This window comes from Schistocerca nitens, chromosome 9 (genome assembly GCF_023898315.1).
Source record: "Schistocerca nitens isolate TAMUIC-IGC-003100 chromosome 9, iqSchNite1.1, whole genome shotgun sequence".
Taxonomy (NCBI): Eukaryota; Metazoa; Arthropoda; class Insecta; order Orthoptera; family Acrididae; genus Schistocerca; species Schistocerca nitens.
Window position 1 is genome coordinate 9570466 of NC_064622.1, and position 144179 is coordinate 9714644.

The window sequence follows — 144179 nt, forward strand, 5'->3', positions numbered from 1 at the left end:
ATATGAATAGTGAAAACTGTCGTGTAGTACTGACATTCACGACATACACTCCTGGAAATTGAAATAAGAACACCGTGAATTCATTGTCCCAGGAAGGGGAAACTTTATTGACACATTCCTGGGGTCAGATACATCACATGATCACACTGACAGAGCCACAGGCACATAGACACAGGCAACAGAGCATGCACAATGTCGGCACTAGTACAGTGTATATCCACCTTTCGCAGCAATGCAGGCTGCTATTCTCCCATGGAGACGATCGTAGAGATGCTGGATGTAGTCCTGTGGAACGGCTTGCCATGCCATTTCCACCTGGCGCCTCAGTTGGACCAGCGTTCGTGCTGGACGTGCAGACCGCGTGAGACGACGCTTCATCCAGTCCCAAACATGCTCAATGGGGGACAGATCCGGAGATCTTGCTGGCCAGGGTAGTTGACTTACACCTTCTAGAGCACGTTGGGTGGCACGGGATACATGCATTGTCCCGTTGGAACAGCAAGTTCCCTTGCCGGTCTAGGAATGGTAGAACGATGGGTTCGATGACGGTTTGGATGTACCGTGCACTATTCAGTGTCCCCTCGACGATTACCAGTGGTGTACGGCCAGTGTAGGAGATCGCTCCCCACACCATGATGCCGGGTGTTGGCCCTGTGTGCCTCGGTCGTATGCAGTCCTGATTGTGGCGCTCACCTGCACGGCGCCAAACACGCATACGACCATCATTGGCACCGAGGCAGAAGCGACTCTCATCGCTGAAGACGACACGTCTCCATTCGTCCCTCCATTCACGCCTGTCGCGACACCACTGGAGGCGGGCTGCACGATGTTGGGGCGTGAGCGGAAGACGGCCTAACGGTGTGCGGGACCGTAGCCCAGCTTCGTGGAGACGGTTGCGAATGGTCCTCGCCGATACCCCAGGAGCAACAGTGTCCCTAATTTGCTGGGAAGTGGCGGTGCGGTCCCCTACGGCACTGCGTAGGATCCTACGGTCTTGGCGTGCATCCGTGCGTCGCTGCGGTCCGGTCCCAGGTCGACGGGCACGTGCACCTTCCGCCGACCACTGGCGACAACATCGATGTACTGTGGAGACCTCACGCCCCACGTGTTGAGCAATTCGGCGGTACGTCCACCCGGCCTCCCGCATGCCCACTATACGCCCTCGCTCAAAGTCCGTCAACTGCACATACGGTTCACGTCCACGCTGTCGCGGCATGCTACCAGTGTTAAAGACTGCGATGGAGCTCCGTATGCCACGGCAAACTGGCTGACACTGACGGCGGCGGTGCACAAATGCTGCGCAGCTAGCGCCATTCGACGGCCAACACCGCGGTTCCTGGTGTGTCCGCTGTGCCGTGCGTGTGATCATTGCTTGTACAGCCCTCTCGCAGTGTCCGGAGCAAGTATGGTGGGTCTGACACACCGGTGTCAATGTGTTCTTTTTTCCATTTCCAGGAGTGTATTTAAAAATAACATTTACTCAGTTAATGGTCGAGAACAAAATATAATGATTTACACATATAGCTGTAATCCAACATATCAAATGAATTAGTATTACTGAAATATAAATCGGAGTGTTAAATACTCATATCATTCAAAACATCATAGACTCGCGAAACCCATGAGAAGTTCTGATATCGACACGAAAATTGCTTTAGGATGAGTACTTTATACATGAATGGACGGTCCTTTTAAATTTCGTGAAAATTTTATTTCTTTTATTTTGTTAAGCTGGGAGACAGTTGAATCAAGCACTATTGCTACCACATTAGTTAACGTTCAGATTTCATATGTAACAAAAAAATTCTTGTAAAATAATGCTTATGTAAAGGAAGAAAGATGTAGGCTCCCTTTATGCAGCGCAACTGTATTATTATACGTGATTTCAGATGTCATTTTGTGACATCAAATCCCTTACGCTAATGGGGAGAATGATGTCTTTGATTATTTTGTGTCCAGGAAAAGTGTCACTTGTGAATGGGTTAATATTGAGGTAGACCACGTAAACCTATAATGCTTTTATTTTTGTTAAATTCAACCAAATGTAGCTTGGCAGTAGTGTGTAAATATGCCAGATCAGAAGCTGAACTATGAAGAAATGTTTGATTTGTCAGTATTTACCTTCCACGTAACTATAAAACCTGACAACACAAGTAAATGTCGAGACCACAGACCTGGAACTAATTTTGCCATCAAAGATATTCATTATTTTGTTGAAGAGTCCATAAGTTGGATTTGTGGAGTGCTGGTGCTGTGCTACGCTGTACTGAATCAGGTTCCAGACTTATTTACCGATATTAAGTTTAGGTAACACCACACTCTAACCAGATCTGCATGTAAACATTTTTCATTGTACTGTTACAAATTGTTTACTACCTAGGGCCTACATCTGGTAGCCACGCCCGCATCTCGTGGTCGTGCGGTAGCGTTCTCGCTTCCCACGCCCGGGTTCCCGGGTTCGATTCCCGGCGGGGTCAGGGATTTTCTCTGCCTCGTGATGGCTGGGTGTTGTGTGATGTCCTTAGGTTAGTTAGGTTTAAGTAGTTCTAAGTTCTAGGGGACTGATGACCATAGATGTTAAGTCCCATAGTGCTCAGAGCCATTTGAACCATTTCTGGTAGCCACACCCTCTCCATTGTTTTCGAATAATTACGGTATTAGTATTCATGAATGTAGATTGTCTGGCTTGAGCTCGCTTGAGCTCATTCTGTGCATCCAGCCGCATTCTCAGCACTCTAGTCGTCTGACAATCTCTCATGGATAACGGCGTCCTTTAGACTTATGTATGCATTACAGTTCTGTAGCTGTTCGCATCCATGTTGCTCCTGCAAGTTTTCTAGTTATGTCTACCCATCTACCATTACGTCACTGCTATGATCTTTTCTTTCCTCCCAGAAACAACCACATATTTTTCACTGAGACATCTACCATAGATTTTCCCGAGTACATGTTGTGCCCACGTCCAATTAATTTTTGTTGCAGTGATAGTTACGTCTTCCACTCTCGTCTGTTATATGACTGTTTATTCGTTGAGCAAAGGAGAGATGACGCTGACAAATATTAGAGGATTACGAACCCTGTAATGCTTCGCAGCTGCTCAGCTTGTATGAGAACTGAATGTAAGTCCTAATCATGAAATGATAATTAAATGGACACCCTAGCTGCAAACAGGCGTTGATGTATTTCATTGGGGACATGTTGAAAATGTGTGCCCCGACCGGGACTCGATCCCGGGATCTCCTGCTTACATGGCAGACGCTCTATCCATCTGAGCCACCGCGGGCACAGAGGATAGTGCGTCTGCAGGGACTTATCCCTTGCACGCTCCCCGTGAGATCCACATTCCCAACATGTCCACACCACTACATTCGTAGTGCGCCTAATAGACGTTTGCCCATCATACTCATTACTCGTGGCAGATTAATCTACCAAGTCCCGTACGAGTTCGGGCATAGCGTGTGCGTTCGCACAAGAAGGTCAATGGCCGGGAAGCCATATTTTAACTATGCGAACGCACACGCTATGCCCGAACTCGTACGGGACTTGGTAGATTAATCTGCCACGAGTAATGAGTATGATGGGCAAACGTCTATTAGGCGCACTACGAATGTAGTGGTGTGGACATGTTGGGAATGTGGATCTCACGGGGAGCGTGCAAGGGATAAGTCCCTGCAGGTGGCTCAGATGGATAGAGCGTCTGCCATGTAAGCAGGAGATCCCGGGTTCGAGTCCCGGTCGGGGCACACATTTTCAACATGTCCCCAATGAAGTACATCAACGCCTGTTTGCAGCTAGGGTGTCCATTTAACTATCATTTCATTTCTAGCAAAGCTGCATGGTCATCCACGGTAACTGTTCTTTCGGGAACAGATACTACCCTCTTATGTAAGTCCTAATCCCGTACTTCTACTTCTCCTGCTCCTCACCTCTCTCGATCCCTCTCCTCCTCCCTCCTGCCTTTGTCCATCTTCTTCTTCTTCTTCTTCTTCTTCTTCTTCTTCCCCTTATCTCTGTACATAACTTTTTTCTCCACTCCCTGTAGATCTCTTATGCCACACTCTCTCTATCGATCTCCTCCTCTCTCACCTCTCTACCCATACCCTTCTTCCCCTCCTTAATATTCATTTCCTCCCCCCTTCTCTGTCAATCTCCTCCTTCCCCCTCTCTCTGGCCTTGTTTATTCTTAATGCAAACGGAACCATTACTGCGAATAAAAGTCAAAATGATTGGGTGAATTGGTTGGAGTCATTAGTACATAGGATTTGAGAGGGACCTTTCCAGCCACTGTATCTGTGAGGATAGTAGTTTTAATGTCAGTATTTCGCATGGTTTTAATCTACGAACAGTCAGAATTATAAAGTTAGCCATAAACACAACTTTCCTAGTTTCTGTTAAAAATGACTACTTAAAGTCAAACAAAACCGCACATTTTTCACAGCACAGCTTAGCATTTTTTTTCCCTCGCAGCCGGAATAACAGAAAGTGTTTATTGCATTGCATGTGTATATCTCCAGTACTTTAAGTTGTGCGTTGCCTGTCACTCAGTTTGTTTTGTCGACATTCCAAATTATTTTGCGAGTAATGTCCAACTGAGAGAGTCGAACTCGACTGTATCCGTCATAAAGGATCGCGCGTGAATCTCGTTCGATTGGCCTCCAAACGCTGTCTGCGGTCTTCGTCAGTTTCACTAACTCTACGGTCATGTAGTGGACTGTGTCGGGCGCACGTCGACCGCTGTTGCGGCGCCTCAGTGGGGGCATTTCTTCCAAAGAAATAAACCACGAATTGAACTCAAATGTTTGCAACACTCCCAATTACCATGAACTGACGTAAATTCAATCTTTGCATCACACCAAAGACAAGATCACCACCGATAACACATTGAAATATGGCTTTCAATTCTATTCTTTTTCGCCAAATATCAATATTCAATGGGGAATGTGTTGTCGTTATGAAAACGTGCGACATTAGAACCGTAAAACTGAGCGTCACTACTTTTTTTTGTTATGAAAACTTGTAACAGATCTGTCAAACCCATAATCACATTTCTCGACTGAACGTCAAGTTTTCTTCTTTTTTTGTTATGAAAACATGTGACAGCAGAACTGCCAAACCGACCATCACATTTCTTTCATTGAGATTTTCATACAAAACTACCATCCAGATTTCCGACTTTTCTGGTAGATTTTCCAAATATTTTCTCCCACACAAACCTTTTCTTGACAATTATGAACACAACCAAAAAAAAGTCCCCAAACTGGTAATGAGGTTCTCCAGCAATGACCTTTCATACATGCGGCAACTGATTTTGTTTATATATGAGTATATGTGGGGAAAACAAAAAAAATATATCTGGAAACAGACTGTGTTTTCGTTCAGGTTGTATGGAACTACATTCAACAAATTGCTCAGTCATGGAACGAATCACTACATTAATTACACAAATCTCATATAAAATTTGATACTTAAAACGTAAAAATTATAAAATACAAAAATAAAATATTTTTAACATTACACAAGTTTCACATTACAGGAAAATTCTCTTAACTACTGCGTGGAGTTAAATATACGAAGTTTATCAATTACATTTTTTAGTCAAAGAGGTAGCCTGTTGCAAATAGAACCTGCAGATTGATCAACACTTTCCATTAGAATTGAGAAGGACGTTTTACTCAAGTGCTAACTGCTTTTTCTTTATACAGGCCGATTTGAAAGAGTCTACATTATCAATAACTATGAATTCCATGATTGAGTATATCTACAGGGGCAGTAAAGTCGGATATTTGAATTATGGTCTGCATGATGTGTATGAACTGACACTGCAGATCATTCTGACCACTATTTCTTGTCCTATGAACTTTCTTTGTCAAGGCTCAGAGTCACCCCAAAATATGATACCTAACAAGACAATACTGTGAAAAAGTAATCAAAGCACTAAAGCCTCAGTATTTCAATATATGTGAAAACAGAGACAGTTATTGTAGTGATTTGCATCAGCATTCAGTTTATTCACAAAATCTTGAATATGATATATCTATGGAAGCTTTTCACCTATCATCAGTCTTTGGAATGTAAAATATTCAATTTGACTCGTTATTTTGGCTCTCTGTAATAGCAAAGTTCCCCTTTTAAGAAGAGTTCATTGTGAGGTACTATGTGTACTACGTTTTAAGTTAATCCACAATCTCTTGTCTTCAGCCAGTTAGCTAATGTTACACACTACAATGTTAGTGAAATTATTTCTACAACCTATATTTTTGACAGTGATGCTTATGGCATCTGCGAAACGAAAAATCTGTCATGTTCAACGGTGTATTATTGATATACATTAAGATAGCAGTGAACCTACAACATAAAACTGTGGCAACCTCCCACAACTATGTTATAGCATCTCTGTAGTAACTACAAAAATGGAAGACAACATCTTAGCTGAATAATTTAAAAATGGATGCAGGAAAAGTTTTGACAAATCTGAATCACTATACTCAATTACTTCTTCGTTCTGAATTTTCAACTCTGTAGATGTAATCAGAGACTTCCTGTAGATACTGCCTGATAAAGTCATACGTAAATGTGATTCCTAGTTTATAACGTGCTATAAGCAAGACTTTTGTAGAAATGGAATTAAAAGTATTCTTGAAATAAATAAATCTGAAACGCTATTGCACCCCATTTATTCTATCTCTCTTATAATTTCATTTACTTCTTTCAAATGACCCGTCAAACTACACCCATTTTAAAAACCAGCTTAAACCCTGCTCCTGTATAAAGTATACTGTAATTTATAATTTGAGATAATTGACTATTTAGGTAGAAATTTTGTGTAACAATGGCACCAGCTAATAGATCTTTGATGTTATCTTTCTCTGTTTTCTTCTTTGTTAGTTAATGGTAAGAACATTGTCACACTAACACATTAGGAAACCAGCCTCAGAATTAAGTTAGTAATTACTGGCCTTTAATTATTATTATTATTATTATTGACAGATCTAATACTAGCCACAGATTATGTAGAAATATTCTAGGGCAGTTTGATATTAATATATAACAGAATAATTAAATATGAACTAACATGAAAACTATATTGCCCATAACTAGCTTTGTAAAAAGATCTGTTTTACGTAAAAGAATATAATAAAACCATATGGTCTTGAGAAGGTTAATAAAGGACCCCTGTTTAATGTTAATTCACAACTACATCTAAGTAAAAATCTGCATGTAAGACATTATGTTTAGAAATATTTACCATCAAACCTGCAGTGTGTCTCAAACATTTTGAGTTGGACTGAAATAGGTGATAGTAGGTACAACACCGATTATATAGAGACTGGGAACCAGCGGTCAGAAATGCATGTTTAGTCCATTATGAACACACACAGCTTACATCACATAACAACAATGTAGCTAATTATAACTCTTCAAAGTGACGACTGTCATTCTCAGTGCATGTATTGTCATGGTGCATGCAGTTCTACTGCATTCTCACAATGATCTCTGGCGTCTGTGGTGCACTGTTGCAGGCAGCAGGTGATAAACAGTGTATACACTACCGACCTCCAAACAGGCACACTGTACACAATTTAGCTCATTGCCCGTGTGTCACACGATGTCTGCATGCACTGCACCACTGTCCCAAGTGATAGTTTTCCACTGCATCAGACAGCTAGTGGTATGTCTATGGTGAGGTGCGTTACAGTGCATGACACCTACTCAAAGATAAAACGTTCCTCGTCATGAGAGTTGGCAGACATGCATTTAATGTATGGTGTGGCAGGACATAGTGCCTGTAAAGCAGCATGAATGTATAGTAAATGCTTCCCCAATAGGCATCATCCTAATTGGTAAAAGTTTATCTCCATGGTTACCAGGTTATGAGAGACAAGGTCGTTCATGCCCCAGAGAGCCAGCCAAGGTTTCCGCCAAAGACATGTCTGAACCACGGACTAAGAGAATGGTATTAGATTATGTGGCTCACCACCCAGTAAAAAGCACGCATCAACTTGCATGTTAGATACACATTTCGATGGATACAGTGTAGAGAGTGCTGGTGGTACAAGTATTACACCCCTATCATAAAGAATGTGAGCAAGCATTGTGACCAATTGATTTTAAGTCCCATGTTCTCTTCTGTCAATAGATTATCCACTATAGTACTTTGGTGCTGAACTTCATACAGTTTGTATTGTTCACCTATGTTCATCTATCTCTGATCCAGTTTGGAAGATAATCCCCATGTCACCCACATTGGTGGCCACCAGCAAAGATTCTCTGTCGATGTATGGGCGGGCATTATCCAAGATCACCTGATACAACCTTATTTTCTGCCTTCCCATTTGACTGGTCCACGTTAACTGGTGTTCCTGCGAGGTTTGGTGCCACATTTCTTGGAGACTGTGCCCATTGTTGTCTGTGAAAGGGCGTAGTTTCAACATGACATTGCACCACGACACTTCACTGTTAATGTCCCCAAGTGCCTGAAGAACACATACGCTCGTCGTTGAATTGGAAGGGGAGGTTCTGTCCATGGCAAGCGCGATAACCGGATCTCACACCTCAGATCAAGACGTTGGTGAACGAAAACCCCATTGAAATAGATGAAAACCTAGTTGCTAGGGTCCAAGTTGCCCTGCTACTGGTATAACAGACACCAGGGATCTTTGAGAAAGTGTGGCAGAACGTCATGAGCTGTTGCCATGCGTGCATTGAGACTGCTGGTAGTCAATTTAAACAATTACCATGAGCTATGTTGCTGTTATGCAGTGTATGTTGTGTACATCCACAACACAATAAATATGCGTTTCTGACCATTGGTTCCTAGCTCAATATAATCTTTTGTGGCCCCCCTATCACCCATTGCAGTTTGATGTAAAAGGTTTGAGACATGCTGTATAACAATTGGCTTATTCTCATTAGATTAACATAACATAAAACTACCAAAAATATACTATTAACTTCTTTGTTACATGCTTCCCAAGAGGAAGAGAAGGTATAATATCAAAGATTCTATCAAATCTAGAACAAATTCATCATGAATTTATAAGTCATACACTAGTACTAACAAGATATTTGAAAACTAGAATAGCAAATTACATAAACAGAATAATAATTTCGTCATTCACAAAACAAACTAATGAGAATAGAATACATGTACACCAATTTTATTGTCATCCTCATGATAAAATTAGGCTGAAACATGACAAGTTGTTGGACTCGGGAGTGCAAAGAGTTTACCAAAATTATAGTTACAATATTGTGTAGGTCAAACAGCACGTCCACTTGTTACATGGCTGAAACATGACAGAGAGCACACATACATGTGAAATAAAATCATTGTTAGCATCTTTGGTTGATGAGTTGTGTACATTCAGCTCTCAAAAAGAAAGGTGTTTAATTACATAGTAACAATTAACGCAATATTATATCATATATAGTTAAATTAATACTTATTGTAAGATATCTATTGAAGGTTTTCATTTTTATTGCGTATTTTCCGGAAAAGAAAACATTTCATTTCATAGCTCCAGATTTTGGACTAGATTTTGTTTACAATATCATATACTCTAAAATATGTTGTTATTTCAGTAAATTACAGAGTGTGTTGTTAGTGTATTTTACATGTTACCCATCTGACTCTCCAGTAATTAGCCACAGCGAAAAAGTTTGGAAATACGTGAAAAGTTGATATATTTAGGCTCAGTTCTTTCTCTACTTTTGTTTCGTCACGTAAACAATAAAGATTTAATCGTTTCTATTTCTCGAAAAGTTTTGACTTGTCATCCAAACTTTACGCTTAGACTTTCTAACAAATAAGGTATATTAATTGAGTAGTCTAGGAAGTAAGTAATTTAGACAAAAGCCAAAATTCGTTTGCTGTGACAGAAGTGTATGACTTTCCATAGGATTGTTAGTTTCCAGGTGTGGTGTGAGGGCTGTTGCAATATCTTTCGTGTAGGTGACTGTAGCGGTATGGGAGCTGGGGAAGTAAAAAGGCTCATTTGGTTTTGTAGAATTTACTGTAGAGGTAAGAAGATAGTAGAACAGAAGGAGAAGATTGCTGCCCTTCGGGAAGAACTAGATAAGGCTAAACAAGATTTGGAAAGGTTACGGAGGGGAAGCGAAAAGAGAGTTGGAAAATGACAACAGGTTGTAGAAGAAACAGGAACAGGACTTTCTCAGATAGTTTCGTTGTTAAAGTGGCAAACAGGTTTGATCTGCTGTCACAGTTGGAAAGAGTGAGATGGAGTACACAGGACGCAACAAACTTTTGAAAAGTGAAACTTCCTGGCAGATTAAAACTGTGTGCCAGATCGAGACTCGAACTCGGTCCGGCACACAGTTTGTAAGTAGACTGTTTAGGTTTTTTTTATTGGTAACGCCACCTCTGTATGAAAATCACTGGCTGTGCTGTGTGCAGTCCGTGGCTGCTTTGCATTGTTGTAATACTCGTCATTGTAGTGTTAGGCAGCTGGCTGTGAACAGCGCGTAGCGTTGCGCAGTTGGAGGTGATCCGCCAGCAGTGGTGGATGTGGGGAGAGAGATGGCGGAGTTTTGAAATTTGTCATGAACTGCTATATTTATATATGATGATATCAAGGTAAATACATTGTTTGTTCTCTATTAATATCTTTCATTTGTTAACTATCCCTATCAGTAGTTTGCTGTATTGCAGTAGTGAGAGAAACAAAGATTATTGTAAGGTAAATGATTTAGTGATTTGTGAAAGGTATAGTTTAATGTTAGTCAGGGCCATTCTTTTGTAGGGATTTTTGAAAGTCAGATTGCGTTGCGCTAACAAAATATTGTGTGTCAGTTTAAGCACAGTCATGTATAATTGCTTTAAAGGGGACGTTTCATATAACTTCTCAATGCGTTTCTTCCAATTCATCGCAACTCATTCTCTTATATAGTCTACCCCCTCTTAAGCTAACTTAAATCTACTGAGCTCAGATGCTAAACTAAGGGGCGAGGCAATGCAGCAGTACAAAACAATTAACACAAACAGCAATGACAAAATATTCAAATTGGCCAAGCAAGCAGCAATATTACAGCTAATATTACGCAATGAGCAGCAAACAAGAAAAATAAATCAGTAGTAAAACTGGCTTAACAGAGTAATGTAAAGTGAAATTTAATAGTAATATGCCTGGCAAACAACAGCAGAAAATGCAATACCTAATACCTAAGCATGGCAAAGAGCAAGCAACAAAAAAAAATATTACGCTAAAGACAACAATGCAGATAAGGGAAATGTCTATTCACATCTTAATATCTATGTCATTAAAGTGGTGCACCACAAAAACTAATTCTACAAAAAGTTACCAAGTACTTGAAAAGAAAATTATGAATGCAGTTCCTGTGAAGGTAAATGTCTTTTTGTGCTCCCTCATTTTTTTTGAAAAAAAATAGTATTTAATCGATCTGTAGACAGAAAATATTTATATTAGTACATCTATAAAATTTTATTTTAACCAATGCTGCAGGGCAGCTAGAAACTAGATCTTAAACAAATTGAGCAATCTCTTAACTAGAAAGACAATGGCTGTGAAATGTTTCTCATCGTTTCATTAGGCATTTTAGGAAATATCATAAATTAAGAGCTCCACAGTATAATCATATATTTTCAAGTTTGAGCGTGTCATATTTGCGATGCTTTCTACAAAGAAATGTCAATAGCGAGGATAATGGCCTCCCTTTTTTTTCTTTTTTTTTTCTTCTCCACCTGCGCCTCTGAAACGCACACGCTAATGGCCTTTTTTTTTTTTTTTTGCACTGTCTTTCCGTTGGAAGGACAACACTACTTCTTCAAGACTGCATGGAAATCCACTACTTCCATGTGCATCTTCTTTTACTGCTCAGACTTTGAGAAAAGAAACTGCAGTTTTATGATGAACGATTAGGACTGTCTTTATGGACTGTGAGAAAGTTTAGCTTTTGACCAACATTGTATCAATAAGTGTGTGCATTTGATTTCTTTGTTATTGTAATTATGAAAATTTTTTCAAATCTGTATTGGCCACTGCCCAAACCAATGTGTAAAATTTTTTGTGGGGAGCATGGGGGCTATGTAAGTAGACTGTTTAGGTTTTTTTATTGGTAACGCCACCTCTGTATGAAAATCACTGGCTGTGCTGTGTGCAGTCTGTGGCTGCTTTGCATTGTTGTAATACTCGCCATTGTAGTGTTAGGCAGCTGGCTGTGAACAGCGCGTAGCGTTGCGCAGTTGGAGGTGATCCACCAGCAGTGGTGGATGTGGGGAGAGAGATGGCGGAGTTTTGAAATTTGTCATGAACTGCTATATTTATATATGATGATATCAAGGTAAATACATTGTTTGTTCTCTATTAATATCTTTCATTTGCTAACTATCCCTATCAGTAGTTAGTGCCTTCCATAGTTTGAATCTTTTATTTAGCTGGCAGTAGTGGCGCTTGCCAGTAGTCAGGGCCATTCTTTTGTAGGGATTTTTGAAAGTCAGATTGCATTGCGCTAACAAAATATTGTGTGTCAGTTTAAGCACAGTCATGTATAATTGTTTTAAAGGGGACGTTTCAAGTTTTAATCCGCCAGGAAGTTTCATATCAGCGCACACTCCGCTTCAGAGTGAAAATGTCATTTTGAAAAGTGTTTGAGAAGCAAGGAGTCAGAAAAAGTTGTGAAGAAAACTAGAGGTCTGTTGTTAGGTAGATCACATGGTGGAGGAGTTGGCCAACTGTTGCCAGCTGTTGCAGGATGAACTAGGGTCAGGTTGCCAGGTCACAAGTTTTTTTAAACCTATTGCAAGTCTGGGTGAGGTGACAGAGGATGTATGTTGATTTTGCAAAGACTTCACAAAGGAAGACACCTTGGTAATGGTGGGGCAAGCAACAGCTTAGACAGTGGCTCTCATTATGCAGTTGAGGGTGACTTGGTAAAGATAGCTTCAGCAACGAGACGCACTGCTGTTGGGTTTGTGTCTGCTCTCAAACTCTTGTCTTAAGAGTTAATTTGGATCAGGTATGGGATTTCATATTGCTGTGGTTCCTCATGATTGTGATGATTTTTCGAATTTGGCACAGTTCTTGCTGTATTAACGTGGACAGTGTAACATGTCTGCAAGGAATGGTGTACCATTCGCCGCCATGTAACGCAGCGTATGAGCAATGGTCATAAATATATCGTAACTGATTGGGACTGGAGTCGAGTATCACTCCTTGTAAATGCAACATGTTTCAAATCCGACAGGAATGGCGTCTGTCGGTGAATGCAGGTCCTTCTCAAGCTGTTGCGAAGGAGACAAAATTAAGCAAATGTTTGGAGTCGGGGACCTCGCAAAAGGCCATTTCTTACAGCGGACATAGAGTACAGTCTTCAGTGGGCCAACAACACAGAAGCTGGACAGTAGTTGACTAGAGGAGTGTAACGTGGTCTTATGAGTCATTATCTTGCCTCTCTTCAAATGGTGTAAGGCATCGAATGCGTCACTCAATGAAACTTTTAACCCGTAGTGTATGTAGGATGTAGTTCAGGTCGGGGTTGTTTCTGTGACATTTGCCCTCCTAACATTAAGTAAGATGCACTGATAGTACGCAACAACTCATATTTGGGACCTGATGGGTCAGTCACGGTACTGAAACAAAACTGTTAATAAACTGGAGCAATTCAGTGTTACGAATGACGCCACACAGCAAAGCCTCTACTCAGTGTAATAAATACCCCAACCAGCTAGCCTCGGAGCAGTCGGTCAGTAGGATCAATGCCATCCATGTTGTTCGCACTCGATTCTCTGATTATTATATTGCAACATCTTTTGTAAGCCGGCCGGTGCGGCCAAGCGGTTCTAGGCGTTACAGTCTGGAACCGCGTGACCGCTACGATCGCAGGTTCGAATCTTGCCTCGGGAATGGATGTTTGTGATGTCCTTAGGTTAGTTAGGTTTAAGTAGTTCTAAGTTCTAGGGGACTGATAACCTCAGCAGTTGAGTCCCATAGTGCTCAGAGCCAGCCATCTTTTGTAAGACTGTTCCAGTATCGTCACACTATTGCAGTCGTATTCTCATTGCCTGGTGTAATGACAGCAGTTCTATAACTTTGGGTGGCTGACGGAAGAGTCCAGAAAGGAAGCTGCCACTAATGGGCAGTCCATAGGTCCTCCAACACTGTTCCATTTTAGGGGAGCTGCTGTGATACTTTGAGCCAGAGGGCCTTCCAAACCGAGAGGCCAAGTTCAGTGTACATCACGACATCAGACATCACGGCACCTGACCCAGTGGTCGGTCTGACGGGGCAACACAGCCGGTGAGCGGAGAGGGACACAGCTCTCTCAGGGTGGCATGTGAATCGATCACACACGTACCACGGTCGCACCTCCTTCACAGCAGATCTGCCGCACAGGAAGCGCCTACGGATCGGCGTCCGGGCAAGCCACCCAGCTACTAGTCGCTGACCTTTGTTATTGGCTGAAGCAGTGACCTCCGGGCAGCCTTGAGTCTGCCACTGATGACAGCAGATTTCACTGCAACTTGCGCTGCAACCAACCATCGCTGAGGCCATAGCTACGAGATCTATATTGAACAATAAAATGCGTGATAACTAGCCTTGTTTTACTTATCCCAAACAAAGGCGCGCGGATCCCCAGGTCAAATAGCCCTATAGGATTGTTTGAGAGCATACGCTAGTAATTGATTATATACAGGGTGATTCAAAAAGAATACCACAACTTTAAAAATGTGTATTTAATGAAAGAAACATAATATAACCTTCTGTTATACATCATTACAAAGAGTATTTAAAAAGATTTTTTTTCACTCAAAAACAAGTTGAGAGATGATCAATATGGCCCCCTCCAGACACTCGAGCAATATCAACCCGATACTCCAACTCGTTCCACACTCTCCGTAGCATATCAGGCGTAACAGTTTGGATAGCTGCTGTTATTTCTCGTTTCAAATCATCAATGGTGGCTGGGAGAGGTGGCCGAAACACCATATCCTTAACATACCCCCATAAGAAAAAAACGCAGGGGGTAAGATCAGGGCTTCTTGGAGGCCAGTGGTGAAGTGCTCTGTCACGGGCTGCCTGGCGGCCGATCCATCGCCTCGGGTAGTTGACGTTTAGGTAGTTACGGACAGATAAGTGCCAATGTGGTGGCGCTCCATCCTGCTGCAATATGAATTGTTGTGCTTCTTGTTCGAGCTGAGGGAACAGCCAATTCTCTAACATCTCCAGATACTGTAGTCCAGTTACAGTAGCACCTTCGAAGAAAAAGGGACCAAAAACTTTATTGGCTGAAATGGCACAGAAAACGTTCACCTTAGGCGAGTCACGTTCATACTGAGTTGTTTCCCGCGGATTCTCAGTGCCCCATATACAGACATTGTGACGGTTGACTTTCCCGTTAGTGTGGAAAGTTGCTTCATCACTAAACACAATCTTTGAAACGAAAGATTCATCTGTTTCCATTTGAGCAAGGATAAAATCACAGAAATCGATTCTTTTAATCTTATCAGCTGCAGACAGTACTTGAACCAATTTCAGACGATAAGGTTTCGTAACTAACCTTTTTCGTAGGACTCTCCATACAGTTGATTGTGGAATTTGCAGCTCTCTGCTAGCTCTGCGAGTCGATTTTCCTGGGCTGCGAACAAATGCTTGTTGGATGCGTGCTACATTTTCATCACTCGTTCTCGGCCGTCCAGAACTTTTCCCTTTGCACAAACACCCATTCTCTGTAAACTGTTTATACCAACGTTTAATACACCACCTATCAGGAGGTTTAACACCATACTTCGTTCGAAATGCACGCTGAACAACTGTCGTCGATTCACTTCTGCCCTACTCAATAACACAAAAAGCTTTCTGTTGAGCGGTCGCCATCTTAGCATCAACTGACGCTGACGCCTAGTCAACAGCGCCTCAAGCGAACAAATGTACAACTAAATGAAACTTTATAGCTCCCTTAATTCGCCGACAGATAGTGCTTAGCTCTGCCTTTTGTCGTTGCAGAGTTTTAAATTCCTAAAGTTGTGGTATTCTTTTTGAATCACCCTGTATTACAGTATTTTTATTCTGTTCAATCCAATTTCCGATTTCACGCCATTATCGAGTACAGTGTTCTTAGATCACTAACATCACTTTGCTGTGTACTGTGCAGGGTGACAAATATGCAGTTCAACACACTTGTCATCCTGCGCAGTATACAGCAAGATGATGTTAATGATATAAGAACATTGTACTCGATAACGGCATGAAAGCCGAAATCTAAATTTCACAGAAGAAAAATACAGTAGTATACTGTCAAATGATGGTGTCTTCTTTCAAAAAAATAGTATATGACGGTGACTCAGCACCATCGGAAACATTAGGAGTTTCCAGTCCGGCAGTGGGCAACTCCTGCAGTTCCAAGGGTTGGGTCTACTCATTCAAGTTACCGTGGACTTCAATCAGGTTGATAATTTCGACGTTCTTTGTGACCGAGTGTAGCCTATATTCTACATTTTGATAATGATTCTACATTTTGATAGGGAGTGTACTGTGGACACTTCCCTTCTATTATGGCAACAGGCTTATAGACAGGATTGCACACACACGCATTCCTGGTTTGCGGAACACTCACGTAACCAGGTCGTACCACAACTATCCTGCCAAATCTCCCATTCTTAACTCAATGGAAATTGTTTCGTGCTATTTGGAAAAGCAGGCGCATACAATCATCAATGAAAAGCTTCAGTTGGATATGGCGTAGCAGAAGGAACTTCTGGAATCCATTTGTGCAACAAACTGAGGAAATTAACGGTACAGGCAGTGTTACAGGGTGTTATCGTTATGTTCTCCAGTGGTGGCGAATTTTTTGTCCAGTAGGCTTCTCTTTGGTTGTTTAGGTTCTGGAACACAGTAATGACCTTAAAGCGTAATGACCTTAAAGCGTAATGACGTTAAAGCGTAATGACCTTAAAGCGTAATGACGTTAAAGCGTAATGACCTTAAAGCGTAATGACCTTAAAGCATTAGGAAACCAAGCGAGGTGGCGCAGTGGTTAGCACACTGGACCCGTACACGGGGGGGTGGGGGGGACGATGGTTCAAACCCTCGTCCGGCGATCTTGAGTTGGGTTTTCCGCGATGTGGGACATACGTAATGGCTAAAGCTAAGAGTAGCTGCTCTTCCAAACAACAGTCCATACGAGAAAACCAGTTGTGTCTATACCTGCAGCTACTGTTACTTTAGTCCGCAGCTCGTGGTCTCGCGGTAGCGTTCTCGCTTCCCGAGCACGGGGTCCCGGGTTCGATTCCCGGCGGGGTCAGGGATTTTCTCTGCCTCCTGATGACTGGCTGTTGTGTGATGTCCTTAGGTTAGTTAGGTTTAAGTAGTTGTAAGTTCTAGGGGACTGATGACCATAGATGTTAAGTCCCATAGTGCTCAGAGCCATTTTTTAGTGTTACTTTAGATATGGGGTCTATGCACGACTCTGTTTAAAACGAATAGCTCGATGTAGTCGGTGGGTCGAGTCACACATGTCTTCTTTCATGCCCCGCAGCTAACTCGCTGCAAATAATAACCTGTAACTGTGATAAAAAAAAAATGGTTCAAATGGCTCTGAGCACTATGGGACTTAACATCTGAGGTCATCAGTCCCCTAGACCTTAGAACTACTTAAACCTAACTAACCTAAGGACATCACACACATCCATGCCCGAGGCAGGATTCGAACCTGCGACCGTAGCAGTCGCGGGGTTCCGGACTGAAACGCCTAGAACCGCTCGGCCACCGCGGCCGGCTGTAGCTGTGGTCCTGCAGTCAAATTGTCTATGCATTGGCTAGATTTGCGAATTAATAAAATACATAGAAACATAAAAGATAAACGAATAATTTACTAGCCGCTACGAATTCTCGAACATAGCCTAAATTACTAGGTCCAGACGTCGAGAATTTTGAAATATATCTTGTAGTTAGGTAGGGGAAACGCTTTCTTCGCTTGCTCTAGAACTGCGACCTGTCCGCTTAACCCGTTTTGAAACGACGCTCCCCACATGGGCACAGAGCCGCCAGAGTCCAGCTGCGTCACGGCAGTGGCCGGTGGCACGCCCCCCCCCCCCCCCCTCACCATCACTGACACACCGGCAGCGATGACTGCCGCCGCGGTCACCCGCGTCATCTCCCCGTGTGCGTGCGTGTGCGTGCGTGCGCGCGTGTGTTGGGCGAGCTACTGGCAGGCGGCGCGCATAGCGCGGACCCGTGCCCACTAAAGCTGTCGTCGGCGCCCTGTTTACTTTGTGCGAAATGTTGGCGCGCGCCGCATTCCCGCCGTGGCTGCGCCTCTCCCAGGAGGACGCGCACCTCTGCTCAGGGCCGCAACTTTTCTTTTCCGTTCGCCATTAACGTTCTGCCGAGGGCGAGTTGCTAAGAATACAGCCCGCCTCCAGATCTACTAACATTACCACAGGAGCAAAGCCTGCAGGTGCACGTTCGCAACGCAAACTGCTTCATACCGTTTGGAATGTCTCAAGCTTTACTGATACTTACACCGGACAACAAACATTTTTATTTTCTTTTAGTCTCTTATCCACATACGAGAACAGACCGCGTGTTGCACATCAATTGGCAAGAATAAAGCAAATAATATTTTAATATAATTTCAAATGCGTTACTGTAACTAATAGACTGGCTAGTGAGATAGTTTTTGAACGTAAAACAAAGAGTAATAACATGGAAATAGAAAGAGCGGATGGTACTCTAGCAGAAGAACCACAGAAGGTTTTGAACAGATGGCAAGAATATATTGAATGTCTGTATAAGGGGGATCAAATACAAAGCGAAATTAAGGTTGAAGAGGAGCAAGATGTGCCGGAAGATGGAAAGGGACTCACCATCAGCAGAAGTGGAAAAGGCGCTGAAGGAGATGAAGAATAGGAAGGTATGTGGAACTGATGATTTGCCAACAGAACTGTTCAAGAGTCTGGGAAACAAGGCAAGGAAAGAAATAGTCTACCTCTGTAACGAGATATATGACAAAGGGGAATGGCCTGAGGACTTTGCTGCAACAGTTATGATACAAATAGGGAAAAAGAGAAATACTAAAAAAATGTGAAGAGCACCGGACCATCAGTCTAATTTCTCATGCAGCTAAAGTCTTGCTGAGAGTGTTGAATAGAAGGTTATATGGCAAGCTGGATAGAGGGATTGCAGAGGAGCAGTTCGGATTTAGAAGAGGAGAAGGAACAAGAGATGCTATTGGCCTGCTAAGAACTATAGGGGAAAGATATATGGAAAGGGTAGAGAAATCTTTGCTGTTTTTATAGATTTAGAAAAGGCTTTTCACAGAGTTCAGTGGAAGAAGCTGATGGATATCTTGAAGAGGAAAGGAGTAGATTGGAAAGAGAAACGACTGATACAGAATCTATATTTACACCAGAAAGTAAGGATAAGGACTGGAAATGAAATGTCAGAAGGAAGCAGCATTGCACGAGGTGTTAGACAAGGTTGTTGCCTTCCCCACTGTTGTTTAACGTATACCTTGAAGCGATTATTGTGAAAAGTTTAGATGGGAAAAGAGGAATATGTATTGGTGGAAAGAGAATAGAATGTATAAGATTTGCTGATGACATGGTATTAGTGGCAGAAAGTGAGCGGACAGTGAGTAACATGCTCAAAGATCTGAATGAAGCTTGTGTGGAATATGGGATGCAAATAAACACCGCAAAAACAAAGAGTATGGTCATCAGTAAAAGACGCAGACTGTGCAATATTAAAATAGGACAATCTACCAAGTAAGTGAATTTAAATATCTCGGAAGCACAATAACTAAAGACTTGAGATGTCACCAGGAGGTGAAAACTCGAACTGCCATAGCGAAGGAGGCATTCAACAGGAAGAGAAGACTCTTATGTCGCAAATTAGATAAAGGACTAAGGAAAAGGCTTGGCAAATGTTTTGTCTGGAGTGTGGCACTATATGGGGCAGAATGGCTCTGAGCACTATGGGACTTAACAGCTACGGTCATCAGTCCCCTAGAACTTAGAACTACTTAAACCTAACACCCAGTCATCACTGTGGGGCAGAAACATGGACACTGAGACGAGAGCATGAAAAAAAGATTAGAAGCATTTGAGATGTGGATGTGGAGGAGAATGGACAGAATAAGCTGGATGCAAAGAGTGAGTAATGAAAGAGTATTGGAAAGGGTTGGTGAGAGAAGATGTCTGCTGAAGGTTGTAAGAGAAAGGAAAAAGAACTGGTTGGGACATTCATTGAGAAGGGAGTGCTTGCTAGTAGATGCTTTGGAAGGATTGGTTTGTGGGAGAAGACTGAGAGGAAGAAGGAGGTACAAGGTGATAGACGACATAAATGGAAGAGGAAATTATGCAGACCTGAAGAGAATGGCAGAAGACCGGACAGCCTGGAGAACTACCGTGTGGAGACCTGCCTTTAGGCAGAACACTGATGATGACTGTAAAGAATCATTAAGGCGTTCATGGGAAAAAATCTACATAAGGTATCTACATAAAAAGAACAATAACAATAATAATTTAAGATAGTCTACATACCTACCATTTGGCCATCTGCCTCACAGATACATGTTCACCGGAATCCAGAAGGCACATGATGCCGTTCTGCTACACTATGGAGCATTGGTCGATCACAAATTTTGTAAATTATAATTCTGGTTTACATTATTGTACCACACTGCCCTACACTACTATAATAGTATCAGAACCAAGCTAAATTTCTCATTTGTGTTGTTAGTTATCTCCTGGCGCGCTGAGGTACAACTCAGGATTCACAGCAGCTGCGATGCTATGCTGCCCGACTGTAAACATTGGGAGATGGATGTCAGCTTTTCAGGAAATCCTCCCTGGTCCTTCCCGAGGCTCATCTGCTGACTCTTTCCGGAAGTTTCTTGCAGGCTGTTGTTCTGCCGTGGCACGTCTCGTTACACTTACAAGTGTCTGTGGTGCGTTGTCGTATTTTTAGTTAAGTACCATGTCCGACGGAAGTATGTCATTCTTGTTCTTTCTTTAATGTTAGGAAAGAACTGATAGGTTCTCCTCCCTGTTTTTGCCCTGTCCGGCCGGGCGGTGTGCCCGAGCCGTTCTAGGCGCTTCAGTCTGGAACCGCGAGACCGCTACGGTCGCAGGTTCGAATCCTGCCTCGGACATGGACGTGTGTGATGTCCTTAGGTTAGTTAGGTTTAAGTAGCTTTAAGTTCTAGGGGACTGATGGCCTCAGAAGTTAAGTCCCATACTGCTCAGAGCCATTTGAACCATTTTTTTGCCCTGTCCCAGATTTCTTCTCATTTTCTGTCAACTCGTGCCTTTATTTTCTTTTTCGATAATTGGATCCTTTTACCGACCTCCCAAATTAGATGAAACAATTGCTGAAAGGTTCAAAGAAAACTTGAGTTTGATTTCAAACACGTACCCCACTCATACAATTATACAATACATGTTTCATTCCGGAGATACGCATAATATATCATCCGAAATTGTGCTAAATGCATTCTCGGAAAACTATTTCGAACAGTTAGTTCATAAGCCCATGCTAAAAGTAAACGGTTGTGAAAACACACTTGACCTCTTAGCAACAAATAATCCTGAGCTAATAACGACCATCAAAACGGACACTCGGATTAGTTCAAATGGTTCAAATGGCTCTGAGCACTATGCGACTTAACTTCTGAGGTCACCAGTCGCCTACAACTTAGAACTAATTAAACTTAACTAACCTAACAACATCACACACATCCATGCCCGAGGCAGGATTCGAAACTGCGACCGTAGCGGTCGCTCGGCTCCAGACTGTAGCGCCTAGAACCGCACGGCCACTTAGGCCGGCTCGGATTAGTGAACACAGGGTTGTCGTAGCGAGATTGAATATTGTAATCCCCAAATCCTCGAAAAATAAGCGAAAAATATACCTATTCAAAGAAGCAGATAAAAATTCACTTGATGCCTTCCTGAGAGACAATATCCACTCATTTCAAATTACGAGGGCAGTTCAATAAGTAATGCAACACATTTTTTTTCTCGGTCAATTTTGGTTGAAAAAAACCGGAAATTTCTTGTGGAATATTTTCAAACATTCCCGCTTCGTCTCGTATAGTTTCATTGACTTCCGACAGGTGGCAGTGCTGTACGGAGCTGTTAAAATGGCGTCTGTAACGGATGTGCGTTGCAAACAATGGGCAGTGATCGAGTTTCTTTTGGCGGAAAACCAGGGCATCTCAGATATTCATAGGCGCTTGCAGAATGTCTACGGTGATCTGGCAGTGGACAAAAGCACGGTGAGTCGTTGGGCAAAGCGTGTGTCATCATCGCCGCATGGTCAAGCAAGACTGTCTGATCTCCTGCGTGCGGGCCGGCCGTGCACAGCTGTGACTCCTGCAATGGCGGAGCGTGCGAACACACTCGTTCGAGATGATCCACGGATCACCATCAAACAACTCAGTGCTCAACTTGACATCTCTGTTGGTAGTGCTGTCACAATTGTTCACCAGTTGGGATATTCAAAGGTTTGTTCCCGCTCGGTCCCTCGTTGTCTAACCGAACACCATAAAGAGCAAAGGAGAACCATCTGTGCGGAATTGCTTGCTCGTCATGTGGCTGAGGGTGACAATTTCTTGTCAAAGATTGTTACAGGCGATGAAACATGGGTTCATCACTTCGAACCTGAAACAAAACGGCAATCAATGGAGTGGCGCCACACCCACTCCCCTACCAAGAAAGAGTTTAAAGCCATACCCTCAGCCGGTAACGTCATGGTTACAGTCTTCTGGGACGCTGAAGGGGTTATTCTGTTCGATGTCCTTCCCCATGGTCAAACGATCAACTCTGAAGTGTATTGTGCTACTCTTCAGAAATTGAAGAAACGACTTCAGCGTGTTCGTAGGCACAAAAATCAGAACGAACTTCTCCTTCTTCATGACAGCGCAAGACCTCACACAAGTCTTCGCACCCGAGAGAAGCTCACAAAACTTCAGTGGACTGTTCTTCCTCATGCACCCTACAGCCCCGATCTCGCACCGTCGGATTTCCATATGTTTGGCCCAATGAAGGACGCAATCCGTGGGAGGCACTACGCGGATGATGAAGAAGTTATTGATGCAGTACGACGTTGGCTCCGACATCGACTAGTGGAATGGTACCGTGCAGGCATACAGGCCCTCATTTCAAGGTGGCGTAAGGCCGTAGCATTGAATGGAGATTACGTTGAAAAATAGTGTTGTGTAGCTAAAAGATTGGGGAATAACCTGGTGTATTTCAATGCTGAATAAAACAACCCCTGTTTCAGAAAAAAAATGTGTTGCATTACTTATTGAACTGCCCTCGTAATAATATAAGTGTAGACCAGATAGGGCTTAAATTCAAAGAAATAGTATCGGCAGAATTTGAGAGATTTATACCGAATAAATTAACAAACGATGGAGCTGATCCTCCTTGATGCATAAAACGGGTTACAACACTGTTTCAGAAACGACGAAACAAACATGCCAAATTCAAACAGACGCAAAATCTCCAAGATTGGCGATCTTTTACAGAAGCTCGAAATTGCGCTCGGACATCAATGTGAGATGCTTATAACAGTTTCCACAACGAAACTTTTTCTCGAAATCTGGCAGAAACTTCAGAGAGATTCTGGTCGTATGTGAAATAAGTTAGCGGCAAGAAACAATCAATGCATTCTCTGCGCGATAGCTATGGAGATACCATCGAAGACAGTGCTGCCAAAGCCTTCCGAAATGCCTTCACAAAATAAGACGAAGTAAATATTCCAGAATTCGAATCGAGAACAGCTGCCAACATGAGTAACGTAGAAATAAATATCCTCGCAGTAGTGAAGTAAAATCACTTAACAAAAGCAAGTCTTCTCGTCTAGACTGTATACCAATTAGATTCCTTTCAGAGTATGTTGATGCAATAGCTCCATACTTAACAATCATATACAACTGTTCGCTCGACGAAAGATCCGCACTCAAAGACTGGTAAGTTGCACAGGTCATACCATATTCAAGAAAGGTAGTAAGAGTAATCCAGTAAATTACAGGCCCATATCTTTAACGTCGATATGCAGCAGGATTTTGGAACATACACTCCTGGAAATTGAAATAAGAACACCGTGAATTCATTGTCCCAGGAAGGGGAAACTATATTGACACATTCCTGGGGTCAGATACATCACATGATCACACTGACAGAACCACAGGCACATAGACACAGGCAACAGAGCATGCACAATGTCGGCACTAGTACAGTGTATATCCACCTTTCGCAGCAATGCAGGCTGCTATTCTCCCATGGAGACGATCGTAGAGATGCTGGATGTAGTCCTGTGGAACGGCTTGCCATGCCATTTCCACCTGGCGCCTCAGTTGGACCAGCGTTCGTGCTGGACGTGCAGAGCGCGTGAGACGACGCTTCATCCAGTCCCAAACATGCTCAATGGGGGACAGATCCGGAGATCTTGCTGGCCAGGGTAGTTGACTTACACCTTCTAGAGCACGTTGGGTGGCACGGGATACATGCGGACGTGCATTGTCCTGTTGGAACAGCAAGTTCCCTTGCCGGTCTAGGAATGGTAGAACGATGGGTTCGATGACGGTTTGGATGTACCGTGCACTATTCAGTGTCCCCTCGACGATCACCAGTGGTGTACGGCCAGTGTAGGAGATCGCTCCCCACACCATGATGCCGGGTGTTGGCCCTGTGTGCCTCGGTCGTATGCAGTCCTGATTGTGGCGCTCACCTGCACGGCACCAAACACGCATACGACCATCATTGGCACCAAGGCAGAAGCGACTCTCATCGCTGAAGACGACACGTCTCCATTCGTCCCTCCATTCACGCCTGTCGCGACACCACTGGAGGCGGGCTGCACGATGTTGGGGCGTGAGCGGAAGACGGCCTAACGGTGTGCGGGACCGTAGCCCAGCTTCATGGAGACGGTTGCGAATGGTCCTCGCCGATACCCCAGGAGCAACAGTGTCCCTAATTTGCTGGGAAGTGGCGGTGCGGTCCCCTACGGCACTGCGTAGGATCCTACGGTCTTGGCGTGCATCCGTGCGTCGCTGCGGTCCGGTCCCAGGTCGACGGGCACGTGCACCTTCCGCCGACCACTGGCGACAACATCGATGTACTGTGGAGACCTCACGTCCCACGTGTTGAGCAATTCGGCGGTACGTCCACCCGGCCTCCCGCATGCCCACTATACGCCCTCGCTCAAAGTCCGTCAACTGCACATACGGTTCACGTCCACGCTGTCGCGGCATGCTACCAGTGTTAAAGACTGCGATGGAGCTCCGTATGCCACGGCAAACTGGCTGACACTGACGGCGGCGGTGCACAAATGCTGTGCAGCTAGCGCCATTCGACGGCCAACACCGCGGGTCCTGGTGTGTCCGCTGTGCCGTGCGTGTGATCATTGCTTGTACAGCCCTCTCGCAGTGTCCGGAGCAAGTATGGTGGGTCTGACACACCGGTGTCAATGTGTTCTTTTTTCCATTTCCAGGAGTGTATATTGTGTTCGAACATATGAATTACCTCGAAGAAAACGGTCTATTGACACACAGTCAACATGGATTTAGTAAACATCGTTCCTGTGAAACACAACTATCTCTTTATTCACGTGAAGTGTAGAGTGCTATTGACAAGGGATTTCAGATCTATTCTGTATTTCTGGATTTCTGGAAGGCTTTTGACACTGTACCACACAAGCCGCTCGTAGTGAAATTGCGTGTTTAAGGAATATCGTCTCAGTTATCTGACTGGGATGTGATTTCCTGTCAGAGAGGTCACAGTTCGTAGTAACTGACGGAAAGTCATCGTGTAAAACAGAAATGATTTCAGGCGTTTCCCAAGGTAGTGTTATAAGCCCTTTGCTGTTCCTTATCTATATAAACGATTTGGCAGACAATCTGAGCATCCGTCTTAGATTGTTCGCAGATGCCGCTGTCGCTTATAAGTCATCGGAAGATCAAAATTAATTGCAAAACGCTTTAGAAAAGATATCTATATGGTGCGAAAATAGGCAATTGACCCTAAATAACGAAAAGTGTGAGGTCATCCACATGAGTGCCAAAAGGAATCCGTTAAACTTCGGTTACTCGATAAATCAATCAAATCTAAAGGCCGTAAATTCAAGTAAATATCTGAGAACTACAATGACGATTAACTTAAATTGCAAGGAACACATAGAAAATGTTTTGGGGGAAGGATAACCAAAGACTGCGTTTTATTGGCAGGACGCTTAGAAAATGTAACAGACCTACTAAAGAGACTGCCTACACTATGCTTGTCCGTCCTCTTTTAGAATACTGCTGCGCGGTGTGAAATCCTTACCAGATACGACTGACGGAGTGCATCGAAAAAGTTCAAAGAAGGGCAGCAATATTTGTATTATCGCGAAATAGGGGAGAGAGTGACACTGAACTGATACAGGATTTAGGATGGACATAACTAAAACAAAGACGTTTTTCGTTGTGGATGAGTCTTCTCTCGAAATTCGAATGACCAACTTTCTCCTCCGAATGAGAAAATATTTTGTTGACGCCGACCTACATGGGGAGGAACGATCACCACGATAAAGTAAGGGAGATCAGAGCTCGTGTGCAAAGATACAGGTGTTCGTTCCTTCCGCGCGCTCTACGAGATTGGAACCACAGAGAATTGTGAATGTGGTTCGATGAACCCTCTGCCAGGCACTTAAATGTGATTTGCAGCGTGTCCATGTAGATGCAGATGTAGATACGGCTCCTTTGCCCAGTATCTCCTTCACCTGATGACATTCGCGCTCTTTGAGATAAAATTGTGCACCTCTCTTCCTCGTGGTTAGTTGCAGAGATAACAAGCCTCGTATCGCTAGCAGTGCCTCAGTCGTCGTTCTTCTACACACGCCTGTCAGGCGCAAGCGTACACTTCTACGCGCTGGCCTAGGTTCCTGTGCGATCCCTTTATAGCTGTTTGAGCCGAAACGCTCACTGCCTGACAAAAAAAAAAAAAAAAAAAGAAAAATGGAGCTTCACTAACTGAGACGGTATATGATGTTATTTCAGTGACTACAAAATCAAGTCAAATTGAGAAACAGCCTGACAATAGCAGCCCCCTTATCAGTATGACGCTCCACCCCGTGTGGCCTGATTGCACGCTCTCATTCAGTTGCGAAGAGTGTCACAAAGTCGTCAAATCGTGTCCTAAGATAAGCTGGCCCACGACTGGTTTAATTGCACCTAGATATCCTTCGAGCTGGCACTGGGGCGGAATTGACGTCTGAATTGCTCCCTCGCGTGGTCTCCCGGCATCAGGGCTATCTTTGTGGCCATGGCAGTACCTCAGTATCACACAGTCCGTCCATAGTGGTGTGTGCCACGTGTGGACGAGCACCGCCCAGTTAGAAAACAGCGCAGCGGTATTGTAGCACAGGATGTCCACGGCGTAATGTTGTCCTGTCAGAGCTCCCTCAGTTCAAATTCAAATGGCAATGGCTCTGAGCACTATGGGACTTAACATCTATGGTCATCAGTCCATTAGAACTTAGAACTACTTAAACCTAACTAACCTAAGGACAGCACAACAACACCCAGTCATCACGAGGCAGAGAAAATCCCTGACCCCGCCGGGAATTGAACCCGGGATGCTCCCTCGATTACTACCATCTGTGACCTGAAGTCATACCCGACGGATTCCCACACTGCAACGCCAGGTGTAACCCCGCTGCAGCACTCCAAAACAAGCATGGCATCTGCCTCCAGGTTGCCGCAATACACGCACAGGTTGATCATGTGGAGTAGTGCTGAACCGCGATTTATCGCTGAACACAATGCGACGATGTTCATTAGCAGTCCACGCTTCCCAGTCACAATCTGTGTGCTGTGGACGCCTATGCACGTCCTCCCACGCCGATCCCCAGGTGCTGCGGACGTGCACAATCAACCCGCTTGGGTTTTCCTACAGTGCTATTGACGTACACTATGTGATCAGAAGTAGCCGGACACCTGGCTGAAAATGACTTACAAGTTCGTGGTGCTCCTCCATCGGTAATGCTGGAATTCAGTATGGTGTTGATGACAGCTTCCACTCTCGCAGGCATGCGTTCAGTCAGGTGCTGGAAGGTTTGTTCGGGTATGGCAGCCCGTTCTTCACGGAGTGCTGCACTGAGGAGAGGTATCGGTGTCGGTCGGTGAGGCCTGGCACGAAGTTTGCGTTGCAAAATATCCTAAAGGTGTTCTATAGGACTCACATCAGAACTCTGTCCAGGCCAGTCCTTTACAGGGATGTTATTGTCGTGTAACGACATGGCCACAGGCCGTGCATTATGAACGGGTTGAAAGATGTAGTCGTAATCCCCGAATTGCTGTTTAACTGTGGGAAGTAAGGAGGTGCTTAAAACATCAATTTAGACCTTTGCTGTGTTAGTGCCACGTAAAACAACAAGGAGTGCAAGCCCCCATCATGAAAAACACGACCACGCCATAACATCACCGCCTCCGTATTTTATTGTCGGCACTACACACACTGCCTGATGACGTTCACCGGACGTTCGCCATACCCACATCCTGCCATCAGATCGCCATATTGTGTACCGTGATTCGTCACTGCACACAACATTTTGCGACTGTTCAGTCGTCCAATGTTTACGCTCCTTACACCAAGTGAAGCGTCGTTTGGCATTTACCTGCGTGATGAGTGGCTTATGAGCAGCTGCTCGACCGTGAAATCCAAGTTTTCTCACCTCCCGCTTAACTGTCTTAGTACTTGCAGTGGATCCTGATGCAGTTTGGAATTCCTGTGTGATGGTCTGGATAGATGTCTGCCTATTACACATTACGATCCTCTTCAACCTTCGGTGGTCTCTGTCAGTCAACAGACGAGGTCGGCCTGTACGCTTCTGTGATGTACGTGTCCCTTCACGTTTCCACTTCACTATAACATCGGAAGCAATGGACCTAGGGATGTTTAGGAGTGTAGAAATCCCGCATACAGACGTATGACACAAGTGACACCCAATCACCTGACCACGTTCGAAGTCCGTGAATTCCGCCGATCGCAACATTCTGCTGTCTCACGATGTCTAATGACTACTGAGGTCGCTGATATGCAGTACCTGGCAGTAGGTGGCAGCACAATGCGCCTAATACGAAAAACGTATGTTTTTGGACGTGTCCGGATACTTTTGATTACATAATCTGTGTATGCGTCCTGAGTCGCCGACCTCTCACTGCTCCGTACGACTTACTTCCGTATCTCTGTGAATAAAAAAGCTTCGAGTATTTATCGTACAACGTATGTGCCTCATTGTGTGCTATCATTTGTAAAAATCGTCGTTACGATCGATTTGACATTCGGCGATTTTTATGACCACATCATTCGCAATGGACAAGGACATGTGTGGGCGCTTCGCATGCAACCGGTCTGTCGGATATGAAATCCAATAACGAGATCGAAATGAGAAATTTCTGCTCTCAGTCTTAAATAAAATTCCGTATCTTGTCTACAATTCATTCCCTGCAGTGTATGAGCTGAAATCAACCATACGCGAAGTTTACGCAATTTTCGAAACATCCGATGCTAAGTACTTCGTGAGAGCCGGAACGACATCCTTCGGTACTGGCAGCACCATTTGGTGAGCAGTACAGCGGTAACAAAACCCGCCCTCAGCATGGAATGCAGGAGCACGTGTGTAGCAAGGAAAAGGTTGGCGGTCTATATGCATGGGACGGTAATTCCTTTGTCGGGCCGCTGCTCGTCTCCGATCAGTGGTTCGAGACGACGTGGAATGTTTCGGAGAGTCTACAGCTTGATCTCAGATGGCAGATGCGGAAGTGCAGGGGTTACGGTGCGCTGGGCGCACAGTCCGGCGGTCCATCCTCGTGGTCACTACACGCGACCGACCACAACCTTGACGACGAACACGCACGCTTTCACGCTCTCACGCACTCCGACGGCGGGCCACTGTGGCGCCTGAATGCCCCACATATACAGATACTGCACGATTCGACGAGCCGGCGAAGAAGAGGCCCTTAATGAGATGCCTTTCAAACTCTGTCAGGAGCTGACAACGCTATCTCACACCGGTACACACCTTCCCAGTGTCCTTCCCAGGGATCATTCAAGATGTGACGCTTTTCTCGCCTCATATATACCGTAGCAGGCCTTTGGGCCGTCCCATCAGCGTGTAATATGGTCTGGAGGGAGGTGTCATTTACACTACTGGCCATTAAAATTGCTACACCACGAAGATGACGTGCTACAGGCGCGAAATTTAACCGACAGGAATAAGATGCTGTGATTTACAAATGATTAGCTTTTCAGAGGATTCACACAAGGTTGGCGCCGGTGGCGACACCTAACCGTGCTGACATGAGGAAAGTCTCCAAGCGATTTCTCATACACAAACAGCAGTTGACCGGCGTTGCCCGGTGAAACGTTGTTGTGATGCCTCGTGTAAGGAGGAGAAATGCGTTCCATCACGTTTCCGACTTTGATAAAGGTCGGATTGTAGCCTATCGCGATTGCGGTTTATCGTATGGCGACATTGCTGCTCGCGTTGGTCGAGATCCAATGACTGTTAGCAGAATATGGAATCGGTGGGTTCTGGAGGGTAGTAAGGAACGCCATGCTGGATCCCAACGCCGTCGTATCACTAGCAGTCGAGATGACAGGCATCTTATCCGCATGGCTGTAACGGATCGTGCAGCCACGTCTCAATCCCTGAGTCAACAGAAGGGGACGTTTCCAAGACAACAACCATCTGCACGAACAGTTCGACGACGTTTGCAGCAGCATGGACTATCAGCTCGGAGACCGTGGCTGCGGTTACCCTTGACGCTGAGCCGGCCGTGGTGGCCGAGCGGTTCTAGGCGCTACAGTCTGGAACCACGCGACCGCTACGGTCGCATGTTCGAATCCTGCCTCGGGCATGGATGTGTGTGATGTCCTTAGGTTAGTTAGGTTCAAGTAGTTCTAAGTTCTACGGGACTGATGACCTAAGATGTACAGTCCCATAGTGCTCAGAGCCATTTGAATCCTTGACGCTGCATCACAGACAGGAGCGCCTGCGGTGGTGTACTCGACGACGAACCTGGGTGCACGGATGGCAAAACGTATTTTTTTCGGATGAATGCAGCTTCAGTTTATAGCATGACGATGGTCGCATCCGTGTTTGGCGACATCGCGGTGGACGCACATTGGAAGCGTGTATTCGTTATCGCCATACTGGCGTATCACCCGGCGTGATGGTATGGGGTGCCAATGGTTACACGTCTCGGTCACCTCTTGTTCGCAATGACGGCACTTTGAACGGTGGACGTTACATTTCAGATGTGTTGCGACCCGTGGCTCTACCCTTCATTCGATCCCTGCGAAACCCTACATTTCAGCAGGATAATGCACCACCGCATGTTGCAGGTCCTGTACGGGCCTTTCTGGGTACAGAAAATGTTAGACTGCTGCCCTGGCCAGTACATTCTCCAGATCTCTCACCAACTGAAAACGTCTGGTCAATGGCGGCCGAGCAACTGGCTCGTCACAATACGCCAGTCACTACTCTTGATGAACTGTGGTATCGTGTTGAAGCTGCATGGGCAGCTGTACCTGTACACGCCATCCAAGCTCTGTTTGACTCATTGCCCAGGCGTATCGAGGCCGTTATTACGGCCAGAGGTGGTTGTTCTGAGTACTGATTTCTGAGGATGTATGCACCCAAATTGCGTGGAAATGTAATCACATGTCAGTTCTAGTATATTTGTCCAATGAATACTCGTTTATCATCTGCATTTCTTCGTGGTGTAGCAATTTTAATGGCCACTAGTGTATTAATGCTAAGACTTATCCCTGTGAAACAACGACATACGCTCTGTGCCAACTGCTTAAAATTCTTCTGCGTGTTGTATTGGGTCACTGTATAAATATTAAAATAGTTTAAAATATATAAACTATAAAGAAGACGTTTCGGTGATATTAGAACGGCCTTCCTGAGGTAAAATCTGGTTGTACTTGAGGAGAGGTGCCCCTACTTATTGCAAACTATCGTTGTCAATACGTCATGTTTCTGGACCTTTATTGACTCTAGAATATAACAGCTTAGTGATGACGAGAGGGAGAGGGCTGGAAGGAGGCTGTTCAGTAACACAGTAATAACCGCCTTCCAATAAAACCAGTCTGGTCCTGCCAAAAGCCTTGGTAATGTAGCCGAAACTTCGGGTTTAGTTTCTATATTTTAAAGAATTTTGTAATTCATACAATGACCTGCAAGAATTTTAATCCTTTTTGACACAGACCACAAAAGACTACGTAGTTTTTGTCTGCAACAGATGTTCTCACTCATACTTGATGGAAATACAAGCAGACGAAGATTATTTATAATTATATATTACAGAATTGGGTCTTCTCTATTTCCTCTTCCATTCCTAACTTGTATGGATCCCACACTACCGAGCAATATGAAAGTACGGGTCCAGCGAGTGTTTCGTCAGCTACCTCCTTTGTTGATGGTCTATGTTTCCTGAGGATTCTTCCGCTGAATGTAAATCTGGCATCTGCCTTACCTGCGACTAATTTTAAGTGATCGTTCCACTTTAAAGCGTTCCGTATTCATACCCACGGATATTTTATAGAAGTACCAGTTTCCAGTGATGACGCAATAACGCGGCTTTCTGTACATGTATACGCAGTGCGCTGGATTTGTTTATGTTGAGTGTCAGTTGCCACCAGCTGCACCAAGTTTCAATTCTCTGTAAGACTTTCTAATGCGCCACACTTCTGCAGCATCACTACTTCTCTATATACGACAGCATCATCAGGAGAGAGGCCACACGGGACTTCTGGCGTTATCCACTAGGTCATTTGTACATTGAAGCGCCAGAGAAACTGGCATACGCTTGAGTATTCAAATAAAGACATATGTAAACAGGCAGAAAATGGCGCTGCTGTCGGCAACGCCTATACAGGGTGTTCGAAAAAGAACTCCCTAGTTTTTAAGTATAAATTTCATGGGGAAATTAATGAACAATTACATCAGTGAGTACATATCACGACAGAGAATTCCTTCAAGTTTTGTTTAACGTTATTAAACTTCATTTGTTGCCCTGCACACGTCGAGATGATATTCCACTCCCCGCCATGTACTCACCAACATTTCAGGTGTAACTGTCCCAACCGCCGCCACGGTTCTTTACCGCAAACGATTGATGCTTCTGATCTTTTCACTGTACATATTGTTTTTTATGTGGCCCCAAAAGGAAAAGTCCAGCGGGGTTAAGTCGGCTTCATGGTTGCCAAGCCCCACCTATCCACCTTCCTGGAAAGCGGGTGTCAAGAGCCACAGGCACATGGCTACTGTAACGAGGTGGGGTGCCATCTAGTTGGAAAATCACAAAGCCCTTTTCCGCGTCAATATCGTTTATTTGGGGAAAGACGTACTCTGTCAACATACGAGGTGTGGCTAGAAAAAAACCGGACTAGTACTGGTGAAACAATAAAACGAATGCAATAAGGGTGAAAGTCGCGTGGCCTGTCACGTGACTCTCGCTCCACCTACTGCTCGTGCTCAGTCTGCCCGTGGCGTCTGTTTTAAGTAGTTGACGTTTTGTCTGTGCGTCGGAAAATGTTGAGTGTACAGAAAGAGCAGCGTGTTAACATCAAATTTTGTTTCAAACTAGGAAAATCTGCAAGTGAAACGTTTGTAATGTTACAACAAGTGTACGGAGATGATTGTTTATCGTGAACACAAGTGTTTGAGTGGTTTAAACGATTTAAAGATGGCCGCGAAGACACCAGTGATGACACTCGCACTGGCAGACCATTGTCAGCAAAAACTGATGCAAACATTGAAAAAATCGGTAAACTTGTTCGACACTTTCCTTGTCAACTCCTGTTAACTCAGACACTGCTCTGATTGTTAAACGGCGATCTTGTCGAACAAGTTTACCGATTTTTTCAATGTTTGCATCAGTTTTTGCTGACAAAGGTCTGTCAGTGCGAGTGTCATCACTGGTGTCTTCGCGGCCATCTTTAAATCGTTTAAACCACTCAAACACTTGTGTTCGCGATAAACAATCATCGCCGTACACTTGTTGTAACATTACAAACGTTTCACTTGCAGATTTTCCTAGTTTGAAACAAAATTTGATGTTAACACGCTGTTCTTTCTGTACACTCAACATTTTCCGACGCACAGACAAAACGTCAACTACTTAAAATGTACCCATTTACTGTGTTTTCTACAAAAATGGAAGGACCAGTCACACGATCTTCCATCAAATCGGGCCAGACATTAACTCTGGGAGAGTCACGTTGATACTAACGTCCAAAAATTACGTTGCACTGCTGAACTGACTCAGTTTTCACAAGCCAAATAACACACCACGCTTTCTGTTGCGAAATACACATTGTTGCTGCGTTGTTCTGCACTGCACTGCACGCACGCCTGGACTGAACTGAGGGAACAAAGGGAAAAAAAAACAGCACTGGTGCCGTCACAAGGTCAAGCAGGCCTGCCAACTGCAGGGGAGCCGAACTGGGAGAGTTGGTGAATCAAATACGACAAACTACAATAGTGTTTGTCACTTTGTGCAGATTCTAGGACACATTAAAACTATGGGGTTCATTTTCAAATACCCTGCATAAGAGAAGTGTGTGGCGCAGTTGTCAGATCGGTTACTGCTGCAAAAATGGCAGCTTATCAAGATTTAACTGAGTGTCAAAGTGGTGTTATAGTCGGCGCACGAGCGATGGGACACAGCATCTCCGAGGTAGTGATGAAGTGGTGATTTTCCCCTTCGACCATTTCGCGAGTGTACCGTGAATATCAGGAAGCCGGTAAAACATCAACTCTCCGACATCGCTGCGGCTGGAAAAAGATCCTGCAAGAACTGGACCAACGACGACTGAAGAGAATCATTCAACGTAACAGAAGTGAAACCCTTCCGCAAATTGCTGCAGATTTCAATGCTGGGCCATCAACAAGCGTCAGCGTGCGAGCCATTCAACAAAACAACATCGATATGGGCTTTCGGAGCTGAAGATCCCACTCGTGTACCCTTGATGACTGCACGACACAAAGCTTTACGCATCGCCTGGGCTCGTCAACACCGACATTGAACTGTTGATGACTGGAAACGTGTTGCCTGGTGGGACAAGTCTCGTTTCAAACTGTGGATGGTCGTGTACGGGTGTGGAGACAACTCATGAAACCATGGACGCTGCATTTCAGCCGGGAACTCTTCAAGCTGGTGGACGCTCTGTAATGGTGTGTGGTGTGTACAATTGGAATGGTATTGGATCTCTGATACACCGAGATGCGACTCCGACAGGTGGCACGTACGTAAGCATTCTGTCTCATCACCTGCATCAATTCATATCCACTGCGCATTTCGACGGATTTGGGCAATTCCATCAGGACAATCCGACACCCCACACGTCCAGAATTGCTACACAGTGGCTCCCGGAACATTCTTCTGAGTTTTAACCCTTCCGCTGGCCACCAAACACCCCAGACACGAACATTATTGAGCATGTCTGGGATGCCTTGCAACGTGCTGTTCAGAGGAGATCTCCACCCCCTCGTACTCTTACGGATTTATGGACAGCCCTGCAGGATTCATGGTGTGAGTTCCCTCCAGCCGTACTTCAGACATTAGTCGAGTCCATGCCACGTCGTGTTGCGGCACTTCTGCGTGCTCGCGGGGGCCTTAAACGATATTAGGTAGGTGTGCCATTTCCTTGGGCTCTTGAGTGTATTTGTTATCTAAATTAATATTCCAGCAGCATGCCTTTGACGTACATCCGAAGTTACTTTCTCTTCCTGCTAAAAAATGTTCAGTCACACAGTTGGTTTGATGCTCCATGCGTTCGTATTTTGTTCATTAGGCGGCAGTGCGGAACTACATTCCGGAAGTCGAGGAACGTTGCATCTACCTGCGCGCCTGTACACGTATTTACTGCTTCCTGTGTCTCGTGAGTTGGGTTTCGCACGGTCGTCGTTTTTGCAACTCATGTTAACTCCTATACAGGAAATTTTCGGTCTCCAGAACTGTAATAATACTCTAACATAAGACATATTCCGAAGTTCTGGAGCAGACCGACGTCAGAGATCAGGCCTACAGCTCTTTGCTTCTGTTCAACGACCCTTCTTGAAAACGGTAATGGCATGTGCTGTTTTCCAATCTTTAGGATTCCTTCGCTCCTCTAGAGACATACGGTACGCTGCTGATATCAGGGGGGACGAGTTCTTTCGCATTCTCTATGTTGACTCGAAATGGCACTGCGTCAGGTGCAGTGGTCTTTCTGCTATTGGGCGATTTGATTTGCTATTCTGTCTCGTGTCACTTATTTCGGTATCTATCATTTTGTCGTTCGAGCGACAATTTAAGTGAGGAAATACAATACTATCTTCCTCTGTAAAACAGTTTTGGAAAAAGACGCTTAGTGTTTCGGCCATCCTCCGTTTCAGTGCCAGGAAAGAAAGTCTGGACAGATAGCTTCGACCCATTTACTGATTTAATATAAGACCAAAACTTACTAGGACTTTCTGTCAAGTCGTAGATAGAATTTTACTATGGAATTGCTTGAACGCTTCACTCATGGGCCTACTTACTCTAATTTTAGCTTCGTTCAGTTTTTATTTTTTGTCTGCGAGGCTTTTGCTACATTTAAATCTGCAGTGCTTTCGTAGTAGCTTTCTAAATCTGTTGACGAACCACGCTGGGTCTTTTCCATCCCTCATAACTTTGTTCGGTACATACCCGTCTAAGGCGTATTGTGCAATGCTCTTTAACTTTGCCCAGTGAAGCTCAAAATTGCATCAGGCACAGCCGCACTGCGTTGGGAATTCCAAGTCTCATCAACGGGTTACCCATTCGGTTTGTTTATTTATTTACCACGTTCCGTGGGATCATCCGAGACAAAGCTACTTAGTCAAGGCACTAGTTTCCAGACTGTTCATTAGAAAGTTTGTAAAGAAAAGGACCTAAACAGTTAATGAAACTCGAAAAAATGTGGTAGATATTCAAATAAACAACATATTATAAAGAGAAGTTCTCAACTACTGTAGGAACTGATGTACAGAGTTCGAGTGAGCCGCAAGGAAACATTTGAAGACTTGGGATTTATTGCTGTGATATTTTCTGTTCTATTGGAAGCCTATTGGAAATGAAACCAGCTGCATAGCACACACGGTTTTTGGACCACACTTAAGGAAGTGTTATCCAAGTGCAAATCGTTTCTCCGACTTTCACGGAAGGGACCTTGCAGTTTCTTTTCAATGAGTCAGTACTGTCAACAAGCAGATAGAGAGTAGCCCCTGATACTGCCATGGGTCAGCGCCCAATAACCTCGTCTGCAGAGGTGTGTGTCAGTTTGCCTCATCGCGAAGACTAAGTTCCCAAACCAGACAGGATTCATGTATCTACGCGAAGTGTCCCTGAAGATTTTAATCACACAGGCAATTTGACTTTTAATTCACTTTTCTGTTGGCACTATCTAATATTGCCACTCTTGGTAGATTTATCACTTTAGGCAACGTCTTTTAAAAATCATGAGGGCATTACGCAGCGTTTTTGGCAGCCTCTATTTGTAGTTATTTGGCGTACATTGTAATACGCAGATTTTTACGAGGGCCCTTTTCTTACCTCCGATCGCTCGCGAAATCAAAATAAAAGTAAAAATCTGGTAAACCTTTGTGCAGGTGCATTGCGCAGTCTCTCTCGTATGTCCGTCTATTGCCTCACGTCGCAATTTTCACTTTTAGGAGCACAGTGATCACGTAAAGACGCCTAGAACAGAAGTGTCTCTCATGACTAGTGGCGCGATTTGGCCTGATTTCATGCAATCCCACGTAACGTAATGTCATCCGTTTCCTTCTTCATAACGACTCTGGGCTGCACACTAGGACAAATAAGAACGCTCACCCAGCTGTTTCGTTGGGAAGTGTTTCATAACCGCCCATACAACCCGGAGTTGGCTCCCTCTGATTTCATATCTTCGCTCACATGTTAGCATTTTGCCACAGACACCAAGCTACTGGTCAGTGTAGGGGATTGGCCGAATCTCAGACTAATGCGTTCCATTATGAGGGTGTTGCAAAGTTGGTAGCACGCTACGACAAATGTCTAAGTCGGAGAGGCTGTAATGTAGACAAGTAGCTGAAAGTTGCACATGAAACATTTTTTATTTTCACTGTGGTTTCCATTGCGCGACCGATCGGAGATTGGAAAAAACTGTCCCCGTTTTTTATCTGTTAATTTTTTGTGTACAAACACTACACGTATGCTAATATCTTTATAGTTCTGTAACTGTTTTCGACAATATGTCGTCGTCTGAGATACTTAAGAATATTAGAATTACCGGTGTTTCTACTGAAGCGGCAGTAACACAATCTGATTTCCATGGTTTACAAAATTTGAGGCAGCAAGTTAACCGGTAACTTTTTTAACAAGGATTCGGTCGTGAAAAACGTCTTGGCCAAATGTTGCACATGTTTTTTCATAGAACCCTTCGCCACTGATCCAGGTTCGATTACAGGTACTGCCTCGCGCACTTTCTTCACGCACCGTGACATTGTTGTGGGACGTATTTTTAGTAGTTATGAGGGGCGTTCAGTAAGTAACGCAACACACTTTTTTCTCGCCCAATTTCGGTGTAAAAATGTAGAATTTGTTGTGTGACACTGTGGAATACTCCCTCTTCGGCCCCTACACTTTAATGACATTCCGATACGCTAGGCGCTACACGTTGCCTTCAAAATGGTGTCTGTAAAGCAGGTGCGTTCCAAGCAGGAGGAGGCTGTCACTGAGTTTCTTTTGGCAGAATGTCAGAGCATCGCAGATATTCGTAGACGCTTGCAGAGTGTCTACGGAGACCTGGCGCAGTGAACAAAAGCACGATGAGTCGTTGGGCGAGGCGTTTGTCGTCATCGCAGAAAGGTCGCGCGAACCTGTGCCGATCTCCCGAGCGCCGAACGGCGCACACCGCTGTGACTCCGGCAGAGTTGCAGCTTGCGGACACACTAGTTCGATGTGGTCGACGCGTCACAAAATCCTCGCTGGACTACTGGACTCTGGAATGTTTATTCTGTCTCACGCCCTCCCTCACGGTGGCACTATTAGCTCCGAAGTAAAGGGTTACTCCAAATGATGGACCCATTTTCAAAAATCCGTACGTATTCAAGCAAAAATGAAAATGAACAAGCTTAATGGTTCAAATGGCTCTGAGCACTATGGGACTTAACTGCTGAGGTCATCAGTCCCCTAGAACTTAGAACTACTTAAACCTATCCAACCTAAGGACATCACACACATCCATGCCCGAGGCAGGATTCGAAACTGCGACCGTAGCGGTCGCGCGGTTCCAGACCGTAGCGCCTAGAACCGCGCAGCCACTCCGGTCGGCAACGAGCTTTATGCCAACGAAAAGAGGAAGTTACAAGTTTTTTGGCGGGCGGCGGCGGATGGGCAGTGGTGGTCTCAGAAGCGGCCGGTAGAGTTGGCGCGGCAATAGGGCCGTCACTCCGTTTCACTGTCAGTTATGAGTGAGACGGCGACTGCGGTGCCCAAGGTTTTCTGCGTTCTCGAGTTCGCGAAAAGTGAGTCGCAAATTGCAGTGCAGTGGGTATTTGGTACCAAATTCGGTATTCGGGCTGTTCTCTCAATTTATGGATGATTCCCAGGACTTCTTTTTGCTACAGGATGGAGGTCCACCTCATTGGTACCGTGATGTACGATGCTTTTTGAATGACTGACTTCCTCAGCGCTGGATCGGTCGCAGGGGACTTGAGAACCCGGCTTTGCACTTCTGGCCACCGAGATCTCCTGATCTCACACCCTGCGACTGTTTCTTATGGGGTTGTGTGAAGGAAGCTGTTTCCGTCCCGCCTCTACCGACCACTCTGAACGATCTGCGGAGCCGGATGACTGCTGCCGTGCATTCAGTAACAGCAGACACGCTTTCGCGTGTCTGGGACGAGTTTGGCTACCGCATCGATGTATGCCGTGCAGGCAAAGGTGGCCACATTGAACAGTTATAACATTTATCACATTTCTAATTATTAAATAATTAATGATAACTAATTACTTAAAAATTATTAAATTGATATCAAGCATTATTAAACAAAGCCTTGAAACTTCCTCTGTTCATTAGATGACAAAATGGTACATATCGAAATAGACTACAGAGGGATAGAGAAACAATTAAAGTCGTTTAAAAGAGGAAAGGCCGCTGGACCTGATGGGATACCAGTTCGATTTTACACAGAGTACTCCAAGGAACTTGCCCCCCTTTTTGCAGCGGTATACCGTAGGTCTTTAGAAGAGCGTAGCGTTCCAAAAGATTGGAAAAAAGCACAGGTCATCCCCGTTTTCAAGAAGGGACGTCGAACAGATGTGCAGAACTATAGACCTATATCTCTAACGTCGATCACTTGTAGAATTTTGGAACACGTATTATGTTCGAGTATAATGACTTTTCTTGAGACTAGAAATCTACTCTGTAGGAATCAGCATGGGTTTCGAAAAAGACGGTCGTGTGAAACCCAGCTCGCGCTATTCGCCCACGAGACTCAGGGGGCCATAGACACGGGTTCCCAGGTAGATGGCGTGTTTCTTGACTTCCGCAAGGCGTTCGATACAGTTCCCCACAGTCGTTTAATGAACAAAGTAAGAGCATATGGACTATCAGACCAATTGTGTGATTGGATTGAAGGGTTCCTAGATAACAGAACGCAGCATGTCATTCTCAATGGGGAGAAGTCTTCCGAAGTAAGAGTGATTTCAGGTGTGCCGCAGGGGAGTGTCATAGGACCGTTGCTCTTCTCAATATACATAAATGACCTTATGGATGACATCGGAAGTTCACTGAGGCTTTTTGCGGACGATGCTGTGGTATATCGAGAGGTTGTAACAATGGAAAATTGTACTGAAATGCAGGAGGATCTGCAGCGAATTGACGCATGTTGCACGGAATGGCAATTGAATCTCAATGCAGACAAGTGTAATGTGCTGCGAATACACAGAAAGAAAGATCCCTTATCATTTAGCTACAATATAGCAGATCAGCAACTGGAAGCAGTTAATTCCACAAATTATCTGGGAGTACGCATTAGGAGTGATTTAAAATGGAATGATCATATAAAGTCGATCGTCGGTAAAGCAGATGCCACACTGAGATTCATTGGAAGAATCCTATGGAAATTCAATCTGAAAACAAAGGAAGTAGGTTACAGTACGCTTGTTCGCCCACTGCTTGAATACTGCTCAGCATTGTGGGATCCGTACCAGATAGGGTTGATAGAAGAGATAGAAAAGATCCAACGGAGAGCAGCACGCTTCGTTGCAGGATCATTTAGTAATCGCGAAAGCGTTACGGAGATGATAGATAAACTTCAGTTGAAGACTCTGCAGGAGAGACGCTCAGTAGCTCGGTATGGGCTTTTGTTGAAGTTTCGAGAACATACCTTCACCGAGGAGTCAAGCAGTATATTGCTCCCTCCTACGTATATCTCGCGAAGAGACCACGAGGATAAAATCAGAGACATTAGAGCCCACACAGAGGCATACCGACAATCGTTCTTTCCACGAACAATACGAGACTGGAATAGAAGGGAGAACCGATAGAGGTACTCAAGGTATCCTCCGCCACACACCGTCAGGTGGCTTGTGGAGTATAGATGTAGATGTGGATTAGTATAAGGCTTGATCATTTTGATTCTTGTTTGAATAAATACGAAGTTTTGAAAATGGGTCCATCATTTAGAATAACCCTGTATATTGTGCTAAGCTCAGGAAATTTAAAACACAGCTTCAGTGTTTACGTTGCCACAAATATGCAAACGATCTTCTCCTTCTCGATGACAACGTAAGGCCTCGAAACGTCTGGTCACCCGAGAGGAACTAACAAAACATTGGACTGTTCTTCCTCATCCACCACGCAGCCTGGACCTCGCACCTTCCGACTTCCTACTGTTTGGCCAAATGAAGGGTGCACTCAGCGGCAAGCAATACGTGGATGATGGGGGAGTTACTTACGCAGTAAGACGTCGGTTCCGACGTTGACCTGTTGGGTGGTACCATGCTGGCATAGAGGCCCTCCCACTAAGGTGGCCTAAGGCCGTCGCATTGAGCGAAGATTATGTTCAAAAATAGACTTTTGTAGCCAGAAGAGTAGGGAATAACATGGCGTTCTGGAACGCTGAATAAAACCAACCTACTTTCAGAAAAAAATGTATTGCATTACATACTGAATGCCCTTAGTTTGATTGGGAACCAAAGTACTCACCCTCCATTTGCTTCATGGGGGTCGCGGTACAGCAGTGGGCGGCAGAGACGGGGGGCGGCGGCTGCAGGGGCGGCGCGGCCCACGCCTCCGAGGGGCCCTGTCCGGGGGCGGGCGCTGGGGGCGGTGGGGGCGGGAAGCAGCAGTCTGCACGGCCGCCGCCGGGGACCGGCGCGCCAACGTACGGCATCATGGCTGCCGCATCGCCGCACCTGCAACCCACACATAAAACGGCGTCCGTCATCAGGGAGCACGCCGACACGAAAAGCGGGGCAGCGCTGTTCACTACAATGTTATTGACAAGTGGCTTGGTGGCACAAGACACACACGGAAAGCAGACACGTATCAGTGAACAGGGCGTCTCTCCAAGTTTTTATTCGTAACTAGCTTTGAAACTGCAGCTTCGCTCACGTAGTCCGTATGCTCCACACAGATTTTTTTGTTTTTCTTTAATCCCGTTTTTATGTTCACAAATTGCAACACCTTCTAAACTAATCAAGGCCATTGAAGCGCGGTCCACTCGGAACGTACTTCGACCAAAAAGCGATTCTAGTGGCTGGAATCCAAGGTTTTTGTTCGCCATTCCTTTTTCGTTCTTGTGCTAACGTTTCCTTAAAAATTTCATCCCGTAACATATATTTCTTCGTATCTAACCGGGAAGTGAATTACCAATTTTCACAGATTTAGCTTTAAAAATTTTAATATAACAGAATATTTTCTTAAAAATTTTCATTCCGTATTTCACCCCCACAGGGGTCGAATTTCCAAAATCAGTGAAGCACAGTTTTTTTTTTTTTATTTCCAACCGAGGAGCCAAATTAAAATGTTCCTAGAGTTAATTTTAAAATTTTTTCATAATGAAATATATTCATCAGATATTTCATCCGCCGTATTTGAACTCCTTAGGGGTTGAATTTTCAAAAACACTGAAACACTTATTTTGTCATTTGCGACCGAGAAGTAGAACACCATTTTTCATAGATATAACTTTTGACAAAATTTAGTGGTTCTTGTTAATAGTTTATTTTAAAAAATAACTTTCACCCACTTCTTCACTCCCACGGCGGTTTAATTTCCGAAAATGCTGAAACATTGATTTCTGTATTTCTGATCGAGAAACCAAATGCCAATTTTGGTATATCTAGCTTCAGAAATGCCTTAATAGCGACACATTTCCAAAAAAATCTTTCATGCCATATTTCACTCCTTTAGAGATTTCACTCAGAAAAATCCCTTCTTATATGACGCCTGCAGTATAAGGCCGCACCCTCTCCGAATTTAAAGGTTCGTTCCCTAGTGGTTTGGGCTGGGCGATGGTGTGCCAGTCAGACGGGACATTGCCTATTATATCTACGAGGATGAGTGACTTCTGTCACCAAGAATAACTCCTAAAGTATGATAGCAGCTGAAAAGTTTGTGGGACAAATGTTGCATGGCACAACGCGGGCCGTAATATGACGTTGGGTTTTTGTTAGTAAATGGGGTCGCTTCAGAGATATGACGGACAACTTTGTTTTTTTTTTTTTTTAAATAGGATGCTATAGTTTGGTACTTATTTTGTGATAGCGTCTATCGAGACAAATCCAATGATGTGTAACAGTAAGGTCTTTGAAGGCCAACGAAGGTCACAAAGGTGGCATGAACGTCCATTTACAGAACGTGTTAGACGTGATGGCCATTGGTATCAATGCAGTGCTGCAATCTTCTTCTTATGGATTCAGTGGTATACCTTACCACATCGGCACTTATCGAAGCACATGCTCTGACAATTCTCTCTCGCATATTTTCAGGTGTAGTTGGAACGTCTTTATAAACAATGTCTTTTACGAATCACCACAAAAAAAAAATCCAGAGGCTTCACGTCTGGCGAACGAGCCGGCCACCACACATTTCCTCCGCGTCCAATCCAAAGATGTGGGAATTGTATGTGCAACTCATTTCTAGCCATCAGCGAAAAATGTGCCGGACACCTATCGTGTTGATACCACATTCTGTTCCTTTTTCCTAAAGGTATTTCTTCCAATAACAGACCTAATGTTTCTTGCAGGAATGTAGTGTACTTCCTACCATTAAGATTTCGTTCGATGAAATAGGGGTCTATAATTCTGTCCTCCGGAATTCCACACCATACATTCACCGACCACGGTTTTTGGTATGCAACTTGCCGCAGCCAACATGGATTTTCGGTTGGTCAATAACGCACGTTATGCAAACTAACATTTCTACGTTCGTGAATGTGGCCTCGTCAGTAAATAAAATCAAATTAATGAATGTGTCATCCCTCTGAGTCTGAAGTTGAGCCCATCGGCAGAATTCAATGCGACGCATACAATCCGTACCAGTTAATTTCTTGATGGATACTGATATGTTAAGGATGATATTTATGGCGATGCAGAACACGAACACTACTCTGGCTCATGCCAGGTTCTCTTGCGATTTGACGCGAACTAACACAAGGCTCTCGAACCATAGAGGCAAGAGTATCAATTTCCGTTTCCTCGTTAGTAACTTTCCGATGCGTTAAAGATGCAATTGTTCCCAATTTATCATACACATATTTAAATGTACCACGTGTGGTGTGAGTACGTTGAGGATATCTCTCAGCCTATAAGTCTCTAGCTGTCACTGAATTTCGTTGGCATTCTCCGTAAATGAGAAGCATATCGACTTATTCTTCGAAGGGGTACGTCGTTCACATTCGCCTGATTCGACGATACTAATCTTACCGTTCCTGTTAGTGTTGTATTGCGACACCGTCGAATGGTGTTTACATGTCAATGGCACGTTAGATGGATACGCCGTATTCGGCGAATATTTACTATTTGCACGATATACGAGAGACAATTGTCAGAGTATGATCTTCGATAAACACCGAGGTGATAAGGAATACCACTCAATCCATGATAAGAAGATTGCAGCACTGCATTGATACCAGTGGTCACCACTTCGAACACCTTCTGTAAATGGACGTTCATGCCACTTTTTTGACCTTCGCTGACCTTCAAAGACCTTACTGTTACACATCATTGGATTCGTCTCGATAGCTGCTATCAGAAAATAAGTAACAAAATATAGCATCTCATTTAAAAAAAAAAAGGTTGATCTTTATATCCCTGACGCGACCCGATCTAGCAACAACAAAAAACGTCATATTATGGCCCCCGTTGTCCCATGCAACTTTTGTCCCACAAACTTTCCAGCTACTATCGTACTTTCGGAGTTATTCTAGGTGGCAATAGTTAGCGACTCACCCTGTATAGATGAGTGCCTTGGCGTGGCTGCACTAGGGGACGTGCTCGTCAGAACATGGGAGCAAGACATCGCCTCCGTATTGTCGCTTCAAATGAGTTCGCACCTGCAGTTAGGCAATCCGGCGAACAGATTTACAAAGCAGGCTGCTATCACGCCCTCCTGGTTAATATGTATCACCTACGGGGGTAGACAGTAATATGGAAACACCGCGGTGAACATAAGCTTGAACATAAATGCAGTGCTAGCCAGTGCTGCAAGCTGCGTTGTTAATGTCCTCAATACGTTACAGTGTCAATGACGGTCAGGAAAGTATTCTGTGTATTTGTGAGTGTATTACTTCGCAGTCAAGTGAATCCGAATGTGGCCAAACTTTTTGTGATCCTATGGTGGCTGCTTCCCAACCACCCAACCAAGGTAGACGAACCGTTTGGTGTTTCAGAAGCACCGTATCGAAGCTTTATATTGCATACAGGCAAAGTGGAAAAACATCGTCAGCTAAGTTACAACGTGGACGAAAATGAGTGATTTTATCCTCGAGTCAGAAACATACAAATTTACAGTAGCCATACACCTCAATAAATATGTACACACACACATTATATATATATATATATATATATATATATATATATATATATATATATATATATATATATATACTCCTGGTAATGGAAAAAAGAACACATTGACACCGGTGTGTCAGACCCATCATACTTGCTCCGGACACTGCGAGAGGGCTGTACAAGCAATGATCACACGCACGGCACAGCGGACACACCAGGAACCGCGGTGTTGGCCGTCGAATGGCGCTAGCTGCGCAGCATTTGTGCACCGCCGCCGTCAGTGTCAGCCAGTTTGCCGTGGCATACGGAGCTCCATCGTAGTCATTAACACTGGTAGCATGCCGCGACAGCGTGGACGTGAACCGTATGTGCAGTTGACGGACTTTGAGCGAGGGCGTATAGTGGGCATGCGGGAGGCCGGGTGGACGTACCGCCGAATTGCTCAACACGTGGGGCGTGAGGTCTCCACAGTACATCGATGTTGTCGCCAGTGGTCGGCGAAAGGTGCACGTGCCCGTCGACCTGGGACCGGACCGCAGCGACGCACGGATGCACGCCAAGACCGTAGGATCCTACGCAGTGCCGTAGGGGACCGCACCGCCACTTCCCAGCAAATTAGGGACACTGTTGCTCCTGGGGTATCGGCGAGGACCATTCGCAACCGTCTCCATGAAGCTGGGCTATGGTCCCGCACACCGTTAGGCCGTCTTCCGCTCACGCCCCAACATCGTGCAGCCCGCCTCCAGTGGTGTCGCGACAGGCGTGAATGGAGGGACGAATGGAGACGTGTCGTCTTCAGCGATGAGAGTCGCTTCTGCCTTGGTGCCAATGATGGTCGTATGCGTGTTTGGCGCCGTGCAGGTGAGCGCCACAATCAGGACTGCATACGACCGAGGCACACGGGGCCAACACCCGGCATCATGGTGTGGGGAGCGATCTCCTACACTGGCCGTACACCACTGATGATCGTCGAGGGGACGCTGAATAGTGCACGGTACATCCAAACCGTCATCGAACCCATCGTTCTACCATTCCTAGACTGGCAAGGGAACTTGCTGTTCCAACAGTACAATGCACGTCCGCATGTATCCTGTGCCACCCAACGTGCTCTAGAAGGTTTAAGTCAACTACCCTGGCCAGCAAGATCTCCGGATCTGTCCCCCATTGAGCATGTTTGGGACTGGATGAAGCGTCGTCTCACGCGGTCTGCACGTCCAGCACGAACGCTGGTCCAACTGAGGCGCCAGGTGGAAATGGCATGGCAAGCCGTTCCACAGAACTACATCCAGCATCTCTACGATCGTCTCCATGGGAGAATAGCAGCCTGCATTGCTGCGAAAGGTGGATATACACTGTACTAGTGCCGACATTGTGCATGCTCTGTTGCCTGTGTCTATGTGCCTGTGGTTCTGTCAGTGTGATCATGTGATGTATCTGACCCCAGGAATGTGTCAATAAAGTTTCCCCTTCCTGGGACAATGAATTCACGGTGTTCTTATTTCAATTTCCAGGAGTGTATTACATCTGCCCAGTACTTTGCAACCTCCAAGGCACTTGGAGTGGTTTGAAGGAGAGTAATCTTCGTGCAGGATGTAGGGCACAAAAGGCGCTGGAGCATGTGGCTTGTGGCTTGTTCTTGTCCACAATCACAGGACGTATCTTCTGTTATGAATCCCCATCTCTTCAGGTTGTCTCTGGATCGTCGAACTCCTGATCGTAATCTGTTTAAAGATTTCCACACCAGGCGGCTCTCGTTGTTTCCAAGTGGTAGTTCTTCAGCTTCTGGCATCTGCAGGTGAGGCGTCGACTTCTTCCATAACTCCAGCCTTGCCTTCTCTGCTTCTCGGATGTCCTCAGGAAGCTCTTCGCGATCTCAGCCGTTGCTGTGGTGGATTATGTCCGTGCAGTGGATGGGCACTGTCCTGTTCCACTTTCAGTCTCTCCTCGTTGGCAGCCACTGTTCTGCGTACCCATGGTGGCGCTATTCCAGCCAGGCAGTAGAGCTTATCAGTTGGGGTAGGTCTTAAGCAACCTGTGATCAACCTGCAGGTTTCGTTGAGAGCAATGTCTACTTGTCTGGCATGAGATGACCTGTACCAGACTGGGAAAGCATATTCAGCGGTAGAAAAGCACTGTTCCATTGCAGAACAGCGAACAGTTTGTGGATATGATCCCCACTGTGTCCCCGCTAGTTTGCGAATTAAGTTGTTTCGAGCGGAGATTTTCATTTTGGTGTTCTTGCAGTGAGTTTTGAAATGGTTCAAATGGCTCTGAGCACTATGGGACTTAACATCTGAGGTCATCAGTCCCCTAGAACTTAGAACTACTTAAACCTAACTAACCTAAGGACGTCACACACATCCATGCCCGAGGCTGGATTCGAACCAGCGATCGTAGCGGTCGCGTGGTTCCAGACTGTAGCGCCTAGAACCGCTCGGCCACACCCGGCCAGCTTGAGTTTTGAATGTCAGAGTTCTATGAAGAGTGACTTCCAAGTATTTAGGTGCGTGATGATGCTGGAGTTGGATGCCTGACCATGCAATATGTAGCTCACGATTAGCTTCCCTGTTCCACTCTTTCAAAGCGTGAGCTCTGCGTAGCAAGGGCTAGGTCATCTGCATATAAGAATCTCCTTGTGCCTGGGGTCAATGGCTGGTCGTTGGTATGAATGTTGAAGAGAAGTGGAGCCAAGACGCTTCTCTGAGGTAGACCATTTTTCTGCGCTCTCCAAAAATATGCTGACGACAGCTGCAGAAGTCACTGAAGAACTCTTTCAGCACCAAAACAATGCAAAGAGAGCTAGGGCGAGCTGGAATTCCGAGCATATCCGAAGGAACATCGCGTCGTATTTGTGACAGACACTGGCAAGCAACTTCCAGTTAGAATGTCTCCTCTGAACAGCAACGTACATAATGAACGTAGGAGCGCAGGCTGTAAATATACGGTTGACGACATATCGAAGATTGTGTCTGGCCGTGAGTCGTGTTCGGATAGCCTAATGATAAGGCGACCTCTCGCTATAAGCGGGAACCCCAGTTTGAGTCCCGGTCAGACACAAATTTTCAATGTTGTCATTCCATTCTACAGCTGTTGATTGTCCAAGTTCGCAACTGCCAATACGTTTTATGCAAAGCGACCAATGTTACCAACTACATCATGTTGGTACTTTTTCGAGGAGCTGGGCATTTTATCTGTGCCATCACAATACATATATTCATAAATGGAACTCGTCATAAATAATCCATTACAATTTGAGATGAACAGTCATGTCCGTGACTACAACACTAAAAGGAATAGTTCAGACTATCTATGGAAAGTGTAACTAAGTGTCCAAAATTAAAGCAAAAAACGGATATTTTGCAACATTTCGTTTGTTTCGGCACAAATTGATATAAACTGGTGATAGTATAGAAGAAGTGATGTAGAGAATACAGAACGTAACCAACTGCAACATGCATAGTGGCAGACGACAACGTTCTTCGTATTTTCCAACTTAGCGGATATGCGCGCACATTCCGACAGCTGGTTAATGCGCTCACAAGGGAACCTCCCCATCGCACCCCCCTCAGATTTAGTTATAAGTTGGCACAGTGGATAGGCCTTGAAAAACTGAACACAGATCAATCTAGAAAACAGGAAGAAGTTGTGTGGAACTATGAAAAAAATAAGCAAATTATACAAACTGAGTAGTCCATGTGTAACATAAGCAACATCAAGGACAACTCTTGTGCAGGAGCGCCGTGGTCTCGTGGTTAGCGTGAGCAGCTGCAAAATGAAAGGTCCTTGGTTCAAATTCTCCCTCGAATAAATATTTTAATTTTTTATTTTCAGACAATTATGTGACGCACATGCCGCCACCGGTGTCGTATAGAATATATCAGACGTGTTTTCCTGTGGAGGAATCGGTTGACTTATGACCTTGCTATCAAATGTTTTCGGTTCCCATTGGAGAGGCACGTCCTTTCGTGTACTAATCGCACGGTTTTGCGGTGCGGTCGCAAAACACAGACACTAAACTTATTACAGTGAACAGAGACGTCAATGAACGAACGGACAGATCATAACTTCGCGAAAAAAAAAGAAGTGAATTTTTCACTTGAGGGAAGACTTGAACCAATAACCTCTCGTTCCGCAGCTGCTCACGCTAACCACGGGACCACGGCGCTCCCGAGTCTACGCTTGTACTGAAGTTGCTTATCTTGCGCATGGACTACTCAGTTTGTATATTTTGCTTTTTTTTTTTTTTTTCATAGTTCCACACAACTTCTTCCTGTTTTCTCGATTGATCTGCGTTCAGTTTTTCAAGGCCTATCCACTGTGCCAACTCATAATTAAATCTGAGGGGGGTGCGATGGGGAGGTTCCCTTGTCAGTATGGGGTGTGACCGCCTGCGGCAGCAATACAGGCCTGACAACTTCGGGGTATGCTGTGAGTGATGTCGTCAGTCTCACGTTGAGCCAATAACGCCCATTCTTCCCGCGGAGCTGGTCTCAAGTCTCTGAGAGTGGTTGTTGGATGCTGACGTGGTGCAACCCGCCTCCCTAGTGCATCGCAGACACGCTGCATGAGATTCAACTCTCGAGATCCAGCCGGCCACACCGTGCGTGCAGCGTCTTCCGTTTGCAAGAAACATCCACAGCCCGTGCTCTATAATGTGGTGCGTTATCGTCCATCACGACGAAGTTTGGGCCCACAGCGTCTCGCAACAACCGCACATGAGGTCCCAAGATCTCGTCACGATACGTGACAGCAGCTAATCCTTGCCGATCTAATTTGCATGAAGAAGTGTTCATGGCTCTGTTCACTATGGGACTTAACATCTGAGGTCATCGTCCCCTAGAACTTAGAACTTCTTAAACCTAACAAACCTAAGGACATCACACACATCCATGCCCGAGGCAGGATTGGAACCTGCGACGGTAGTGGTCGCGCGGTTCCAGACTGAAGCGCCTAGAACCGCTCGGCCATTTCTGCCGGCGAAGTGTTCATGAAGAAGTGTTCAAGTGGTGAACGTAATTCTTGGCCACACCATTAGAGATCCTCTTCGATACCGGTGCGTTTCCACAATGTTTGGGTCCCGAAATGGTGTTCCACCTTTCCTCCAAATACGAATCCTTCGAGGATCAGTCTCCAGACGAAATCGGGACTGATCTATGAAGAGAACGTTTGCCCAGTGTTCGACCGCCAGGAGGCAAATGGACGACTACACTCTAGACGTTTCCTTCTGTGAAGACGCGTTAGAGATACACATACACCAGAACTCCGACAGTCAAGACCACTCAGATGGAACTTCCTGCGCGCCGTTTGTCGCGACACAGAACGTCCAGTAGGTGCTTCGAAGTCAGATGGCAGTTGCCGTGCAGTACTAAGGCGGTACCCCCGTGCCCTTACAGCCAAGTAACAGTCCTCTCTCGCCCTGGTCTTTGGGATACAGTTCCGGTGTCTACACACTGTCGCCACGTCCGAGAAGTGACAGAAAGATTCACATCAAGCCGTCGGGCCAGAACAGCGTGCGACCGTCCTGCTTCCATTCTTCCTATGGCCCTTCACCGCAGAGTGTCTGGTAGGTATCTTCTCTGTGCCATACTGCACCGTTTGTGACTGTTTACATATTGACTGCGGATGTGTGACTACCCGGCAAACACTACCTCCCTTTGATAGGTGCCCTGACATCATCGTTGGCGTGGTTGTCCGTTGACCAGAATGCCATCTTCCGAGAAGAACACAATCGTACGGACATCTGTTGACAGTTTGTATGATTATATCGTAAAACAGACTCAGGACTGGGAAAATGCGGTTTTTTTACTTATTTATTTATTTATTTATTGTTCCGTGGGACCAAATTAAGGAGAAGTGTCCATGGTCATGGAACGAGTCAATACATGAAATTATAACACGGTAGTAGAAACAGATAAAATGAAAATATAAGAAACATATTCAGGCGACAAGTTGTAAGTTTAAATAAAGAAAATCAACAATGTAACACTGGAATTTGCTTAATTTTTCAGCTCTTCCAGGAGCTCCTCGACAGAATAGGAGTGATCCACGAGGAAACTCTTCAGTTTGGACTTAAAAGTGTTTGGGCTACTGCTAAGATTTTTGAGTTCTTGTGGTAGCTTATTGAAAATGGATGCAGCAGAATATTGAAATCCTTTCTGCACAAGAGTCAAGGAAGTGCATTCCAAATGCAGATTTGATTTCTGCCTAGTATTAACTGAGTGAAAGCTGCTAACTCTTGGGGATAAGACAATATTGCTAACAACAAACGACATTAAAGAAAATATATACTGTGAGGCCTATGTCAGAATTCACAGACTATTGAATAGGGGTCGACAAGAGGTTCTCGAACTTACACCACATATAGCTCGAACAGCCCGTTTTTGAGCGAAAAATACCCTTTTTGAATCAGAAGAATTACCCCAAAAAATAATACCATACAAACATAGGCGTATGAAAATATGCGAAGAAGACTACTTTTCGTGTTGAACTGTCACTTATTTCAGATACTGTTCTAATGGTAAATAAAGCAGCATTTAGTTTCTGAACAAGATCCTGAACATGGCCTTTCCACAACGGCTTACTATCTATCCGAACGCCTAGGAGCTTGAACTGTTCGGTCTCGCTTATAGTATGCCCATTCTCTCTGATCAAAATAGCGGTTCTTGTTGAATTGTGAGTTGTTGTTGTTGTTGTTGTCTTCAGTTCTGAGACTGGTTTGATGCAGCTCTCCATGCTACTCTATCCTGTGCAAGCTGCTTCATCTCCAAGTACTTACTGCAACTTACATTCTTCTGAATATGTATAGTGTATTCATCTCTTGGACTACTTCTGCGATTTTTACCCTCCACGCTGCCCTCCATTACTAAACTAGTGATCCCTTGATGCCTCAGAATCTGCCCTACCAACCGATCCCTTCTTCTAGTCATGTTGTGCCACGAACTTCTCTTCTCCCCAGTTCTATTCAATACCTCCTCATTAGTTATGTGATCTACCCGTCTAATCTTCATCATTCTTCTGTAGCACCATATTTTGAAGGTCTCTATTCTCTTCTCGTCCAAACCATTTATCGTCCACGTTTCACTTCCACACGTGGCTACACTCCATACAAATACTGTCAGAAATTAATTCCTGACACTTAAATCTATACTCGATGTTAACAAATTTCTCTTCTTCAGAAACACTTTCCTTGCCATTGCCAGTCTACATTTTATATCCTCTCTACTTCGACCGTCATCAGTTATTTTGCTTCCCAAATAGCAAAACTCCTTTACTACTTTAAGTGTCTCATTTCCTAATCTAATTCCCTCAGCATCACCCGACTTAATTCGACTACATTCCATTATCCTCGTTTCGTTTTTGTCGATGTTCATCTTATATCCTCCCTTCAAGATACCATCCATTCCGTTCAATTGCTCTTCCAAGTCCTTTGCTGTCTCTCACAGAATTACAATGTCATCGGCGTACCTCAAAGTTTTTATTTCTTCTCCATGGATTATAATACCTACTCCGAATTTTTCTTTTGTTTCCTTTACTGCTTGCTCAATATACAGATTGAATAACATCGGGGACAGGCTACAACCCTGTCCCACCCCCTTCCCAACCACTGCTTCCCTTTCGTGCCCCTCGACTCATATAACTGCCATCTGGTTTCTGCACAAATTTTAAATAGCCTTTCGCTCCCTGTATTTTACCCCTGCCACCTTTAGAATTTGGAAGAGAGTATTCCAGCCGCACATTATTTGATACTGTTTCAATATTACACACACGATCCTTCACTACCAAGCTTGTGTCATCAGCAAACAGAAATATTTTTGAATCACCTGTAATACTAGAAGGCATATCATTTATATAAATAAGAAACAGCAGTGGCCCCAGCACCGACCCTTGGGGAACGCCCCATTTAACAGTGCCCCATTGGGGCTGAACATCACTACCACTCTCAATATTGCGGAGAATTACCTTCTGCTTTCTGTTCTTAAAGTAATAGGCGAACCAATTGTAAGCTACTCCCCTTACTCCATAATGACCCAACTTCTACAGTAATATTTTGTGGTCAACACAGTCAAAAGCCTTCGTTAAATCAAAGAAAACACCTAGCGTTCGCAACCTTTTATTATTTTCGTAGCTTTGATTCTGGACACCAGTGTACTTTCGGATTGAGGAGACGAAGAGTAATGGAGGAAAAAAGGTGTAGAAACTGCAAAGAAAAAATAAAACAACAGACGAAGTGGAACAGGAAAAGTGTGAAATTTAGCGGTACTTTGCCGGGCTCCAGCGCGCTCCAATAAGACGCGACAGCATTGGAGCTGTCGTCGCGAGGCGCCGACAAAGCGCCAGCTGGCGGCAGTCGGCGATCGAAGAGGCGCGCACTGGTCTTTAGTAACGAGATAAAAAGGAAGGCGGCGATTCTGGCGAAGCGGTGCAGGAATAGCAGAGGCGGCGGTCCTGTGTCCCGCGGGCTGCGCCGGTCGCCGGCCACTATTTCCCGGCCGTCACTTCAGAGGAGCGCCGACATTCATAACTATATCGGCGAGGCCCGGCACCTTGGCATCGCCCGTATCGAACTCCCTCATCGAGTCATTAGGACGGCTTTCACCGCTCCACAAAAGCCGCGTTCAGAGGCCGCCAACGGCAACAGCCGCCGCCCTGGAACTTCCGTTATTTGCAGAGAATTCCTGGGACGGCGTCTTTGAATTTAAAAGTTCGGAGGTTGTAGACGTCATCCCGGAGTAAGCTGTAACACATAATTTCCTGGCCACCCACGAGTGCTATCTCTGTTCGCAATACTGCAGTCGCCTGTGGGAGGAAGGGGTTTTTTGTTAGGCCTGAAGATGATGGCCCGGGTTTTTCCCTAATCCTCCTAAATTCGTGGTGGTCGGAGGCGGCGGATTTTAGCCCTTTCGTGATGTCTGGGGTCTTTTTACACCCCAAGTCTCGTTTTGCTACAAAGAAACAACTTTATATGGCTGTAGACTTCTCATCCTCCAGATATGCATTTTATGGACCTTTTATTATAAATGGGTAAAATGTTATTGCTTATATCACGGTTCGCATTATAATAATTTGCATTTTTTGCAATCGTGGCAGAAAATACAGCAGGTATACAATATGTGATTTTCAGTGTTACATTTCAACTTTATTACGAAAATAAAAACTGGTGAACAATGTACCTTCTAAATCGACATTAATATGTCCATTCTCATAAACAATGTGTAGAAAATACGTGTTATGATAATATCACAGTTCGGAGTTGCGTTTTGTAGAAGTAGTAGTATGGTATTGTCATGTGTTAAGCCTCTTCAACTTCTGTCTGCCCATAGCCAGTTTCTTCATTTATGAATATTTGCCTCCTTTGATATTGTCCAGCATTTGATATCTTCTGTTTCCTCTTCCCCTTTTTCCCCTCCACCATTCCTTCTATTCCTTCCTTCAATAAACAGTCCCTCCTCAAACAATGCCCAATCCAGTTCCGTTTTCTCTTTCTGATGACTTTCAGAATCTTTCCTTCTTCTCCAACTATTCTTAATACTTCTTCATTCCTTACTCAGTCTTCCCATTTCACTTTCACCTTTCTTCTCCATATCCACATCTCTAGCGCCTCCAATCTTCTTTCATCTTCCTTCCTCAATGTCCAGGTCTCCGCACCATACAGTGCAACGCTCCAGACGTAACATTTGGCAAGTCTTTTCCTCATATCTTTTTTTAGTGGTCCACAAAGAAATTTCTGTTTCCTCTTGAATCCTCCTTTTACCATTGCAATTCTTTTCCTAATTTCTGTTGAGCAATACATATAATCCATTATTACACTCCCAAGTAACTGAAGTTATTCACTTGCTCTGTTTCCTCTCCCCCTAATTTCATACAGCAGTTTCTCCCCTTTTCTCCAGTTACCATGCTTTTCGATTTCTTCTTGTTAATCTTCATTCCATATTCTTCTAATTTTGTGTTTAGGTCATCTAACATTTGTTCCATCTCTCTTGCACTCTCTGCCAGCACAACCATCTCGTCTGCAAATCTTATACACTCCACTCTCCCACCCCCTATACAAACTCCTCTCTTTCAATCAAAACTTTCACTAATAATTTCTTCCAGATATATATTGAACAGTGTTGGTGATAAACAACAACTTTGCCTTACACCTCTTCCCAGTTCAATTTCTTCAATCATCACACCTCCTACTCTTGCTCTCTGTTTCAAATATAATTTTCTAATTTGCCATCTATACCTCCAGTCAGCTCCATGTTTCCTTAGGATTTTCATCAGTTTGTCCCATCTGACACAGTCAAAAGCCTTCTCAAGATCAATGAACACAACATACACCTTCCTTTTCTTCTCCATGTACCTTTCCTTTATCACTCTCAGTAGCCCAGTGGCATCTCTAGTTCCCACTCCTCGCCTGAAACCAAATTGTTCATCTCCTATTACGCAATTCAGCTTTCCATATAGAGTTCTATTGAGCGTCCTCAGCAAGACTTTGGCTCCATGCTATATCAGGCTCACTGTTCTATGTTTCTCACACTTTTTGCTGTTCTTTTTCTTTTCTATAGGTATTCAGATACTTTCTGTAAAGTCCTTTGGCCATTTTCCAGTCCTGTATATTTGATTACACAATTCAATCAACTCCCTTTTCCCTTCTTTCTCCAATGACTTTAACAGTTCCACAGCAATCTCATCAGTTCCCATTGCCTTTCCATTTTTCGTCTCCTTCATAGATACTTCAATCTTACTAATTAGTATTGCATTTCCTTTGTCATCTTCTGCAACTTTATCTTATTCTTCTATCCCAAGGTCTTCTTCACTTGGTCGGCTGTCTGCAGCGTATAGCCATTCTATATATTCTTCCCATCTTCTCATTATTTATTGGTATTCACTCACCATTTTACCGTCTGCTGCCTCCACTTCCTTTAGTCCATTGTTGTTTCTCTTTCCCCTGAACGTCAAATCCATTGCTTCTTTGTACATCAAATCATATTTTCCTTTTTTCTCTAATTTCTCTATCTGGTCACATTTTTCCGTCAGCCATTTCTCCTTTGCTTTTTCTGTCTCCCTTCTTAATTCATTATTTAACCTCCTGTAGTTGCGCTTTCCCTTTTTCTGTGTTTACAGTTTTCCATTTCCTGCGATCGTCCATCTTTGTTATAATATCTGGTGTTACCCATTATTTCTTTACTTTTTTCCTCTTCTTGACTCCAAGTGTTTCCTTAGCTGCCTTTTTGATCCTATTTTTAAAACGATCCCATCTTCCTTCTGTGCATTCCGGTTCCTGTCCTTTCCTCGTGATTTCACAATACGCATTCTCTAATTTTTCACAATTTCCTTTGTCTTTCAGTTTCTCAAGGTTAATGTGCTCTCTCTTCTGTCCCTTCCAGGATCTTTTCAATTTAACTAGGACCTCATCTATTACTAATATATGATCTGAATAAATTTCTGCCTCTGGATAGCTTTTGACACTCTTTAGGCAATTTCGGTATCTTTGTTGTATCATTATGTAATCAATTTGATATCTTTTGTTGTCAAATCGAGATATCCAAGTGTACCGTCGTCTTTTGGAGTTATCAGATAGAGTATTTCCAACTGCCATGAAACTTCCATTGCAGTATTCCAACAATCTTTGCCCTCTTCCATTTCTTTCTCCCAGACCAAATTTTCCCAGAGCTTTTCCTTCTGGTCCTTCGCCAACTACCGCTTTCCAGTCACCCATTATAACAATAAATGCATTTCTTTTCTCTCTCTCTCTGCTACGTTTTCTATCGTCTCATAACATTGTTCTACCTCTTCATCTGAATGATTACTTGTTGGCATATAGTCCTCGATGATAACTAAGTCTTTCTTTTTCCATTTCAGTCTCATTACCATTATTCTTCCACTAACATATTCAATCTACATAACCTTGCCCTTCAGTCTTTTACCTATCAAAATTCCAACCCGATACATTCCATTTTTATCTCCACCTGAATAGTACAACCGGAAGTCGTCACTTTCTAGTGCTCCACAACCACCCCATCTCACCTCACACATTCCGAGTACATCCACTTTGTTTCTTGTCATTTCATTTATATTTTATTTGTCATGGATGATGAAAGTAATTACAGTCTTGAACAGGCTTTAGCGGATTTACAAAAGAGTTACAGTGATAACAAATCAGTGATTGGAAAAGAGGATGAGAGTGGTAGTGACGTAGATATGACGGAGGAACATATACAGGTCGGAGATGAAGTGGATTCGAGCGAATGTAAAAAACATGATAATGGTAATCAGGAAACTAGCGCCCCTACTCTTGTATCAGGAAGCGGACAGATAACATATGGCAAACTACCATTGGACATACGTGAAACTGCACATATTTCACGTCTCCTTAGACCACAATTACAGACAAGGACAGACTGTCTCAGATATTTTACCACCAATCACATGAAGAGCGTAATAGTAATGCATACCAATAATCATGCAGATGACAGTAAAATTCCACACCCAAGTCGGCCGCGGTGGCCGTGCGGTTCTGGCGCTGCAGTCCGGAGCCGCGGGACTGCTACGGTCGCAGATTGGAATCCTGCCTCGGGCATGGGTGTGTGTGATGTCCTTAGGTTAGTTAGGTTTAAGTAGTTCTAAGTTCTAGGGGACTTATGACCTAAGATGTTGAGTCCCATAGTGCTCACAGCCATTTGAACCATTTGAATCCACACCCAAACCTTCAGCGCTGGATTGAATATGACTCTACAGAACTGCAGACATTCTTTGGTCTACTAATAATAGTGTCTTACGCAAGGCACGTGGGAAACCTTTGAGTGAATTTTGGTCAGATGTTTATGGTTTAGCTATTTTTGGAGGCTCAATAGAGATTTCAAGATTAATTAGTTCAGTATTGATACATAGTGTTTGGTATATGAATATTTTGTGTGAAAATAAGTTTTGGAACTAAATGTGTGTTTTCATATTGGCAAATATAGCTAGCACATAATTACAACTTGCACGTAACTTAATTATAGCAAGCAACTATGGAGCTCTAATTTCAAAATTATGCACGGGCCTCTCAATAAATCATTGTAATTTTCTTAGATATATTTTACATTTAATCGCAATGAAATTGGTAGAATCAGTTTGGGGTCAAAAAGGTATGGCCAAACTTTCAGGAAACATTCCTCACACACAAAGAAAGAAAATATGTTATGTGGACATGAGTCCGAAAACGCTTACTTTCCATGTTAGAGCTCATTTTATTAATTCTCTTCAAATCACATTATTCATGGAATGGAAACACACAGCAACAGAACGTACCACCCTGACTTCAAACACTTTGTTACAGGAAATGTTCAAAATGTCCTCCGTTAGCGAGGTTACATGCATCCACCCTCCGTGGCATGGAATCCCTGATGCGCTGATGCAGCCCTGGAGAATGGCGTATTGTATCACAGCCGTCCACAATACGAGCACGAAGAGTCTCTACATTTGGTACCTGGGTTGCGCAGTCAAGAGCTTTCAAATGCCCCCATAAATGAAAGTCAAGAGGGTTGATGTCAGGAGAGCGTGGAGGCCATGGAATTGGTCCGCCTCTACCAATCCATCGGTCACCGAATCTGTTGTTGAGAAGCTTACGAACACTTCGACTAACATGTGCAGGAGCCCCATCGTGCATGAACCTCATGTTGTGTCGTACGTGTAAAGGCACATGTTCTAGCTGCACAGGTAGAGTATCCCGTATGAAATCATGACGGTGAATCGAGGAAGTACAGTAAATACTGACGACACTAAAATGAGCTCTAACATGGAAATTAAGCGTTTCCGGACACATGTCCACATAACATCTTTTCTTTATTTGTGTGTTAGAAATGTTTCCTGTAAGTTTGGCCGTACCTTTTTGTAACACCCTGTATAACACTTTTTTCCAGAACTGAAAACGTGCGAGGGTTAAAGGCGAGTAATTTCGCCACGATGGGTGTTGGTTCCAACACTAATCGCAGCGTGAGTTCTAAATGTCGTGCCGGAACGCATTACTTCACACAAGCGTTATAAGGGGGAGCAAGAAATGGCCTCTGAAAATGCCTACGTTGTAGTCCTAATTGTGATTGGCTGGAAGGCCCAAATGTCATAATTTAGTGGCGTGGACTCCGAGCTCGTCAGCGTGTCAGCCTGGAGCACTCGCTGGACTGAGATTGCAACTCGTGAACTCCGAGGGGGCGGAGTGTCTTGTTTTAATTGCTTACCACTCCGGAACCCTCGAATTAGTAACCTTCAACGACGTTACTTTTCCGGTGCGGAAAGCATACAAGGTACCCAAAAGTGCTATCCCTTGCGTGGGTGTGGAATCCTCCTTAGGCACTTTCCTCTCATCCTTTGCAAGTTCAAAATGGTTCAAATGCCTCTGAGCACTATGGGACCTAACTTCTAAGGTCATCAGTCCAATAGAACTTAGAACTACTTAAACCTAACTAGCATAGGGACATCACACTCATGCATGCCCGAGGCAGGATTCGAACCTGCGACCGTTGCGGTTGCGCGGTTCCAGACTGTAGCGCCTAGAACCGCTCGGCCACCCCGGCCGGCCTCCTTTGCAAGTATTACGCAAAAATGACTGTGGACTAGATAGCTGGAGGTGTGACTGGATGAAAGTGACAGCCAAGTTTAATTAGCAGCAATAAATACATTTGTATCAGTGCAAAACCGAGCGAGGTGTTTTTGAGTGACCATTTCCCCATCGCCTTTGAACTGTGTTCCTATTTTTTTGTTGTAGTGATTATCGATGGGTGCTGTTAGTAACCTGTTGGAGCGATGTATTGGACTTTAAGCGGTGAGCACACTTCAGTCCAGTATTCGTATCTCCGAATGTGTCCAGAAAGCAGTTCGACAGCTACAGCGCGTTTAATTGTTGACTTGAAATTTTGTGACGTTTAACCGTGTTTCCCGGATCTGGTGGCACTTGTTTCTACTTGCGTAGCGGTGAATAGTATTGATCCGTGTCAGCATATAAACGTTCCCGGTTAAATCTGCCGAACAGTGCGCTGCGTAAGTTGTCTCTCTAACCGGACACCGCCAAGAGGGAGAGCAGCCGGGCCGCGCCGCGAATGTGATTCCCCGGGACTCCAATGACTCTCAGAGGACGGACGAAAGGAACGCTTCGAACTTACCGCGTCTTTTTAATCGGCGTCACCTGGGTTCACTTGGACATCTACAGAATTGTTCATTATTGTACAGGGTGTAACAAAACATTACCGACAAACTTCTAGGGGTTGCAGACGATGACTTGAGGAGCAGATTGTGGGCAGGGATCGAAGTCCGGAAACGTGATCCAACAACGGTACGGAACGTCACAGTTACAGGAGGCAGGGGCTGTCGCTAGGTCACCACTTCGGTAGGTAACGTGAGTTTGACCGCTTTCACCTCTGTCGCTTAGACGTCTCTACGACGTTTTGCCAGGCATAGACGCATTCGACACTGTCTGATGTTCTCAATGTTGAGAGTTCAATGCGAGATGTTCCATTTAGACACCGGAAAGATGTTTAAGTGTCGGGCATTGGCCTCTAGTGCCGTCGATGTATAGCATCGTTGCATGACGTTTCTGCGCATTCGAAATTTCTACCTCTCCAACCCCACTGACCTTTTTTTTCCCAAATTTATTTGACTTCAACACAGTAGTCAGTCACATGGTAACCCCGGCTGTATATGTCGTCCAAGCAAACAGTTGTTTCTTGGACGCAGTGCTACTGAGTGCTGTGTTCATCGTGTTGATCAATTATGTATTAATCGTGGCTGTGTATCTGTCGTCCAAACACACAGTTGTCTCTTGGGCACAGTGCTATTGAGTGCTGTGTTCAAAATTACATGCTATATATGTGGAGATTTTTGACTCGGAGTTGACCAGTTGGTTTGGAGACTATGTATACAGATAGTAATGCACCATATTCATGCATGGATGTTGTTATTTCATTAACTTCGTCAAGGTGCGCTCTGATACTTCGGTTAACGATTCCAGTTCGTAGGTGATCGATGTATGTTTCAGAAAAATAGCAGAATTTCCAAGATTAATAAGACAAGATTTTAACTCGTCCGGATCGTTGTGCAGGTAACGCCAATCCTAATCCAATACACACGCTATTAAGATTTTAATGTTCTGTGTGGATAAAGGCCCTTTTCAATCTATCCCAGGCATGTTCGATAGAGCTCATGTCTGCAGAAAATGCTGCCCACTGTAGTCGAGCGATGTCATTATCCTGAAGGAAGTAATTCACAAGATGTGCACGATCGTAGCGCGAATTGTCGTCTATGAAGACGAATGCCTCCCCAATATGCTGCCGATATGGTTGCACTATCGGTCGGAGGATGGCATTCGCGTATCGTACAGCCGTTATGGCGCCTTCCATGACCACCAGCGGCGTACGTCGGTCACACGTAATGCCACCCCAATACAGCAGGGAACCTCCACTTCGCTGCATTCGCAGGAGAGCGTGTCTAAGGCGTTCAGCCTGATGTGGTTGCCTCCAAACACGTCTCCGACGAATGTCTGGTTGAAGGCACATGCGACATTCATCGGTGAAGAGAGCGTTATGCCAATCCTCAGCGTTCCATTCGCCACGTTGTTGGGTCCATCTATAGCGCGCTGCATGGTGTAGTGGTTCCAAATAAGGACCTCGCCATGGAGGTCAGCAGCGAAGCTGCGCATCATGCAGCCTATTGCACACAGTTTGAGTCGTAACACGACGTCCTGTGGCTGCACGAAAAGCATTATTCAACATGGTGGCGTTGCTGTCAGGGTTCCTCCGAGCCATAATCCGTACGTGGCGGTCATCCACTGCAGTATTAGCCCTTGGGCGGTCTGAGCGAGGCATGTCGTCGACAGTTCCTGTCACTTTGTATCTCCTCCACGTCCGAACAACATCGCTTTGGTTCACTCCGACACAACTGGACACGTCCCTTGTTGAGAGCCCTTCCTGGCACAAATTAACAATGCGGACACGATCGAACGGCGATATTGACCGTCTAGGCATGGTTGAACTACAGACAACACGAGCCGTGTACCTCCTTCCTGGAGGAAAGACGAACTGGTCGGCTGTCGGACCCTCTCCGTCTAATAGGCGCTGCTCATTCGTGGTTGTTTACATGTTTGGGCGGGTTTAGTGACATCTGTGAACAGTCAAAGGGACTGTGTCTGCGGTGCAATATCCACAGTCAAAGTCTATCTTGAGGAGTTCTGGGAACCGCGATTATGCAAAACTTTTTTGGATGTGTGTATTTTTGGAGACCGAAAATCTCCTCTTCAGGAATCGATACAGGTTCTGAAAACAAAGATCTTGTGAAACCCAGCTCGCTCTGTTCGTCCATGGGACCTATAAAGCAATTCGTGTCGGCTGCCAGTGTGGTTCAGTATTCCTTGAGCTCCGAGAGACTTTCGCTGTTGTTCTGCACTGCCGCCTAATGAACAAAATGAGAGCTTACGGAATATCACACAAGCTGTGTAACTGGGCTGTACAGTTTCTAGCAAACAGAACACAACATGGTATTCTGGACGGAGAGAAAACTTCAGACGTAAAATTAACTGCGGACGTGCCCCGAGGGAGTATTACTGGATTATTATTTTTCATAATATATGTATAAATGACCCAGTGGATAACGTCGCGAGTTCAAGACGCTTTTCGTGGACGACGCTGTTAGGACAGAGTAGTCGCAACGCTGCAAAATTGCAGCGAAATGCCTGATGACTTGGAGGCTGTGTGACTGACAGCTAACTCTCAACATAAACATACATAACGTAGTGCCATTACATTGGCAGAAAGATTGGTTAATGTATGGCTACACGATTGCAGAACAATCTGTGAATACAGCCACAACCATAAAATATTCAGGGTTGTGCGTACGGAGAAATTTAAAATTAACGACCACATCAAACTAATCGCAAGTAAGGAAGAGGGGAGAATCAGATTAATTAGGAGGATTCTCAGGAAGTGTAGCGCTGCCACAAAAAAGGTAGATTACAAAACATTAATTGGAGCAGTACCTGAATATCGCTCGTCAGTCTAAGATCCGTTCCGGGTGGAGTGAATAGAGGAGGTAGAGGAAATGGAGAAGATCTAAAGAAGAGCGGCACGTTTCGTTACAGGTTCATTTAGTAACCGTGAAAGCGCCACTGAGATGCTCAGTCAAGTCCAGCGGCAGACGCTGCAAATTAGAGGTTTCGTATCACGGTGTGGTTTACTATTAAAGTTCCGGGAGCGTACTTTCGTAGAACATTTAACCAACATGGTGCTTTCTCCCACGTGCATTTTGCGGAAAATTAAAATTAGAGCGATTCGAGTTCATCCGGAGCATTTACTAACCAACAATCGTTTTTCCCACGAACCAATTACGATAGGAACAGGAAAGCCGGGAAGTGATATTGGTATACGAAGCACCCTCCGCTACACAGTGTAGGGTGTAGATGCAGGTTAAGTTCTTCGCCCATCCGACGTTGCCACCCTTATTGAGAGATTAGTTGCTTGCATGTTACAAAACATGAACGCACACGTCTCCAGCAGACTGCCAGGATGTGAGTTCTCACACGACACGCACGACAGTAGTGTGGGCTGCCTAGCGCCCAGGCGACCAGCTATCCATCCAAAGCGGTCTTATGCGTCAACAGTGAGGATTAGCACTTACTACCAAGTCGATCTTTTTGCATCCTGCAAGCCGAGTAAACTTGCTTCAAGTCCAGTGTTTGACACAACTGCAACCTATTTCGCGATGTGAATCTCTGTTTAGTGCTCGAAGGGCTGCAGCGTCAGTGAGGCCGAGTCGTGTGGAAACAGGTAAATGTTTGTTTTTATCGGATGTGGATTTTATGGGTGAATGATACTTTTCAACTCTGCACTCTTCCGATTAGTTTATTTTAGAATCTACAATGTACACAGGGGTTGGAAAAAAAAATGGAAACTTCGGAAACACTAAACATTACCATGTCTAATACGGTGTAGGAAACAGCTGACATTTAAAACAACTTCCATTCGTGTCGGATTGTATGAATACAGGTCCTGTATGGGTTTCAAGGGATCTTATTCCATTACTTCTGCAAATTAGTGGCAAGTTCAGGTAACAATGATAGAGGTGGAAACTTCTCTCCAAAATAGAACACAAAGGCTCATAAGTTATGAGATCTGGTGACCGGTGGCCAGATGAGATGTCTGAATTCATCCTCGTACCGACGAAACCAGCACTGAACGACGCGAGCTGTCGTCCTACAACACAACATCATCATTGCGCAGCAAACACCGCACCGTGGGATGGGCCTGTTTAGCCAAATGGTCACATAACCCCTGGCAGTGATGGAACCTTAGAGAGTAACAATGGGGTCCATGGAACGCCCAAATCATCTTCATTGTGCCACAATCTACGTTTTATACGTTTGGCACCACGTTTTCCTGTTACGGGCATTTGCTCCACTGATGAGTAGTTCTGAAATTCCAGCTCGCCTGCAATTTTCTCCATATGGGGATCCCTTCACGTTGTTTTGGTGCTGAGAGGGTTCACGAGGGCGACATTCAGTTCTGCAGTGACTTTTTCAGCTCTCGCTCTCTTATTTTTCGTCAAAATCCCCTTCAAAGACCGTCAGTCAGTCAGTCACAGTCACTTAACACACGTGTGTCCGTATTGTGACTTATCGGACGCTGTTTCTTCCGGCTTCCTAGTATACGGTATAAATCTTCAATACATAAAACATTGCGGCTTGCTTTGTTACAGAACCGCCCAACATACGAAGACAATTCTCCCACGTTCGAATTTACTTATCTCCGACATAAGTAACTCAAAACAACACAGGTTCTGACCGCGACTGAGACAGATGTCCTTCGCGGTCAGCTACAACAGCACTACCTGTATGCCTGACCAGCATCTGTATTTATGTTCAAGCATGCATTACTGGCTGTGTTTTCGTATTTCTGTTCAACCCCTGTATTATACGTTCCCCTATTTCTTTGTACCAAGAAGTTTGCTGAGAGCGAGTAAATGAAACACCCTCTACGCACCATGGTCTTTTCCTGTGACATTTCACTATAACTTCCTTTACAAATACACACTCCGAACTGACGCCTCAAACACAGCTCAAGCAAGCGAACTGTGCCCCAGGTTCACTAACAGCGTATATTCGAATTATTGTGTGACCGCGCATCCAGGATACACTATTGCTTTCAACATCGCAGCTCTAAACAGCAAGAAAGCAAGACAATAATAAATAACCTGTACGAGGCAGTCCAATCAAATATCATTTATTATTCCAGATGGTGATACTGTTTAAGTATTTCTGCGTCTCCTTACGATCATTCAGCCACAACACTTCCATGCCGAGAAAAGCACCATCACGGACCAGTCTCAGCGTGCTGGTGACCAATGTTAGAAAACTGGTAATTTATACTGAAAACGGTGAGGGACCTGTTGTACTCACTTGGGAACACCAGATATTCTGCCAAACGTTCGCCGTCCTGTATAATGTACTGGGTTCCATCAGCCCATATATCTGCCAGGTAATCATTTACTGCATAACACGTTCCGCATGACCGCGCCTCGGTTAGCAGGCTAAGGAGTTTTACGACGTGGAAAGATATCAGAATTTTTGCGGCTGGCGCTGTTTGCCAGCTTCCAGATACTTCAAAACTTCACAGTTCTTCTTGCCCTTAATGTAACTCCCTCAGCATCACCTGATTTAATTCGCCTAAATTCCAGTATTCGTGTTTTGCTTTTTTGATATTCGTCTTATATCCTCCTTCAAAACACTGTCCATTCCTTTCAACTGCTCTTCCAAGTCCTTCACTATCTCTGACAGAATTACAATGTCACTGGCAAACTTTAAAGTGTTTTCTTCTTCTCCCTGAAATTTAATTCCTACTCCAAAATTTTTTGTTTTCTTTACTGCTTGCTCAATGAACAGATTTATTGACATCGGGGTTAGGATGTAACCTTGTCTCACTCCCTTCTCAACCACTGCTTCTCTTTCATGCCCCTCAATTTTTGTAACTGCCCCTGTTTCCGTGCAAGTTGTAACTAGTCTGCGAGAATTTAAGGAGATGGGACCTGGATAAACTGAAAGAACCAGAGGTTGTGGAGAGTTTCAGAGGGTCTTGTTTCGACTTTTTTTTCAGTGATGTGTGAGAGTCTTCTCGCAGTACCGTATCTCCCATCTCATCTTCATCTTCGCCCTCTTCCATTTTTATAGTATTGCTTTCAACTTCATCTTCTCTGCACAGGCCCTCCTTATACTCCTTCCACCTGACATCTTTCGCTTCTTTGCTTAGGTCGTCCATCAGAGTTCTTCATATTCATACACCTGATTCCCTTTTCTCTAAAGGCCTTTTTAATTTTCCTTTAGGCGGTATCTGTCTTTCCGTAGTAATATTTGCTTCTAAATCCTTAGATCTGTCCTCTATCCATTCCTGCTTAGCCATTTTGTACTTCCTGTTAATCCCATTTTTGGACGTTTGTATTCCGTTTCACCTACTTCATGTACTGGGTGTTTATATTTCCTCCTTCCATCACTTAAATGCAATGTTTACTGAGTTATCCAAGAATTTATACTAGGCCTTGTCTTTTTTGGCTATTTGATTCTCTACTGCCTTCGTTACTTCATCTCTCAAAGCTACCCATTCACCCAAAATTTCATCAAAATGAAATATTTGTTGGTGCAGGTAAATCAACTAAAGAGTTGTTAATAATTTTAATTAAAGGGGTCTTCTACTGTATTCCTTACTCTGTTCCTGTCAATCGTTGCCTAATGCTCCCTCTGAAATCCTCAAAAACATTTGGTTCTTCCAACTTATCCAGATCGCATCTCCTTGATTTTCTACCATTTTTGCAATTTCCTCAGTTTTAATCTGGAGTTGATAACCAGTAAATTGTGGTCACGAGCCACATCTGCGCCTGGAAATGTCTTAAAATTTAAAATCTGATTCCGAATGCACTGTCTTACTTCTACACAGAGAGTCTGAATCGTTCCGATGTCTCCAGGTCTCTTCCACTCATAGAGAGTCTGAATCCTTCCGATGTCTCCAGGTCTCTTCCACTCATACAGCCTTCTTTCATGATTCACAAACCAAATGTTGGCGATGATTAAATTATGTTTTGTGCAAAATTCGGCTTCCTCGTCCATTTCTTTCCGCCAGCCCATATTTACCACTATATTTACTTCTCTTTCTTTTCCTTCTATCGAATTCCAGACCCTCATGACTAAACCATTTTGCCTCCCTTAATTATCTGCATAATCTCTTATCTTCTCATACATTTCTAGAATCTCTTCATCACCTGCGGAATTAATTGGTATACAAGCTTGTACTACTGTGGTGGATGTTTGCTTCGTGTCTACCTTGGCTGCCATAATCCGTTCACTACGCTGTTCATAGTAGCTTACCCACTTTCCTTTTTCCTGCACTACTCCTATTTGATTTTGTTCAAAAATGGTTCAAATGGCTCATCAGATCCCTAGAACTTAGAACTACTGAAACCTAACTAACCTAAGGACATCACACACATCCATGCCCGAGGCAGGATTCGAACCTGTGACCGTAGCGGTCGCGCGGTTCCAGACTGAAGCGCCTAGAACCGCTCGGCCACACCGGCCGGCTATTTGATTTTGTATTCGTAATCCTATGTTCACCTGACCGGAAGTCCTGTTCCTCCAGCCACCGAAGTTGTCTAATTCCCACTATGTCTAGCATTAACCTATGCACTTCTCTTTTTAAAGTGTCTAACCTACCTGCCCGATAAAGGGATCTAAAGTTTCACTCTCCGATCCGTACAACGCCAATTTTGTTTCTCCTGATGACGACATCTTCCTGAGTAGTCCTCACCCGGAGGTCGGAATGGGGGACTATTTTACCTCCGGAATATTTTACCCATGAAGATGCTATCATCATTTAACCATACAGTGGAGCTGCATACCCTCAGGAAAAATTTTCCCCTTATTTACAGCCGTTCGCAGTACCAGCGCAGCATGGCCGTTTTGGTTAGTGTTACAAGGCCACATCAGTCAATCATCCAGACTGTTGGCCCTGCAACTACTAAAAAGGCTGCTGCCCCTCTTCAGGAACCACATGTTTATCTGGCCTCTCAACAGATACCCCTCCGTTGTGGTTACACCTACGGTACGGCTATCTGTATCGCTGAGCCACGCAATCCCCACGAACGCCAAGGTTTATGGTTCATGGGGCGGGGGGGCGGGGGGGGCGGGGACTATATTTATTAAACAACCATTTCAACAATGTACAGGACTACCTTCAGGTTATAAAAGCTTCTGCCGCTGAAAGGGTTTTTTTCGGTAAACTTGTCAGCGCTGTATTGAAAGTCAAGCCATTGGCAGTAGATCGCACGCTCGTTTGTCTCAGTTGGCTGACAACTGTTGTTTAGTATCGTGTTAAAATGAGTGGCTTTGTTCCGAAACAGTCCAGCTAAGAAGTGAAGAGCATAGCCCAGTTTAGTCTTGCAAAGGGAAATGCAGTGGTCCGTTTTTCACTATATCAAAACAGTTCATGGCGACGACGTAGTGAATCGTACTAATGTGTACATGCGCTGTAATGAGTTTAAAGTTGACGGAATGAAAGCTCGTGATGAATAAAGGAGGGGGCACCCCTCAGCCGTGGCTGATGAGACTGTGAACAAGACTGAAGACACGATTCGCGACGACCGTCGACTGACTACGGACGAGATAAACACAATGTTTCCAGAAATTTCCAGCTCTCTTCTGCGTGAAATCACTACTGAAATTCTTGATTTTTTGAAAAGCGTGTGAGAATGGGTACCGAAGCATCTCACGTATTGAAACAAAATCAACAGAATGACATCTTTACGTGAATTTTCCGAGCGCTTCGGCGAGGGGAGTTTTTTTTTTTTTTTTTTTTTTTTTTGACGAAGGTATCAGAAAGCTCATTCCTCGGCTGACGAAGTGCGTTGAGAACGAAGGCGACTACGTCGAAAAACAGTATTTCTTCCAGGAATGCTATTTCTGCAAGTTTTGAAGGAGAGCTTCTGTGAAGTTTGGAAGGTAGGAGACGAGGTACTGGCGGAATTGAAGCTGTGAGGACGGGGCGTGAGTCGTACTTGGGTAGCTCAGATGGATGCCGGCATGGTAGCTCAGCGTGTTCGGTCAGAGGGCTGCGTGCTCTCTGTAATAAAAAAAAAAAAACGGAGTCAAAGAATCAACGATCAACTTGAACAGATGTCTTGTGACGTCCGCCCAGACCAAACGCAACGAACTATATCGAACAAAATAAGAAAAAAAAATAAAGGGATGGTAGAGCACTTGCCCGAGAAAGGCAAAGGTCCCGAGTTCGAGCCTTGGTCCGGCACACAGTTTTAATATGCCAGGAAGTTTCAGTATTTGACATACATCTGCGAATTTGGAAAATTTTCATAGATATACCTTTTCGATTTTCTGGACATTCATCTTTTATTAGTACATGACGTTTTCTTTGAGTAAAGTGTGCGCATGTTTTGAGCTATTTTACGACATTGGGTCATCGGCATGCTTGTCCAGTGGAATAGATATTAAATAAATGAACGTAGTCTGTCGAGCGAGTGTCCGCTGCGTGTGTACGGTACGCTGACGTCCCCCACTTCCCCTACCCCGTCCCCCTCCGACCCGGTAGGTACGGGTGGCGCGCTCCCGACCTAACTGGAGCACTGAAAGGCGTCCCCTGCAGGTCTGCAGACGCGCTGGGGCGGCCGTTAATGCGGCGCCGCTAATTTGCCGAGCGCTGAGTGCGGCGCGGCGCGGCCTCCGACGTACAAATGGAGCGCCAACGGCGGCCCTCGGCGCCCACTTGGCGGCGACGACAGCGGCGTCTGCCGGCGCGATGACGCGGCGCAGCGGCCGGCCGGCCGGCGGTGCTCACCTAGGACCGGCACGACGGCCTCCGTCCACAGCCCGCCTCGAGCGTCAGTCTTCCCGCTTCACGAACACTACATGCGGTCGAAGTAATGCGATCACCTCGGTACGTCTACATCCAAGTATGCAGGGTGGTCCATTCATAGTGACCGGGCCAAATATCTCACGAAATAAGCACCAAACGAAAAAACTACAAAGAACGAAACTCGTCTAGCTTGAAGGGGGAAACCAGATGGCGCTATGGTTGGCCCGCTAGATGGCGCTGCCATAGCTCAAACGGATATCAACTGCTTCCATTTTTTTAAAAAATAGGAACCCCATTTTGTATTACATATTCGTGTAGTACTTGAAGAAATATGAATGTTTCAGTTGGAGCACTTTTTTTCGCTTTGTGATAGATGGCGCTATAATAGTCACAAACATTATGGCTCACAATTTCAGACGAACAGTTGGTAACAGGTAGGTTTTTTTACATTAAAATACAGAACGTAAGTTCGTTTGAACATTTTATTTCGGTTGTTCCAATGTGATACATGTACCTTTGTGAACTTATCATTTCTGAGAACGCATCCTGTTACAGCGTGATTACCTGTAAGTATCACATTAACGTAATAAATTCTCAAAATGATGTCCGTCAACCTCAATGCATGTGGCAATACGGGTAACGACACTCCTCTCAACAGCGAGTAGTTCGCCTTCCGTAATGTTCGCACATGCATTGACAATGCGCTGACACATGTTGTCAGGCGTGGTCGGTGGATCACGATAGCCAATATCCTTCAACTTTCCCCACAGAAATAAATCCGGGGACGTCAGATCAGGTGAACGTGCGGGCCGTGGTATGGTGCTTCGATGACCGATCCACCTGTCATGAAATATGCTATTCGATACCGTTTCAACCGCACGCGAGCTATGCGCCGGGCATCCATCATGTTGGAAGTACATCGCCATTCTGTCATGCAGTGAAACAACTTGTAGCAACATCGGTAGAACATTACGTAGGAAATCAGCATACATTGCACCATTTAGATTGCCATGAATAAAATGGGGGCCAATTATCCTTCCCCCCATAATGCTGCAACATACATTAACCCGCCACGGTCACTGATGTTCGACTTCTCGCAGCCATCGTGGATTTTCCGTTGCCCAATAGTGCATTTTATGCCGGTTTACTTTACCGCTGTTGGTGGATGACGCTTCTTCGCTAAATAGAACGCGTGCAAAAAATCTGTCATCGTCCCGTAATTTCTCTTGTGCCCAGTGGCAGCACTGTACACGACGTTCAAAGTCGTCGCCATGCAATTCCTGGTGCATAGAAATATGGTACGGGTACAATCGATGTTGATGTAGCATTCTCAACACCGACGTTTTTGAGATTCCCGATTCTCACGCAATTTGTCTGCTACTTATGTGCGGATTAGCTGCGACAGCAGCTAAAACATGTACTTGGGCATCATCATTTGTTGCAGGTCGTGGTTGACGTTTCACATGTGTCTCACGCAATTTCTCTGCTACTTATGTGCGGATTAGCTGCGACAGCAGCTAAAACACGTACTTGGGCATCATCATTTGTTGCAGGTCGTGGTTGACGTTTCACATGTGTCTGAACACTTCCTGTTTCCTTAAATAACGTAACTGTCCGGCGAACGGTCCGGACACTTGGATGATGTCGTCCAGGATATCGAGCAGCATACATAGCACACGCCCGTTGGACATTTTGATCACAATAGCCATACATCAACTAGATATCGACCTTTTCCAAAATTGGTAAACGGTCCATTTCAACACGGGTAATGTATCACGAAGCAAATAGCGTCCGTACTGGCGGAATGTTACGTGATACGACGTACTTCTACGTTTGTGACTATTACAGCGCCATCTATCACAAAGCGAATAAAGTGGTCCAACTAAATCATTCATATTTGTTTACGTAGTACACGAATATGTAATAAAAAATGGGGGTTGCTATTTTAAAAAAACGCAGTTGATATCCGTTTGACGTATGGCAGCGCCATCTAGCGGGCCAACCAAAGCGACATCTGGTTTCCCCCTTCAACCTAGATGAGTTTCGTTCTTTGTAGTTTTTTCGTTTGACGCTTATTTCGTTATTTATTTGGCCCGGTCACTGTCAGTGGACCACCCTGTACACTGCGCAGGCTATCGTGTGGTGCGTGGCGGAGGTAGCTCCTACCACTAATAGTCATTCTATTTTCTCATAATGATGGAACCCGCTGCAGCTGTAAACTTTAGCCGATTTTATCACTGATGAGGAAAGAAAGTGAGTGATAGTTGTACAAAACCGCTACAGTTCACAGCTGTAGCGAATTTGTATCATTGATGATGGATATCAGTAGTTGTCGATCTCCCGTCAAGAGAAACGTACGTATACCCTTTTCTGGCCCACTCGCAAATACACAGTGGTTTCAAATGTCATGGAATGCTTCCCCCATTATCGTCCATTCCGTGCACACACGGCCCACGCGTTTACGGAGTCACCACCAGCTTGCACAGAGCCTTGTTCACAGCCTGGATCCACGGCTTCTTGGGATCTGCGCCACACTAACCCTACTATCAGCTGTTACCAGCTGAAATCAGGACTCATCTGCCCAGGCCACGGTTTCCCAGTTGTCTAGGGTCCACCCGATGTTGCGACGAGCCCAGCAGAGGCGCTGCAGCCGACACCGTGCTGTCGCATCGGTCGTCTCCTGTCCTCATTAACGCCAAACTTCAACTCACTGGCGTGACGGATACGTTCGTCATACGTCCCACATTTATTTCACGCAGTCTTACTTGTCTGTTAGCACTGACGATTCTACGCAAACGCCGCTGCTTTCGGTTGTTAAGAGAAGGCCGTCGGCCTCCGCTTTGTCTGTGGAGAGAGGCAAGGGCTGAAGTTTGCTACTCTCGGCACACCCTCGACACTGGATCTCGGAATACTGGACTCCCTAACGATTACCGAAACAGAATGCCCCCTGCGTCTGGATCCAACTACCACTCCGCGTTGAAAGTCTGTTAATTCCCGGGTAGAGGCCATAATCACGTCGGAAACCTTTTCACACGAATCACCCGAGTGCAAATGACACCTCCGGCAATGCACTGCCCTTTTGCACCTTGTGCACGCGACACTAGGCCATCTGTATATGTACATACCGCTGTCTCATTACTCAGTGTAGAACGAGGGTAAAACAACTCTCTCTCCGTACGGGTCCTAATTTATCGTACCTTACCGTCGTGATCCTTGCACGAGTTGTACGTTGGCTGCAGTAGGACTGCTCTGAAGCGAGCTTCAAGCTCCGGTTCACTGAATTTTCTCCAAAATGTTGCGCAGGAAACGCGTCTCTTCCGTCCGGGAATTCCCCACTGGAGTTCACACAGCATCTCCATAATACTTACGTGTTGTTCGAACTTACCGGTAACAAATCTACCAACCCACCTCTGAATTGCTCCTATGTCTTCCTTTGATCTGACCCTTTCGGCATCCCAAACATTCGATCAGGACTCAAGAACGGGACGCACTAGTGTTGTATAACCACTCTCCTTTACAGATGAACCACACTTTCCTAAAACTCTCCAAATAAACCAAAGTCGACCATTTACCTTCTCTACTACCGACCTTACGTGCTCGTTCTATTGAATATCGTTTTTCAGCGTTACGCCTAGGTATACACTCGACGTGACTGTGTCAAGCAGTACGCTACAGTACAAATGCTGTATTCGAACATTACGGGATTGTTCTTCCTACTCATCTGCATTAACTTGCATTCTACACACTTGGAGCAAGTTGCCACACCAAATACACAGGGTGTTCATAATTAAGGTATTGCCGCTTGAGAGTGCCCCCGTGGTAAACAAGTGATCTTAGAACAATGACGCTTTGTTTAACATATGTAAGAACATGCGGAAGACAAATAACGAATAAACCACTGGAAGAAACCCATTTTAATTTTTACATAAGGGGGTGATATTTGTTTATTGCGCTGCACGCTCACTTTCCAGGTAGCAAACGTTGGTCAGTCTGACGACCGTCTGCTTCAACGACAGCATGGAACTGCACTAGAGATTGTTCTGCTGCCCGAAACAACGGTGGACCATGAAATGTTCAGCTGCCGTGACACAGCTCGTGCAGCCGGCCGCTGTGGCCGAGGCGTTCTAGGCGCTTCAGTCTGGAACCGCGCTGCTGCTACGGTCGCAGGTTCGAATCCTGCCTCGGGCATTGGTGTGTGTGATGTCCTTAGGTTAGTTAGGTTTAAGTAGTTCTAAGTTCTAGGGGACTGATGACCTCAGAAGTTAAGTCCCATAGTGCTCAGAGTCATTTGAACCGTTTCAACAGTTCGTACACTGCTTGAAGATCGCACGTCGCGCCCGGCATTCTCAGCCATTAGAACAGTAACTTTTTCAACAATTTGTCGCACAATTGGCCGTGGCCTTCTCCCAGGTGCAATTCCCAAATCGCCTCTTAACACGAACTTCGTAATCATGTTCTTCAACCCCTTTGTCGAAAGAGGACCTCTGCATATTCCGCTAATGTCTCGATACTCGGAAGAGTAGCGGCACTATTACTGCTGTTTCGACAAAAAATCTTTACGAGTAAAGCGACGACTGTCTCCAGCTGTAATGCAACTGATGCTTGTGTTTCAAATCCACGTCGCCGTCACCAGTATCGGCGTCTAACGGCAAGTCGTCACCCCAACACTACTAACAGAGCAGTTGTTCCAGCACACAGTATGAACATCATGTGTATGAAGTGGACCGCTAATGTGTGGAAATACCGCAAAAGTTGACGACAAATGCTGAATATCTGCCGTCGCCAGATGATGTACCTCGGCGCACGTGCGGCGTAATTTAGACAAAAATATCTAGTGGCGGTGGCGTGAGGGGGTTGCACATATCTGTTTCATACCACGCTCCGTGGCCGTATCGCTTTCAAAATTCGCTAATTTTATTACGAGGGTGCACCGTCGGCGACGTGTAACCGCACTGCTGGTGTGGTAATATACACTCCGGCGATCGCCGTCTATATTCACTGTCATGGTATTAGTCTGGAAAAACCACGTCATTCGTAGGTCACTACAAACGTGTATTTATAAAGCAAGTATAGCTTTTAACATGCATACTTCTGTGCACCTGTAGAACCAAGACCGGTTGTGACTCTTGGAACAGCGAATGAAAGATAATAGGACTAATCAACATACCCGAAAACGTGTAACTCTATGTAATACACATTGAGGTCATAAAAGTCATTGGATACCTCCTAAAATCGTGTCAGACATCCTTTTGCCCAGCATTGTGCAGCAACTCTACGTGGCGTGCACTCAACAAGTCGTTGCAAGACCCGTACAAGAATATTGAGCCATGCTGCCACTATAGCCGTCCACAATTGCGGAAGAGTCCTCGGTGCAGGAGTTTGTGCACAGACTGACCTCTCTATTATTTCTCATAAATGTTCGATGGGATTCAAATCAGGTGATCTGGGTAGCCAAATCGTTCCAACTGTCTACAATGTTCTTCAAATCAGTCGCGAAGAAATGTGATCCAATGACGTGACGCATTGTCTTCCATAAAAATTCCATCGTTGTTTCGGAACACGGAATCCAAGAATGGCTGCAAATCGTCTCCAGGTAGCCGAACATAGCCGTTTCCACTCAACGATCGTTTCAGTTGGACCGAAGGACGCAGTCCACTCCATGTAAACACAGCTCACAACGTTATGGAGCCACCACCAGCTTGTACAGTATAGTTGAAATAAGCAGTTCTCATAATATGCAAAGATCAGTACATTCCTCAAACTGGGGAAATACCAAGAATGGGGTTCCACAAAGGTCGGTGTTGTGTCCTTTGTTGTTCTTAATATACTATATATTAATGACTTGCCATTCTATATTCATGAAGAGGCAAAGTTAGTTCTCTTTGCTGATGATACAAGTATAGTAATCACACCTGACAAACAAGAATTAACTGATGAAATTGTCAACAATGTCTTTCAGGAAATTACCAAGTGGTTCCTTGTAAACGGACTCTCACTGAATTTTGATAAGACACAGTAGATACAGTTCCGTACAGTAAATGGTATGACGCCATTAATAAATATAGACCTTAATCAGAAGCATATAGCTAAGGTAGAATATTCCAATTTTTTAGGTGTGTCCACTGATGAGAGATTAAATTGGAAGAAACACATTGATAATCTGCTGAAACGTTTGAGTTCAGCTACTTATGCAATAAGGGTCATTGCAAATTTTGGTGATAAACATCTTAGTAAATTAGCTTCCTACGCCTATTTTCACTCATTGCTTTCATATGGCATCATATTTTGGGGTAATTCATCACTTGGAATAAAGTATTTATTGCACAAAAGCGTGTAATCAGAATAATAGCTGGAGTCCGCCCAAGATCATCCTGCAGACATTTATTTAAGGATCTAGGGATATTCACAGTAGCATCTCAGTATATATACTCTCTTATGAAATTTGTTATTAACAACCAAACCCAATTCAAAAGTAATAGCAGTGTGCATAACTACAATACTAGGAGAAAGGATGATCTTCACTATTCAAGGTTAAATCTAACTTTGGCACAGAAAAGGGTGAATTATACTGCCACTAAAGTCTTTGGTCACTTACCAAATAGTATCAAAAGTCTGACAGATAACCAACAAGTATTGAAGAAGAAATTAAAAGAATTTCTGAATGACAACTCCTTCTACTAAAAAAGAGGAATTTTTAGATATAAATTAAGAAAAAAATTATAAAAAATAACAAAAATAAAGAAAAGAAAAAATAAAAAAGTTGTTATATTAACTTAATTATGTTGTTAAATTAACTTAATTATGTCATGTATTGGAAAATTTGACTCGTTCCACATCATTACGAAATGTCGTATTCATGATTCATGGAACTAGTGTTAATCTAATCATTGAAAACCTCGGTCCATGGCTTCTTGGGGTCTACGGCACGCTCGAATCCTGTCAGCAGCTTACCAGCTTTTACCAACTGAAGCTGTACTCATCTGAGCATGCCACGGTTCTCCAGCCGCCTAGGGTGCGACCGATATGGTCACGAACACAGGAGGGCGATGTCGTGATGATAGCAACAGCAACGGTGTCTGTCCTCTGCTGCCAAAGGCCATTAACGCCAACGCTAACATTGATTTCTACGGTTCTTTCAAGCACTGTTGCTTGTCGGTTAGCAGTGACAACTCTACGCAAGCGCAGCTGCTCTCGGTCATTAAGTGAAGGCCGTCAGTCACTGCATTATCCGTGGTGCGAGGTAACGCCTGAAATGTGGCATTCTCGGTCCTACTTGAGACTATTGGTCTAGGAATACAGAATTCCGTATCGGTTTCCGAAACGGAATGTCCCATTCGTTTAGCTCCAACTACCATTCCGCGTTCAGAGTCGTTTAGTTTGTGACGCTGCGCTAGTGCACACGATACTTATTAAAGCCTGTACTATGGTAAGTTGACGGGCTTCACCTTATAAAAAAGGATTTAGGTATATATGTTGACCGCGTGTACCAGAATGGAGGCAAAATCAGACTTTCACCCACTCAGTAACAACAATGATACGTCAAGCAAGTCTGAAGTGCAACTACACGTTAGGACGGACAAGAAACGACACATCAGATGCTACCAAATTGTTAATAATACGGTCGCCAGCCTAATTAGGCATTAACTGAGTTTCTTCCCTGCACAAGTTGATGTACGTTCGAACATAACAACACGTAGTAACACTGCATAATATGGTAAATTTTAGAACCAGAAAATCTACTGAACTGATAATTTCACTTTCTGTACCAACATGGATAAACCATAAATACACGCCCGCATCTCGTGGTCGTGCGGTAGCGTTCTCGCTTCCCACGCCCGGGTTCCCGGGTTCGATTCCCGGCGGGGTCAGGGATTTTCTCTACCTCGTGATGGCTGCGTGTTGTGTGCTGTCCTTAGGTTAGTTAGGTTTAAGTAGTTCTAAGTTCTAGGGATCTGATGACCTATAGTGCTCAGAGCCTTTTGAACCATAAATACACAACATTACAGTATAATGTTTACTACGAAACTTCGTACTGTCTCTTGATCTGATTAAAATCGGGCATAGGTTACCCTAGAAATAACACTTTGGAAACACACGCACAATGTCAATTTTGATAAATGTAAAATACTGATAAATTTTGGTTTTTGTATTGGCTTTAACTTTGCTGGTCTAATCAGTTTAGAACACTTCAGAATTCAAATGAATAAGAAAGAGGGGGGGGGGGGGGGACCCTAAAACTGTTACGATCACTGTATTAAAACAATTAATTTATTGAATCATTATGCACTCAAAATTTCCACTATATGAGTTACTACTCTTTTTAGCTTATTTCCTGCTCATTTAATTACCATTATATCTGCCTCAAAATAATTAAACTTCATTACTAAACCAATTTCAAAATTATCTTCCCACTTTGTCAGACCTTTGTTATTTACCTATAGATTGATTAACAAAACAGTTCTTTAAACATCATTCTAACATAGCTAGGTCTGCAAGTAATTATAAAAAAAATAAACTTTAAATCTTCATCTCGGGACACTCGGATTGCACAACATGTGGAAGGGACCCTGTCTAAGTTAGTTGTGAGGATAATTAAATGATAGGACAGTTCTGGTAAAATTTAAGTTGTTATTGAACAGTATGGAACAAAAGTAACACTGGTCCACACGAATACAGTACTAAAAGTTTCAACCTGTTTGTATCGATGTGGCGGTTGGCGGGCGGCGAGATAGCGAGGCACAGAGCACACATACAACCACAGCAATGGCTCTTGATGTATCGGCACTTTGCTTCTTCTTAGCGTCGCAATTCTTTTCCATTTAGTGCCTATGGAATTTTGCCATGCTGTATAGGCGTCGGGACGGCACATCCGAGGCTCAATGAAACTACGTCTTCCAGGAGAGCCTCATCGAACCAGAACGTGTGGCTCAGACCAATGCCCAACTCCGACTACTACTGCTGAGCCCGTTATGCCGTGCAGCGCCCGTGTGCATTTTCCCGCGCTTGCCTGCCATCCACCTTTTACCGCTCCCCTACAGACAGGGTATTCACCAGAGGTTTTGCATTCTACATATCCCAATACATTGCCTACGTATGGACCAGACGGACAATTACAACTTTAACATCTTACAACAGATTCAACGTTTCTTACATTTCAATTCTATTACAATATTGTTTGACATTTGACATAAACATTAATATTCACATCGAAATTTGTTTACAGTTTTCTTAACACAATGACATGAAAAGAAAAGAAATGAAATCAGAATATCGATTACACTAATTTATCGAACATCAGAAGAAAAAAAATTATATGTACAATAGTACAGCGTTGTTGTTACAAGTTCCAGTAGTGTGGCCGTATCCACGTTGGAAAGCTTTGCACATGAATCACCCGAGTACAAAGGGCGGCTGAGCCCATTTCATACCTCATGTCCGCGATTATACCGCCATGTGTGTGTTCGCATATCGCTATCCCGTGACTTTTGTCTCCTCAGTGTAGCTTCAGCTGGATCTGGCGTACCTGTGGATGTGTGTGGACTGCCGTCCTCACCGAACTGGCAACAAGGTTAGATGGTGTGTGACAAGCACTCGCGGGACGTCTTCTGGGGCAGATCAATTTTTTGTTCGGTGCGCTTACATTAAGCTAACTGACGATGTTTCAGTGGACGAGCAGCATCTATGAATCGTCAGCTACACTACACGACACGAAGACAGCACATTGTTCACCAGCGTGACTTTATTCTGGTACGCACGTTATTCCGGGGAGTGTGTGGCCTTTGTGTGACAGCTGCGACGCCTGGTTGCAACAGCTGCAGCGAAGCTACCACACTCCAGTTTGGTGAGCTCTAGGTAATGCGACAATGCGGCGGGGACGCATTCTGTCAGAGCCGAGTCTGCCTCCGCTAAGAGTAGCAAAGCAGTTTACGCACGTCACTCGGCAGTCCGTTCATCCACCCATTGTTTGAGAATTCGCAGACACAGACTGCCCGAAGAATGTGTGTGGTTCTGCAGTGTTACTGATTACTGTGTTTATTGCACTGTCAGCATTGTTATATCCTAGGAAGATTTGTCTTTGCTTTCTCAAAAATTGTTTACGCCCCATAAAAACTCAGTTTTCTAAGGACAACATAGTTATGCAGAAATGACAGAATACGGGAAATGACAAGTGGCTGGCTACTGCAATCGCATCGAGGATAGACAAACACCTAACCATCAGCTTCTTGAATGGAAAGAGTAAAATAAAAATGCCAGCCATTACAGTGAGTTTCTAGAAGAGTGTACATTGTACGCTCGATCATAGTGACATTTGCAGCAAAAAATAAGCAGCGTTAACAGAATCAGCACTCGCGTAAAAAACAGTTTTCTTCCACATAGGAATACTTTACATAGCGGACGTAGGTGGACAGGCATATTCTTTCGAGAGTTCATTATTGTGTCGCATTGGCAAGTAAAAGGAAGACGGGACTACAATCAGTACCTTCTAAAACATGTGGTTGCTCCGGAAAAGTAAAAAAAAAAAAAAAAAAAAAAAATACTCACTGAACCTTCTGTGCATGGCGAATGTTCAGCAGAAAGAAAAGTAGCATCAATTATGCGCAAAAATGTTTAACAGGACAGTTAAACTCAGTATACACAAACGGTTTCAAGGACAGACTGATACACACACGAAGATTCATGGTGATGCCGTTGAGTACAGGAAACTACAGTTTTCGTTTGATTGTAAAAGATGTTGAACGACATAAACACCATTTTGATTTTCTGTAGATAATGGCAAAACTCTAAACGTGGAGAGCTGCAAGAGAATGCTATTAACAAGAAGAAAGATTCGGATACCGTCCGATTAGCAGATTAATGATAAACATCTGAAGGTGGCTGCAGCGTATAAATATTTAGAGGTAATGCTAAGAACTGAAGTGAATTGATCGAATATGTCAGTTCGGGCTAGTCAGATTTGGCGGGAGGGTTCTGATAAAGTGCAGTACATCTTTCAAGCAAATCGCAGGCAGTACACAGTTGCGGCTAATTCTACAGCAGTGCTCGTGCGCGTGCGGTCTGCGAATCACCCGAGGAGAAGACGTGGCAACAGTTCAGAGGCGTGCTGAAGAACCTGAACAGGTCCCTACACGTAAGTGAAACAGAGATGCTCAGGCCTTTGACTGCCTGACAAAGGAAAGTTTAGCACCCAGAAGGGAAGAAAGAAACTAAACGAAACTTCGCACGCTTAGAGGATACGCAACGTTGTTGCAGAGATTATGCAATCGAGTCAAATTTAAAAAGAACTTGGCAGTTTTTGTCGACACAACTCTTTTCAGTTCCGCAGAATAGTGGTGTCAGTGCTGTTTACCTTTCGCCATTTGTTAGCGATATGAAAGACTTCCGAAGGTCTAGAGGCTGCTTGCACAAAAAGAGGTAGTGTAGCTATATATGGTCACAAGCCTTTAAAAATGACAGAAGAGTGCGATCAGAATTCTGAATCCGCATAAGCGACGGCTACTGTATATGTGCTATGAAACTACATTACAGTACCATGCAGAAAGAATTTAAAGATTTAATTGAGGATGAAAGAGCAAAGAATTACAACGATCAACAGACAGGATTCATTGTTGTGTCCAGCAAGAAGCACTTAACTCTGAATTTGCGGACACTAAACACGTGAAGAAATTGGTGGGATGAGTAGTATAGTTTCTGGAGTCGCACGCATTATTCCACTGTCATTTCCAACACTTTTCGATGGAACTGTTTCGCTATTATTGCATGGGCTGGTATTGCGCACGGTTATCTGACAGGGGTCGGCCGCTGTGGCCGAGCGGTTCCAGGCGCTTCAGTCCGGATCCGCGCTGCTGCTACGGTCGCAGGTTCGAATCCTGCCTCGGGCATGGGTGTGTGTGATGTTCTTAGGTTGGTTAGGTTTAAGTAGTTCTAAGTTCTAGGGGACTGATGACCTCAGATGCTAAGTCCCATAGTGCTCAGAGCCTTTTGAACCGTTTTTTATCTGATAGGGCAGTGTAGTCTGCCGCCCCGTCTTGGATCACGGCTACTTGGACTTGCTGCAAGGCGCACCCGTGCAGCATTTGCAGGACTTGCCATCGCATATCCGTCGGACAATGTGGTTCCAGTCCATCTTTTACGTGACGTCTGTCAACACCTACACCAAACATTCCGAGACAGGTCGTCCTATTCGTTGACCACCACGATCGTCCGCTTTAACACCACAAGACGCCTGTGAAGTTACAAGACGATCTCCTTGCCCGTGTAATGACTGCAGCGGAGGTCGTAACAAATTCCAACAACTACAAAAAGTTTGTACAACAGTACACATTGTACGCTTCAGGACTTTTGGACCATGTGTATATGAACACCGTTCGCCAGTACACTTCGTGCAACGAAACTCGTGGTCGCCACTTTGAGCACATGTTGTAGTTCACGCAGATACGAATTGATTGATACATGTGCAGTTTATCTTTTGCTGTTCTTTCAAAGTCGTTTATCGTCCAAACGGCGCATTTCCGGGCATGGCTTTACCGTCAAATCTCGCTGCCCCTAGTTCCCTCTGCAACACTCATAGTAATTCAGGTATTCTGAAATACCCTGTATTATTGCATGTTTAAGGTGATGAGCGCTACTGCATTAATATATTACTATGACTATGAATAGAGAATAGACATCCCACCAGTGAATACCAACAAATTCGCATGTAGAATGTTTAGCCTTTTGGGCATAAATAGTTATTACCGTGCCTCAAGGTATTTTTTAATTAATATTTACTCATGGGGAGAGTACAGGTTGATATAATAGCTTCAGTGTTTTTATAATGGAGTGGTTACACACTCCCAAAGCACCTAGATTCACTACATGTGGAAATTCAGTAATATCAGTGTTTAATGACACAAATATTAAAAGATGGGAAATGTTATGCAATTAATACTGGTATTTGTTATGACTAGTTAAAAATGGTTCAAAAGGCACTGAGCACTATGGGACTTAGCATCTGAGGTCATCAGTCCCCTAGAACTTAGAACTACTTAAGCCTAACTAACCTAAGGACATCTCACACATCCACGCCCGAGGCAGGATTCGAACCTACGACTGTAGCAGCAGCAGCGGTTCCGAACCGAAGCGCCTAGAACCGCTCGACCACAGCGGCCGGCAATGACTACTTAGTCCTATATATTAGGAGTAAGCAAAGACCTCTAACCTAACTGTAAGATAAGTGGATTCGTTTGCTTGTAACGTATACTTTGCAAGAAATTATATCTTATGTTGTACATGAACTGATGTATGTAATCTCAAACACGTTTTTTACTATGTGCACAGATGCATCTGAGGATGACGCGTGAAGTCCCGAAATTGATCATCCAGTAAAACCATCACAACTGCTTCCTGAGGGCATTTGCTTCTAATGACGAAAGTAATGAGGAGTAGCAGAAACGAGATTACCGATAAACTTGACATCAAAGTAGACAAAGTCTAGGAATTTTGTTACCTTGGAAGCAAAATAATATATGACAGACGAAGCAAGGACGACATAAAAAGCAGACTAGTTTGGAAGAGGAGGGTGTTCCTAACCAAGAGTTGTATCCTAGTATCTACATCGGCCTTAATTTGAGGAAGAAATTTGTATGAGTGTACGTTTGGAGCACAGAATTGTATGCTAGTGAAACATGGACTGTGGGAAAACCGGAAGAGAAGAGAGTCGAATCGTCTGAGATGGGGTGCTGCTGAAAATTAGGTGGACTGGAAAGATAAGGAATCAGGCAGTCCTCCGCAGAATCGGGGTGTAAAAGAATATGGACACGCGGAGTGGCCGCGTAGTTTGAGGCGTCATGTCACGGACTGCGCGGCTCCTCCCGCCGGAGGTTCAAGTTTTCCGTAGGGCATGGGTGTGTGTATTGTTCTTAGCATAAGTTAGCTTAAGTTAGCTTAAGTAGTGTGTAAGTCTAGGGACAGATGACCTCAGCAGTTTGGTCCCTTAGGAATTCACACACATTTTAACATTTGAAAATAATATGTGGAAGATACTGACAAGAAGAAGGGACAGGATGGAAGGACCTCTATTAAGACATCAGGGAAACACTTCCATGTTAGTAGAGGGGGCTGTAGAGGAAAACAGGGATTGGAAGCAGGATGTAAGATGAACATCAACAAAAGCAAAACGAGGACAATGGAATGTAGTCGAATTAAATCGGGTGATGCTCAGGGAAATAGATTAGGAAATGAGACAAAGCAGTAAAGGAGTTTTGCTATTTGGGAAGCAAAATAAGTGATGATGGTCGAAGTAGAGAGGATATAAAATGTAGACTGGCAATGGCAAGGAAAGTGTTTCTGAAGAAGAGAAATTTGTTAACATCGAATATAGATTTAAGTGTCAGGAATTCATTTCTGACAGTATTTGTATGGAGTGTAGCCACGTATGGAAGTGAAACGTGGACGATAAATGGTTTGGACAAGAAGAGAATAGAGACCTTCAAAATATGGTGCTACAGAAGAATGATGAAGATTAGACGGGTAGATCACATAACTAATGAGGAGATATTGAATAGAACTGGGGAGAAGAGAAGTTCGTGGCACAACATGACTAGAAGATGGGATCGGTTGGTAGGGCAGATTCTGAGGCATCAAGGGATCATTAGTTTAGTACTGGAGGGCAGCGTGGAGGGTAAAAATCACAGAAGTAGTCCAAGAGATGAATACACTATACATATTCAGAAGAATGTAAGTTGCAGTAAGTACTTGGAGATGAAGCAGCTTGCACAGGATAGAGTAGCATGGGGAGCTGCATCAAACCAGTCTCTGGACTGAAGACCACAACCACAAAAACAACAACAATAACAACCTCTGTCAGAGGCTCACACAAAGGGCAGGAATGCACAATCCATAAATGTAAACAAACGTCACTTTCAGCATAAAGTTACTTTTTTTAAAGTTGTACGGAAATGGAAAGTAGTACAGTTATGGATGACAGACTTATTTTCACGGTTCTACACATCATACCTTCTGAAGTACGTAGACTTTCAAGGGTGGCAACGGCGCCACAGTTTCTATCGTAATGTGCAGAGCGAGGTTTACCTACAGCAGGGCAGTGTAGGCAACCCGCATTACGGTGAAAACCATGGCACCATTCCCGTTATTTAAAGTCGAAGTATTCCAGAAGGTATAAGATTAAGAGCAGTCCGCCACCACTTATTGTTCCGCTGGTGTTCATTTCGGTAGAAAAAACATGCGAGTGCCATTTAAAAAAACATTTCGGTAGAAAAAACATGCGAGTGCCATTTAAAAAAACATAACTTTGTGCTGAAAGTGATGTTTGTTTGCATTTATGGATTGTGCATTCCTGCTCTTTGTGTGAATCCCAGATAAAGGTGCATCCCTGGCCAATAGCGTTTTTCACATTTTGTTTCATTTCGGAAATATATGAGGTGGCGATAGGTGGAACAACCTGTATGTACTAGTAATAATCGAATACTGAAAGTTATTCAAGATCACTGATTTAGTTGTAGAACTGAAAATTTGCGTGAATGAATAGCTGGTCAAATAATACTTGCATTCAGTCTGCAGCTAAAATCACAATGAAAATCGGAGATGTTTTGGACAGAACAAATAACAAAAAATTATGTTGAGGAGCGTGAAAATTGTCGACCTTGTTTATAATTAACAAAAACTTCCATCCAGGTGCATGGAAGGCTCTCGAGCGTAAATCGAGCAGATGAACTAATAGGACTAGTGACAGTCGATGATGTTACCTGTACTGAACAGAAAGTGGAACGAAGCAGAAGGTTTGATAGTCAGGGAAGCGCGTCATGCATACGTACGCTGCACGTTCACTGCCTACGTGCAAATGAGCGCGATGCGTGACGTCTGGGTAGATGTGGAGAGCGCTCGCTAGGGTGTGGCAGTAGGCTGCGTTCAAAGTGGCACCGACAACAGTCGTCAGACGCCGTCGCCAGTGGTCGCCCGATAACATAGGTCGATAGATTGGACACTGTGTATCCGATCTCCTTCTTAGTTTTTGCCGGCGTCAAGGAAATTAAAATTTGGAAATTTCTGGTAAGTTCCTATGGGGCCAAACTGCTGAGGTCATCGGTCCCTAGGCTTACACACTACTTAATCTAACTTACGCTAAGAACAAGAACACACACCCATGCCCGAGGGAGGACTCGAACCTCCGACGGGGGAGCCGCGCGAACCGTGGCAAGGTGCCGCGGACCGCGCAGCTACCCCGCTCGGCCCGGGGTCAAGGAAGTTTGGTTAAGTTAGAATCTATTTTCTGTATGAAGTAGCTTAGATTTTAAGCTCCAGTGGTGGTATGGATACCTTGACACCTCTGTCCCTGGAGACGAGTGCTAAATAGGGCATTTGATATTAAAAAGATCCCGGAATGCATGTCAATGAGTTTTTTCCGTTTTGGAAAGAACGCGGTGGATACTGTACACTCTGTTTTCAGTTATTGCAGTAAGTTAAAAACGCACTAACTTTGTGAAGCCACTTTCGTTCTCCACCACCGATTAGCGTCAGAAGGGGCTGGCGGCACCTTTGAAGCTAATTTGCAGTATGTGATGTTTTTCATTTTTATACGTGTGTACTACGAAAGTATATAGTTTCGAGAATCCATCGCATTAAGGACTTCTCCAAAACAAGCTGTCCCGCGTGTGGTTTATTATGCTACAATGCTAGAACGTTTGACTTCGGTGGATGGAGGTCTTGCCAATGAGGATATGACCACATAACGGTTAATTTACGTGATCAAAGTAGATGATGTTTCTATTGTATGACGCATGGATTAAATTCGTATGAGTAAACAAGTATTATTTGATTAATAAAACGGTAGATTTGTGGTTTCACAGCGGCTTAATGTATTGTAAAATTGGTGGAACTTAATGCAATACTAGCAGTATATTCGCATAATCGGATTCTAGTACCGGTAACTTCAATGATCCTTTAAATACTTATCAAGTGGATTTGAGAAAGGAAATAAAACGGTTTCTGTTGGCAGTATTTTTTCCGATTGAGTGTATCTTTTAATAAAGGAAATCAACTATATTACAGTGTCTTTTAGCGCACTTGCAGAAAGCAAGTTTGATATAGAATAAGTTTAATATTTCGTAGTATTTGGGGTGTAAGAGTGGAAATATTAGCTTTTAAACTAGAATTTAGGACACCGTAAACAACATACAACATGTCACACAAAGAATTTTTAAATATACTTTTGAGATGGTGGTGCACGCCTAAACATTGGAAAGACGTAACTGCCAAATGTCAAACATCGAAATGTCACTTCTAGTTTTACTTGAGATAGAACTGCATCTTTAATATATACGCCCAAATATTGGAAAGATGTAATCGCCAGATGTCAAATATCGAAGGGTCACTTCTAGTTTTACTTGAACTAGAACTGCATCTTTGATGTGAGCATTGGATTTTTTAGTAGAGCACGAATCACACCTCCACAAGTACTCGAAATTAGCTTCCGTTATCCGAAAATGTTACACATAAGGCTCTTCGAATTTACATACTCCACATCGTTCATGGTGAGCTTGGACAGCGAGACTACAAACACACTGTTTTGATGAACTTATTTGATGCCGTGCAGAGCTACGTCAGTTAATCTTCAGTGACTTATCACAAAATATAGAATAAGATACTCTGAACACCTGAAGCTCTAAAAAGTGGAAACACAAACGTCACATTAGCGAAACATTTCATATAACAGTCACCACCCGACCGGCATAAAAATGTCAGGAAGCAGTAGAAATAATTTGTAGACAACTATTATCCACCCGCCACAACCCAATAAAAGATTCACTACAGTAACTATAAGCATAAGATACGCTAGCCTTCTCACTTGCACATATTATTTTCTGATATTATAATTTGCACCTAAAATTTCCGATAAAGATTTTGCCTGTTTGTGGTTTCCAGTAAACCTGCGATTTCAGTCCATAGATTCCGAACTATATCCCGATTATGATATTTCTCATCCTTAGGATGTCACAAATTCAGTCTTTCTTGGAACAAACTTACGAGCTTCTCACACTCCATACTTCGTGTGTCAGTCGATCTGACCGAAGAAAACAAACTGATCTGATATATCACCGATTGTCGTCAGAAGTCTGTACGTGCGGACGGTAAGATCCGCGCACGTAGTTGCGTATATATTTGAAAGATAGGCCATCTTCGGCCGATGTCGGTCGTCGGCGGAATCCACCGACGTCGGTGCCACTGTGACCGCAGCCTTAGGCATCGGTCATCTTCGGCAACTTCCGCCAAGCTGTGCGAAGTTTATTAGCGCTGTCTCTCTCGCACTGGGCAGGCGCGTGCAGACCACCTGCGTGGCTCTATTGCACGAGCGGTTCAAATCTGTCAACAGAATTAATATCGGGCCAAGAACAAAGTGACATCGGCCTAAATTGTTTCCCTCCGACCATAAATAATGGTTTATAGAAATAAATTAGGGCAAAGACAGCAGCAATTGCCAGCGATCACCGAGAGCCACTTTAACCGCCGAGCACGTTTTGTTGACGCGAAGACACGTCCGCGAGGCGGCGCTCGCCCGACGGCGAGGCCGTCGACAGATCATTAGTCGCCGCGCAGCCGCGGAGAATCACTCGGCGATATGTGCGCGCGGCGCGGCGCGGCGAGGCGACCCAAACAATGCACCGACGAATCGCGCGCGGACGGACGGACGACGTAAACATTTGTGGCGCCTGCCGCGCGACAACCAACTGACGGACACACGGCGCGCCATTTCTCTGCGGCCCGTCAGTCCCCCGGTACAGCCTGACAAACGGCCGCTGCACACAGACACGACTCGACCCGAGCAGGGCGTGCGTGCTTCACTGCGCGGGCCTCGTTTCCTGTCACCTTCACTGTCACAGTCTGTAAAATTGTAACACCCCACCCGTCACTTATCTGCTTTTGGCGTGTGTTCACCCCAGCTAATTGACTAACAGATCAACAGAGAGTGCAAAACTGCCGCAATATCGGATAACGCAAAAAAGTAATAAGGCCCTGTGACTCCTGATTGAACTGCGGTGGCAGTGTTGACATTAATTGATTCAGAATTGATCACTTTTGAAAAAAAGGTGTGCACATTGACGTTATATTCAGCTACTGCTCACCAGATGCAAATGTTGAACATAAAATTAATTAAGAAAGTGACTAGGGGTTTCAACTACTTGACTGAAAACAGATGCAGTCGATTAGCACAAATTTATTTTAACTCACGACCTTCAATCATCACATTACAAGACTCTCCTATCAGGCAGTGGTAATAAATTGCGTTTACGTGGAGTAGAGCGCGATAAATCAAAATTAATTCCTATCGACTGACCCAAGCGTAATGCGAAGTGCGAGAAGAATTCTACAATGCACGGCCCATGAAACCCTCGTGGAAACTTAGCCGAACTGATCAAACAAATTAATCAGTGGCCGGAGTGGGCACAATATCACCGAATACAGCGTGGCGGAGCGGCGTCGTTGTGCGGACGTCGGCCGACCTCGTGGTGCTGCAAGGCTGCGCTCGTCTATTCACTCCTAGCTGTCTTGCTCAGTACATAGCTGAACCAAAACTTCATATCTCCAAGCTCAATCGTTCCATTTGCTAAGTCCTAAACTGCAGAGATGCTCACTCTTTCTCAGGCAAGCTGAGTAAAGAACGCCACGTCCACACTCTAGGCAAGCTGGGAACGGAAGACTACTACGGAGACTTCTCACAGTCCGCTCTTCGCCTCTGTTTCCCCTCCAGCAAAATCACTTACGCCAATTGCTGCGCAAGTCACGTTAATCATGCGTCGCTTCCCAGCGCCGACCAATGCCTGCTCTGGGAAGTGAAAAAATTCCCACAAAATTTCCCTTCCTCTCAACTTCTGCTATTTAGCTCCTCCCAGGCCATCCATCAAGGTTAGCGTCAGCACAAAACACCAATTTCCCAGAAATCTGACTCCCAGGAGAGTACTTCAGATTCCTTGGTCCTACATTCCCATCGGAGGCCGGCGTATTTCATTCTGTCGCTCTTCACCTGATTTACTTCAGACTCTGCAGACGGTGAATTCAGCGTGAAGTTGCTATAGTCACGAACACGCATATTTTGGCCTCTGTTGACCACTCCACCGTAGCTTTGCGCGGCTTTCTCGCATGTTTCACTGAAAACGGGACGACAGACATTTATCAACAGGCATACAAGTTCTCCGTCTGCTTCCCGCCGGTACACCAGCAAGGGGTCAACCACCCCCCTTCACTGTCACTCATCTTAAGGCAGCTGGAGGCCACGCCCCGTTACTGCTTTCTCAAGAGTTTGAGCCGCCCTAAGCTGCCTATTGTCGCTTCCCTTCGCCGCTCCCCAGCCGCGCGCCCTGGTCATCTCGAATACTTCCCTGGGATAAACTAGCCTCCAGTAAATCGACGCGTTTCCACAAAGTTTTCATGTCAGTCATATTTGTTCAGCCCTACCGTTCACTCAACGTGAGTTAGTTGATCTTTAATGACTTCATGTAAGGGGCATAGTTCTTGCTATCCTACAAAATCAGCTGTGGAACTGTACTGAAGAGCTCAGCCCATCGCTCTTCACATTTTATATCGGGCTCGGCTACGGTCACACACAGGGCAGCGTTGGTATCAATGGGGCAGCTAAGGTAAATACATGATACAGTCCTCTAACCCTGTAATAGATTTTTTATTTTCAGTGTAACTAGAAAATTACCTTTTGCATTTCACTATAGTAGACACAGCAGCAATAAATATTCACAGTTAATGAAATGCCAGAAAGAAACCTGTGTCATCGGCCAAATCAGGGGTACTGGATTCCTTCATTCGGCCCCATAGTTTCCACGAATGGGCTATAGTGTAATAGCTGTGAAATAGTGTACACGTACAAGTCAGTCAAAACATTTCATGTTCTTTTTAAATTTTAGATGTTTCTTGTTGGCATCTGAAACCGAATGCCATGTATTCGAACTCCAGTAAGCTGAAAGTAGAAGTGCCGCCTTCGAAGGCCCCATAGTTTCCACGAATGGGCTATAGTGTAATAGCTGTGAAATAGTGTACACGTACAAGTCAGTCAAAACATTTGATGTTCTTTTTAAATTTTAGATGTTTCTTGTTGGCATCTGAAACTGAATGCCATGTATTCGAACTCCAGTAACCTGAAAGTAGAAGCGCCGCCTTCGAAGGCAAAAAAAAAATAATAATAATAAAAATAATAAACAAAATCACCTTTGGCTGATTACCAAAGCACGTACAAACTATTCGGAAGTATTCGGAAAACTTCATTTCCACAGTTCCGAAGATTGCAAGAGCCGAGGAGTACGAGAATTACCGCACAATCGGCTTAACAGCTAATGCATTCAAGTTGCTGAAAAGAACAATATACAGAAGATCTGTTAGATGAGCATCAGTGTGGCTCTCGGGAAGCGAAAGGCACCAGAGAGGTACTTCTGACGTTGCAGATGATAATGGAAGCAAGACTGAAGATTAGATTAGATTAGATTAGTACTTGTTCCATAGGTCATGAATACGATAATGTGGAACGGGTCAGGTTAATAAAGGGTCTCTATACACGATATTACATTACACATGACACTCAATTTTTTTATTATTTTTTTTTATTTTTTTATTTTTTTTGTGGGGGGGGGGGGCTTGGGGAAATTACCAACTAACTATATCCAAAAATTCATCTAATGAGTAGAAGGAGTTGCCATTAAGAAATTCTTTTAATTTCCTTTTAAATGCTATGTGACTATCTGCCAGACTTTTGATGCTATTAGGTAAGTGACCAAAGACTTTGCCGGCCGTGGTGGCCGAGCGGTTCTAGGCGCGTCAGTCCGGAGCCGCGCGACTGCTACGGTCGCAGGTTCGAATCCTGCCTCGGGCATGGATGTATGTGATGTCCCTAGGTTAGTTAGGTTTAAGTAGTTCTAAGTTCTAGGGGACTGATGACCTCAGATGTTAAGTCCCATAGTGCTCAGAGCCATTTGCCAAAGACTTTAGTGGCAGCATAATTTACCCCCTTCAGAGCCAAAGTTAGATTTAACCTTGAGTAGTGAAGATCATCCTTTCTCTTAGTGTTATAGCCATGCACACTGCTATTAATTTTGCATTCGTTCGGCTTGCTAATAACAAATTTCATAAGTGAATATATATATATATATATATTGTGAGGTTACAGTGAAGATCTCTAGCTCTTTAAATATGTGTCTGAAGGATGGTCTTGGATGAGCTCCAGCAATTATTCTGATTACACGCTTTTGTGCAATGAACACTCTTTTACTCAATTATGAATTACCCCAGAGTATGATGCCATAAGAAAGCAGAGAATGAAAATAGGCGTGGTAAGCTAGTTTACTGAGATGTATATCGCCAGAATTTGCAATACCCCTAATAGCATAAGTAGCTGAACTCAAACGTTTCCGCAGATATTCAGTGTGTTTTCTCCAGTTCAACCCCTCATCAATGCATACACCTAGAAAATTTGAATATTCTACCTTAGCTACCGATTTCTGATCGAAATCTACATTTATTAATGGTGTCATTCCATTTACTGTGTGGAACTGTATGTACTGCGATGTGTCAGAGTTTAATGAGAGCCCATTTGCAGAGAACCACTTAATGATTTTCTGAAAAACATCGTTTACAATTTCGCCAGTTAATTCTTGTATGTTGGGTGTGATAGCTATACTTGCATCATCGGCAAAAAGTACCAAAAGAAAAATCAAGACACGTTCATAGGATTTCTCGACCTGGAAAAAGCTTTCGACAATGTAAAATGATGTAAGCTGTTGTACCGTGGGAATGTCGTTTTGATTTTTGTAAATTATCGATGTGCACGTCAGAGAGAGAGCAATTTATGTTGCTGTTAAACAGTCATTGGTCTTGTTGTGGCACAGTCCTTTCCGCTGTGCAGTCTGATACGTTCTCAGTTGAAGTGTAGTGGGTGACGGACGTATACAATAGTGCAGCGTTGACTTGCGATTGTATCTGTTAGATGAAGAAATATTTATTGTAAAGGACAGCAAGGATGAATATGATGTAAATACTGAAAGGTGAAAACAATATAAATTTTGAATGAAGTTAATTTTTTTGAAGAGAAGTAGTTTGACGTAAGTCTGCAGTACTGTGCAGCTAGTTTGTCTGAATTTTTGTTGTCAGCTGGTTAACTCTGCTCACTTGCACAGGGCTGAGAGAAAGAGCAACCCACTTCAGGGAGTCACGCATTAACATATCAACTGATTAACCTTTTCGGTATTTATAGACATTGTCTGTAAACACAGTACCCTTTTTAAATCACTATTCGCGGTGTTAAGCATAGTATTGTTCAGACCAATGCTGTGTGTGAGGATCACGCCAATTTTTACTCTTTTTTTTCTTTTTTTAAATACATACTTCATTCTAAAACCATTGTCTTGGAGGTGGTGGTGGTGGTGGTTAGTGTTTAACGTCCCATTGTCTTGGAATATCATTCATAAAATAGTTAATCTCTCCATCCCACATTTTAAAGAAGGTTTACCGTTACGCAATTACGCATTACCACACTGCACCAGGCGGTATGCTACAGTTTGAACACTGCTTGAAAATTTTATTTAAAAGTAGAAATTTACCTTAGCCGCTGCCTGCTTGGTGTTTGCTTTTGCGCTCTCGAGAAATCTACAACAATGCTGTCAAGACGCGAGGTAAATGGAAATTGTGATTAGGGCCAGACAATTGTTTTGCTTCAATTGCGCATTTAATATAAAGACAAGTTGTATTCACACCAGTTACAGTTCAATTCGAATTAGGGTCTGTTTAGTCGAAGGTTAGCATGCGAGTTTGTGGGTACATAGTTTTGGTAATACGCAGACTCAGAGCTAAATTTGGGATAAATTTCATACAGAAACACAGTGGTGAACTTGCAATGTTTGAAATTCTGAGAAAAACAAACGTAACCTATAGGGAAGGACGGATGACACACAGTATGTACGAGAACCAAGAAGGAACAATAAGAGTGGAAGACCAAGAACCAAGTGCTCGGATTAAGAAACGTTTAAGACACATGTAATCTTTCGCCCCTCCTCTTCAATCCATAAATCGAAGAAGGAGTGACAAAATAAAATAAAAGTTCAAGTGTGGTGTTAAATTTAAAGGTGAAAGGATATCAACGATAAGATTTGCAGATGACATTCAAAAAATGGTTCAAATGGCTCTGAGCACTATGGGACTTGACATCTGAGGTCATAAGTCCCCTAGAACTTAGAACTAGTTAAACCTAACTAACCTAAGGACATCACAAACATCCATGCCCGAGGCAGGATTCGAACCTGCGACCGTAGCGGTCTTGCGGTTCCAGACTGCAGCGCCTTTAACCGCACGGCCACTTCGGCCGGCGCAGATGACATTCCTGTCATCAGTAAAAGCCAAGTAGAATTACGGGGTCTGTCGAATGGAACTAAAGGTAAATCGAAGAAAGTAACGATAAGTAGCAGAAACGAGAACAGTGAGAAACTTAACAACAAAAAGATTGGTGATTACAAAGTACATGAAGTTAAGGAAATCTCCCTATGCAGCAAAATAACCCATGACGGACGGAGCAAGGAGGCCATAAAAAGCAGACTAGCACTGGCAAAAAAGGTCATTCCTGGTCAAGAGAAGTCTCCAAGTATCAAACATAGGCCTTAATTTGAGGAAGACGTTCCGAGATTGTGAGTTTCAAACACAGCGTTGTGTAGTAGTGAAGCATGGACTGTGGGGAAACCGGAACGGAAGAGAATCGAATCATTGGAGGTGTGGTGCTACACAAGAATGTTGAAATTGAGGTAGACTGATTAAGTAAGGAAACAGGTGGTTCTCCGCAGAATCTTCAAACACAGGAATATACGGGAAACACTGACGAGAAGAAGGAACACGATGATAGGACATCTGTTAAGAGATCACGGAATAGCTTCCGTGGTACTAGAGGGAGCTGTAGAGGATAAAAACTGTTAGGGAAGACAGAGATTCGAGTACACCCATCAAATAATTGAGGCAATAGGTTACAAACACTACTCTGAAATGAAAAGGTTGGCACAGGAGAGGAATTCGTGGGGGACTACATCATATCAATCAGAAGACCGGCAACTCAAAAAAAATTAATAATAATAATAACAGTAAGGAAAACCATGATTTAAACTTTGTTCATAGTAGCCTACTTATGCATAGCTTTACGCAAATGAAAAATTTGATAGGTCTACACTTTTCTACGTTCGTCACAACAGAATACTTCCTAACGCCAGCGAATTTGTCATTTATCCTCTCTTTACATAACTCGTGTCATCTTTCGTGTCAATGACACAGTTGCCACGAAACCATGACTCCTTCAGAGACCTGGATACAAATTTCTCTGAGGAAACCGGAATTGAGCTCTGACTTCCTGGATGCGTGATTCTCTACACATCTTTTAGGCCAAACTGTTGTTTCCTTTTTTACTCGTCTTGTGTTTTCCGCTTAGTCCAGTGTCTGAGTGGACTGCTCGTGATAATTATGGTTACCTGAACTTTATTCAAGCTTGTTTCTGTAGAGAGTTTGTCCAATATGGGAGATATTTTATGCAAGGAAACTTCCGATGGTAACAGAATAAGATTTTCACTCGGCAGCGGAGTGTGCGCTGATATGAAACTTCCTGGCAGATTAAAACTGTGTGCCGGACCGAGACTCGAACTCGGGACCTTTGCCTTTCGAGGGCAAGTGCTCTACCATCTGAGCTTCCCAAGCACAACTCACGACTTTCATATCAGCGCGCATTCCGCTGCAGAGTGAAAACCTCATTCTGGAAACATCCCTCCAGGCTGTGGCTAAGCCATGTCTCCGCAACATCCTTTCTTCCAGGAGTGCTAGTTCTGCAAGGTTCGCAGGAGAGCTTCTGTGGGGTTTGGAAAGTGGCAGACGAGGTACTGGCGGAAGTAAAGCTATGAGGACGGGGCGTGAGTCGTGCTTGGGTAGCTCAGATGGTAGAGCACTTTCCCGCGAAAGGCAGAGGTTCCGAGTTCAAGTCTCAGTCCAGCACACAGTTTTAATCTTTTGATCTTAGTTTGGCTGCGCCAGCTGGAAAAGATTCTGGCCTGTCTTGACTTCCACGTGCTGAAATGAGAGTGTTGGGCGTAGGCCCATGTGGTTTCAGAATTAGCTTGTAGACAGCTTCTTTCTTCCAGGAACATCATTTGTTTTAAACTACATTGCAGCTACAAAGTGGAAATCTAGAAAAACATTCCTGTTTACAGGCCAAACTCCAGTTTTTGTGAAGCCATTCACTGCGGTTCCTATTGTTACAGCTACCCATACGCTTTACCTAATAGACACGCAATACGAAATATACGATTTATTAAATTAAACATTACTTGTGGTTATTGAATTAACTGTTACTTAGTTGATTGTTCTTTACATCTGCATCTGCAAGATTACTCTGAAATTCACAATTAAATGTCTGGAAGATGGTTCATCGAACCACCTTTAAGCTGCTTCTCAACCTTTCCACTTTCGAACAGCACTCTGTCAGTCCTATCTGATACGGATCCCACACCACATAGCAGTACTCCAGAAGAGGGTGGACAAGCATAGTGTAAGCAGTCTCTTCAGTAGGTCTGTTACATTTTCTAAGAGTTCTTCCAATAAATCACAATCTTTGGTTTGCTTTTCTCACATTATTTACGTGATCGTTCCTGTTAAGTTACTCGTAATTGTAATCCATAAGTTTTTAGTTGAGTTTACAGCGTTTAGATTTGTGTAATTTATCGTGTAACTGGAATTTAGCGCATTCTTTTTAGTGCTCATGTGAATGACTTCACACTTTTAATTATTTAGAGTCAACTGCCACTTTTTACGCCCTGCAGATATCTTGTCTGAATCATTTTGTAATTTGTTTTGATCATCTGGTAATTCTACGTGACGGTAAATGATAGTTTCTTCTGCAAACAATCTAAGATAGCTGCTCAGAGTGTCTCCAAAATCGTTTATGTACACCAGGAACAATAGAGAGCATATAACGTTCCCTTGGGGTGGACCAAAAATTTCTTCCCTTTTATTCGGTGGCTTCCCGTCAGTTATTAACTCTGACGTTTCTGACAGGAAACCACGAATCGTCACACAGCCGAGACGGTACTATACAGGCAACAGTGTAGTTGGAAGTCAGTTGTGACGAACGGTGTCAAAAGCCTTCAGGAAATGTAAAAATATGGAATCAATTTGACAGCCCCTGTCTATATCATTCATTACTGTCTAAGAATAAAGAGGTTGTTGAGCTTCACACAAAGAGATTTTTTGAATCCGTAATGTTCGAATCATAATGTTCGAACGCAGCATATATTCCGAAATCCTACTGCCAATCGACGTTAGTGATATGTGTCTGTAATTTAGCGGATTTCTCATGCTTCCTTTCTTGAGTATTGGTGTGACTTGCGCAACTTTCCACTCTTCAGGTACAAATCTTTCGAAGAGCCAGCGGTTGTTTATGATTGCCAAGTATGGAGCTACTGTATCAGCATACTCTGAAAGGAACCTGACTGGTGTACGATCTGGACCGGAAGCTTTAGCTTTCTGAAGTGTTTCAAGCTGCTTCGCTACAGTGAGTCAATCTACCACTAAGTCGCTCATGTTGGCAGTATTTAATTCGTCTTTTTTGTGGAGGGATTTCGGAAAATCATGTTTAGTAACTCTGCCTTAGTGGCGCTGTCATCAATAACTTGACAATTGTCGGAAACTATTAAAAGTATCTCGCACAGAACTCGTCGAAATTGTTAAGGTAGCAGGAATAAAACACGGGTAGTGAACGTTTTTTATAACTTGTTCAGAAATCAGACTCAGTTATAAGAATCTAAAAGACATGAAAGGGAAACAATGATTGAGAAGGGAGTGAGACAATCTATAGCCATTTCCCGGTGTTATTCAGTCTGTACATTGACCGAGAAGTAGATGAAACCGAGAGCAGCAACGGTTCTGTGATGTTACAAACTTTCAGGTATTCCGGAGAAGGGTAAATAGACAAATATGAAGTAACGTACCCTTGTTAGAAAACTATCGAATCGAAAATTATATGCGAAAGTCGTTGTGATATTTGACAGTAGAATAAATGTACCGGGACTATTGTTGCCCAGATTGTAGGATAGGCAAATTTCAGAGACGATAGTATGCACCGAAACAAGAAAAATGTCTAGTAAACATGAGCTCTGAACTGCCTGGCTTAAAAGCTATGAGCACTTCTTCGTCTTCGTTACTGTTACTTCCACGAAACAAGTGCGCATAGCTCTTAAAGTATGCATTTCAGAGCCCGTGTTTATCAGACACGTTTTTCTTGTTTTGGTCCACACTACCTCCTCGGAAAGTTGCCTACGCTACAGTCTACGCTAGACGGTACCGCTTAAAAGCATTCCACTGTCAGTGGTATCAAAAAGATTTTCGCTCATCACTTTCGACTCGGTCGTATCCGGACCTGTGCCCCACACATAAAATTTGTACGTGTAGCCTTCTCCATTATCCCTGAAAGTTTGTAACATCGTCAGGGAATCAGCCCTTATAGGTAAGTGTGTCGTAGTGCGTGGTCAGGAACGCTCTAGGCAAAGGTAGGAAAATCACTATAACTAACCGAGATGTAGATCGTAACCAGATTAAATAATAACTTACTAAATCAGCTGACGTTTCCAACACAAAAAAATTGCTATTCTCTTCACTCATCTTCCACTTTTATCCGACAGCACCCTCGACCACACACAATTACACATGTATTTAAAAAATTGTGGTACCGTCCAAAGATCATGGCGGCGTATCAAAGTCAGTAATACACGTCGGTACAACGGACATAGCTATGTCTCCCTGCAATACGCAACGACGAATAGGAGAGGCTGAAGAAGACACACTTTCTCTCTCAGCACAGCAGTGTCCTGTCACGGAAGTCAATATAGAGCTGAGCATGGGAGCGCCTCTGCATGACCTCAGCTGAAGCAGCCAACATCATCGTGTAGGACTAGAGTTATTGAAATGTTAGACGGATACTTGCTTTTGTAAATGCTGAATATTTTGCTTTGAGAGAAGAATTTTTAATTAATTCATCATCTGATGCTTCAATAGTCAGTGACAGCTATAAATTATGAAGCACTCCTGTGACAAAGGATTGATTTGAGTTAAGTAAATCCTTTTATCATTCATTTTATAAAGTAACTAATATTTCATCTGTTGTAGTTCCGATGTGCCATCTCCCAGAGCAGTCAAAGAACCCCCAGTTATGGCAGGGCGGCTGTAGTTTCGTCTGTTCATGACAACAGCAAACGAACGAATATCGACATACATACACACACAACATCAAAGACGACCGAAAAACACGTAGCGACAGTTGGCAACACTACAAAAAAGAACACACACACACGTTGTGCACATGATGAAAGTGAAATTTTAAGCGAGTTGCGCTCGCAGATGCTCAAAATCTGACGTCCTGGTGTACGTAGGTCAATTGAGTTATAATTCCAGGGGACATGCATGCGATAACAAGATTCCAAAAATTCGAAAGTACGATAAAACAGCAACTTAACTTCACTAAATTTACACTACAAAAAGTTTTTCTTGCCTAATAATAATAGGACAACGAAAACACTGTAAGATGGTAACATATCTTGGAACACATTTATTACATGTGTACAACAAACATGTATTACAGGCCACCGAGAGTGTTTCGCAAATAAAATGAAGCGAAACGCATGTGGCATAAAAATAAGTAACCCTTAATTTAGTTGCACAGGTGGATTATATCTCCAAAAAGATAATAGTAATAACAATAATATCGGGGCAACTAAGAAACGACAGAAAACATAAAAGAGACGATGGCATTATTTATTATGTAATAAAATATGAAATATTGTTTGTATAAATAAATTCTAATTGATCATTTCGCCAGTGGCTGTGCATAGCCCAGGTCCAAAAAGAGGAACAGGAACTACGTACTCTCCTTTGTGGCGTCCTCTGCTAACTTCCACTGACACCCTTTCAGTTAATAGAGTAGATTTAACAGTTCAGGAGTGTTATGAGGCATATAATGTTCATTTCAGCCAGACATATAATAAAGGAGTCTGGCTTAGCTTCCCGAACGCCATCCACCACGTGTTCCCATTTTAGTACTGCATCTACAAGGAGTAAATTAGACAGGCATTTCTGAAATGTTCTAAATCAGTGTGCGCGACGCTATTTTTACGCGGGACACACTTGTGCCTGGTTTACACGCTGTAGTGTTTACGTTGGCTCAAAAGATACGGAGCCTCTTAAAACTTCCGGCAGTAAACTCCGCCACACTGTATACACATCAACAGCGTGAGGTACTCGAGGTGAGCGGCGGGCAGCAGGAAGCCCGCATGTTTCGTCGATCCCACCAGAGATTATGACAAGCGGTGCACCGCTCCCGTGATGTTCCAAGAAATCATCTTTGGAAGTACGTGTAAGTGGATTCTCTTGTGGATGTGATGCACGATGTAAGGTACCTCTGTGTTTTCTGTATAGAACGAGCAACTGCCAACCGACTTTTTAATTTGTGTTCCTTTATCGTGTTTTACAGTCACTAGTGGGAACTAGAGATACCACTGGGCTACTGAGAGTGATAGGGGAGAGGTACATGGAGAAGAAAAGGAAGTGTATGTTGTGTTCATTGATCTTGAGAAGGCTTTTGACTGTGTCAGATGGAACAAACTGATGGAAATCGTCAGGAAACATGGAGTTGACTGGAGGGATAGACGGCTAATTAGAAATTTATATTTGAACCAGAGAGCAAGAGTAAGACTAGGAAGTGTGGTGAGTGAAGAAATTAAACTGGGAAGAGGTGTAAGACAAGGTGGTTGTTTATCACCAGCACTGTTCAATATCTATCTCGAGGAGATTATTAATGAAAGTTTTGATAGAAGGAGAGGAGTTTGTATGGGGTTCGTAGAGTGGAGTGTATAAGATTCGCAGACGACCTGGTTTGATGGCAGAGTGTGCAAGAGAGATGGAACAAATGTTAGATGGTCTAAACACAAAATTAGAAAAGTATGGAATGAAGATTAACAAGAAGAAAACGAAAATTATGATAACTGGAGGAAAGGGGAGAAAATTCCGTATGAAAATAGGAGAGGAAATAGAACAAGTGAATAACTTCAATTACTTGGGAAGTATAATAATGGATGATATGTATTTCTCAACAGAAATTAGGAAAGGAATTGCAATGGCAAAAGAAGGATTCAAGAGGAAACAGAAATTACTTTTCGGACCACTAAGCAAAGATCTGAGGATAAGACTGGCCAAATGTTACATCTGGAGCGTTGCACTGTATGGTGCGGAGACTTGGACATTGAGGAAGGAAAACAAAAGAAGATTGGATGCGCTAGAGATGTGGATATGGAGAAGAATGGAAAAAGTTAAATGGGAAGACCGAGTAAGGAATGAAGAAGTATTGGAGAAGAAAGAAACACGCTGAAAGTCATCAGAAAGAGAAAACGGAACTGGATTGGACATTGTTTGAAGAGGGACTGTTCATTGAAGGAAAGAATAGGAGGGATGGTGGAGGGAAAAAGGGGAAGAGGAAAAAGATATCAAATACTGGACAATATCAAAGGAGACAAATATTCAGAAATGAAAAGGCTGGCTATGGACAGACAAAAGTGGAAGAGGCTGAACCCAGTCAGGTTGGTGTGCCACCGCTGTCCAGACACGTCTTCGGCCAATAACTTCATCGACTGGAATAGAATTATCTTCAGTGAGAGCTCCGCTTCGATTTGAGCCCAGATGACCGGAGAAAATGTGTCTGCAGAAGCTCTTTCTCGTGAACAAATCATCCAATTTTTCAGAAATTGTAATCATTTGTTTGCCAGTACATACGCAACACACCTGAAGATTTCGGTCTCATTCGGGTACTTTCTTCGTGGGCGTCATGCTTTTTGTCTTAGAGCGTATATGAGATAGGCGAAATATCCACAGACTTCAAGACGGATGTAATAACTTACATCTCCAATTCAGATGTTAATATTACTGAACAATCGTGGTCGGAAAACTCTGACACGCATTACTTACAGAAGAAAGCACAGACTGCTAGAAGCCAATCAGTTTGGCTATTTGTGAAAAGTAGAAACACAAAAGGCGCTATTGTTTCTATGACTTACGTTACAAGACGGGTTGAAGAATGGCAAACATTCGTTTACAGCACTTCTAGATTTAGAGAAAGCATTTGACAATGTCGATTAGATTATACTCATTCAAATTCTTAAGGTAGCAAGGACGAAATACAGGGAGCTAAATATTGTCTACAGCTTGTGCAGAAACCATATTGCAGATAAAAGTCGAAGCAAGAGAAACTGTAGCAGAAGCTGAGAAGGGACTGTCCTACTTTGTCCTTGATGGTATTCAGCATATACGCTGAATGGGTTGTCAAGAAAATAAAGGAGAAATTTGGAAAGGGAATTAACGTCCAGAGAAGAATTAAAAATTTAAGGTTTGCCGACAGCATTGTAATTCTGACAGAGACGGCAAAGGACTCGCAACAGCAGCTGAGCAGAACATATAGTGTCTTGAAAAGAGATTATAAGAGTAACATCAACAAAAATAAAACAACGGTAATGGAATCTAGTCTAATTGAATTAGACTGGGGCATGAAACACTGAAAGTACGAGAGACGAATTTTGCTGTTTAGGCAACAAAGTAATTGATGGTGGCAGAAGTAGAGAGGATATAAAGAAACAGTCTTGCAACATGAAGGAAAGCAATTCTGAAAGAGAGGAATATGTTGACATAGAATACAATTTTAAGTGTCAGTAATTTTTTTCTGGAGGTTTTTTTTATTTCTGGTAGCCTTGCACTGAAGTGAAACGTGGTCGATATGTAGTTCGCACAAGATCAGAACAGAAGACTTTTGGAATGTGATGCTACAGAAGAATGTTGAAGATCAGATGGATAGTTTAGGTAGCGAATGAGGTGGCACTTAATCAAAGAGGGGAAAAAAGAAATACACTGCTGGGAAATAAATTAGTAGACCCTTTCAGAAGTTTCCAACTCACTCAAGATTTATTGTCGCAACAGTCCATATGGAGTACCTGAAATGATTACATTTCCAGATCAATGGTACAAGCGCTTCTGCGGTACTAGGTATCGACCCACGCTGAAACACCCGTATCGGTCCGTAGTGTAGTCTCCGCAGGCGGCAATGCAGGTGCTGACTCCTGACACCCAGACGATCGTACAGATAGCGAATACTGTCCTGGGATACGTTGCTGCACGCCTGCTCGGCTTGTTCAGTTAGTTCTGTAAGAGTTGTTGGTTGACAGGTGGCACGTGTCACTTCTTGTCCAGTCATGTTCCACACGTGCCAGACTGGAGGCAAGTCCAGAAGCTGTGCTGGCCAGAAGTTGCTGCAAGTGTCGCAGAACACGTCGAGTTTCACGGGCAGTGTGTGGGCGAGCATTATCCTGTTGGAACAGCACATCACCTTCCTGTTGCAAAAACGGCAAAGGAACGGGTCCAGCAACATTCCGCACATACCGAGAGCTGGTTAGCGTCCCCTCCAGAAAAACAAGAGCTGTAGCTTACCGCGCCCCAGACCATAAGGCCTGGGGTGGGGCACGTCTGTTCTGGACAGATGCACTCCTCAGGACAGCGCTTGCGTACATCCAGAATCTCCTTTCATCGCTGAAGACCACGGCGTGCCTCGAAAGTGAATCGATCCTCTGCCAGCACCAGTCGATGCTGTGGAGTGAGTGAAAGAACAAGTGACCGCTGGTACCAGTATAATTGCATAACTGACGCCGCGAGTCCAACTTGTGTGGCAACTCTCCGAAAGGATCGTCTCGTCATTCCGAAGATCAGAATCTGACCCCTTTCAAACTCGCTCATTGGTTGTAGGAAGCACGAGCGCATCTCTGTTTCCTGCTTCCTTCACACTTTTGCATTACACTCGGCCTTCTGGCTGTGAGCATTCTCTATTAAAGGGTAGGGCAGATGGCACTGTGGTAGCTATGCTATTACGCTACCTATTCGTGGACGACGCTGAAACCACCTACTATCCTCCAGTTGGAATATGCCGTCATCGTCAAGTGTACTACTTTTTTCCGGCATGACTTCACTGTAAGAATGGATTGCTTGACAGGACACATCCTTGTGGGGCAAAGGAATAGTTACTATTGTAATTTTTTAGGTAAGATGTGGAAAGGGATGGGGAGAAATCTCGGAGGGGTGTCGGGAACAAAACTTTCCTACAACAGGCAGGTCAAAATTGATGTAGGTTTCATTGATGAAGAGGCTTACACTCGATGACGTAGCGTGGAGAGTTGCATTTAAGCAACCTTCTGACTGAAAAACACAACAACAAATTAAGTACTGACACCGACGTACTGACACCCAGCTGCTACTCTGATTTTTGCGAAAACGATGTGTAGTGCCGGCGTTGTCTGACTAATATGAGTGTTGACAACAGCGGCAGCACTACAGCATCCTGGAGAGAGGTGACACGTGCATGTCAACGTGTGTGTAACTACATATGTATGACACACCAATTTGTCTGTGTCATCTAAACAGAAATCTATCTGCATTTTCTTTTAAAACGTGGTTTTATCATCGTTGAACTAAGTCATCCCTGAATATCATTTTCTTTCGGCCTTTGTACCGCTTCAGCGCGGGGCGGCCTTGCTACTGTGGATTTGGCAATGTTGGTTGCAGAGGGTGGCCGGATGCCCTTTCTGTCGCCATCCCGAAACCCCCCTGAACGCAATTACTGTACCTCAGCTGTCTGTGTCTAGTGTAAGCCATGAAATAGTGCGAACGTTTTCAAATGTCTGCGAGTCGTGTAGCTGAGCCGGAACATGGGGACCAACCGGGTATTCACCTAGTGGGATGTGGAAAACCGCCTAAAACCAACATTCATCCTGGCCACCATACCGGCCCTCGTCGTTAATAAGCTGGGCGGATTCGATGCGAGATCGGCGCGCCTACCCGAGTCCAGGAAGCAGCGCTTTACTGCTCTCGGCTACCCTGGCGGGATATATGCGCCCATACAGCCCTCTCAACAGAGGAATGTTGTTTATGACGATACGAATGTAAGGACAGCACAACACCTAGTCTCCGAACGGAGAAACACCTCCGACCCGGCCGGGAATCGAGCCCGGCCCTTCCTATTCGCAATCGACAGTGCTGGCCGCGTGGCTACAGTGGCGGAGAGCTGAAAATCTTTGGCCCAGTTGAGGGCAACCAGAGCGACGTGCGATGGCAGTTCACGAACGCGACGCATTGGCCGCTCCTCAATATCTTGGAATTCCATCTCTGCCTGAGAAGTAGATGATCGTCGACATGGAAACGGTGATTAATAATGTGTAGTCACACAAAATAAAATACGGCATTCAGCCCGGCAGGAAAGCGTAACCTGCACTCAGTTCCTCATTTTCAAAACGTTCCCTCCGCAACTCAAAAATGTGAGCAATAAAACTGATACTTTAAAATGTAATAAGATAGACATTCTGCTACGTACTCGTTTCATTCCATGCAGAAATTCCTGGAAGCCGATAGTAGGCCCTGATCCGTTAGTAATATCTATATTCTGTCACAAATACCTTGTTTGAGAGCGCTATCGGTATAAGTCAGTACTCTGAATTAATTATACAGTGGTTCATTCCTTGACCGAATAGTTTTATCTCAGACTATTTTAACAGAACCTGCGAATCAAGAATCGTCGGAAGGGTCCAGGCTGGAGGACGGTGCGATTTGGTCTGGAGAATGTTATCGAGGCATTACCTGGGCGATCTCATCACTCTGGAAGGGCCGGCCGCGGTGGCCGTGCGGTTCTAGGCGCTCAGTCCGGAACCGCGCGACTGCTACGGTCGCAGGTTCGAATCCTGCCTCGGGCATGGATGTGTGTGATGTCCTTAGGTTAGTTAGGTTTACGTAGTTCTAAGTTGTAGGCGACTGATGACCACAGAAGTCCCATAGTGCTCAGAGCCATTTGAGCCACTCTGGAAGGTACACTGGATCAACACATTTATCCTTGGGGACCAAGTCCACATCACTACATGCAGTTCGTCTTTGCCTCGGCACGATGCAGCTACCAGCAGGAAAATACAATGTGTCACACAGCTCGCAGTGACGTGCGTGTTTCGAAGAGCCCAGAATGCGTTTACCGTACTGCACTGGCCACCGAATTCCCTGGATTTACATCCAATAGAGAATCTTTGGAACCACCTCGATCGTGGTGTTTTGCTATGGATCTTCAATCGAGAAACCTAGCGCAGCTGACCATTGCACTGGAGTCTGTATGACTTCCAGTCGCTGCTGATACCTTCCAGAACCTCGCTGACTTTCTGCACGTCCCCTGCAAATGATAGTGGGGCTTTTGCAATGTGCTTACATTAATATGACTGGACCGAGCAGAAGCAGGGCAGAGACGAATGGGGTATCATTCTAGCCACGATACAGACAGATTGCTATGACGTGGCACCCGGGAACGAACACCTCGGAGCCGGCCGGTGTGGCCGAGCGGTTCTAGGCGCTTCAGTCTGGAGCCGAGCGACCGCTACGGTCGCAGGTTCGAATCCTGCTTCGGGCATGGATGTGTGTGTGATGTCCTTAGGTTAGTTAGGTTTAAGTAGTTCTATGTTCTAGGGGACTGATGACCTCAGATGTTAAGTCCCATAGTGCCCAGAGCCATTTGAACCATTTTTGAACACCTCGGAAGCTGGTTGGCCATTCGCCTGCTACTGTCATGAGCGTCAACGAAAAGTGGTTGAAGGACGGTGGAACCACGAGTAGACTACAAGGTGTTGGACGTCACAGACTACGAGACTGGATGCTTGTCGGCTTTTAAAGCAGGAAAAGTGACGGCCTGTGGCAGTTCTGACGACACACTACGGGGCTGATGCAAGGACAAGTGTTTAAGCGCATCTGTTTCCATGTCGACCCAACTACATCATCGAGATTGGACTGTGGATCAATGGAAATGTGTCGTCTAACCAGTGATCGTGTCCAGATATGCCGTCATCCAGGCGAACAGTTGCTTGGAACAAACACCTCACTATGGATGCATACTGGTAAGGGCAGTAACATGCTGTGGGAGACATTCACCTGGGCTTCTATGAGACCTGTGGTAGTAATCGAAGGCACTATGATATCTGTAGACTATGCGAACATGATGTGGGACCAGCTACATTCGTTCATGCTTGATGTATTCCCCAAAATTAATGGCTTCTTCCAGCAGGGTAAATGACCAAGTCATAAGGCCAGAATCGTGCTACAGCGGTTTGAGGAGCATGATAAAAAACTCGCTTTGATATCTTGGCCGCCAGATTCGTATGATTTGAACCCGATGGAATACGCTTTCCGATGTCAGCTCTGCACCTCCAAATCACTGGTTCTAATTTGCAGGAATTGAGTGACTCCTGCATAGACCTCCGGGTAACTAACACGGACTTACCGCATCCATGGCACGCACAATCGCTGCTGCACTGCGTTCGAATGAGGAAACAACACGCAACTACGCAAGTGGTCATAATGTTTTGGCTCATCAGTGGGTAAAATGCGATGGCGAGCATAGCGACTCTCACGATTTTATGGTCGTGCATGGCACATGAGTGATAACCTGCTCTCGGTTGCTGTAAATGGCGTGATGAGTGGATATGTGGAATATGTAGTAAGACGGGCAGTAGGACCTTGGTATGGAAGAGGGACTGTATAAGTGTGTATAGATCTGGAGTGGGACTTTGATGGGTAGATAATAATCTTTACTTATACAGGAGGAAGGAAATTTAGGACTGCAGCTATTAGGAAGGATAAATTTCTGTGCTGATTTTTGAATCAGAAAGTGTAAGTTGGTTAGAGTCACACTGGGGCAAGATGGACAATGTTTGGAGGTAAAGAGGATGTGTCTCTTGTAAGAGGATGGTGCAAGGAGACTCAGATTTTAATCAATTATAAGCCTGGCAGGTAACGCAAAAGTTAGGGTGCCCTCCAAAATAATGAGGAAACTTGTGACAACAGAGCACAATTACTTTGATTTATTCTGACAAAATAATGACAAACAGTGCCAACATTAATGTAATAAGGCCTTTTGGGGGTTTGGGGGAAATATACTAATAACCATCCTAGCGAATTAATTGCAATCATGAAGTGACCACCGATTGTCATGATGATAACTGAAATATAGTACTATAGAAGGGAATACATCACCCCAATGGTCGGAGCTGAAAACAGACTGTTCATTGATTCGAAATGTAAGTTTTCAAAGTGAAGCATGAAGTGATCGAAATGTTGTAGAATGACTATAGTTTCCGTACACATCGTCTCGCAGTTGCAGCTCAGTCTGACTATAGTACTGCACGTGAAGGCGGAAATGACCGCACAGTCACAGACTGGCAGCACTAGTGACTTCGCTAATGACAAGTGCGAATCAGCCCGAAATTTCTCCAAGTCATTCAATACACCAGCTCTGAGTGCAGCAGGGCAGGGTGTCAGCAGGGAAGGCTCGTGATGGTCGAGTAATTTCTGGTCGATTGTTTATTAAAAGGAAACCTCGCACTGTCACATTTCAGCTCCATTCTGATTGACTAGGCTCTGAATCTTCCGAGTGCCAACTGATGAATATTCTCCTTAATAACCCTCCTCTAGTTCATTAACCAATAACGCTCGTCCTACCATTTTACACACAAAAAATTGCCTCCCTCTTTCTATGACCAATGATGCGGTCTTCATTGGCACAGCAAAACTTCTCTGTCTAACCTGTAGTTTGCCGAAGTGGGACTATCCCTGTTATTCTTATGCAGACATTTGTTTTTTGCAGAGTCAGTAGGTCCAGCGGCGCCTCACGTCTTGAAAGACCCAAAACTGTGGCTCTCCAGATGTTTATCTGTAGCGTTCTGTGGTGTCTGGAGAAAAAAATCAGCATGATGCCTTCTGCTGAAAAGGTTATAAGAATGTCGCCAGGGGCTTGCGCCAGGGAGACCCTACAAGAGGCTGGACATGGGCTGTTGACCCTCGCCTCTCCCTTGGGAGGCCTTCTGCAAAATGTCTCTAAGGGTGGTGGCCGACTCTTACCGTCCAGCATTGTCCAGAATGCTTTCACCGTTCTCTCACTTCAACAAGCCATGTGAATCCGAATCAAGAGTAAATGAAGAGTGAAGTTACCTCAGTCAGTTACCAACAATCACTAGTACTGCTGTTAATTATTTTTCTTGACATCAGTTACATATTCCGATCTAATGAGTCTTTCATTATAAACTTGCCTACAGTACATGACTACTTCCTAAAGTAATGGCCGCATAACGAACCTCGGGAAACCATGCAGTGACAAAGAATTTTCTCCCATGTAAGTGTCTCATATAAAAATGTAGCATTGAAAACTGGGTGCAACACCCAATTGCAGACACTTGCCGTCACTAGTTTGTTCAGTCCGCAGTTGGTTATTAATAGTAAAACAATGCGTCACTGGCTTGCGACTGATATTGCATTGTTAATCGCATAATAACTACAGAACATAAAGCGAAAACCGAACGCCACAGCATAACTTCACTTCACAAACAAAGATGAAAACTTTAGTTGCTACAACGAAGTCATACAGAAACATACCACCACCTTAAAGGCGTTTAAAAGTTCAGGTTTCAATACATTGGTGGTACACCTCAAAACCTACCGACGAATAATCTAGCAAATGAAACTCACCTGCCACCAAAGTACTGTTTTTAAACGTGACATTGTGTTACAGAAGAGAACTACGAATAACTTCATGGTGACACCTTTTATGTTTTGAATCTACAAAGAAACGAAATAACAAAACGGACTGAAAATGTGTACCCATAATACTTAATTCTAAATATTATGTATACACATAATACAAAGCCGGTCTATATATATATATATATATATATATATATATATATATTGAATAACATCGGCCGGCCGATGTGGCCGTGCGGTTCTAGGCGCTACAGTCTGGAGCCGAGCGACCGCTACGGTCGCAGGTTCGAATCCTGCCTCGGGCATGGATGTGTGTGATGTCCTTAGGTTAGTTAGGTTTAATTAGTTCTAAGTTCTAGGCGACTGATGACCTCAGAAGTTAAGTCGCATACTGCTCAGAGCCATTTGAACCATAATACAAAATTCTCAATATCTCGAAAACTTTGTTCAATTCCAGATTTCAATGAGCACATTTTGATTCCACAACCAAAGTGCACAGGAATTGGATACATCATACAATAGACACAAAACGATTGTTGACCGCTGCAATAATTCTGTTATTTCTATCAAAACTTAAGAGCTTTTTCGCAACAGGACAAAAGTATTTTATCATTGTTCTTGCTCCTTTATGTAATGTACTTTCAAAAAAAAAACCTATCTTTATAAAAATTCGAAGTTTCTCTTCGGCCTGCACGAAATCCCACCCAGTTTGTTTGGCACGACTTGGAGTTTGAGAGGCATGCGCTAGTCTGTCAGTTTGCAGTTATTTAACTCAACATTTTATACTTGCAAATACGCTTTCCCACGGTGTGTCGTGTGTGTGTGTATGTGTGTGTGTGTGTGTGTGTGTGTGTGTGTGTATACGCACGCTAGTCGCATATGAAAGACGGTGAACCGTTCTCACGGAACGTGGCCGGTTTCCCCGCCTGTGTTTACTCGACGGGCACAAAAACAGGAGCCATCGTTGCGAGACTTACGGTCTGTGTTTGGCGCAAATATAAACAGCGCGCTCTTAAAGCAAGCGAGGAGAAAGTATTTTTTTGAGTCAACTCGGCGGCCCGTCCTCCTCCGACGTACACACCTGAGAGGCAGAATTCCTGGAAGCGGCAGCTCCTGGTAGAATATGCTGTGAGGTGAATATCTCTGACATCTGTTGCAGCCGACCACTGTGTACACAATCCGTCATCGAAGGAAACCATTCAGATCTCTATTCGGAGAGCACAGGCCACGCATTCAGCTCCACAAAAAATAAAATCTCCACCTGACTTTGACACATTCGTCGCGTTTCTCGACGTAGAAAAAGCGTTCGCCAACGTAAGATGGTGCAAGCTGATTGAAACTCTGGGGAAAAAAAGTTTGCTCTGTAGGGAAGGTGGGTAATATAGGAGATGAACAAGATTAAAGAGGGAAAAATAAGAATGGAAAACGAAATGAAAAATACTTGTATTAAAATGAGCGTGTGACAGGTGTGCCCTCTTTCTCTTCAGCTGTTCAGCCAATATATTGAACAAGCAGTGAAGGATATAAGAGAAATTGAGTTAAAAGTCGGAGTGAACAGCCGTCAGTGGTAAGATTCGCTGATGACTTTGCTATCGTCTTTGGTAGTAACACTATCTGTTAAATCTAGCAGTCTACAGGGCACGCAGGATTGTGGATAAACCGAAAAGTACTGAGAAGCAGTAAAAGTGAAGTGTTACCATTCTATAGGGACTAAGTAACAGAATATACTTTCTACGTTATTCAGAATAAACTTTATTCAAATAATATGAACATAAATATGCGCTAACTGTGCATAAACATTTTCTCATTGACTTCAGCAAAGCATGTTATTTGTTGGCACGATCAAAAATTATAAAATAAACACTGACCTTTCTAAATAAATTTGCACTGAAATTCTAAACAGGTCACGCCCACAAACCTAGTTTGGTAGTATTTCTATTTGTAGTAACTATTTCACTGTTCACTCTTTGCACAATTTGCTGCAAAACAGTCTGTGAATGTCAGGTAGGCATTTCATTATTCATTTAAGCAGTCTTTTCTTCTCTGAAGACAGTTCTTTTACATGACTGAGCACATTGAATGTGATTGTTTTGAACTCTCCACTTCGCAACCAGTTTTCTAAAACTCTCATCATTTCGGACCTCTCTACATCACCAAATGCCTTTTTTATCTGACTTACCCAATGTGTGCTGATTTTAATCCACGAGGTAGAACTTCTATTAACCTTATTTGTGGTAATGATTATACCAGTTGTTTGCTGAAAGTCCATAAAATAACTGACTTTTATCTGGACAACTTCAAACAGCTACTTCAGGAGCAAGCGGAAGTGCATAGTCCCTACGTCCGGTGTAGTCGACCCATGTAACACACAATGCATTTAACCCATTCACCATTAACAAGTCATAGGCATCACATCTCATGTCATCTACTGGCCTTCGTAACATCTAAATCAGCCATGACTGGAGACAACTGGAGTTGCGCTCTACGAATACTACGGTCAGTAGTTTTGGTAGTACAGTACATAAATGACGTAGTAAATGGTAGGTATACCGGTGGTACAGGTAGCATTGCTAGGGAAAAGAAGAAAATGAATGTGTAAGAAAGAAAATGGAGAACGGCGATTTATCTTCTCTTTTTTATTCGTTTGGTTTTATTCGTTCGGTTTTGCACATATTTACAGCTCCACATTGTTCAGTGTTAGTCCGTTGTGTGTCTCATATCCTTAATGAATTTAAACTGCATTTTATAACTAATAAAAATTATTTGCTCGCCTAACTTGTGCACTTTTATGTAACCAAAACAATGTCTTGAAGCAAATACGGTCTACATGCACAGACATTGTTATTTTCTTCATCATGATCAAATGTGAGGGTTTCCTGTTCGTACTGATAAATGCGAAAGGGTAACAAACACTTTTTATATACGCTCGACGAACTACTGAAGCAATGTTTGATACTTTTTGTTTTGCGTTTTTATTATTTTACCTTTTTGTTAGGAAATTGCTTTTCTTTGTGTCTGCTACAACATCCCTCTTTTTCACGTTACAAACAAAAAATTTTCGAATAAAATATGAATTAAACATTGACGCTTTAAATTTTACTGCAAATACTGTTTAATTTCAAGTAATAGACAGGAAAATAACTACGTAGTACAAAAATGTTCCGTGGGATACGCTGCCCTTTATACGTCCTCACTCAGTTCCGAGGCCGTTCAACACTTCCAGTTTCAGGTAAAACCTGGTAGGACACTGATCACATACGTAAATAAATCTCATGTTGTGAGGTAATGCCTGACAGGTAACAGAGGTAGCGTAGGCACAACCTTAACTGGCTACAGCAACTAGGAAATCTAGGAGAGCTTACGCTTACTTGTGATAGCAACAGCAATTTTACAACTTTACAGATGGCCCAGTTATTATGTAAAAGCCCTGCTCACACACCACATAACGAAGTAGAAAACTTAATTAATGCAAAACTGGCGATTAGTCCTTTGGCTTCGTAACCCTTTAACTGACAGTAACGACAAACTTACACCAAATCTGGCGAGCAGGCTGTAGATGAAATGAAGGAATTTTCTTACCTTGGAGGCAAAGTTAACGCAGTTAACGCATGGCGGACGAGGCAAGGAGGACGTACGAAACAGACTAGAACAGGCAAAGACAGCATTCTACGCCAAAAGAAATCTGCTAATATCAATCATTGGCCTTAATCACGGGAAGAAATTTCTGACAATGTATGTCTGGAGCACAGAATTGTACACCATGTGATCAAAAGTATCCGGACACCACCAAAAACATGCTTTTTTCATATTAAGTGCATTGTGCTGCCACCTACTGCCAGGTACTCCATATCAGCGACCTCAGTAGTCATTAGACATCGTGAGAGAGCAGAATGTAGTCAGGTGATTGGGTGTCACTCATGTCATACGTCTGTACGCGGGATTTCCACACTCCTAAACATACCTAGGTCCACTATTTCCGATGTGATAGTGAAATGGAAACGTGAAGGGACACGTACAGCAAAGCGTACAGGCCGACCTCATCTGTTGACACAGAGACCGCTGACAGTTGAAGAGGATCGTAAAGTGTAATAGGCAGACATCTATCCAGACCATCACACAGGAATTCCAAACTGCATCAGGATCCAGTGCAAGCACTATGACAGTTAGGCGGGAGGTGAGAAAACTTTGATTTGATGCTCTAGCGGCTGTTCATAAGCCACACATCACGCAGGTAAATGTCAAACGACGCCTCGCTTGGAGTAAGGAGCGTAAACATTGGACAATTGAACGGTGGAAAAACGTTGTGTGGAGTGACGAATCACGGTACACAATGTGGCGATCCGGTGGCAGGGTGTGGGTATGGCGAATGCCCGGTGAACGTCATCTGCCAGCATGTGTAGTGCTAACAGTAAAATTCGGAGGTGGTGGTGTTATGCTGTGGTAGTGTTTTTCATGGAGGAGGCTTGCACCTTTTGTTTTACGTGGCACTGTCACAGCACAGGCCTACATTGATGTTTTAAGCACCTTCTCACTTCCCACTGTTGAAGAGCGATTCGGGGATGGCGATTGCACCCTTCAACACGATGGAGCACCTGTTCATAATGCACGGCCTGTGGCGGAGTGGTTACACAACAATTAACATCCCTGTAATGGACTGGCCTGCACAGAGTCCTGACAAAGAACACTTTTGGAATGTTTTGGAACGCCGACTTCGTGCCAGGCCTCACCGACCAACATCGATACCTCTCCTCAGTGCAGCACTCCGTGAAGAATCGGCTGCCATTCCCCAAGTAACCTTCCAGCACCTGTCTGAACGTATGCCTGCGAGAGTGGGAGCTGTCATCAAGGCTAAAAGTGGGCCAACACTATACTGAATTCCAGCATTACCGATGGAGGGCGCTACGAGCTTATAAGTCATTTTCAGCCAGGTGTAAGTGAATCGTGGACTGCGAGAAAGCTGGAAAAGAAGAGAATCGAAGCGTTTGAGATGTTATGCTTTACAAAAATGTTGAGAATCAGCTAGACCAGTAAAAAATGTTCTCCGCGGAATCTACGAGGGAAGAAATATGTAAAAAACACTAACAAAGTAGAGACAGGATGATACGACATGTATTAAGACATCAGGGAATAACTTCCACGATACTAAAGGGATCTGTAGACGGTAATAATGGTAAGGCAACACATATTAGAATAAATGCAGCAAATAGTTGATGACTGCGTTAATGCCACTCTGAGATGAAGAGGTTGACACAGGAGACGAAGCCGTTGCTAGTCGGAAGACTGATGACAAAAATCGAAAAAAACGTTCTGTGTGTCGCATCACACAGAAACAGAGTATTTAACGGCCATCCAGCGATTTTTCTGCCGTTATAAAATTTTGTCGTCTGGAACTATTTTCGTCTAAATTTTCTCCTCCCGTTTCTCCTGCACTTCATGTTCTATCCACAAAAATTAGAATGTGTCAACAGTTCGGTTGTTTATGTGACGTCTATCCGCCGTATATGTTGAAACTAGTTGTTGCGTTACTTCATTATTCTAACATTCACTTGGTTCTAAGTCAGTCCCCTGGCAGTTGAGGAGCCCCTTATGAGCCATGTCACCCGCATAAAAAAAGACGGAAAGGGGATATGAAGACATCTGCGCGTAATGCAGCGAAGACAGCGGAAAATGCAGTTCAAATAAGTGGTAGCAATCACGAACATTTGTTAAACTGTTGGAAATGTTCTCATCATTGACTTAATAAATAAATTCATAACCGACTGTGTGTTAAGGATAATTTCGCACCGTTATTTTTCTGCTGATCAAGTGACATTAGCCCATACGTCAGAAAGATAAATTTCTTTTCAACTGCCTGTTCACAGTTTTCACTCTCTGTCTGAGCTATTAAGCATACTGCAGCTAGTTTTAAAATATGAAATACTTAGTCTTAAAAAATATAAAAATGATTGTTTTGCGAATACTTAATGAGGGTGTTTTCCCATGTTATATAATACTAGGATAATATGTATTCGAGGAATACATAATCAACTGATAATACATATAAAAGTCTTGGTAATGACCAGAATGATTGTTACACTGACGAATGTTCGTTACATTTGAGGTAGCAATGAACGTACGCCAATGAAGCGATAATCGTGGTTCTGGCTCTTGGCACAATTTGCTTATTCGAATTTCTTATTAGTATGGAAATTAGTTAATGAGTGAAATGTTTGACGTTAAGAGTGTAAGCGAGAAAAAGTTTGGAAAAGGTTCGAAATTATTTTAAAGTTTGTTATAAATTATGTTTAAAGTTTGTTCGAAGTCTCTACGCGATCTCATTCTCAAATCCTGTACGAATAAAGTCTGGCTGTTTGTGTGCGATGAGTTACGCTGCCGGAAGACATATACACAGTTTCTGACTTTAATACCTGTCTCACTGTGTTAAACCTTCCACATACTGCTCGCATTATCAAACACTGTATGAGTACAGTCTATGTAACATTGGCGCTCTGTTTTGAGCAGAAGCTAGTTTTTCATGCATCTCAATGTTTATGATGTATCTCCTGAACTGTGTGTCATACAGTGATATTCTTTCGCAGGTAAATTCAGTGTTTTATGTAGACACTGCATGCAAATATTAAAGAAGAGTGATATTCTTTCGCAGGTAAATTGTGTTTTATGTAGACACTGCATGCAAATATTAAAGAAGAAATAAATTACAATGTCATGCCAGATGCAGCAGTTTTACAGCAAGAACAGCGAAAATGTAGTAAGCAATAAATTTTCTTCCTTTCACAATTTTCTGGCCGGAGGGAAGGGGGCGGTGGGGGGATCGGTCAGCGAGAAAATGAAAGGTTTGAAATTACGTTTAAATTCTCTAAGTGATCTTATTCTCTAATACTTGAAAAAAGTCCGGGCGTTGTCTGCGACTACTTACACTGCCTCAAGATATGTAGACAGTTTCTGTCTGTAAGTCTTGTCTTACTGTGTTAAACCTTCCACGTAAGATTACACAAATTATTGAACAGATTATGACGGCATTTTTAAACTTTTATTTATTTATTTATTTATTTATTTATTTATTTTTGCCCCTGGAAGACATTAGGTAGACAGCTTGCAATTGGGAATGAATAACCACGACCCTGGTTAGTCGCTTATTATATACAGTATAGTCAGCCGCCCCTACCATTAGATTTTATGCAGCCCACAACACCTGAAACACCTTATGCGAGATTTTCATATACTCTCACTTGCTACACGCGAACTATTAGTGCTACAGAAAAAATGAAGACCTTTTTTTAGGAAATTTAATATAGTTAAAATTTGCACTGGGATACATTTTCGCTAGAGGCCACAGTCTTCTAATCATTCAAGAAAAACGCGACTCAAGATCACTTTTGTACTTTTTTAAAGTCGGAAACTACGGCCTCTAGCGAAAACGCATCCGAGTACATTACCTACAAAACGGTTCTGTTCACTTTTTCTGTAGAACTAATAGTTTGCGCGTAGCGAGCGAGAAAAAATGTAAGTGCTCGTTTTTCCCTCATGCCGTTCGAGAGTGGAACGGTAGAGAGACAGCTTGAAGGTGGTTCACTGAACCCTCTGCCAGGCACTTCATTCTGAATAGTAGAGTAATCACGTAGATGTAGAGTATGAAAATCTTGCTTTGTAGGTTTGCATGAATCACAAAGGTAGGGGCAGCGGAATCACCTCGTTGTTAGTATGACGTTTTATGATTTTTTAGGATTTTCGTTAAACACTACAACAATGCCTCGGAACACTTAGCTCTACTTTTGATAATCAGTCACGTTTATAAAATACTGTTTAAAACACGTTTGCAGAAGTTATCCGTAGTACTGCTTCCGTCGGCGATGAATTTCGCGAAAGTCAAAAATTGTTGTTCCAAAAATACGTAGATAGACGCTGTGCGCAGCCGAAAGCTGTCCTGAGCTACACCCTGAATTTGACGTGCGAGAAATTCTCGGATCGCTCGAGACGTCACACCTCGCCTTCCTGTTCCTTATTCTGACCCCATAACCTAATGTAACGTAACTTGAGCACCCATGTTTACAGAAAGAAGTCCATTCTATAAGGCACGTTCGCCCTACACTTGCACAGCATTCTGGTGTTTTTCTTATGCGTTACTAGGATTCAATGGGACTTGATGTCGTACAGGTCCCCCAATTCCATCGCATTTAAAAACAAGATGAAATATTAAGCTACATTAAATAAACTAATGTATTTCACATCTGGAGAAATGCCACAAGAATATCGGATATCGGTTGGCTGACATACTGTTTGATCACACATACGTGCGCTCGTTTCTGAGTATCGAAACCGTGCACCTGATAATCACTTCTGACTTCTTTCAGTTTATTCAAGAATATATTTTGCACACACCACGGGTCGAATATAGCGTGTATATAACACAAGCCGAACGGTGTGCGTTTCGAGAGACTCAAAATGTTGGACTATTTAAATAGAATGTAAGGCTTATCTGTAACAGAATGAGACGTAAGAAATGTTTATCATCCAGTATCACCATTATCTCTGAAATAAAGCGTAAACCTGTAACAAGTTTAAATATGTAGTAATATGTTAGAGAAAAAAAGCAGAAAAACGGACCGTGACAAGAATATCTAAATGGGGTTAATCAGCGATGAAATTTAATGCAGTAACTGAATTAATCACCAAGAAAATTACTAGAAGTAAATATTACAGACTTTGAACAAAGAATAGCTGCCAACGTGAGTAAATTAGAAGTAGATACCCTCGGTGCAGCGAAGCTACTTAAATCACTTAACAAAGGCAAATCGTCCTCTCCAGATTGTACACAAATTAGGTTCATTTCAGAGTATGATGATATAACAGATCTACACTTAACAACAATATACACCCGCTCACTTGACGAAAGATCCGCACCCAGAGACTTGAAAGTAACATAGGTCACACCAATGATCGACGAAAACGATAAGAGTAATCCACTAAATTAGAGGCTGATATATTTAACGTCGATATTGAGCAGGATTTTGGAATATATATTGTGATCGAACAGTATGAATAACCCCGAACAGAAAGGGTTATCGACACACAGTCAACACGGATTTAGAAAACATCGTTCTTGTGAAACACAACTAACTTTTTACGCACACCAAGTGTTGAGCGCTATTGACAAGGGATTTCAAACTGATTCCGTATTTCTAGATTTTCAGAAGGCTTTTGACACTGTCAGTCACAACTAGCTTGCAATTAAATTGCGATCTTGTGGAATATCGTCTCAGTTATGCGACTGCATTCGTGATTTCCTGTCACAGTTCGTAGTAATTGACGGAAAGTCATCGAGTAAAACAGAAGTGATTTCTGGCGTTCCCGTAGTAATTGACGGAAAGTCATCGAGTAAAACAGAAGTGATTTCTGGCGTTCCCAGAGGTAGTGTTGTAGGCCCTCTGTTGTTCCTTATCTACGTAAGCCATTTAAGAGACAATCTGAGCAGCGGTCTTAAGTTGTTTGCAGATGATGCTGTCGTTTATCGCCTAGTAAAGGCATCAGAAAATCAAAGCTAATTGCAAAATGATTTACTCAAGATTTCTGTCTGGTGCGGGAAGTGGAAATTGACTATAAATAATGAAAAATGTGAGGTCATGTCCATGAGCTATGAGCAACCAGCTCAGTTTCGGTTACACGATAAATAACACGAATCTAAAGGCTGGGAATTCAATAAAATACCAGGAGATTACAATTCCGAAGAGCTTAAATTAGAACGTTCACATATAAAATGTCGTGCGTAACGTGAACCAAAGACTGCGTTGTATTGGCTAAACACGGATGCAACGGCTGCAGGCCTACTAAAGAGACCGCTTACACTACGCTTGTCCGTCCGCTTCTGAGGTATTTCTCCGCCGTATGAGATCCTTGCCGGATATTAAAACATAAAAATTCAGAGAAAGACAACACGTTTTGTATTATTGCGAAACAGGAGAGAGTGTGTCACGGATATGATGTGTAAGGTGGGGTACAATCATTAAACCGAAGACTTTTTCGTTGTGGCGGAATCTTTTCATGAAATTTGAGTCATCAACTTTCTTCTCAGAATGCAAAAGATTTTTGCTGCCGCCCTCCTTCATACGGAGAAATGATCATCGTAATAAAAAAAGAGAAATCAAATAAGAGAAATCAGAGCTCGCACGAAAAGGTTGACGTGTTCGTTTTCCCTGTGCGCTTTTAGAAAATAGAACGGTGGGGAAATAGTCTGAAGGTGGTTCGATGAACCCTCTGCCAGCTCTTTAAGTATGATTGCAGAGCAGTCACGTAGATGTAGACGGTAGAACATGACGTCACACATTTATTCAAAAATGGTTCAAATGGCTCTGAGCACTATGGGACTTAACTTCCGAGGTCATTAGTCCCCTGGAACTTAGAACTACTTAAACCTAACTAACCTAAGGACATCACACACATCCATGCCCGAGGTAGGATTCGAACCTGCGACCGTAGCCGTCGCGCGGTTCCAGACACACATTTATTAAGCGAGCTAATTATGAAATGCGAAACTTTCATGAGAAACCAGAGAATAAGCTGACAAACAAATTTTATTGCGATGATGGAGAGAAAATGTAAGAAGTCGAGATCAGGACACATCTACAAACTAAAAGCAAGAATGTCCCCTCCCGGAAGGATGGTGTGAACACCACTGTCCTTTGCTATTTTGTTTGCTCACTATTTGTTTAATTTATGTGTGACTGCGTAATGCAGTTACGGTTTGAGCTATAAACTTCATATGGCTCGAACTTCACCCCAGCTATTTTGTGATGCACTTAATGCTCATAACCAAACTGTATATTTTATTTCCGTAGGTTTGTATTTACTTATAATTTACTTTAGGAATGCATCCAACCAAAAACCGTCAATTCCTGCACTAGCGACGTCAGTTACTTTATAGAGTGTAATGATCGGTGAATGAGATGATACCTATGTACCTGTTCTCTTTTATTATAGTAACACTCCCACGTAATTCTTTATCTCTCGGCAGAGGTTCCGATATTTTGTAGTTCAGTCTACTCCCGAGCAAAAGGTGTTCGAGTAACCATGTTGATTATATGGATAGATCTATGCGTAGCCACAATGTTCATTACGTCACTGGTTTTACAGACATACTGTATCACAATCTTCCCTTTATCCGTGCAATTTCTAATTGTGTTTCAAAATGTTTGTGAATAATAGTCTACATAATACTTCGGAAAATAATTTCAGTGTATCGTAAATATTGAAATGGAATAAACTGTGACTGCATTATCAGTTTGAGTTCCAGAAAGCGTTTATCTTAGCTTCTCTTATTCAGTTACATAACATTCTGTCTATTAACTGGAGTCCTATTCACTACGAGACTTAAATTATGACTCAAAATTATGTTCAAAGAATTATGAGGAAATACTTGCAAATACACGGCAGAATAACCAGAACGAAAGTGTTAAAATCGCAGTACTCACAGTGAGACGTTCCATTTATGTTTTATTTATGAGGTCTCTAAATTCTTTAATGTACGATGTAGCGTTCCGCGGCTCATTTTTATACGTCACACTTGACGAAAAAACATCACTTTTCTGAAAGACAGCAAACAGTGCAACTGCTTCAGGTTTCATCGAAACATTGTTGTCCAAAATAAAAAGCTCAAACGGTATCAGTGCTAACTATGACGCTCTATCGTTAATTTATGTCATAGTTATAAATGGAGTGTTCTCATACTCTTGAAGTGCGGCATTGTCATGTTGATGATACAACGATGCAGATTCTTAGAACTGCACAATTAAAACCAGTCTTTGAGCGCAAGAAAATTTTATTTTATGTGATACCCAGTTCAACCAATAATGAGTACCCTCTGATCAGTTTGCATTTATAGAATTGTATGAACAACCTTTAAAATTTCTGTGAAGTATGACAGGCCAGAAAATGAAATACGATGTACGAGGTTAGTTTGAAAAGTTCTCGGAATCACCACGAGAGGTCAGCGCTAGCGCAACGAGTTGTTCACGTGATGTTCATTGGACTGTTGCCTGTAAACACGCGCCCCGTCAGTGGTCTTGGAAGAGAGCTGTGGCGGTGACGTGGATCTGCTGTTGTTCCCGCGTAGTGATTCGCGAAGATGGGAAAAAATCGAGTTTTTGAGCAGTGATTAAGTACTTCGTAAGGAAAGGTATGGAAGCAAAGGACATTCATGCCGATTTCCAGAATATACTGGGGGACTCGGCTCCTTCATATTCAACTGTTGCCAAGTGGACAGATTAATTTAAATTTGGTCGGGAGAGCTTAGATGGTGATCTGCGCAGTGGTCGGCCAAGATGTGGCACTACTCCAGAAATCATTGCAAAAGTGCACAAAATGGTCAAGGAGGATCGTCGAGTGAAGGTGCGTGAAACTTCTCACGCTTGCCAGACGTCATTTGAAAGGGTATATCATATTTTAACTGAAGAATTAGAAATGACAAAATTATCTGCAAGATGGGTGCCGCGACTCTTGACGCTGGATCAAAAACATGTGCCGTGGCCATGGCAAAATTACACGAACTAAGGTATGAATTGTTGCCAATCCCGCCTTATTCACTTGATTTGGCTCCGTCAGACTTCCATCTTTTCCCAAAACTGAAAATTTTTCTTGGTGGACGAAGATTCACTTCAAACGAAGAACTGATAGCCGGAGTTGACAACTGTTTTGCAGGCCTGGAGGAAACTCATTTACCAGATGGGATCAAGGCACTGGAACATCATTGGACCAAGTGCATTAATCTACAAGGAGACTACATTGAAAAACAGAAAAGAAGGGTTTATCACCATCTTTAGCTCTTGCAGATGGCTGTAACGCATCCACCCTTCCAAGGCACCGCAGACTGAAGCCTATATATACTGGTACCACGTCACAAATGGGTGATAATAGCAACTTAAAACGAAAATAATTATTATTCTAATTTAAGGCATACAACGCAAATAGACGAATTATTATAGTAACACTGTCCTTTAATTTTTAACCACAGAGTAATTATTATTACGGACACCTGGAAATGTTACTGTGGACATTCACATCGGCGCAAGCTTGTGTCTGCAAAGTAACTGTTAAACGACATCCTATAAACACTATGAGCTCACAAACGTTTATTAGCCAAACCGGCATTCTGGTGTATAACCCAGCGTCATTGGCATCTGATGCAGAGGACACTCAGTTATATGTGCATCGATACCTACACCATGGCATTTGCACAGTATACGTAATAGCAGTACAAATGTCTACTGACCTTATGTATCTCTACATCAGTGACATGCGTGTCGATCGTAAATTCTTTGTGATGTTCAACTGAAAGTTCACCTAGAAAGCGGATATCTAGAATCCAATTACAACCATGCCAACGTTAATATGTTAGATTACGAAATCCGTCCTACCTCATAATACACAGGTCGTCCTTTATGTTATTGCTGTCAGTTGCTAGGCAGTGACATTTCTGGCTCCCATTTAATTTAATTGTCATATAACATAAACCTGGAACTGACAGATAGCCCAACGAGTCTATATTACATATCTTTTGTTATTTCTGAATGCATCACGCATTTATAAACGTAAAATATGTTCGAACAATTGAAGGGCTTATTTCAATAGTGGTACAAGTCCATTTTTGTTCATTCTGAGATACAGAGTCCTCAAGTTAAATGAGCGCTGAAAAATTTGCAGTTGACATACCAGAAATATTCAAGTATATATACCTGAATATCTGTGGTATCTAAACTGCAGATTTTTCAGCGCTCATGTAACTTTAGGACTCTGTATCTCCGAATGAACAAAAATTGACTTGTACCACTATTGAAATAAACCCTTCAGTTAGTATGTAAGGGTCGAATATACAAAAAGTATAAAGTTGTTAAGCTATACACAAAATAGATACAAACTATTGTTAACTATCGCAGGACACAGATGGAGCAAGTAGGCCTTAATGTAAAATCTCTGAATACTGAGGCTGTCAGTTCGGACGTGGATCTATTGGTAATCCAAACACTCCAAACACAAATTAGACAATTTTTCATTCAGGAGGTGTAGAGAGAACTAAACTTAATCGGTTAAAATTTCATAATTCAACATATTAACATAGACACGGTTGTTATTAGATTCTAGATATCCACATGGTTGTTCATTTTGTCGATAAACATCAAGTTGAACATCACAGATAATTTAGAACTGAAGCGCATGTCATTGATATACAAATACAGATGTAAGTTGATTTATGTTTCTCCTATTGTGTATACAATGCGAATGACAGTCACACACCCGAATACTGACTTGGCCACTATATGTTTCAAGTGCAGCTCACGATGTTCAGAAGACGTTGTGTAACAAATATTCACAAGCTGCGCAGCACCAAGCATTCAAGATTCTTGCAAAGCAATTATTATTGCGCATCTCCGTGGAGGTGTCGACATAGGCACGCTTAACTCCCCGTTTCCATTTTGCTTAGAGAAATTACATCAGTAGTTATATTCGAGCTACCTGCATTTAGCAACAAAAAGAGCAGTTTTGAGTAACGGTAATACTTTGGATTGTTTTTGCATATTTGTAATTAATTGTGTTTCATTATTTTACGTGCTCTATATTAGTGAGACATCCAAAGCAAAAGCAGACGTCTTAATGGGCTAAAGCGCCAACCAGCATCAATGATAAACGCAGTTCTAGGCACCTGGTGGGAAACTCAGGAATCAACTGAGCCAAAAATTATACAATATCAAACAAAATTATAATAATTATTAAAAATTAAATGTATTTAGAAAATATCATGAAACAATGCTGGTGAACATCGGAAAGAGACAAGCGCCGTTCGTCCGCCAGACTTAAAGAACTGGTAGAAGCTTAGTGTCTGCCGTCCTGATCGAAAGCCTTTGTTGTTAGAAGCTGCCTACTGTTTGGTTGTTGCAAGGTACAGGCGAACAGCAGCGCTTGTTCTGGCCTACGTTGTGTGTGGGTAGCTCCTGAGAGTTTTCATTTGTAATTTGTATGGTTAGAGCCAATGACTTTGCCTGGTGTTAACCGGTTCCCGTCGGATCTCCGAAGTTAGGCGCTGTCGGGCTTGGCTAGCACTTGGATGGGTGACCGTCCCGGTTCTGCCGAGTGCTCTTGGTTAGTGGGGTGCACTCAGCCCTTGTGACGCAATTTGAGGAGCTGCGTGATTAAGGGGTAGCGGCACCGGCCACGAAAACTAATAACGGCCGGGAGAGCGGTGCGCTGACCACATGCCCCTCCGTATCCTCTTCCGGTGACAACTGAGGATGACACGGCGGCCGGTCGGTGCCGTTGGGCTTCCGAGGGCTGTTCGGACGGTATTTGTTTTGTTTATTTTATATGGTTAGAAATACTGGGAAGAGTTAGTTCAGACTGACTGTGCCAGAGAATATTTAATTTTGGTAGGTAGACAAAAGTGACACTTTCGACTTGAAACTATTTTTTATTATTCTTTTCTGGGGAAACGACGAGGCAGAGACAGTAAGAACTGAGGGAAAAGGACATGATATCATAAGCTCAGTTGCTCCACCAAGAGAGTATTAACATGGTGAATAAATCCAGAATGAGATTTTCACTCTGCAGCGGAGTGTGCGCTGATATGAAACTTCCTGCCAGATTAAAACTGTGTGCCCGACCGAGACTCGAACTCGGGACCTTGGCCTTTCACGTGCAAGTGCTCTACGAACTGAGCTACCGAAGCAGGACTCACGACCGGTCCTCACAGCTTTACTTCTGCCAGTATCTCGTCTCCTACCTTGCAAACTTTGCGGAAGCTCTCCTGAGAGCACTCGCCCGCGAAAGGCAAAGGTCCCGAGTTCGAGTCTCGGTCGGGCACACAGTTTTAATCTGCCAGTAAGTTTCATGGTGAATAAATGTTTCTACGTTGCGTTAAATGAGCCTTGAGTACTATATATCAGTAGTGTAGTATCTAACGGTCATTGTAATTAAAATGTACCTGCCTTAGAATGTATTGAACGTCTCATAGATAAAGCTGAGACCTAAAAGAAAACATATTTAAGGATACATTACTACGTCACTGAGATCGGTTCTATGGATTACAAGTGAGAAATAAGCTTTAAACCGAAAAGCAACGATTAGTTTGAATATGCTTTACAAAACAAAGCGTGTATAGATTCTTTACTTCAGATTTTTTGGTCACAAATTACGCGATACCATCTGTACGTAGTTGATTCTATGGAAGAGTGAAAAATCAGCTCTACAGTAATAAGATTTTTACCAGCACACTCTAAATTATTCTCATATTTAGCCTTTTTCAGGACTTTATGAGCGTCAGATGCGTTCTGTTTGGATTCGGTGGGTTTACATTCACAAGTTTATTTTACGCAACAGGAACAAATCGCTAGCAGCATCTGCTGTAGTCGAAACGAAGAAATGTCTGAATGCGCAGATCGGATTGACGCCATAGATTTTTCATGCAAACACCGGGATAGAATCCAAACAACTGTTCAGTACTTGTACGTGATTTATTTATCAACCTCTTTAGTGCATTAGTTACACACAGTAGTGTAATGGTTACAAAACAGATAAAACACAAATTTAGACTGTCGCTGGTCGCTGAATGTCCCATGGGCCAGCCACTCAGTCGCCTTGGGCCGTTTCCTTCATTTCCTTTTCGGCACTACCACAGCTCTGCAGGACAGAAATTTTAGGATTTTTGGATTCCTTTCGATGCGGATTTTCCTTTGACTTGCATTTCCTATAGTTCTGAGCATATTCACGAGTCATACGACAAGACGTCTTCTATTATTTTGTAATTTTCAATGTAATAACGGTATTCATTTATATTCCGGCAAATATTTTTATTGTTTCACTTTGGGTCCCAGTAATGGTCCGCAAGCTATTCACGATGGCACCCGAATTAATGTCCTAGCTAAATACGTTTCCACGCTGCACCAGTTTGTAACTTCATACGTCCATCTCCGCAACGGAGCGGTCAGCGTCGGCTGAATACCATGCGAGGGTCCCAGGGTCGAATCCCGACCCGGTCGCAAATTTTCTCCTCTCAGGGACTGGGAGTTGCGTTGTCCTCATTTTTATCATCGACATGCAAATCGCCGAAACAGCATCGAATAAAAAGACTTGCACCACGTAGCCGAACTCCCTGAAAGCGAACTACCGTCAAAATACGCCAGACGCACATTTCATTCCGTATAATTTTACTCAGAGCTAATTCGTTACAATTGTGCGCATTAGCCAACACGTACGATAACGTCACAGGCAAAACAAATAAGCAACTGCGCGACAAACACACATAGACATTATCTATCTGTTGTGGACTACAACATTGTTTACGCTTTATTTGCGTCGTAGTTATTAGCCATTCAGATCTGCCGGCGTTTTGTCGTAGAAGTAGTTTGACTGACGAGCGAAAGGACGATGTTGCGTTAGAGAAAATTCGGCGTATAACTTTACTTCCGCTTTTTTGTAGGAGATGGCAGTAGCGGCAATTGATGGTGCAGCTGGTAGATCGTAAGCCTCATAGAGTAAGCTTAGGAGTTTGTAAACACAAGGCAATAAAAGAATCTGGCGATTTGTTATTGAATCATAAAGCTGTTCTCGACTGAATGAGACAACTTACGAGACCAATTGCCGTCATTTGCGGGAAGTTTTAATTTTCTACTTTAAGGTAAAGAAATGTGTAGCTGAGGCTCATAAAATGCTGGGTAAGACCTATGGTGAGGCACTTACTAATGAAAGAACTGCAGAGAATAGTTAGTGTCAACGTTTCAAGAACTGTGATTTTAGTGTCGAAGACAGACATAGCGGTGGAGTAGAGAAGATTTTCGAAGCTACTGAAACCGACGGAAACAATCGCAAGAGATCGTTACCGAAACCAACTGACGCGTTTGAAACGAGCCCTGAAAGACAAACTGCCTCATTACAGTAATATGCATGAAAAGGCGATTTTGCAGCGTGACAGTGCTCGATTCCATGTCACAAAATCCGTCATCACATACTCGGACACGTTGAAACGGAAAGGTCTACCCACCCGCCGTATTCTCCAGACTTTGCCCCCTCTGACTACCATCTTTTTCGATGACTGCTATATCGCGGTACCTGTGTTTTTACGATGTACTCATGCATGTCCGAAGGACGTTGCAGAGCACATCGTTAAAACACAGGCACCGCAGTGTGGCATTTCGTGCTAAGACGAGGCCGCGACAATAATCATAAGCCTCGACCTGTTCGGGGATCACAGCAATTGGGCAAGTAGAGGACGAAGACACATATGTGGGTTTTCGTTGGTCCTAGAAGTGTGCTGGGGTGGCAGAGCCGGTTAAGGCGACCGCTGCCCTAAAGCCGGAAATCCGGGTTCAAGTCCCAGCCCAGCACAAATTTTCACTGTCATCAATACTTTGTGCAGCTGCAGTCTGATCATAGTCGCAACTTAGGAGTATGCTGATGCATTAGCTCCATACTTAGCAATCATATACAAACGTTCGCGCGACGAACGATCCGTACTCGAAGACTGGAAAGTTGCACAGGTCACAACAATATTCAAGAAAGGTACTAGGAGTAATCCACTAAATTACAGGCCCGTATCGTAAACGTCGATATGCAGCAGGATTTTAGAACATACATTGTGTTCGGACATAATAAATTACCTCGAAGGAAAACGTCTATTGCCACACAGTCAACATGGGTTTAGAAAGCATCGTTCCTGTGAAACACAAATAGCTCTTTATTCACGTGAAGTGCTGAGTGCTATTGACAAGGGATTTCATATCGATTCCGTATTCCTGGATTTCCGGAAGGCTTTTGACACTGTGCCACACAAGCGGCTCGTATCGAAATTCCGTGCTTATGGAATATCGTCTCAGTTATGTGACTGGATTTCTGATTTCCTGTGAGAGAGGTCACAGTCCTTAGTAATTGACGGAAAGTCATCGAGTAAAACAGAAGTGATTTCAGGCGTTCCCCAAGGTAGTGTTATAGGCCCTTTGCTGTTCCTTATCTATATAAACGATTTGGGAGACAATCTGAGCAGCCGTCTTCTGTTGTTTGCAGAGGATGCTGTCGTTTGTTGACTAATAAAATCATCAGAAGATCAAAACAAACTGCAGAATGATTTAGAAAAAATATCTGAATGGTGCAAAAAGTGTGAGGTCATCCACATGAGTGCTAAAAGGAACTCGTTAAACTTCGGTTACACGATAAATCAGTCTAATATAAAAGCCGTAAATTCAACTAAATACCTAGGTATTACTATTACGAACAACTTAAATCGGAAAGAACACATAGAAAATGTTGTGGGGAAGGCTAACCAAAGGCTGCGTTTTATTGGCAGGACACTTAGAAAATGTAACAGACCTACTAAGAAGACTGCCTACACTACGCTTGTCCGTCCTCTTTTAGAATACTGCTGCGCGGTGTGGGATCCTTAGCAGGTAGGACTGACGGCGTACATCGAAAAAGTTCAAAGAAAGGCAGCACGTTTTGTATTATCGCGAAATATGGGAGAGAGAGTCACGGATATGATACAGGATTTGGGCTGGAAATGATTAAAAGAAAGGCGTTTTTCGTTGCCACGGAATCTTGTCACGAAATTCCAATCACCAACTTTCTCCTCCGAATGCGAAAATATTTTGTCGACAACGACCTACATAGGGCGGAACGATCACCACGATAAAATAAGGGAAATCTGAGTTCGTACGGAAAGATACAGGTGTTCATTCTTTCCGCGCGCTATACGACATTGGAATTATAGAGAATTGTTGTGAAGGTGGTTTGATGAACCCTCTGCCAGGCACTTAAATGTGATTTGCAGGGTATCCATGTAGATGTGGATGTAGATATAGATGCGAATACATTTTTTTGTCTTTTTCGATCACTGGCAGACGGCCTGGCTGGATCGATTCACGAATCTCCTTAAAAGAGGCAGAGTTCTCCCGCCACCCGATTCGTATGCTGCCCGAAAGGTGGAAGAAAGCAGTGGCCAGCAATTGCCAGTGCTTTTAATCATAAATTTTTATACGTTTTTCACATGAAGCCTGGAACTTCAAGAAGAAACAGCGGAAGCAACATTATAGACATAACAGAAATTTTAAAAAATCATAGAAAAGCAACCGAGGTATTAGTAAAATGATTTTATTAATTCTGGTAACGCAAAGAAATTTTATCAGTGATTAGCTAAGTATTAGTCACGAAACAGTTTGAAAGATGGTTACAGTGCCGACAATCGTATTGCTACTTAAAACTTCATTCGTAACTATTAATGTAATAAACAGATTGCGGTAGCAACTGCGGGGCTTTGGGTCGCGTTGCGAGATTTTAAACAAAGGCGCGACGCCGGGGCGTTTACCCCTGGCAGTATAGGCAGCCACGCGTCATACCTGTCGGAAGTGCGAGTCACTCCCCGGTGGGGGGCGGTGCCGGTGAAGAGCAGGCAGCCCATGGCGCTGCGTGGGGAACCCCGCGTGCTGCTGCGTGCGTCGTGTCCGCGTGCGCACTGCCGCCGTCGCCGTGGCCGGGAAAAAACGGCCTCCACACGCCACGCTTCACACTGCTGCCCGGCCGCGTCTCGTTCCTTTTGGCCGGCGCAGCGCGCCTTCAACGGCCGGGCGCATTCGTTACTCAGCGAGCGCGGTTACCGCATTCCTAACGCACTCCACTGACACATTCGGAGCGCCTAGAGCCAGTGCGGAGTAGCCACTCAGCTTTGAGCTAAGCTGCTACGCAAACGCTGCCCGTATCTACCGGCTACTCTCAACAGATACGAATATGTGTGACATTAGCGTTTGCCTCTCACAAGTTGTGGTGTGCGTACTGTAAGACCTTCGGTACACACACCATCAGATTATTTGACTTGTCGCTCTAGCGAAGTAGGCGAGCGTCAGCAATATGTCTCGTGGTCTTATCGTGGCGTGTTTATCTTCTGCCGTTAGGTCAGACGATAGAAATGACACTTGCACGTATCAGATTGACGGTGACCAAATCTAAACAGAACTTGATTAATTTTCACACACATTTATTAAAATAATAAAAAACATAGACAGTACGTAACTTGATTCTGGATGCTGTTTACAATTGACAGTCTGAAGTTCCCTTGGCCTTGGTACGTTAATCTTATTCTCACATATCTCTGATACTTGACAAAGTGTCTATACATTTCTCTTCATGGCTATGTACAGGAATACGATAATCTTATTAGGCGCAGACTGAAACTTGACTATAGACTGGTACAGACTAATGCAGACTGGTACAGACTAATGCAGACTGGTACAGACTAATGCAGACTGGTACAGACTAATGCAGACTGACAAATTTCGAATCATAAATGGCACTTCTTCCAGTAGGGGAGGCAAAGTCTCCAGCACGAAACGCCGATAGTTTCTGCCTGTTAGGCGACGTGGAAGGAAGACTGGTCCCAAAGTACGGTGGCTAATTATCCCGGGCCACACATTCCGGCTGCACCGATGCTGGTGATTCGCTGTCATCATGCCACGGGGGTTCTGCATACTACCCCACGGACGACTGTTACGAAAGTTGAAGATACGACTCCGCGTAAAGGTGGCCTCATCTGTGAATAGGACGGGCGACACAAATCCCGGAATCGAGGTTACGTAGTGAAGAAACCAGTGGCAAAACTGCTCCCGATGTGGAAAGTCTGTCGCTAGTACGCCCTGCACACGCTGTAAGTGGTAAGGGTAGTAACAGTTGTAGTGGAGAATGTTCCACACGGTCGTCTGGTTTACCCTGTACTGGTGGGCCAACTACCTGGTGCTGACACGGCGGTCGCCTTCCACAGTGTTAATCACATTTTCCTCCAAGTCTGGTTCCGAACATTTCGGGTACGTCCTTTATGATTTCCTGCTTCCTGAAACAACTGTCTCAGACAAACGGCGAAACACTGTTGTCAACATTCAATTCTATGGTTGTTGTCGGCGGGGATTGGTGTCCCGCTACCACCTCGCTGCCCACCACCCGTTGCCATATGGCTTTCTGCATGTATACACCATTTCGGCAAGCTCTCGATTCGAATACAGAAACATTTTGCACAAACTGTGAAACGTCCCCTTTTGAAAATTATAAATGACTGTGGTGGAAAACCTCTAAGGTATTTGATTTTCAAACAGCTGAGGAAAACTGAACATCCTCAGACATTTCTCTCGTTACTTATTCTGATCATCAATAAACTGACACACAATATTTTTAGCGCAACGCAATCTGACTTTCAGTAATCCCTACAAAAGAATGGCCCTGACTAACAACAACCTATACCTTTTATGAATCGCTTACCTCACAAAAATTTTCGTTACTCGAACTACGGCAATACAGCTAGCGCCAATACTGCCAGCTAAATAAAAGATTCCAACTACAGAAGGCACTAACTACCGATAGGCATAGTCAGCAAATGAAAGATTTTAATAGAGAACACGCCATGTATTTATCTTAATAATGTTCAAAAGTATATATATATATATATATATATATATATATATATATATATATATATAATAGCAAATATTCCAACAATGCCAACCAGCCACAGATTGCACACAGCACAGTCAATGATTTTCATAGAGAGCACTACGTGGCGTTACCAACATAAAAACCTAAACAGCCTACTTACAACTGTATCAAATCCGCTACAAGCTGAGTCAGCAAGAGTAGTGAATCGGATACAAAATTACCAATTACTATGGCAGAAGAGGGCGTTAGGGCATGACGTATGAGGAACAGTACCAGCCTGTAGGGGGAAACCATGCATACTGTAACTGTGGCGGCATGGTACAGCGCGTATTAGACCGGAGTCTCGTGTGACAAAGTACGATTGAATAAATGATCTCTAGCATGGAAATCATGGTAGACATAATTAGACCTTTTTTATTCCGTATCCTCCCATCGATCAATTCCTGGAGTTTGTACACGGTGGAAAAAGTGACCCTGTATATAAGCAACGGCATGCAGGGAAGGGATTATGGTCGCATCCATCTCTCTCTGAAGTGCGTTGGTAAATGCGGGAACGTGAACTATGGCGATGCTATTACCAAAGCGTCCAAACAAGACCAACGTGCTGTTATTCTTTTTCTTGGCTGCCAAAGGATAAACACCGGTAGACGTGAAAGGTATGTGCTAAGGTCTGATCAGGGTAGATCCAGAAAATAAAGTCGATAGTTGCCAATCGCAAGGTGCAATGAGTACAATATCTTTGAGTGGGAGGATCTTTGATGGTTAAGAGAGCCGGGCGAGCACAGTAAAAAAACTCAGCCGTCGCAGCTAGGTGCCCGGAGGAAGCGGACGTGTGGTGACGGCTTTGAGGTAGGATTCGCGCTACGCAGTTTTCAGGTTGTACACTGAGCAAACTTTAGCACGTTAATGGGAGAAGCTATAAAATGATTTCAAAATGGTTTTTGTTAGATAATGTTCAGAGTTCGGATTTGTATGTCCAAGGTTTGACGCAGTATGCGTTTTGTACATTTTTTTTTGTAAGAGTGATTCGTGCTGCAAAAACGTTGGAATTGGTAGGTTTTGTATATGACTTACATTTTTAACAATATATATCAGCATTGTGTTTAAATCTAACAGCCTGAAACATAATCCACATCCTTTGCTTGTACTGAATATGAAAATGAGTAGTAAAGTTACCCACCAAATGAAAAACGTAAAGAAAATGAGGCCTCTATGCAATATATATGTGCAGTTCATGGTTTGAAATCGATTTTGGTGTAACTAAAGTTATCAGAGCAAAGTTTTTTGAAATAACTAATTTTATGCCACTGCACAACTGGCATTATTCAAGTCAAGATATAATTTCATTAAGTAAACATCAGGGCCAAAAGGTGCCGGGGCACGTGGGTATTAGGGGAAACGAACTGGCGGATGTGGCTGCCAAAGATGCATGTTCCCTCCCTCACGTTGTTGAATGTGCCGCCCCCCTCCATGCTGTTACCTCCGTTTTGCGTTTTCGTGTTATGCGTCAATGGGAAGAGGAGTGGCTGCAGTCGGTGAAAATAAGCTGGGTCTGGTCGAGGCCACCACGCGGCCATGGCGTACGTCCTACCAGTCATGCAGGCGGGATGAGGTTCTCCTCACTCGCCTCCGCATCGGGCACAGTCCCTTAACGCATGGTTTTTTACTCCGGCGGGAGGACCCCCCAATCTGCAGTGCTTGTGGCGTCCAGATTACTGTCTGCCACATTTTACTTGACTGTCTTTTATTCTCTGACCAGAGGGCGGTGGTTTCCTTGCCACAGGATTTGCCCTCTATTTTGCAAGACGACGCAACGACTGTGGTTAAGGTCTTACGGTTTTGTGTCCTGTCCAGTTTGTTGCCTCGGATTTTAGGGAGAGGATTTTAATGTGGTGCTGGGTGACTGCCTCACCCAGGTTTTAGGTAAGAGGTCCGCCAGTCACGATTACCTACTTGTTTCACTTCGGTTTCTGTTCTCTTTTCCTTGTGTTTCCTTTCCTTTTTAGTGCGTTTCTTCTCCTCTTGTTTTGCCTCTGCGTGTGAGGATTTGGAACTGCGTCAGGTATGTGTCTTTTAGCCGTTCTCCTTGTTCGCTGACCGTCTTCGTCCCTTCACCGCATGTGTTCCTGTTTCTATGCGTTTGGGCGCTGATGGCCACGCTGTTTAGCGCCCGAAAACCTCAAACCACACACACACACACACACACACACACACACACACACACCAGTACCATCTTAATGCCATTCAACAAACGGCATTATTCTCTTAAACTTGATTGCTGAGTCAAATACATGTTTGATTACTGGCAAAATGGAGGAGTGCACGAAACAAGTTCGCTGACACAGTCAGATGCAGGTTTGTTGAATAATTGTTTTGGAACAATTTTATCTTTGAAACTTTCACTAATTAAAAAGGAAACAATTTTGGTTAGATACTTTCACTTTTAAAGATAATTTTGGACATGATACTTTCAGACATCCATAGGGGAATGAAGAACGTGTATGGGGCAGCAAGTGTGTTTAAAGCCACAGTTCTGGAATGGTGCGCCGAGGCGTGCTGCTGCTTCAAGATAATGCACGCTCCTGTGTCGCAAATATAGTAACGCAGAGGAAACGCCTGCTCAAGACGGAGACATTCGGGCACCCGCCCTTCAGTCCTCACGCTATTATCACGCCTCTGGTCCTTTAAAGAAGGTCCTGAAGGCGCGACATCTCCTCTCAGACGAGGATGTGCAGCGGGCCGTTACGCACTGCTTCGTGCTTCAGAACACGATGTTTTACCAAACGGGTATCTCCAACCTGATCCGTCGCTGTGGTGGCTGGCTCTGCGGTATCGGCCGCTAATCCGGTCGGCCGCACTTTCAAACACGCGCGCCGCCAGTTACGCAGTCGCGTTTCCTACAATTGCCACCGCGGCCCGAGGGCGCTGCCTGCCACGAACCATTACGCCGTTGCCAATGAGATGCGAGCATCCCTTCTCCGGAACTCCAACGGCGGGTGTACTTAAGTTCGAATGCTTATGCACTGAGCCCATTCTGTGGGTTTGCCAGTTGAATAACTTCTACAGGCTTTCACAATGACCAGGGCTCGACATCTTCGGAATAGACGTGTTACACTGAAGCACCGATATCTGGAGAATGTCGACTTTCACCGGTGAATGTCAACATCCACATAGTCGCTTAGTGTGTGTCCGAAATATTTGCAAAATATCCTTATTTCTGACTTACACCGGTAAATGTTGGCATTCACCATGCACTAATGGTAAATGTTGAACATGTTGGAGATTTATATTTTCTTCTCCGTAATTCAGTCGCTATAAAACGTCACAAGGATGACGTAACTTTTTCGCCTCTCTTTCTGAAAGGAATGACCAAGAATTTAAAATACACAGTACATTATACACCAGAAAAGAAAATAATAGTTATAAAAAAATTACTTACTTATGTGATTCAAATCTTATTTATTGCAACAACTTAAACTATTATGACAATTTCAATCGCACAAGAGTCCCTTGCTTTTACAACTGCATTTATTTGCGGAACACTTCCTTTTGCAACGACAGCGTGTATAGCCTTGTCCCTCGCTTTCTCGAATTAGCTGCAGCTGCTTCTCTCAGCGATATTTCTTGAAAAGAAATCTCATCTATGGAATGTAACTTTTCTTTACAAATTACGAACTCATTACGTGTGTAAAGCTGCTTGGGGGTACCATTTTTATTTGCCAGTTTCTAGAAGTCGGAGTCTTCTATTCCAACAACAACCACTAACACATTTCGGCTATCTGTACGACCAAGGTCGACATCACTGCCTTGTATTCGTACATTATCACCAACTTGAGCAGGAGGAAATTGTTTTTGTGAGGTTGGTAACATCTTTGTTGCTCGCAGTAGAAGATTTTCTTTCGCGGTCGCTCTTTTTGTACAAATTAACTTGTGTTTTTCAGACAGAATTTGATGTGAAGACGTTGTAGGTTGTAGGTCCTCTCCAATATTTTTCTTTGGAATATGGTTTTCGGTATGACCACCCCTCAAATTTTTTTATAAGCATTAACAGTTTCTTCAAGCTGTTCTTCGGTTTCAGAAGTATTGGCAATTTCTTCGAGTTGTTCTTCAGTTTCAATATTTGCGATTTGTTCGCCAGGCAAAAAAGACGATGCTGTGCCTCTTTTTGCTTTAACGCCAAACATGGCTTCATAAGGACTTTGGCGTATTCCTTCGTGGTATGTAGTGTTCTTGGCAAATTGAACAAAGGATAAACCATCTGACCATTTATTTGCATCGTTATCGTTCATCCATGCAGTTAGCATATTCTGTATATCCCCATTGGCCCTTTCAACCGAGCCTTGTGTTTGACTGTGACGAGGCTTTCCATGAAATATTTTAACATCTTTCCACATAGCGCATATTTCGGATATGACTTGATTACTAAATTCTCTACCATTATCTGATTGCAATATTGCTGGTGCACCAAACGTTAAAAATATTGAAAGAACGTGATGCACTACTTCTTCAGCTCTTTTAGTTTTCAAAGGTCGAAGCTGGACAAACTTAGTCAAATGATCTTGATACACCATTATGAACTTATATTCGCCATCTCTGTTTGACTGCAGATCTATCAGATCAACTTGACATCTTGAGTTTAATTCAGAAGTAACCATTGGCTTCACAACAATAACTTTCTTATGTGCACTGTGTTTCATTTGACACTGTTTGCATAAATTTAAATACAACATTACAACTTCATAATTAATATTTTTGTATTTAACTTGCAACTCTTTAAGCATACGTGTTGTTCCTCTGTGGCCTTTTCTGATGTGAGTTTCATATAGTACACTGTACAATTCTTCATTAGTAACATAATACTGTATGTTCGTTTCCCCTGGTTTTGATGGTACAGTTAACTTCTCTTCAACATTAATTAAAAAAAAACGTTTTAATCATCTGTAATCCAAAGTTGTGTTGCATTTAATTTTAGCAGAAACCGCTTCAGAAAGTATTTTAGAATACTTTTCTTAAGAAAAATAAAAACAAATGTCTTCTCGTTTACCCGCAATTAATGCATTTAACTTTTCATGAAAAAGATCACGATTTACTGCAGTATCCATTTATTATAAATTAGGGTATCGGAAAAAAATTAATAAGACTGACAAAGCTGATTGACTCCGAGAGAGAGTCAGTCGCTTGTTTTTTGACTCTTCTGTTTTGGACCTCCACCAGAGCATATCTGTGATTGTCGACAGACACAGGAGAGGGTCCGAATGTACAACAATGTAATGAAATATTCGATCTTTCACCGACGTATTTGGTACCTGTTGACATTCACCGGTGAAAGTCGACATTCTCCAATTTCGCTCATTCACGGTAACAGACGTTCTATTGAAGAGTTACAGACTTATAAATCTTATGTATCTGAACATCTTTCTACATTCAAATCAACTGTTAACAGCGGACGCTGAAAATACAGCAGAAAGTTACGTATTATTTTTGGTATTTGATATCAGATGTAGAAAAAATTAATATCTGAATTCTCTCTTCATGAACGCCATCTGTTGCTCGCTCCCGTACCCAATAAAAAACCACACAGCGAGCAAGGAAGACATAACAGAATCAATCCTCAGGATGATTTTACATGGCTGGCATTCCAATTATGGACAATACGGCCTTCGAGCGGAAACTTTTTGATCGCTCCGTATATTTTTCTAAGTGCACCAAATTAAGTGCTCTGATAGTAAGCCCACACTTAACAATGAGAGGAGGTCTGAAAAGTGGACGGAATACATAGGAGGTCTGTAAGTTACATAAAGACGATATTACAGAAAAAGAACAGCAAGCAGATGCCGATGAGATGGGAGAAACGATACTGCGAGAAGAATTTGACACAGTCTTGAATGACCTAAGTCGAAATAAGCCCCTAGAGTAGACGTCATTCTCTCAGAATTATTAAAATCTTTGCGACATCTAGCCATCACAAAATTATTCCTGTTAGTGTACAAAATAAACGGGACAGGGGAAATGCCTTCAGACTTCAAGGAAAATCTGTAAGTCCATTTCCAAAAAAGACAGGCGCCGACAAGTGTGAATACTATCGATTTAACACTGTAATAGGTGGTGTGTGGAAAATATTGACACCAATTATTTACAGAACAATGGATAAACTGGCAGAAGCTGACCCCTCTGGGGATCAGATTGGGAAGCTGGAACACGCGAGGCAATACTAACGCTACGACTTACCTTGGAAGACAAGTTGAATTTATCGGTCAACAACTTTTCAAGATTTTTAGTAACAACGTTTTTCCTTCATGTATTACATATTTATTTAATTTATATATTAACACCTTCGGAACAGGCCTTGAAGGCCCAGTGGTACCGACCGGCGGCCACGTCATCCTCAGCTCTTAGGCGTCACCGGATACGGATACGGTGGGCCATGTGGTCAGCACACGGTGGGCCGTGTGGTCAGCACACTCCCTCCAGGCCGTTGTCAGTTTCCATGACCGGTGCCGTGAAAAATAGTATAAACACGCGCGTAGTCGAATACAACGTTGTGTCAAAATTTTGAAGCAATCGGTGAAGCACTTTCGGAGGTTTAAGATTTAATGCAAACGAACATTTAAATTTTTATTTACAGAGATTGAGTTATTTACCTTGTTAACCCTCCTTTTTTTACGACTCTCGATACTGAGAAAAATACATGAAAGCAAACACTGTGGCTTGCATGTAGGAATCGAACACAGGCCTTCCGCCCCCTAGCCAGCGCCGTTTTCCTTTAAGGGCGTCAACCCTATCGGTGTACACGCGCCTATCGTAAAAGTTTATGTTTTCGATTTCTCAAAAAATAACTGCCTGCAGATCCCGTGCATCATGATGAAAACAGCTCAGTTTTTAATTACATATCGATCCCGTAAATTCTGAGTAGCTCACGCTTTATGAACTTTGGCGGCTCTTAAAAACAAGCACCTTTCCCTCGTTAGCGTTTTCTCTGTATTCCATTCCTCGCTGAATCTACGGAGGACCTCCACATTTCTTATCTTAACAGTCCAGTTAGTTTTCAGTGTCCTTTAGTAGTACGTTAAGTCCTTCGGATATGTTCTCTTCAGTTTTTATCACAGTCAATTAGTCTCTTCCTGTGTGGGAGATGGATTTTCTGGATGTACGTTCTCATAAATTTCTTCCTCATAGTGAAGCCCGCGTTCGATGCCGTTAGGCATCATTTCGCCAACAGTGTTCTCTTTCCCTTGTAGTCTCCTTCTACTGTCTTCCTTGTTTCGTTCGTCATGCGTTGTTTTTGATTCCCAGATAGCAGAAACCTTCGCTTCGTCTACTAACTGGTTTTCAAATTTATGCTGAATTCGTCGCTAATCTCCCTTCTGTTTCTTCTCAGCAATTTCTACTACAAAAATGGTTCAAATGGCTCTGAGCACTATGGGACTTAACATCTGAGGTCATAAGTCCCCTAGAACTTAGAACTACTTAGACCTAACTAATCTAAGGACATCACACACATCCATGCCCGAGGCAGGATTCGAACCTGCGACTGTAGCAGCAGCGCGGTTCCGGACTGAAGCGCCTAGAAGCGATCGGCCACCGCCGCCGTCTTTCTACTACACATTCCTCCTTTAGTTTATGAACATACATAAAATAATATTAAAATTGGCATTTTAATGTAGGAATCTAACATATGAACAACGTTAACATTTCTCTTGCACCATAACTGAAGCATGCTCTAAGTATTTTCTTATTATTACGAGCCACAGTCATGTAGAATTATCTAAATGATAATGCTTCCTGTCGTTCTACTTATTTATGGATGAAATATTATACTTCCGGGTTTGTAGCCTTTTTAAGTGATTCTGCACTTAGCATTATGCTCTCAGTATTCTGAAATAAGGCATATAATGTTCTTGACATGTTCTATGACATAAATGCAACTCATTTCAGAAGGATGACGAGTCATGGTGTAGACCCTGAGTTTATAATAATGTACGAATTCTGAAATGTACATGTCAATTGCAGAGTAACTTGAAAATATATGCAAGGCTGAAATTGAGATGGTGTACCCAGAAGGAAATGAAATGACAACCAAATGGCGAAAGAATTATCATTTAGACAATTCTATTCCAAGGCTGCTAAATTTTTAGGCTATGAATCAAAAATTTTTCATTAATTCATTTCGCAGTTACGAATGGCAGAGTCGTAGCCAGAAAAGAAAGAGAAAATACTCAGTTTATTTGTGCCGAGTTCTTCGTCCTACACCATTAACTGGAGAAATAAATTACTCGGCTATCTTTGTGAATGGGGCATAATTTGCTTTAAGTGAGGCGGTTTGTTACAACTATTCGTAACAATTACTCGATAGTTTCCGCTAAATCCGAACTACTTTTCTCATCCAGCAACGTGTTCGCAACAGCCACAACGCCTTGCATTTGTTTATTCTAATATGTTCGTCAAGAGCTAAAGCATAGTGTCTATTGTCAAAATTACGAAATTTTAACTCTCGAAATCCATAGGAAAAACATAACTTCTACATTTCTTAGTGCGTAGGCCCTATTATTTTAAAAATATAAATGTCGTATGTCATTACTGGGTGGGATATCCCTCGGGCACGAGAAGTAGCATAAATGTGAATGCCGAGTAAATTCACATAAGAATTGGTGGTCGTGAAGTAGATGAAATTAAGAAATTCTGCTTCCTAGTCGGCATAATAACCCGTGACGGCGGAAGCAAGGACGACATGAAAAACAGACTAGCACTACCAAAAAGGACATTCCTCGCAAAGAGAAGTCTATTAATATCAAACATGGACCTTAATTTGACGAAGAAATTTCTGAGAATGTACGTTTGGATCTCAGCATTGTATGGTAGTGAAACATGGACTGTGGAAAAACCGGAACAGAAGGGGGTCGAAGCATTTGAGATGTGGTGCTACAGAAGAATGTTGAAAATTAATCGTACTGATAAGTTAAGGAATGAGGAGGATCTCAGCAGAATCAACAAGGGAAGGAACAAATGGAAAACACTGGCGAGAACAAGGGACAGGATGATAGTACATGCGTTGAGATTTAAGGAAATAGCTTACATGGTACTAGAGGGAGTTGTAGAGGGAGAAAATGTAAGGGGAGACAGAGACTGGGATGATGTTGTTGTGGTCTTCAGTTCAGAGACTAATTTAACGCAGCTCTCCATGCTACTCTATCCTGTGCAAGCTTCTTCATCTCCCAGTACCTACTGCAACCTGCATCCTTCTGAATCTGCTTATCGTTTTCATCTCTTGGTCTCCATCTACGATTTTTACCCTCCAGGCTTCCATCCAGTACTAAATTGGTGATCCCTTGATGCTTCCGAACGTGTCCTACCAACCGATACCTTCTTCTAGTCAAGCTGTGCCACAAATGTCTCTTCTCCCCAATTCTATTCAGTATCTGCTCATCAGTTACGTGACTACCCATCTAATCTTCAGCATTCTTCGGTAGCACCACATTTCGAAAGCTTGTACTCTCTTCTTGCCTAAACTGTTTATGGCCCATGTTTCACATCCATACATGGCTACACTCCATACAAATACTTCCAGAAAATACGCCCTGCCACTTAAATGTATACTCGATGTTAACAAAATTTCTCTTCTTCAGAAACGCTTTCCTTGCCGTAGCCAGTCTACGTTTTATATCCTCTCTACTCCGACCAGCACGAGTTATTTTGCTCCCCAAATAGCAAAACTCATTTACTGCTTTAAGTATCTCATTTCCTACATTTCCTAATCTAATTCCCTCAGTATCACCTGATTTAATTCGACTCCATTCAATTATTCTCGTTTTGCTTTTGATAATGTTCATCTCACATCCTCGTTTCAAGACACTGCCCATTCAGTTCAACTGCTCTTCCAGGTCCTTTGGTGTCTCCGACATAATTACAATGTCGTCAGCAAACCTCCAAGTTTTTACTTCTTCTCCATGGATTTTAATTCCTACTCCAAATATTTCTTATGTTTTCTTTATTGCTTGCTCAATATACATATTGAATAACATCGGCCGGCCGATGTGGTCGAGAGGTTGTAGGCGCTTCAGTCTGGAACCGCGTGACCGCTACGGTCGCAGGTTCGAATCCTGCCTCGGGCATGGATGTGTGTGATGTCCTTAGGTTAGTTAGGTTTAAGTAGTTCTAAGTCCTAGGGGACTGATGACCACAGATGTTAAGTCCCATAGTGCTTAGAGCCATTTGAACCATTTTTTGAATAACATCTGGGATATGCTACAACCCTGTCTCACTCCCTTCCCAACCACTGCTTCCCCTTCATGTTCCTCGACTCTTATGAATGCCATCTGGTTTCTGTACAAATTGTAAATAGCCCTTTGCTCCTTGTTTTTACCCCTGTCACCTTCAGAATTTGAAACAGAGTATTCTAGTCAACATTGGCAAAAGCTTTCTTTAACTCTACAAATGCTAGAAACATAGGTTTGCTTTTTCTTAACCTATCTTCTAAGATAAGTCGTAGGGTGAGTATTCCTCGCGTGCTCCAACATTTGTACGGAATCCAAACTGATCTTTCCCGCGGTTGGCTTCTACTAGTTTTTCCATTTGTCTGGGAATACAATATTGGGATACAACCAGCAAATAATTAAGGACGTAGGTGGCAAACGCTGCTCTGTGATGTAAAGGTCGGTACAGGAGAGGAAATCGTGAAAACAAAATCCCAGTGGCTAGGTTCATCCGCCTGTGGGTAGGAGTGTTCTCTCGCTTGGCAGCACGGGATATCCGAGCTAGGTCCCCTTCCGACTGACGGATCACCAACAGCATCACATGCCCTCACTTCCCGAGACACTGCGCTGAGGTGTGGAATTTAATGCAAGACATTGGAGCAAAGAATGGTGCCCAGAACTTTTCGCCACGACGTCTCCTCCACTTGCCGGCCAAATGCTGGTAGTGAAAATTTTATTTATCACCGTGGGTGGGACCAGATTTACCTTCGAGTGGAGCGCCAGCATCGAGGCGGGCGTCTGCGACCGCGGCTGCGGAGGACGGTGGGTGAGTATTTGGAGGTACTCAACAGAATATCACCCAATGACGATGGATCGCTTTAAAATGTAATTTTAGAACGGCTAATGCCAGACGACCGTCTCGGAATAAAGGAGTATCAAGTTGTAATGAGACAGTTTCAACCACGCTAATGCAGTGTCAGTTTTGTAGACCACGAAATAATTA